The following is a 144,179-nucleotide window of genomic DNA, read 5'->3' on the forward strand; positions in this document are numbered from 1 at the left end:
TAATCCTCACATCAGTCTTTTGAGGGAGGTACTATTAGTAGTACCTGGTAGAAAACTAGTCTCGTTTTCCAGGTGAGGTAACATGGGCTGAAGACGTCAGGTAATATGTCAGAATCACTTTGGTAACAAGTGAATTGGTGCATGGATCCAGACTCCTGATTCCAGATATCTGACTTTTCCCCCTTGCATTCTCCAAACCTAGGGTCTAGACATATATAACAATAACTTGATCAGTGGTTTAGAAATGAGTCAGAGGAGAGATTTTGGGGTAGTGTAGTGGATGTTGTGGGGAGGGTGTTAATTGAAAAAAAAAGCAGCAGCATTAAATAATAGAAAATGTCCATTTTCATACTTGGAAATCAGTCCTAAGTAAATCATCAGTAATTCAGCCCCAGATTTATATACTAAGGGTTTTGTTCTTGTACTTTTTATAATGGTTAAAATCAGAGATGGCCTAAATGACCAGCAATAAGGAAGAAGGCTGATAAACTATGTACATATTGATATTATATATATATTAAAAGTTAGTTTTTATAGAATTTTTAATTGCATGGACTCATGTTTACAATATAAAAAGTGAAAAAAATAGCAAAATTCTGTTTACTGAATAGTATGTGATTGGAAATAAAAATGTCAAAGTGTTGGCATTAGCTTAGATTATAGTGATATTGAAACACTTTTTCATTTTTATTTTTAATACTTTTTCCCAGATTTTCTACAAATAAATACATGTTACTTTATAGTTCAGAGAAAGCAGGTTTTTGTTTAAAAAAATAAGGACCCTATAAAAAAATAAAGAACATGAAGTTTGGAACTAGATGAACCTGTGGTCATATTTCTGTCTATCATGTATTAGCTATAGAGCGTCATGCAAATCACCTTACTTCTCTGGGCTTTAGTTTTCCCATCTGTAAAATGAAAGAAGCAGTATTCTCAGGATTTCATTAAGTTAACATAAACACTGTGATATTTACAGAAACCCTCAGTAGTTTCCATGATTTCTGTGTGGAAGTTTCATATACCTGACATATAGACATTTCATATTTGTAGGTTATACACATACATTCAGGTTACCTGCAGAATTTCAATAAAATTGAAGTTTGAAGACAATATTCTGATTGTAAATTTATCTAGGGCAGGTATGGGGCTTGTCCGGGGGGTTGGCTGGCCCTTTATGTAAGCTTGAGATAATGTCCTTTTGCTATATTACACAATGCAAATACACTGGTGGGAAGTGTGTGTGTGTGTGTGTGTGTGTGTGTGTGTGTGTGTGTGTGTGTGTGTTGGGGGAGATAACCAAAGAATTTCACATCCTCCCATTGGTGTTGGCATTGAAAACACTCAGTGCACAGCAGGGCCTCTGTAATCATTCATTTCCTGTCTGTACTTGCTTGGATATCAAGTCGACTATAAAGATAGCTACTCATTCCTTTAAAGCTTTTGTGCTTGTTTGTTTTGGAGTGTGGGAGACTTTATAATACTAGAAACAAGAAACTGGATCCAGAAATATCTAAGCTGAGTATTGTTACACAAGATTCTTACTGTCTCTGTGCATCAGGTTTTTTATTCTACAAAATGGGGTGAACAAATGTGTACTTATGAATTTGTAAAGAGGATTAAATTATATTATATATTGGAAGAAGCTAGTTTAGTGCCTAATACCTGGAAATGTTTAATAGATGAAGCTGCTGTTATTATTTTTATTGTACATGTTTTATTCTTGCTTTGGAATGTAGTTACCTGTGTCTGGCCCTCACTTCATTTTATTTGTTTTTTAAAAAATGTTTTCATTAAAAAGAACATCATTATTAAGGCCCAGGAGAAAAGACTGGGGGTGTTTGAGACTGGGGAAAGTGAGTCTTTCTTGATTCTTCCCTTTTCACCTCCAAAACAAAGGGTCCGACATCTGGGACTTTCTAGGCTAGGAGTTCTGTTCTACCTTCTTTCAGGAGGGACTGGTTCCCAGTGGACTCCATTTTTGTTTTACTCAATTCTGTGGAAGAAAGCGGGGGGAGAAGGAGAGCAGCAAAGAGAGAGCAGGAAATGAGACAAAAAATAAAGGGAGTAGATAAGAAAGAAGGAAGTGGTATGGAGTTGAGAAAGAAAGTACATCTGACATCAGTGACCAAGTCCCAGCTTGGTCCCCAACTACTGCAAGTCTTGCTCATTCACTGGGACTGTTTCCTCATCTATAACATGAGATGTTGAAACTGATGGACTCTGGCAACCCTTCAAGTTTTTCAGTCTATGGAAAGGGAGAGAAACTGTCCTTACTTCATTTCACAGGGAAGTGTAACAATTGCTTTCTGAGCAGTTTGTGCGTAAACAGCTCTAGGACTATTGCTGGCCAACTGGCATGCACATGTCCTCGCCAGAGGGATCTCTTGTGGGTCAGGGGACAGTTTAGAATGATTTCTTATGCTGGCCTTGTCACAGATGGAGAGCACACGAGCCTTTGCTAGTTGGGACCAGAATCTCTTTGAATAAAGTAATTGGCATGGCTTTGCTCCTGCTTTATGTGCAAGGTGTTTGTAAGGCTCAGAAAGTATTGGTAATGGAGGTTTTTCCCAACAAAAGCCCTCAGCACACTCAGTTCTCAGCACACACTCCTTTTCAGAATGGATGCATGTCTGTCAAAATATGGGTGTATGTGACTGTGTCCAAATCTTCCCCAAAGTTGGAGGGGCTTGTCCCAGACTCATAGAGAGCAGATGGATTGCTCCTCAGTAACTATCTTCCTCATCATATTCTAAGTCTTCCTTGTGGAAAAAGAGGTAAACACCTCATATCGGTGGGAATGTTCAAGATTGTTTTGATTACAAGAAGATAATCCTTTAAGGATATGATTCAACATTTGAGATGTCAATCCCACAATGAATTTTTTTGAAATACTAGCATCTTTTACCAGGGGAGGGTCAGTCATTCGTGTATTTACAGATCTATCCATTCAGCCTGTGGAGCTTCTGTGGGCTGGCATTGTGTCTCCCGACCTTTCTGGAATCTTTAAAAACAATGTGAGTCTTTCTTTAATTTTATTTTTTAATGTTTATTTATATTTTTGAGAGAGAGAGAAGAGAAAGCACAAGCAGAGAAAGGGCAGAGAGGGGCCGACACTGAATCAGAAGCAGGCTTCAGGCTCCCAGCTGTCAGCACAGAGCTGGACGCGGGTCTTGAACCTATGAACTGTGAGATCATGACCTGAGTGAAGTCAGATGCTTAACCAACTGAGCCACCCGGGCACCCCAAGATAATATGAGTCTTTTTTGATATCATTACTCCATAGGAGGTCAGAATAGGGGTTACTGTGACTTGAATGTCAGCATTCAGTTACTTGGGAGACTCAAGGTGGCATCCTGGGTCAGGCAGGTTAGACCAATGCAGGCCCTTCAGAATCCAGGGCCCCCACCTCTCAGCCTGGAACTTGTCAGAAGCTGGTACAAGTTCTTTTGAGGTCTTTCTTACCTTTACACAATTCATTGAAGATTTGCAGAGAATTTAATTACTTTCTGGTTGCCATGGTAGACAACCTGGAGATAAGGAGATGATGCTTCTTCTTCTCTGCCTGGAGAGGTGCTAAAATCAAAACAAGGGAAGGGAATGCACCTCCCCTCCCCTCAACCCTTTAGCATTTAGTTTCTTTGTAGTGTTAGACTTCCCCCCAGGATTCAAAATCCAGGACTATTGTTTCTAGTGTTATGAACATGGACCAATGCCTTAATTTTCCCAAGGCTCTGTTTCCCCATTTGGAAAATAGGTCTTATGGTAATAACACTGGAAACCTCATAGAGTTTCTTTTGTGAAGATTACTTGTGCTAATTCATATAAAGTGCTTAAGACAATGCTTGGCATGTATGAAATTCTCTATAAATGTTAGCCACTGGTGTTATTCTCTTTGTCTGAGTCAGCACATTATTCAGCCGTAGCAAGTATTTGATGAACACTTGTGAGTGACAGATAGGGCTCCTTTACAGAAATATTCTTTTCTTAGAGGAAGTGGGAAGATAGGTAAATAGGCAAGAACAAGAGACAAGGATGTATCAGTTCAGCAACTGAAGTAGTGAAAGGAAATATCAAAGTATAAATTACAGACTGAAGAAGCAGGTTGAATGTTCTTCCTCAAACTCTCACCAGCTTGGTTGTCTGAACCACATTTTAGCACGTGGAATCTCTTCTCTAGGCTACTGGCCTCTGTTTAAGTCAATCAGAGAACATTCTCCAGCTCTGCAATGTCATAAATTAACACAAAAGGGCCATCTTATGCACAATCCTATAGTAATGTCCTCAAAACTAAAGTGTTGTCTTTTTAGGAAAAAGATGAAAATCATCTATTTTTAAAGCTTATTTTACTTATTTTGAAAGACAGAGAGAGAGAGAGAGAGAGAGCGTGCGCACATGGCGGGGGGGGGGGGGGGGGGACAGAGAGGGAGGGAGAGAGAAAATCCCAAGCAGGCTCTGCACTGTCAGCAGCACAGCCTGAAGCAGGGCTCGAAGTTAGGAACTGTGAGATCATGACCTGAGCCAAAATCTAGAGTTGGATGCTTAACTGACTGAGCCAACTGGGGGCCCCTAGTGTGAAACCATTCTTATTAACCGCAGAATCACACAGCATGTAGGACTGAGTACAGGGGAGTCGATTCTTCTGCGGACTTGCTATGATTAGTTGCTATCTACCTACCTATCGGTTTATAAAGTGCTTTGAGCTCCTGGAGGACTGACATTATATAAGTGCATGTGAGTGTAGCTGCTCTTATCACCTGCGATCTGCTTTCCAGAAGGGTTCATTTGGCTTGGGGCACACCCTGGCTCTGTGTGAATGGAGCGACTGCATGAAACACACACCCATTTTCCCAGGACAGCTGTTCTCAAGTTCTTTATCATTTCAACAGTTTGTTTGAAAGTCATCTCAATTAGCTACTGGTGCTTTGGCTTTGACGAGTCTCATTGTCTGAAAGCCAACATTCAGGAAGGACTGCCTCAGTCACAGACACTCCCAGCACCCAGCCGGTCCCTGTCAGCTGGCGTTTGGCTGGCCCTGCTCCTGCCAGGGACCCAATTCTACAGGGGCAGCGTGGCCTCCTCTTCTCACAGACTCTCGCGTGGTCTCAACTGCTGCTTGCTCTCACGGGGAGAAAGGAGACGGGTTCTTGAGAAAGAAAACATGAACACCCAAGAATCCATGTTCTACCGGCCAAGGAAGAGAACGGGGAAGCCAGGGGAGAGAGCTGGGGATTAAATTCTAAGGTCCGGGGGATGGGGAAGGGCTTTTGCCTGTTTGGTTCATCACCCTGTGTATAGAGTCCAGCCTAGTATTATTAGGTCCTCATGAAACATTTGTTCAGCACATAGATAAACTCATGAATGAATGATCAGGAGAATGAACTGAGTTTTGGGATTGCCAGGGGCCTTTAGCTGGCCTCCCAGGTACATTGTGGAGAGAACACATGACAAAAAAGAGACATTTGTGAAGCATTTGCACGTATCCATCAGATTTACTTACCTCACTTTACCTACTTCTTAGCAGAGTAGAATGTGACAATGCTACGGGCTCTATTCCTCAGGCAGGAGAAATCAGATTCCGAGAGGTTGGATATATTAAATACTGTGCCAAGGATTACAAGACTCAAAAGTGGTGATGAGGATGGAGACGGTTTGCATCTACTCTCTAATATTAAAGAGTAAATGCGTGCCCTGGCGGTCGTGCTTCAAGTGGCTTCACCTCACTGGTCACCACAGTTTTATTAACACTTCCCGGCAGCTTTGCTTCCCACTCAGTAATACCCACTGCAGTCTCATCTCAGTGTTGGAAGATTCTGTGAGTTTACCATGTGGTTTCATGAGACCCTGGGCCATGGTCCCCAGGTTTGGTGAACCTCCTGTAATGTCATTTGGCCACCATTGTAGGTACTTACACAGTCTTCCTAAGTACTCCCCACCCTGTGCATGCGTAGGATCAAGTTTGTGGGCATATGTTATTGTAACGCGCTGATTTATTAAAACAAATGCCGTCCCACATCTGTTGTCTTGATGTTTCTTCTCTCCTTTTCCTTTTCTCCTTCATCTCGGCCTATACCCTTCTTTTTCTCCTTCTCTGTTTTCTCCATTCTTTCCCCCCGGTCCTTTCTGCAGACCTTTCAGAGATTAATAAAGTATGTCTCTTCAGGTGAAGAAAAAACTAGCATTGTGCTGCTCAAGATCTTGATGCTGCTTCCCCCAAGTCCATGTGTATGACTTGTGTGTGTGTGTGTGTGTGTGTGTGTGTGTGTGTGTGTGTGTGTTTGCACCCGTTTGAGTGTGGCTCACAGTGAAGAAGGAAGATTTGACCTGCCAGAGGAAGTTCCTCTGCAGGCAAAATCTAGACTGGTCTTCCTGCATGGACACAGGAATTCACTATGGTGGTTTCTATGATATGTGATTATGGAAGCTCTGGAGGTGTTCTGAAAATATATATTGAAAGAAATTTATTGGTCATTTTTGAGTTCAAGCATTTTTCCCCCTTATTTTCAGCACCACTATTATATAAGCCTTGAACATAGCATTAGGAACTTACTAGTAGAGATACATACTATGCATCATATGAAAATAATTTACCTTTTATAGGAATTAAGGTGGAAAAATTTAACACTGTGACAAAATGGAACATGAAAGCTGTCTGTGAAAGAGTTAATTAAATTTCAAAAATGACGTGAATGATCAGGGTGGGATTTAATCCATCAGTGACCATTGCATCCCTTGGTTTTAAAGAGATAAAATCTTCTTATTTTCAGAGACTATTTGAAGTCCATAGTTGACAGTCATTCAAGAACAAACTCACTTGGTTCAGTTCCTCCCTTAAATTAAAAAAAAAAAAATTCAGATTTTTTAACAATCTGAAGCCTACATAGAATTTGCAAGAATAGAGAAAAAATACTTCTCTACCTATCATTGAGATCCCCCAACTGTCAAAATTTTATTATAGTTGCTTTATCTCTTTCATGCATGTATAAAGACTATCTATCTATCCATCTATCTATCTATCATCTATTATCTATCATCATCATCATCATCTATCAGTCATCTATCTATCATCTTTATATGAATAAGTACTCATTTTTTTTAAAAACAACTGTAATTAATTTTGTAAATTTTACCACTTATGGCTAAAGAAAGCTGATGTCTTGTGCTTTTGATATATTTCCATCAACATTTTTTAAATTTAAATTTTAGTTAACCAACACAGTGCAACATTGGTCTCATGAGTAGAATTCAGTGTTATTATTATTATATTATTTATTTATTATTTATTTATTATATTATATTATTTCTTTTTAGTGTATCACTTAGTTCTCTAATTTTCCCCTCATACTCCTGGATTTTTTTTATCTCTCTTTCTCTCAGCTTCCTCTTTTTCCATAACTTTATCTTCTAGTTCACCTATTCTCTCCTCTGCTCTTCAATCCGAGTTGTCGTCGTTTCCATTTTGTTTTGCATTTCGTTTAAAGTGCTTTTCAGCTCCTCATGACTGTTCCTTAGTCCCTTGATCTCTGTAGCAAGAGATTCTCTGCTGTCCTCTATACTGTTTTCAAGCCCAGCGATTAATTTTATGACTATTATTCTAAATTCACTTTCTGTTATATTATTTAAATCCTTTTTGATCAGTTCATTAGCTGTTGTTATTTCCTGGAGATTCTTCTGAGGGGAATTCTTCCGTTTGGCCATTTTGGATAGTCCCTGGAGTGATGAGGACCTGCAGGGCACTTACCCTGTGCTGTGGTGTATAACTGGAGTTGGTGGGCGGGGCCACAGTCAGTCCTGATGTCTGCCCCCAGCCCACCGCTGGGGCCACAGTCAGACTGGTGTGTGCCTTCTCTTCCCCTCTCCTAGGGGCGGGATTCACTGTGGGGTGGCGTGGCCCGTCTGGGCTACTTGCACACTGCCAGGCTTGTGATGCTGGGGATCTGGCGTATTAGCTGGGGTGGGTAGGCAAGGTGCACGGGGGGCAGGAGGGGCAGGCTTAGCTCGCTTCTCCTTAGGTGATCCACTTCAGGAGGGGCCCTGTGGCAGCGGGAGGGAGTCAGATCCGCTGCCGGAGGTTTGGCTCCGCAAAAGCACAGAGTTGGGTGTTTGCTGGGAGGGAGCAAGTTCCCTGGCAGGAACTGGTTCCCTTTGGGATTTTGGCTGGGGGATGGGCGGGGGAGATGGTGCTGGAGAGCGCCTTTGTTCCCCACCAAACTGAGCTCTGTCGTCCGGGGGCTCAGCAGCTCTCCCTCCCTTTGTCCTCCAGCCTTCCTGCTTTCCGAGCAGAATTGTTAACTTATGACCTCCCAGAGGCTAAGTCGCGCTTGCTGTCGGAACACAGTCCGTCAGACCCCTCCGCTTTTGCCAGCCAGACTCGGGGGCTCTGCTTGGCCGGTGAGCCGCCCCTCCGCCCCGGCTCCCTCCTGCCAGTCCGTGGAGTGCGCACCGCCTCGCCGCCCTTCCTACCCTCTTCGGTGGGCCTCTCGTCTGCGCTTGGCTCTGGAGACTCCGTTCTGCTAATCCTCTGGCGGTTTTCTGGGTTATTTAGGCAGGTGTAGGTGGAATCAAAGTGATCAGCAGGACGCGCGGTGAGCCCAGCGTCCTCCTACGCCGCCATCTTGACAGTCTCCTCTTTTGCCCCTTTCTTAACTGCATTATTTGTTTTTTGGGGGTGTCAAGTTTGATAAGTTCTTTATAGATTTTGGATACTAGCCATGTATCTGATATGTCATTTGCAAATATCTTTTCCCATTCCATAGGCTGCCTTTTAATTTGGCTGATTGTTTCCTTCACTGGGCAGAAGCTTTTTATCTCTAATGAAGCCCAATAGTTTATGTTTGCTTTTTTTCCCTTGCCTTTGGCAATGTGTCTAGTAAGAAGTTGCTTTGGCCGAGGTCAAAGAGGTTGTTGCCTATGTTTTTCTCTAGGATTTTGACAGTTTCCTGTCTCACATTTAAGTCTTTCACCCATTTTGAATTTATTTTGTGTATGAAAGTGGTCCAGGTTCATTCTTCTGCATGTTGCTGTCCAGTTTTCCCAACGCCATTTGTTGAAGAGATTTTTTCCATTGGATATTCTTTCCTGCTTTGTCAAAGATGAGTTGACCATAGCGTTGTGGGTCCATTTCTGGGTTTTCTATTCTGCCCCATTGATTTATGTGTCTGTTTTTGGGCCAGTACCATCCTGTCTTGGTGACTATAGCTTTGGAATATAGCTTGAAATCCAGAATCATGATGTCTCCAGTTTTGTTTTTCTTTTTCAGAATTGCTTTGGCTGTTCAGGTTCTTTTGTAGTTCTATACAAATTTGGGATTGTTTGTTATAGCTCTGTGAAGAATGCTAGTGGTATTTTGATAGGGATTGCATTAAATGTGTAGATCATTTTAAGACTTTATTCTTTCAATCCATAAGCATGGAATGCTTTTTCCATTTCTTTGTGTCCTCTTAAACCTGTTTCTTCAACTTCTATAGTTTTCCAGGTACACATCCTTTACCCCTGTAGTTAGGTTTATTCCTAGGTATCTTAATGTGTTTGGTACAAGTGCAAATGGGATAAATTCCTTATTTCTTTTTCTCCTGCTTCATCATTGTTGTATTGAAGTGCAACAGATTTCTGCACGTTCATTTTATATCTTGTGACTTTGCTGATTTCATGTATTAGTTCTAGCAATTTTTTGGTGGAGTCTTTGGGTTTTCTATATAGAGTATCATGTCATTTGCAAATAGTGAAAGTTTGACTTGTTCCTTGCCAATTTGGATGAATTTCATTTCTTTTTGTTGTCTGATTGCTGAGGCTAAGACTTCCAGTACTATATTAAATAGTAATGGTGAGAGTGGGAATTCTTGTCTTTTCCCTGACTTTAGGGGAAATGTTCTCAGTTTTTCCCCATTGAGGATGATATTAACTTTGGGTCTTTTGTATTTGGCCTTTATGATGTTGAGGTATGTTCCATCTATCCTTAATTTGTTGAGGGTTTTTTTTTTATTGAGAATGGATGCTGTATTTTGTCAAATGCCTTTTCTGCATCTATTGACGGGATCATACATTCTTATCCTTTCTTTTATTAATGTGGTGCATATGTTTATTGACTTTTGAATATTGAACCAGACTTTCAGCCCAGGAATAAATGCTACTTGGTCATAGTGAATAATTCTTTTAATGTACTATTGAATTCAATTTGCTAATATCTTGTTGAGAATTTTTGCATCTATGTTCTTCAGGAATATCAGCCTATAATTTTCCTTTTTAGTGGGTTCTTTATCTAGTTTTGGCATCAAGGTAATGCTGGCTTCATAGATGAGCTTGTAAGTTTTCCTTCCATTTCTACTTTTTGGAACAGTTTGAGAAGAATAGGTATTAACTCTTCTTTAAATGTAAGGTAGAATTTCCCTGGGAAGCCATCTTGCCCAGGACTCTTGTTTGTTGAGAGATTCTTTTTTTTTTTTTTTTTTCAGAGAGAGAGAGAGAGAGAGAGAGAGAGAGAGTGACAGCAGGGGAGAAGGGCAGAGAGACAGAAAGAGAGAATCTTAAGCAGGCTCCATACTCTGCCTGACACAGGTCTCCATCCCATGACCCTGGGATAATAACCTGAGCTGAAATCAAGAGTTAGATTGTCAACTGACTGAGCCACCCAGGCAGACCTGTTGGAAGATTTTTGATTACTGATTCAATTTCTTTGTGGTAATGGATGTTTTCAAATTTTCCATTTCTTCCTTATTCAGTTTCGTTAGTTTCTGAGTTTCTAGGAATTTGTCTATTTCTTCCAGACTGCGCAGTTTGTTGGCATATAATTTTTCATAATATTGTCTTATAATTGTATTTCTGTTGTGTTAGTTATGATTTTTCCTATTTCATTCATGATTTTTATCTATTTGGGTCATTTCTCTTTTTGGTAAGTATGGCTAGGGGTTTATCAATTTTGTTAATACTTTCAAAGAACCAGCTCTTAGGTTCGTTGATCTTTTCTACTAGTTTTTTTTTTGTTGTTGTTGTTGTTTCTATATCATTTTTCTCCATTCTAATCTTTATTATTTCCCTTCTTCTGCTGGTGCTAGACTTTATTTGTCCTTTCTTTTCTAGCTACTTTAGGTGAAAGCTTATGTTGTGTATTTGGAACCTTTCTTGCTTCTTGAGATAGGTCTGAATTGCAATGTACTTTCCTCCTAGGACAGCCTTTGCTGCATCCTAAAGGTTTTGGACCGTCATGTTTTCATTTTCATTTGCTTCCATGTATTTTTTAATTTCTTCATTAATTTCCTGGTTAACCCATTTATTCTTTAGTAGGAAGTTTTTTAACCTCCATATATTTGAAGGCCTTTCAAATTTTTTCTTGTGATTTAATTCAAATTTCATAGCGTTGTGATTTGAAAATATGCATGATATGATCTTGATCTTTTTGTACCTGTGAGGACTTATTCATGACCCAGTATGTGATCTATTCTGGAGAATGTTTCATGTGCACTCTAAAAGAATGGGTATTCTGCTGCCTTAGGATGAAATGTTCTATCTGTCAAGTCCATCTGGTCCAGTGTGTCATTCAAAGCCATTGTTTCCTTGTTGACTTTCCGCTTAGATGATTTGTCCATTGTTGTAAGTGGTGTGTTAAATTCCTTACTATTATTGTATTATTATCAGTGGGTTTGTTTTTGTTTGTTATTAAATGATTATATATTTGGCTGCTTCCAAGTTGGGGCATAAATATTTATAATTAGTAGATCTTGATGGATAGACCCCTTAATTATGATATAGTGCCCTTCTCCATCTCTTGTTACAGTCTTTCTTTTAATATGTATTTTGTCTGATATATGTATGGCTACTCTGGGTTTCTTTTGGTTTCCATTAGCATGATAGATGGTTCTCCATCCCCTCGCTTTCAATTTACAGGTGACTTTAGGTCTAAAATGAGCCTCTTGTAGGCCGTGTGTGTATGTGTGTATATATATATATATGTATATATATATATATATATATATATATATATATATATATATATCCATTCTGATATCCCATGTCTTTTTATTGGAGCATTTAGTTCATTTACATTCAGAGTGATTATTGAAAGATAAGAATTTATTGCCATTGTGTTACCTGTAGAGTTAGTGTTTCTGATGATGTTCTCCAGTCCTTTCTTGTCTTTGTTGCTTTGGTAGTTTTTTTTTTTTCTTCCACTCAAAGGGTCTCCTTTAAAATTTCTTGCAGGGCTGGTTTAGTGGTCATGAACTCCTTTAGTTTTTGTTTGTCTGAGAAACTCTCTCTTCTATTGTGAATGACAGTCTTGCTGGATAAAGAATTCTTGGCTATATATTTTTCCCATTTAGCATACTGAATATTTCTTGCCACTCCCTTCTGGCCTGCCAAGTTTCTGTGAACAGATGTGCTGCAAACCTGATCTGTTTTCCCTTGTAGATTAAGGACTTTTTTCCTCTCGCTGCTTTCAGGATTCTTTCCATGTCTGTGTATTTTGTGAATTTGATTATGATATGCCTTGGTGATGAACAGCTTTTTAAAAATTTTTTTAAGTTTATTTATTTTGAGAGAGAGAGAAACAGAGAGAGAGAGAGAGAGAGAGAGAGAGAGAGAGAGAGAGAATGAGTGATGAAGGGGCAGAGAGAGAGGGAGAGAGAATTCCATGTAGGCTCTGTGCTGACACAGCAAAGAGCTTGACTTGGGACTTGAACCCACAAACTGTGAGATCATGACCTGAGCCAAAATTGAGAGTCAGATGCCCAACTGACTGAGCCATCTAGATGTCAAGATGATTGGCTTTTGTTGAATTTAATGGGAGTTCTCTGTGCTTCTTGGATTTTGATGTCTGTGTCCTTCCCCAGATTCGGGAAGTTTTCAGCTATAATTTGTTCAAATAAACCTTCTGCCCCATTTCCTCTCTCTCTGTCTTCTGGGACTCCTATGATATGAATGTTGTTATATTTTAATTGGTCTCAGAGTTTCCTAAGTCTGCCTTTGTGGTCCATGACTTGCCCTTCCCTCTTCTTTTCAGCTTCATTATTTTCTATAATTTTATCTTCTATATCACTGATTTGCTCCTCTGCTTTGTGCAGCCTTGTTTTTATGGTCTCCATTTGGGATTGCATCTCAGTCATAGAATTTTTATATTCAGACTGACTCGATTATAGTTTTTTATCTCTGCAATAAGAGATTCTCTAGTGTCTTCTATGCTTTTTTCAAGGCAGCTAGTATTGTTATAATTACTATTTTAAATCTTAATTCAGACATCTGACATATCTGCATTAATTAAATATCTAGCTGTTATTTCTTCCTATTCTTTCTTTTTGGGTAAAATCCTCCATTTTGTCATTTTGGAGAGAAGGAAAAATAAATGCAAAATAAGGCAAATTAAAAATTTAAAAATCAAAGAAAAAATAAAAAAATAAGATAAAATACATAAAGGAAGCTAGATACTGGATGTGTTTTGGTCTGCTTGTCACAAGAAGCTTAACAGGAAAAAAAGGTAGAAAGAAAGAAAAGAAAAAAAGGAAAAAAAATTAAAAATTAAAAAAATATATAAAATAAGAAATAATAAAAATATAAAAATTTAAACAAAAAAAAATTTGCTTTCTGTATCAAACAAAACAAACAAAAAGAAGCACAAAAACAAAAGCAAAAAAACCAAAAAGAAACTAACCAACCAACCAACCAACCAACAAAAAACCCCCAAAAGACGCTAGATCTTTTTTACCCTAGAGCTGAAGCTTTGTAGCACTCTATGATCCTTTGACTTGGTGTGGACAAGGGGTTTGTACTGGTCTACTGGGGAAAAGCCTGCTGCTCTGTTTCTCAGGTGAAATTGCCCATGTGGGGATGTGCCTGCAGGGCACAGGGGGCGGGGCTTGGTGTAGCAGTAACCTTCTTCACTTGGTGGCTCTGTTTAGTTCATTGTGGTGGATCGAGCTGGTGGGTGGGATAATGGCTTCACCCCATTCTCTCCTCTTGGAGCAGGAAACGTGCGCCACTCTTCTTCAGTAAGCCCTGGCAGATGCACAGTTACCCTGCCCATGTCCCTGGTTTCCATCTGATCCCCACCTTCATCTTGTCTGTGTTGGAGCTGTTTGCCTCCCAAACAGGCTAGCACTCCTGTATTTTACCTCAGGGGCAGCTTTGTTTCAAAACCCCACACTTCAGAGACACCCAAGGTGTGGACAGCACTGATCCTCTGGGAGAAGATCTCCCTGTATTGTGACTGGTGCAGCTTGTTGCAGAATACAGCCATACGATAGCACAGTGGATTAGAGTTTATATGGTAAATCACAACACAAGGCCAGCACTGGGAATTGCTGCCCTCAGTCGATGTCTCTGTTCCTGTACTGGAGAGGGGGACAGCTGGATGATGCCTGCAAGGTCCTTTGACTGTGGAGAGGTGGTATCACCTCTCTCAAATGCACTTCCAGCTGTGACTGGTGCTAGCTTGTCCCACACTGCTGTGTGATCATGTAGTGTATCAGAGTTTATGGTAAATTGCAACACACATCCAGTGTCCGGGTTTGTAGACCTCTGCCAGTGTCTTTGTTCCCTATACTCTTAAGTGGGACAGCTCAAAGGGACTTCCAGGGTCCTTTGCCTGTGGAGAGGCTGTATCACCTCTACCAAATGCACTCTAAGCAGGGGAACTGCTTCTCCCCATGTGACCCTGGGGATCCTCAGACTTCCTGCTGCTGGGGCTCAGCTCTTGTCTCCCACTGGTGCACAGCTCACCTTCCCAGGCATGATCACGGTCATGTCGCAGACCTCTGAACTTTGGAATCTGTGTTCCCTTGTTTAAAGGAAACTGGTGGTATTGTAACCCTCTCCTTTTTCCACATGGAAGGTTTTGGGGAATGGTTTTCTTGTGTAGCCCTCTGTGTGTGTTTTCACTCTTTCTTTTTCTGCACCTTCTCTCTCTTCCTTTTCTCTCTCACTAATTCCACCATGGTCAGGGCTCCATTCCCTGGCAAGTGCCCGTGACTTTTTTCTCCCATGAACTCTACACAGACCCCTTCCACCGGGTCATTTTTTCTAGTATGTACAGCTTTGTTCTCTAAGACTTCCATTTAATTTCTTGGGTGTTCAGAGTGATTTGATATTTATCTAGCTGTATTTGAGGGAGGAGGCAAGCTTAGTGTCACCCTACTTCTCTGTCATTTTACGTCCAACCGCCACCCATCAACTTCTGATGGTAATATTTACTTCCTGGCACACAATGTCCCAATCTCACTTTTCCTGCCCCAGCCTTGGAAGCAGATACTTGGTTCATGTTAATGAGACATTGTGTTCAGAAACTAAGATCTTGCAGTGATCAGGAAGTCTCCAAGAATTTGACTGTGTCTATTTATCTAAAGGATTTCTCATGGTCCCAATGTGTCCCAAGATCACAGTATGGTGAACAAGAAATAAAGTTTCTTTTGGCCAGTAAATGACCTAAATACATGGTCAGTTCAGAAAAATAGGGCCAATTTACACAATGGAACCCTTCTCCCTCCTTTATTACAGTCCCTCTCTCTCTTTTTTTTTTTTAACATTTTTATATGTAGTAAAGAAGGAGAAAAATAAAATGTCAGAGTTGGGATTTCATCTTGCTTCATAAGAGAAAGCTGATCATCAAAAAAGGCATGTGACTCCTAGGTTATACTGCAAGCGAGTGATAAATCGGGATACTGGCCACCTTTGTTAGGAGGTTGTTGTGATAAGTAAGAAAATGCATTTAGCTCATTGCATGGCACAGTGGAAGAATCAATAAATATTGACCAGTGAAAATGGTTTTTGTGTAGCAGAAGTAATGAGTGTGCTGCTATGCTTGAAAAAGGGGCATCTTCTATCATTTCATTTCCCTCAGTACCAAGTAAACCCTGAGGCTCTTGTACCACAAGGGGCAAGGGGAACACTAACAATGCTTAATTTGAGGCATTCTTACTAATGTTTGGGATCTTGAACTAGATTCAATATGAGTTCAAAAAATAATGTTCAAAAAGTTCAAAAATAAAGTTCAATGAGTTCAAAAAATAAAATATGAGTTCAAAAAATATATTCAGTTAGGCTGGTGGCAAAAGGTGAAATTTTATGGGAAATTAGAATAAAAAGATGTGGGGACAGCAGAAGGATCCAGAAGATGGGGGATCAAGACAGAATAGGGATGTGTCAGAGAGTTATTGCCTACAATTCAAGAGACCCAAGTAAAGAACTTGAATTCAATCATAAGCTATTATATATCCTGCTTTTAGTTATTTAACATGTTTTTCCCTAACATTTCCTCTTTGTAAAGTATTTTTTGAAAAACACAACTTCAAATGGCTAAGTGACTTTCCACATTATGGAGGTACCACCCTTTACTTAGCAATATCCCTAACATTGGTTAGGTAATTATCAATTTTTTCCCACTATTAATAACATAATAAAAAATCCCTTTAAGTAAGTATTTATCTGCATTATGTCTATAGGGAAAATGCCTTGAACGGAAAATACAGTGTCAAAGGGTGGACTATTTTCATAGTTCTTGACAACTGCTATCAAACTGACTTTGAGAATTTATGCTTATCAGTTTCATTAAAAGTGTAATAATTACAAAGGCAAAGGAATATATGAGAACTTTTCTAAGAGCTTGGATTCACAATGCCATAAATCTGCTGCTAGGTTACTTTCCAGAATTTTCCATCTTACTGGAAGATTAACTGGCTGATGACTATACCCTTTCCCAGAGTTTGGGGTGGTGCGGAGCTTCTAGTAGGTGCTCATGGGATGCCTGTGGATTTATTTCTGTTGACACTGCACACATTGCTTGAACCAGAGCAGATATTAAAGAAAGAAAGAAAGAAAGAAAGAAAGAAAGAAAGAAAGAAAGAAAGAAAGAAATAAAGCTTGTCTTTTTGCTGTGTAGGAAGATATCTCCTGAGCAACACGACTCAAGATATACATAATTATTTATTTATTTATTTATTTATTTATTTATTTATTTATTTAAATGTTTATTTATTTTAAGAAAGAGAAAGAGAGAGCAAGCACACAATTGGGGGAGGGGCCGAGAGAGAGGGAGACAGAGGATCCCAAGCAGGTTCCATGCTGTCAGTGCAGAGCCCTACAGGGGCTCAAACTCACAAACTGTGAGGTCATGACCTGAGGCGAAATTAAGAGTCAGACACTTAACTGACTGAGCTACTCAGGTGCCTCAATACATAATAATTTTAGGCAAATATGTAAGAAAATGTGAATGCCTCTTAAGTGTCTATGGGGGACACCTTTACTTTCCACTTTCTGAGTTATTTTACCTTTTGAAATTTTACCACTAGCAAGTGTTACTTTTTTACCAGAAGCAAGGACGACAAAAAGCTAGAAGAGCATGATGTTCTAGCCTATCTGTAGTCTTCAGGCACTGCTTCCATTCCTAAGCACCCACTTACTTCCAAGTAAGCTGGCTACCACCCCACCATCCACAGAAACGTCTCCTAGAGTTACCACAGCTACTTAACTGTTCAACCCAAGAGTTCTTGCTCAGTATTCACCTCCTTGGATTTCATGCAGCATCTGACCCTGTTATGCAGCTCACTCTACTTACCTGGCTTTTGGATGCAGGAAGCCTTGCCTTTCCCAATCGCTCATTAGCATCTTCTCCCATTGGGTAAGCACTTCCTGATGTTCTGCCTCCTTTATGTGTACCTTTTCTCTTTGTACAATAGTACCGACTCTTGTGACTACACCACAAAGGTGTCTTAGGGTCTCTACCTCTACTTCTGACCTTTTACTGTGGCTCCAAATCGTATTTGGAAATTTGGTGAAGGCTATGAGACACTCTCTGGAAAGATATTGTAAACACACAAAACAAAATACACAGTATTACTGAAAGCTCAACTATTTAAATCTATGACCAAGGGTATGAGGATCTGTCTTCTGTGTTCAGTAGAACTTTCTACCTCTTTGGAGGTCTTCTACATCTGTGCCCTCCAATACCTGTGGGTGTTGAGGACTTGAAATGTGGTTAGTGCTGAAATGAGGTTACTGAGATGGAATTTTTAATTTCATTTAATTAATTAAAATTTAATTATAAGTAGCCTCATGTGACTAGGGGCTAGTGCATTAGATAAGTACTGATCTAAATATTTATTTCCCCATACCTGCTAGAAAACTCTGAGCAAAGTACCTTCAATCTGCCTCAAAAATAATTGAACCCTATTTTAAAGCATCCCCTTATCCTGACATCTCTTTTAATATTAATGCATTATCAGTCACCAGGAATCAAAACTTCTATCATCTTTTATTCCACCCTATCTTATGCCATGAACAGTGAACGTTTATTAAGTTTTCACTAGGTCTCAGGCATTGCTTTAAGTGATTTACATACATTATCAAATTGCATAAGAAGTGAAATGTAGAAATTGTTGTTTGCTAAAATTTGCAGTAGGTTGGAAAGATAAAGTAATTTTAATTATATATCCATATCATGAATTGGCAGCTCCATTGTTTCCAAGTTCACTAAAAGCATTTTCATTTAAGGTCAAGAAGACTCACTGAAAGTCAGGTTCTTTGTACGTGGCTGGAATTTATTTATCTCACATGGTGATCAGAAGCTTTAAGTGGTAGTTAACCTATGTGCTGAGACACAAACCCTGGGAATAGAAATGGCCTTTCAGAGAAAATAATATTTGCTGACATGATGTTTGATTGAAGACTCTCTACGTGTTGAGATACAAAGATAAAGATTGTATTTTCTTTAATAACTGCCACCTGCTCTGCTCTTTGGACCCCCCCCCCCTTTCCAGGTGGGCAGGGAGATCCATTAATACAATTGCAGTCAGATGCCTTAGCTGTGCAATCATTTTAGTTATTAAAAGTCTCATTATGGTTGTAAAGATACAGCACTTTCCATTTTAAAACTTCAGTCTCATGAATGAATCTCATGTGCATTGCTGAGGGGAATGTAAAATGGCACAGATCCAAATGCAAAACAATTTGGTAGTTTCTTATAAAGGTAAATACACACTTATCATCTGAATGATACAGCAGTTGTGCTCCTGAGTATTAAAACTTATGTTCACACAAAAAACTTAACACAAATTTTATGGCAGCTTTATTTAGCAGAGCTCCAAACTCGTAACAACCCAGATGTCCTTCAATAAGTAAAGGGTTAAACAAACCGTGGTATATCCATGCAAAGGAAAACTCTTCATCAGTAAGAAGGAAAAAAATGATACATGCAATAACTTGGATGACATTCAAGGACATTATGCTAAGTGAAAAGAAAGGCTATATACTGTATGATTTCATTTTCATGACGTTATTGAAGTGACAAAATTATACTGATGGAGAACCAACCAGTGGCTCTCAGATTAGTGCTGAGGGGAAGAGGTGACTGTCAAGGTGTAACACAAGGGAATTTTGTTGCAATGGAACAATTGTCTATCTTGATTATGGTGATGCTTCCTGAGTCTGCACATGTGATACCATTTTACAAAATTGTATACCAAAAAAAAAGAAAAAGAAACAAAAAGTTCATGTAAATACTGGTGAAATCCAATTAATGTCTGTCCCTGAGTTAACAGTATTGTACCATTGTTGATTTTCTGGTTCTGACTATGGACTGTGGTTACATAGCATTATCAATGGGAGAAGCAAGGTGGAAGGTACATGGTAACTCTATGGTATAATTTTTGCAACTCTTGGGAGTCTTAAACTATTTTAAAATAAAAAGTCATTAAAAATCAACCCCATATTCACATTAAAGATTTTCCTATACTTCCCCAAAACCTCTCATGAGCTGGCCCAGTAACTCTATCCCCTCTGGTGTTGGAGAGGGAAGAATAGAATTTCCTGTAATCCCTGTTCTCTTATATCACACTTTCTCAACCTCAGCACTATTGACCTCTTGGGCCAGATAATTCTCTATTGCTGGGTTGGGGTATAGAGGTGGGCCTTTCCTGAGCATTGTAGGATGTTTAGTAGCATTCCTGGCCTCTACCCACTTGATGTCTGTAGGAAGCAGCCCCTACCCCTCTGCCACGTCATGACATACTAACTGTCTTTCCAGATAGTGCCAGTTTTTCACGGTGGGGACAGAATCACCCAAAGTAAAGAATCACTGCCTTATGTGATCATTCCCACAATGACAAGGATGGTGGTTGGATGAAACACCCATCGGCCTCGTGAAGGAAAGAAGACTCAACTCCAAACACCTTCCAGTTAAGTCCTAGCTGACAACAAAATGTTGTCCCTGTACTGTGGTGACCCTGCAGGAAGTATGCAGTTGCCAATTTTGTCTCTATGCCTGACTGTTTCTCGGGCCTATGGGATTCCTCTTCTCCACTGAAGGGGCTGTAATTGCCCCCTTCTGCCAGGTCATGCCACCACATTAGGCTACATAAAAATACAATATTTGTAAATACAGTGACTATGGAGGAAAATAATAAATGGTTCAGGCGCATCCTCCACAAAAAGCTTTCTCTACCTTTATAGCCCTTGGAGATCTTCATCTTCAACCCCTCTGGTATCTGTAGTCTGCTTCATTCATTTGGCATAAGCCAGGGTGACTTGATTGTTAATCACCTCATGGACTATGTCTAGCATATCAACTAGAACAAAGACCATAGGTCGAAAGACCTAAAGAGAATGACCTAAGTGATCTGAGGGAGGCTAGAATTCAACCTCCTCACAAACAGATAATTGGTACTTTCCAGTGTCAGACATGGAATAAGTTATAGACCCAGGCTGTCTCCAGGGTCTCTAACCCAGGGTCACTAACCCAGGAACAGTGACCTTCTAATAAAAGTACTTTCCAAAGACAAAGGTATTTGATCAGTCATACAGCATGATAGCTGAGTATTAATTATGGAGCTAAGAGAGATCTAAGTTCCAATGTCAGTTTCACAATTAAATAGGCTACATGACCTTGACAAAAGTTTGCTCCCTCTTTGAACCTCATCTGTGAAATGAAGACTGATAGAATCTAATTCATAAATACATTGGTGAGGATTAATCGAAATAATGTACTTAAATTGTTTGGCACAGCACTTGCCCCCTGCAAACATTGTCATTCTCATCCTCATCACAGCAAGTGTTTCAGAGTTTAGAAAACTCGTTCACATCCATTTAATCTTCCCAACCCACAGTGGCTTTTGGACGTAGGTGTTGGTACCATTATAGAGATGAGGAAACAGGTTCAGAAAGTCAGTTGGATAATCCACACATCCTGTTGACATGAAAACACAAGCATAGGCCTCTGACACCAAGACTCAGCTTCTCCATCAATGTACCTGACCAGCCAGTTAAGACTTTTGTCCTTGATGGCTGTCTTCAGACTTTTCATATATACAGCAGGTGCTCAATATTTGCTGGGGCCATTGTATTGTTTATTGTGTGTTCATCTGCCTCTGCCTAACACACTTAGCTAAAAAATCTTAGAGGGTGGGTCTTCATTTCAGATAAAGGACCACAGACACATGGTTTGGAGATGAACCCATAACCTGTTTTCCATAAATACTCATTGATGCACATGATGTTACAGAATGCAAGGGGGATATGAAGTGAGTTCTGATATCTAGACAGCCAATACATCCATGCAGAGATCAGAAAGAGACCCAAAGGAGACTGTAGGTCAGACAGGAGGAGTGGGGGGCAGGGAAAGATCACCAGACCACAGCTCATTAAATGCCCCTTGTCATTTTGATTCTTGGCAATAAAACTGAAATCATCAAACATTGGAGCAAAGAGAATACAAAAGGGAGAAGGTGAAGCTATCTTCCATAATTCAAAATGCCTCAAGGAAAACATACTTTTACCCTCAGATTCATAAAAAAGGAATTTTTCTTTTTGCTGGTGCAGCGTAAGTAATGACAACTCCTATTTAATAAAATTTGGACATGAAGTCGAAGTTTATTTAACTTTTTTTTTGTTATTCTTGAAATGAAACAACCTTCTTCCGAGGCTTGAGCCACAGATGTAAAAGAAGCTTGGGGGGGGGGGGCGGGAGCTGAAAATGAAGGTTTGTGTGCCTGGTGTCTTTGACGGGGAGTGGAGTGGTGGCATGTAGAGAATCAAATATATAACAAATGCAAGGTCATGCCAGTTCCATGATGGGATATGTGTTTCATTTAAAGCATAACTGGTCACCATTGGGAGGTTTTAAGCAGCTGAGCAACATGATCTGATTTGAGTTTTTCGAAGATTGTTCATCTGGATACTACGTAGAAAGAAGGGAGAAGTTGGGGCACCTGGGTGGCTCAGTCAGTTAAGAGTCTGACTTTTGGTTTCTGCTCAAGTCATGATCTCATGGTTTGTGGGTTTGAGCCCCACTGGGCTTTGTGCTGATGGTAGAGAACATGCTTGGGATTCTCTCTCTATTCCTCTGCCCCTCCCCTGCTTGTTCTCTCTCTCTCTCTCTGTCTCAAAATAAATAAACAAACTTAAAAAATAAAATAAAATGGAAAGAGGGGAGAATAAATGCAAGTGAAGAGACCAGTTAGGACGGCCTGGTGGCCCTTGTCTAGGTAAGAGGTGATGGTAGATTGGATAAGAACAGTGACTGTGGAAATAGATTGGACAACTGCATTTATTCTTCAAGATTCTTCTCTGATATATTGCTTTTCTGACCAGAAAACAACTATTAAAAGTTGAACTTTCAAAAGTCAGCTCCTTGGTCTATGTATCTATTTCACTGCTCTCTCACACTGTCTAATGCTTAACCCTATCAGAACGTGTATTAGATTGAATTATATACAATTATTATTTTTTTGGATGTCAAACCAGTTGAACATCATTAGTTTCAATGGTTCCATGTAACAAATAAACTAGTATCAATTGAACATGCACTTGTTGAGGGTCTATTTTATGCCACTCTTGTGCTCGTTCCTACTATGTTGTTTGTGTCTATCTTTAATTGCCTGACTTTGTTATCACATAGGGACCCCCTACTAAGGGGCAGAGAACATGACTTTCATCTCTGCATTTTCAATCCCCCCCTCCCATCCCCCCCCAGTGACTGGCAGATTTTAGCAGAAAGAGCAGAAGAAGCAAGCCTGAAAATGTTGAGGTCCTTGGCCAACCCTGGAGAAAATGTAAATAGAATTAGCAAACAGTGTGGTTCTGGGATGGATTTTCTGATTCAAAATGTTACTATCCTCACTGTTGGTAATTGATTAAAAAGATAGAGAAAGGAGAGGAAGGAATAGAAAGAATTCTGTAATTCCTACCAAAACCTAAAGGAGCATTGATTTCATTGCTTGAGGCAAAGGCCTTAAGAACATGCAGGAAATAATTCTAAAGTAGAAATTTAGCTGTTGGTGTGGGGTGGTATGGTGATTTTCACGGTTGGCTCACACTTTGGAACATTCTTCTGGAAGAACGTGGTTGGATTCTGGTTTGCAGTCTTCATGGTAGGGATTGGGCTGGAAGAGAGGTAAATCCAGTAAAGAGTCTTTTACCAAACAAAGTGGAATTGGCACCTCATGATCAAAGTATGCAACTATGCAAAACAAGTGGTTTTGTGGGAAGTGAGGTTCCACTGGGATTTCTCTTGCTAATTCTATGAGATCTGCCATGACCTTCTCAGCAAACTATTGCATGTGATCTTTGAACTTATTCCTTTATGCCCGGGGCCAAGTCCAAGTCTAAGTCTTGATCATTGTGCTACAATGGTAAACAAAATGGGCTCTCCTTTCCCAGGTAAAATAAACACACTGAGGAGTCACACATTTGCTTGAAATAATAATGGTAGTTGCACTGATGGTGATAATGGTAATAAAACATTTATTACTCATCCAAGTTGTGCCAGCATTATTCTGAACCCTTCACATGCGAAAGAAAAGTTAATCCTCACAATAATCCTATGAGGTCAGTACGGGAAGTTCTAGTAACTTGCCCAAGTTAACACAGCTCTTAAGTGGTAGGGCTAGGAAATCACTTATGCAGTGATGAATTTAGCCACAGTGACGACTGCACCTCCTTTCTGCTACACAGATCTTCACTCTGTTTTTGTCAAATGCTTTGTTTAGGAGCCTCCTCACACTACCTGACCTGGAATGTTCTTCTGTATCAGTTAGGACCCCTTAAAGGAAATCTGTGAAGATTTCGAACTGTCTCATGTTTCCTTGGTACTTGGTACATGCCTCTACCACACTAAATTATCATTATGTGTCTATATGTTTGCCTCCTTCATGAAACTGTGAGTTCCAAGAGGAACAGCACTGGGTTTCTTTCTTATCCTCAGGATCAGGATCAAGTTGATGCCTAATAAATGTTTTGTAAGTGAATATGAAAGGATAACTACAATGACTGACTTATCTGAATAGAGCCAAAATTCAGACAGTAAAGAGAAGAAAACTTCGAGCAACTCAAATGAATGGTACAGTGTTAATGCATTGAACTTCATGAATTGCCTTCAGAGAAATGTGGCTGAAATATATCAAATTATCTGTCTATCATCTCTGTCTAATGGAATTTCCCCAACCTTTGTATGATAATACAGTTGACCTCTGAACAGCATGCATAAAAAATCTGTGTATAACTTTGGACTCTCTCAACATTTAACTAGGCATTCTTGGAGGATCCACAAGAAAGGGTGAATGTGTGACTTCTGCTCACCACTGGTTTACCATCTGCTACCCTTTTGTATTTTCTGTGCTCCTACATTAGACTATATGTGGACTCACAAAGGGGACACTGTGCATGCTGGTGCGTGCCACCCTGCCTACCCGGGGACTCCTGTTAATGCTTCAAAACTCGGGTTAAGCAGCACTTTTAGTTTTTCATGATCCACCTTGCTAGAGTTGGATCTCCTCTGTGCTCTCCCCGTCCCTCCAACACAGTGTGATTGTAGCTCTTGTTGCGTCTTGACTGAACTGTTGTCTATTTCCGCCATGAGTTCGTGAGTTATTTGAGGGACAAGCCATTTTCCTCCTGCATTTTTCAGACCTGACACTGCCTAGTGCTCAGTACTGCACTGTTTTTGTTGTTTCTTTCCTCCACAAGTCCATGAATCATTTGAGGGATAGCCATTTTCATTCCTGCATTTTTCAAACCTGGCACCGCCTAGTCCTCAGTACTTGATGACAGAGTGAATGAGTGGCTCGATGGATAACAGAGACTCAGAAATGCTCACATTCTCCTCTGTCATATATTCTCTGTGATGAACGGGGCAAGTCTCAGTTAACGCCTGGCTCCCTTCCCATCTTAGCAGTGCCAGGCCTTGGGACTCATTTCAGTGCTGTCCCTGCTTCTTCTCTCCCACTCTCATTAGAAGTGTCCTTCGGTCTTTCATTCCAGGTGTGTTCATTTTGTTTGTTTTTGTTTTTTTGTTTTTGTTTCTGTTGGTTTTTTTTGGATGTGCTGTTCACAGTCTTGTGTCATCTGCATCATCTTTAGATCTGATGAAAATTGGGAAGCCTGCAAAAAAGGAGGAAAGGCAATTTCTGAAGGCCTAACAAACCCTTCAGATGACAAGATAAAGACCCAAACTTTGGGTTTCTAACAGGTGTTTGCTGCTGCAAATGGCTGTTTCATGCCGGTGGGGAATGATTTCAGTAATAAATACTCAGCTCTGCAGTTGATTTTCTGATTCTTGTCGTTTTGTTACTTTTTATGGCAGAAGTATTAGGTTCCAAGGTGTTAATTACCATTTCTCAGGCAGTTTGCACAGCTGACCCTTAGCCTGGTTTTGCAGGAAAGATTCAGAATAGTTAGGAACCTGCTCAAAGTCACGGAGCTAGAAAGTGACTTGACCAGGATTTGGACATGGCTCCAACTGGCTCCATCTAAGGCTCTTAATATTTTGTCACAGTGTCAGCTGTCTATAACTAACTTTATTGGATGTCAGTTTATTGTCAAGCTGCATCCTAGTGACCCTCCATCTTTACCCCTCTGTTTGGGAAGAGCCTTTGAATATTTCATAGAGGAATTTCTCTTCAAATTCTGACCTATTGCCTGTGGGCTAATCCCAAACTGGGGGAATGGAATACTGAGGATCTCCCAGTCCTGTCCTTTCATCAAATCAGGTGCCAAACACTCACTGTGTCCCTGGAATTGTGAATTGTGTGAGGCCCTTTAGGAGATACGAAGATATATAGATTAGCTCTTCCCTTACAATATATAAGGGGAACAAAATAGTTCACAAATAGCAATAACACAAGACAGCATCTTAGAACTATCATTAAAGTGGTATAACAACCAGTGTGGGTAGCAAAAGTTGGAGGAATTCTTATTTGCTTGCCATAAACAAAGAGACCTTCATTGAATTAGACCATGAAACACAGAGAAGCTGTCCAATGGCAGTGCTCAGGGGGAACACGTGGGCAGAGGTGAAGAGCAAAGATCTATGTTTGCAAAAATAAAGAGCACAGTGTGGGAATGAAGAACACTCAAACGTTCTGGGTCACAGCATGAATAAAAGCAGGAGTTGGAGACAAAATGGGAATTATTAGAAAAGCTTTGGATCACAAAAAGCTTTGAATGCTGAATTTAGAGGATTGGATCCACATATTCTTGGAGATTCTGGGATTTCTATAATTTTATTTATAGGAGAGATTGTGCGTGAAGGAGCATGTTTTTATAAGAGCTTTACTTGAAAGATGATGAATTGGGCAAGACTGGATGGCAGTCTAGAATGGGGAAAGACTGGAGGCAGAGAGAACAATTGATAGTTTGTGCAATGGTTTAAGCTGAGATGTAATGAGGATTTGAAAAAGGCTAACGGTGGTGGGAGTGGAAGGGGAAGGAAGCTGACATCTCCTAGCCTTTTCATCACAACCACATGCACCATACCTTGACTCTTGTCGACATATCAAGAAATAATATTCCTGGTAGCAGCTCCAGTTGGTAGAATTCACAGCTGTAGAAGAGTCACTTTTCTCTTTCTCAACTTCCACTGGGACAGATGGAGCATTTATTACCTTGAACAGGTTGTACAGATCTCTGCTTTGTCTCATTAGCTGGGTAGAAAATAAAAATTGGTGAGAATACAGCTATAGTGCATTTAAAACAACATCAAAATTCTCAAAGAAAACTTACTGAAGATTAAAAATGGATGAGGTATGGCCTCCTGGGAAGAGCTCTATCATGGGAGCCAGGAGTTTGGAGTTCTTGCAATGGTCTGCCCCATCTAATTGTGTATTTAGGACAATTAGCTCTTTTTGAGCTTCAGTGTCCTTCAGATCAAAGGATAAGGTTGGGGTTCTGTATGTTTACAAATTTTCCCAGTGATAGAGCCCTTGTTTCAAGTAAGTCCTTGTGAGGAATCCAGGGCATAAAATAGATACATGAAACATGCCGTGGTAAGGCTGGAGTGAGAAGCTTGAATCTTGCTTGGCCTCTCTATAAACTTTCCTGACCCCAATTTCTGGGGCTCTATCAGGCATTGTCAGAATTCTAGTGGGCATTGCAGATTATTAGATGGTCTCACATGTTTCTTTAAGCTCGTCATAATGATGCATGAGTTTCCAGGCAGAAGTTCCACATTGAGTTACTTATCACTTTCATGCTCCCAAGTTTGCTAGAAAGATGAAGCTACATCCTATACATGGATGCCTTTCTCTCAATGCCTTAGACATCTCAAATTTCTTCTTGCTTTGAGCCTTTGCACTGGTTGAACCAGTGCAATCTCTTCCAAAGATATTGTTTCTCCATATTTTCACATGACTTGTTTCTTTCTCATCATTTAAATCTCTAAATAAATAGGTTCCCAAGGAGTCCTTCCTTTAGAGGCCAATTTTCCAGGAATCCCTTCACTTTGGATCAGTCCCTTCCCAGGCCCCTATGAGGAACCCCAGGAATGTGTCACACAGTCATATGTTTTTGCAAAAGTTCCAAAAGTAAGATATTTTAATTTCAATTGATTATGACCACCCTGTCCTCCTTCTCTCGCTTTTTCCTCTGTCACAGTTTTCCTTGTGGGTGGCTTTTGAAGCATTGTGCCTCACTTTCTTCATCCACAAAACAAGAATAATAACAGTGTCTACCTCCCAGTGCTGTTGAGGATTAAGTACATTCATACATGCAAAATGCTTAGAATTGTGAGCGACCGGTATGCAATAAATGCTTATTTTATTGTTATCACCATACCGAGAAATAGACACAACAGTAGACATCCCCCTGGATTCAGGTTCTGGCCAAGCCACAGAAGTCTGTGAGTAACTTACTAATACAGTAGCCACACACCCCTCATCTGCAGTTTCGCTTTCTATACTTTCAGTTATCTATGGTCAATAGAGTCAAGAATCAGACGATTCTCCTTCTGATGTATTGTCAGAGGGTCAGTAGTAGCCTAACACCATGTCACAACACCTATGTCATTCATCTGTCTTCATCTCATCAGGTAAGCATTTTACCATCTCACATTATCACGAGAAGAGGGTGTGTACAATACAATAAGATATTTTGAGAGAGAGAAAGAGACCACATTCACATAACTTCCATTACAGTATATTGCTATAATTGTTATATTTTATTATTAATATTGTTAAACTCTTACTGTGCCTAATTTATGGGTTCAGCTTTATTATAAGTATTTAGGTATAGGAAAAAACTGAGTATATATAGAATTTGGTACTGTCTTGTTTTCAGGCATCCCCTGGAGGTCTTGGGATGTACCCCCATGGGTAAATGGAGACAAAGCACAAATGGTCCAAATTCCTTCTCCTATACTTGATGTAACTTAGGCCAAGGGAAATGAAGTGGCTTGTCCAAATCTCATAGCTAGGAAGGGCCCAAGGTAGGACTCGGACCCGAGTTTCCTGAGAGAAAGTGAATTGACTCACAAGCACACCATCATGAGCTTATATTTTACATAGAAGAAGGCTGCCTTCTTTTGACAAAACAGTTGTTCAGTCCCTTCCTTCGTGACTTATTTTGTGGAGTCCAGTCATGTGGGCTCTAGCCCTTAGAACAGGCTGGAAACGAACAGGGTATCACAAAATAGCCTGCCAAGAACCCTGCAAAAACTTCAGACACTTGGACCTCCAACCTCATTTTCACTGGTCAGATCCATATTTTGGAGTTTGAGTAGATTTCTCTTAGAGGCTACTGCCCAACTTTAGGGCACAGCCAGACAGATTCAGTAGATCTGAGTTTATACCCCAGCTCCTAGAAGTTAGATTCATACCTCACTACCATATACAAGGATAAACTCTACCTGATGCAATAATATAAAAAACAAAGCCAAAATAGTGTTTGTAGAATGCAGGGGTGAAGTCTTTATAATCCTGAGTTGGTAAACTACTTTTTAACTATGACACAAACACCCACATACCATAAAAGAAATACTGATAAATTTCATCACCTTAAAGAACAAAACATAAGAAAAAATTAAGTCTTCCTTATGGCAAGAAAAAGAACCATCATAAGTAAAATGAAAAAACAAGTGATAAATTGAGGAAAAAAAATTGCAGCTCCTGTCTCAGACAAAAGCTTAATTTCTTAAAATCAGGAGAGCTTCTATGAATTGAGACCAACAGGGATCACATTTCTCACTTTTCAGATGGGCAAAAATCCAAAAGTTTACAAGACACTGTTTGAATGAGCTTTGAGAACATTCTGTGACGTACTGGTAGGAGTAGAAATCTATTACTCCAGTGGACGTGAAATGGCAACTTTTGGCAATACTCCGACCAGGTGATCTCCCTTAAGCAAAATGAAATATATTAATTGCATCAGCGAAGAGCTAGGAACAACCTAGATTTTCATCAAAAGAAGACATTACATAAACGGTTCTTCTGTCTACGGGGGAGCAGTTTATGGGAAAATGAGAAACTCTCTAGGTAGCCATGGAACAGTCGCCAGGATATATTTTTAAGTGAAATAGAAAAGCTGTATGTTTTATGTAGTATATATCGTTTGGAGATAATGAAGGAGGATGGGAATATGAAAATGTATTTGCTTGTATTTGCATTAACACTTGAGTGATACAAAACCCAAACTAAACCCCTTTTGGTTAGCGCTGGGCATGGGGAAGAGGGATGGGATGGTATCACAGGGAAGAAGGGGAAGCAAGACCACCAAATGAATGTGGCTTCATCTTGCTTCAATGAAACGTAAATAATTTGCCTCCCCCAAAACGAAAAGTAAAGTTAAATGAATTCCCAGAAGTGGAACATAGTTGTAAAGAACTTTGGACAAGTTGTTTAAACTCAAATTTCTCAGCTATAAGATGGGGAAAACCAGCATTTAGTTAACACCTTTTTTCAGTTGTTCCCACAAATCAAGCTTCTTCTTGATTCAGGACACACACTTGTGTGCCTTCTCTGTGGACTGTGCTGTCACTAGGGGTTTGGAGAGCCCTGTTCTTGATCATTCCACACTGCTCTGTTGTCAGTCTCCTCCTCACAAAAGCCTTCTCCCTGTTCCACTCATTAGCGTCTGGACTATTTCTCTATTTTGTTTTCTCATAACTTCGTATCCTTAGCTAAACTTCTCTCTTTTCCTCTCTTTTTTTACTTGATTATTTAACATTCGGGTATTGAATTCCCAAAACCCAGAGCCATGTCTCACGTCTAAGATATTTTCCAAATATTCCAAATGTTTGTACCCAATGCAAGATGCACAGAAGAGACCCAGTTCATTTTAGCCATTTCTGTCATGGGCTACATATCAGGGATCAGGCCATGCTGGACATTACCGCCATACCTCTGCAGCCAAATATTAGCTTGTGAGAATATATGTCTTGGTTTAATCTTCACAGCAAGACTTAACTATATGAATAGCATTTGTTGTAAGAATTAAATAAAATTAAAAGACTTTCTAAAAGCAAGGCCACTCTCCAGCTCCCTGGATCGACCCCTCACATTTAATTAGACTTTTGGTGTTCACCCAGCCCCATTATAATCTCACTCTGATTTTATTCCATAACAGACAGAAACCAAAGCGCTGTGCCCTCTCGAGGATGTAGGCTCAGTGAAAGCAGCCCTGCAGCTGCTTGTACCTTGGTGTCAGATAATTGCTCGTAATTAGTTTGCATATCTTATCAGAGAGAGGGAGCTTAATTATCTCCCTCTGCAAAATCTCTGCAGAGAAAGCTCAGTGTCTGTTTTTCTTTTTTCTTTTTTCCTCCTTAAGAAAAGTACTATCTTTGAACTTGATTTCACCTTGGGGATGGAGGCAGGAGAGGGAAAAAAACCCAGTTATACAAATATCATCTTATTTGTGTGTGTATGTGTGTGTGCAAATTGATTTTTTTTACCGCCCCCCCCTCCCCCCGGCTTTCCGGTTTTGTAGAGAAGTATTTAGAATGGCAGAAGGGAGTTATACCCTTAAATACAATATGTGTGCAGTGGTGTAAGTTAAATTCTTTCTATTTCATATATTTTTTCCTTTGGACTTTCCTCCCCCCATGCCCACGTATGGTGGGTCCTATGGGAGGTTTATCTTGTGCTTAATTTACAATGTGTGTAATAATGATAAAATTAATGCTAATTAAATATCATGAAAATAAGTTAATATAAAATGATAAAATACAATAAGTATATTATGTGTGAAAAAAGCTTCTAAAGTGGAGTAAGCATCACTAGGGGCATCATTCAGAATAGGGTGGGGAGGATGTTGAGGAAGCAGGACGGATCCACTTCCCCTGCTTCCATTTTGAAAAACCACGGGCTTGTGAATTTTGTGATTTGCAGCTTGTCAACTGCACCTCGACCACCTCCTGGAACACATCCTTCCAATTTGGACTGAAACAGAGATAATACAACATCTGTTCACTACATGGCCAGTCGTGTCTTAGAGAGTCATTTTAACCCTGTCAACACCAATCTTAGTTTCTTCAAACCAACTTATGTAACCTCGTGGTTTCTGCCTTTCTAAGCCTGCACTCACCAGGCTTCAGGATTCAGAGCACACTTTCAATTTCTGGCCTCTCTGCATCTCCCAGATTGCAAGCCCTAAACTCCAAATAAACACTTTTGGCTGTTTTACAGCCTCTTCTTGCTCGGCATATGTTAATATACCATTACATAAGCATCTGTGTGTGTGTGTGTGTGTGTGTGTGTGTGTGTGTGTGTGTGTGTACTTTTAACAAAATGAAGAGGTGAATTAGTTTCCTGCCACTTGGCCCAGTGTTATCAGCTTCTCTGACTAATTCCAGGTCTGGCAATAGCAAAATTTCAGGTGTTCATTATTTGGTTGTTTACTTCAATTTCCCACTACACGGATACAGACTTATGCAAGGCAATCTTTAAAGATCTTCCTTTGTGCTTGAGAGCTTAACAGAGATGTCCAAGGTGGGAGTTTAGAGAGGCAGAGTCATTTCAGTCCCTCTGCACTTGTGTGTGCATGTCTGTGTCATATTTCTTGCCTACCTGGTGTATGAGCAAACAGCATTTTGTGCAGGTGCTGGATCGGGGATCAGGGAATTGTACACAATCAAGTAACTCATTTCAGGATAAGAGACTGGAGCCAAACCTCAGTCTAAACTTTATTCCCTTCTCAGCATGAAGTGAACAGATTTCTGAAAAGCCAGAGTAAGACTCAGAGGGTAAGCCTGATGAACCTAAGGAATGACTGCATTAGATTATAAAAAACTCGAGGCAGGGATTATGTCTTGTTCAGATTTGCACCCTGTAATAGTATAAGTGGGCAACCAACTGATGGTACTTTTAGTATCCATAATAACAATGTCCTAAGTTTACAGAGCACTTTGAAATGCACCAATCTCACTCATATTTATTTACTTTTTTATTTAATACAAATTCCAGTAGTTCAAAGTTGGGTATATTATGCTTATTTTACAGATAAGGAAACAGATTCAGAGAAGTTAAGGTGCTGCCCAAGTCACGGTGCAGGGAGCAATTAATGGCTCTGAAGGCTGGATCAGCTCTTTTATCTCTAAATGGACTCTTCTTATGTCTTAACTGCCTTTATTCTAATACTTGAAAGAAAAATGAATGACATGCACGATGCCATGGGTAGTGTGCAATGCCTCAGGATTGGAGAGGCTAGCCTGGCAGAGAGGACCCAGACAGACGATCCATTAGGATCCCTTTGAGGAATCCACACTATGGTGTTGGATTATAAGTGGGAAATTCAGCAGGAGGAAATCCATTTATATTGCACTCAGATGTAATGCAATACAGATCAATCTGTTAAATGCTAATTAACCAATCTCTTAAGGTGCTGTCTTTCAGTTGTCTCATTTCTCTGCTTCTCTCCAGGTTAGCCTCTTGAAGTATGGGGAAGGGGCCCCAGGAAACTGTATTGTGAAGGACATGGGAGGAGTCTCTTGGGATCACCTGTGGGAACTTGTCTTATCTTCTGGCATCCTAGTCTCTGTGGTAACTTTCCTGCCAACCTGGTTGTTTTCTCATCATCTGGAGGCTGCTGGCTTCTTCAGCTAGTGATTGCTGAGTCTCTTTCTTACATGGGAACTATGCTGTGGACTTGTTTGTCTTCAAGTCTTCACTCTGGTCTTGCTGGTGAAGATGACATGGGTTATAAGAAGAGGTGAAAGAGGGTCTGTGAAGGCTCTGGGGTACCTACTGATTGAGTCTGTAGGTACTAGGATACCTAGATGGGGTCTGTATTCTTAAGTGTTCAGAGCAAACTATCTCCAACTGCTCTTGCTGTTGAACCTATGAGAGCACCCTCTACCCCCCATCCTATCATATCACATCTCTCTCCATGTTAACTGCCTCGGCCCTGCAGAGTTGAACGGAGGAGAAGTGGTGAAAACTCAGGTTCATCATGAGATCTTGGGGAGTAACCAGTTCTTGTAGAAAGATTTGATTAGTATCCCAAGGAAGTCTCCAGGGCCAGTGGACTCAAACTTTCACAAAAAGGACTGTAAAACACCAGTAGCCATCACCCAACTTCTGAGCATGTGCCTATATAGATGAGGTGGTCTCTATATAGGTGAAATAGCTAGCTGCGAGGGCCTTTGGATCCTGGATAGTGGCTGGATATTGGCTGGGGAGGAACATCTAGTTTTGACCCAGAGTTATGAACCTCAGAGTCTCTTGACTTACCCCAGGAAAACTTATTGCAAATTCAGGGTTGGGGTGAAATGAGAACTTAGAATGAGTTCTCATAGCACCTTCTAAAATACAAATGAGTGTTTATTATCTACAATATGCCGTACACTATTCTAGGTACTAGGGAAAAACCAAGGGAGTGGGAGTAGGGGTGTTAGGAGGAGAAAAAAAATATCCACCTTCACGGAGTTTATATTAAAAAATGGGTGTCAGATAATAAGTAAAATAACGAAGCAAAATATATAGTGCCTTAACTGGTGATGATTGTTGCAGACAAAGCAATGAAGGAGAAGAGAGGGAGTGTGGGGGTGCAGTTGAAGTCGATCTGGTCAGGAAGCATTTCACGAAAGAATGAAATTGGAACCAAAAATTGAAGGAGTTGAAGAAGTGAGTCACATGGATATCTGGAAGTAGAGACTTCCAGGTGGAAGGTAGGACTGTATCTGGTATGTGTTGGAGGAACAGGAAGGAGACCAGTGGGGCTGGAAAGTCATCAGTCAGGAGAAAAGAAATTGTAAATAAGGTAAGATAAACAAAGGACCACGAACATGGAACGGGTTTTTGGTTTTATTCCAGGTGAGATGAGAGTCACTGAGGTCTTGAGCAGAGGAGTTACCTGTTTTGACTTCTTTTCTTAAAGGATCATGTGGTTGCTGTTCTGAGATTTGACTTCATTCCTGAGAGGAAAAGGTGGAAGCAGAAAAACCAGTTAGGAGAATGTACCAATAATTTCAGTGAGGGAGCTTATTAATGACTTGGACCAGAGTGGTAGCAAAGGAGGGAGTGGGCCAATAGCATTGATGAGTGGATTGGATGTGGGGCAGAAGATGAGGAGGAAAATGAGGATAACTTCAAAATTTTTGTCTTGAGTAACTAGAAAAATGGAAATGTGATTAAGATGTGGAAGACTGTGGTTGTATCAGAGGACTATCAGGAGTTTGTTTTTGAATGTATGAATTTTGAGATGTCTCTGAAAAATCTAAGAATATTTGCTGAGTATGTGTTTGAAGTCTGTGTTTTGGGGGAGGTCTTAACTGGACGTATAAATTCAGGAGTTGTTGATATATGACAGTGGAACCAGATGAGTCCATCAAAGGAGTAAGTGGAGACAGAAGCAAAAAACTTAATAGCATAGCAGAGCAGAACAAATCCATCAACAAAACCTGCATAATTTCCCCAAAGCCTATGAGTTAGTCTTTACCCACTTGAAACCCAGAAGCTCATTTCCCCTTTGGTATCTTGGTGTCCCAAAGCATTTTTTATGTCATATAGATAGATTTTGTCTGTGTTGAACATTTATCCTGGTCCATAAACTTCTCCACAATGAGCCTCTTCCACTTTTCAGGTTAGGACAAAAAATAAACTAAAAAATAATGGATAGGTAGAGAAGTCAACTGACACTATTTCTTCTATTAAATGTACATTAAACAAGTAAAAATGGTTCTTAAAATTTTCCCACCAATCTTTACTCAATGGTAGACATGGGCGGGTTCACAGTAGTCTCACCATTTATAATTAAAGGATGTGTACTTGCAAGTTCCTGACTTTTCTACCTGAAGTACTTTTCTATCCAGAGGCATTTGTCCCCTGAGTTTATCCTTGTGTGACAAGTAAACCACCTTTTCAGCTTTCACAAATTTTGACTCTCATTTCATGAGTAATTTTCTTGCTGAGACAGTTCTGTTAAGTTTTCCTGCTTTTGTGTAGAGGGTACGTGAAGATCTAAGCCATTGCTGAGTTTAATATTCCACCCTTACACTGAAGCATCCCTGTTACTTGAAAACCATTACTTTCTCAGCATCTCCATTCCCATCTCCAAAACTAGGATCAGCCTTTCTTGATAGAGCCATTTTTAAAAATCACATCCATCTCTCTCCAAAAAGGGGGTTTATCCATTTAGGTGAGTTACCATGTTCACAATGAGGATAAAATGACAAAGCTTCATAAATATGGGCACATGTCTAGGCTTCCTCACTAGCTAAGTGATCCTGCTTATGTAGACAGAGTGGGACAAAATTTATGATATAAGAAAATAAAAGGTAGTTGCATATTGTAAGGCGGGCACACTGCCTGAGGATCTCAATCCCCTATCAAAGGCCATAAACTTATGATAGGTCTTTATCCTCACAAACTCCCAAAATGACATTGGGTCCTTTATTTTTAGAAATGTCCATTTTCCCCCTGCTAATGTAGAGATGGTTTTCATGTTAGTCATTTCGGGTCTGTACTGGTACCAGAAGTCTGCCTCGCTGTTAGAACGTTTCTTTTTGTTTTAACAAAATTTTGTTTTAACACATTTTTCGTGTGTTAATAGGCATCCATTAATCTTTTGTGAACATCTCACTTATCTTCTTTTTTCCTTTTTAAAAATTTTCTTTAGCTCTTCAAAGGAAAGAACCGTGCTTTTAACATTTACATAAAGCCTAGCAAATTCATATTTAGAGTGAATATTCTTCCCCTGTCCTGTTCTGTCATTTTCTAGCACTTAAACAGCTTCCAGGAGCCATTTAGTTTTTACTTTAGAATTTTCCTTCTCATTTCTTCCATCCTAGCTCTGATCTCTCCTCTCCTTCTATAGTCTCCTGTCCAAGTATTGCCTTCTGTGTGATGAACTGCTCACTTAACATCTAGATTCCCTGATCCCAGCTCCTTGGAAAGGGGAGTTAGTCCTCCGCTCTGACTTCTTTTCTTGCAAGTGTCTGTTCAAACCACTTCCGACTCTTCTTTCCTCTTTGTTAGTTAGAAAAAAGGGGCACAACACTAAGCAGGCTGTGGTTAAATTCTGTGGGTGGATTGAGAAACTGAGGAGGGAATGTTGTAAATCTAAATGTGATGATGCTCTCACTATGATCAATCTCTGGGCATTCCTGTGGAGTGGTGTCCAATATCTAGCTTGCTCCTCTAGCTTTTTCCTGAAATGTAAATTCATCCTTGATGATTCTGGAATTGCTGCTGAGTGGAGCCTGACCAAAGGCCTCTCAGTCCCTCCTGCATAAACCTTGAGGCTGGGGAATAGTCTTGCTCAGGAGCAAATTCATTAAAATTAGAATTTAGTCTTTCTGTCCAAGGCCATGCTCTTTACTATGAGTAAGAAAGGGAATAAGGAGGAAAGCAACCACTAGATATCCATGTCTTACCCTTCAGTACTTAGATTTAGAGCATGCCCATTGGGGCTCACAGTTAGTCAGAGGGTGGGTGTAAATCACTAGGTGATCTGAACATCCCTTTATGGCTGCCTGTGTTGCACTGGGAGGCAGCCAGAGACATGAGTCTCTAGCCCACACCCAGGCTTCTTTGGGGTGGGGATGACATTTGCTCATCTCCACCTTCTAGGGCCCTCCTTGAATTCCATTCCTCAGTTCTACATCCTATTTCTCATGAGATTTTCTTCCCTGTGTTGCCAAGTCAAGTTACAATTCAATTAACAGTTGGCTCTTTTTTTAAAGTTTATTTATTTTTGACAGAATGAGAGAGAGAGAGAGAGAGAGAGAGAGAGAGAGAGAGAGAGAGAGAGAGACAGAGCATGAGTGAGGTAGGGGCAGAGAGAGAGACACACACAGAATCTGAAGCAGGCTCCAGGCTCTGAGCTGTCAGCACAGAGCCCGACGTGGGGCTCGAACTCACAAACTGTGAGATCATGACCTGAGCCAAAGTCGGACGCTCAACCGACTGAGCCACCCAGGCACCCCAACAATTGGCTCTTAAAAACATGGTGCCTGTAGCTAACACTGCTATACAATGTACAGAACAGTTGTTAGGAGAGTAAATCCTAGGAGTTCTCATCACAAGGAGAAAAGTTTTTTTCTTCACTCTATCTTCCTTCTTTTTCTCTTTATTTCTTCTAAGGGAGAAGGTGGATGTTAGCTGAACTTATTGTGCTAATCCTTTTACGATACGTACAAGTGAAACCATTATGCTGTACGCCTTAAACTTTACAGCAATGTATGTCATTTATTTCTCAATAAAACTGGAAAAAAAAACCCAGTTTGCTCTTGGCATTGGGATAATTCCCAGAATTATTTAATAAGTCTTGATTATACATTACTTAATAAAAAACTCAGCTGCTTACGAGTTTCGAAGCATTATTCTATTTGTGGTTGGACAATGGCATGCTGTAGTGGTTTTTCAAGTCAGGACTTTAATTGCTAACCTTTAATTTGGATCCTGCTTTCCACCTTAATAAACACAGTTTATAGAAAAGTACGTCAGTCTTTCAGAGAAGCATCAATTTTAGTGGATTTGAATCCATCAACAGCCCTTAGGAGAGGGCCTCACAAATGAAACTTCACAGACATCTCTTCAGAGACATCTCTGGACTTGTGAATGTTTGCACTGTCTGCTTTATGTTCTAACCTTGACTCAAAGTCCTTTCCACTTCAATCACTGGCAAGTTAACCATGTGACAGTGGAAAGCAATTTATACCAGTGGCTCCAAAGTTTATGTGTAGCCAACCTCACATCAGCAGCCAAGGTCCAGAATATCCAGCCTTAACTTGATTAGCTTTTGTCATAGAAGATCAAATGGTTTTATGTGTGGCAGGGAGAAAGCAGTGATTCGCCCTCTTGTGCTTGAGAGCAGCATAGTTTCTGAGGTTGGAGAGAGGACCCACTTCCTCCAGCAATAGAGCCGGGAGTGGTCAGCCATGAGTTGGATGTACTAGTTGGAGGTACTTCGTGGAAACTAAGTCTGGCCACAAGAGGAAGAGCAGGTGTCAGCCTCAACTGCAGCCAGTTGCCGTTCAGGCAACAAGGGCTGAAAGGAAATATTTGAATCGGGAGAATGAAGGGTTGAGGGGTAGGAATACAGCCAAAAGATGTTTTTCTTACCATTGTGTTAGCACTTTACCCTAAATTGTCCTCTTCTGGTTTGAGGAAATGTAGATTATATGTGTAGATACATATAGCAGATGATCTGTTGAATCATATGCTTATTTCCAGGGATGATTGGAGCCAAGGTGCAGATTCTTGGCCAAATCAGAATGAAAGCAACTAACTACTGATAAATATTCCTGTTTTAGGGTCTAAGAGAGACATGGTAGACAATTTGTACTGGTTTATTAGCTTTGCTTATAAAAAACAGATAGATGGTTTGCACTTGGCTTCTGTTATGCTCTCTTGGTTTCTTCTATTTCTCTTGGTCATGCAGCCTAATTTTGGCTATGTAAGCAGAGGGGTAGAAACCCACTCACTGGAGAAGACTGTGGCTCTCCTGAGCCCAAGGTATCCTGCATGTATCTTAGTAGTTCATGATTCAGATACAAAAGTGCATCCTATGTGATTGAGGAAGCACCCTGCCGTCTGTGTCTGGAAGTCTGGATCTCTTTGAGTTTGCCTGTGCTTCCTTTTTCCTGCTATACCTGTGTCTCATGACTTATTCCAATTATCAAACCCTGTGTAATTGATGCTTTATGTTAGTTTTGTGTTCACTCTGGAATACGATGTAGTAAAAAGTCTCTATATATTTTCAGCTCATGTCTAGAGCAAATGTTAGGTTTAGCTGGACAAGGTCACATGGGCAATTGATAAAGTCAGCCTTTGAGTAACCCACAGACTTGATTTTCTCCTCTCTTCTTCCCTTCACACTGTTTTTCCTCCATCCCCCTCTGACCCTGAATGCACTCATATTTTTCTCTAACATTCCCCATCAAAATCTTCTGTGAATTGCTCTAGGAAACCTTCCTAATTCTCCCCTACCTGATTCTCTTTAAATAAAATTAGATCTCAGTTCTCTGTGGCAGCAAGAGTATGTTTTCACAGAAGTTCTGTGACATGTCACATCCTATCAGGCCACTTTTCTCCTGATAGACTATAAAATCTGTGAAGACAGCAATCCTGTCTATTCATTTCCATGAAATCCACCAGCTCTTGGCACAGTCTCTTATAGGAGCAGGTAATCATTAAATAAATGATCAAAGACATCAATGAATTAACAAATAACTTTTTAAAAAGAAAGGAGTTCTTTCACTTTGAAGAGTTACTGAGGGTTGAATGGTGACGTATCTCCCAGGTGCACTTGCATTCCAAATGTAACAGGTGGATAAGACCTTAAGCTAAACTAATGTTATTTTAATCACAGCTTGTCAGACATTGCCAGAATGTAGGTGAGTCAAATGATCAGGTGTTTGCAAGTGTTCTTAAATGGGGCACCAGGGATTTTCAAGAAACTTGAAATGATATCATGTAGATTACTGTGGCCATGGATCCACTTTGGAACCTGGAAAGGTCAATGAACACTCACTTGTTTGAGTTGGGGTCAGTTTTACCCCCATTAAACCTCAATATTATTTTTACTGAGGTCATTTCTAGCATGGCATCAGTGTCTCCTATGGTGAGCCTGGAACTCTCACCAAATAGTCACGTTGCATGTGCAAGACCTTCATTTCCTTATTTGTAACATAAGAGGTCTCTAAAGTGATCTCTAAAGTGCCCTTCAGCTAAATATTTTATATAAGCATGAATAAATAAACCACCCAAATATACTTGACTAGGAAGGGCAGTGCTTTGTGTGAAATTAGTGAGATCAATCACCTTTTACTTTTTTGGCTAATGGAAGGGGGGGGGGGCTGAGGCAGGGAGGATTCATAAGTCACCTTTAAATTGGAAAATAGATGTGTGATTATAACAGATTTTCAGTTCTCAATTTATTTCACCTAAAACAATATTACATCAAATTTGCTCCTTTTTGGGATATATTTCTCCAATGGACCTTAGTATTTTTTTTCTGATATCATTCAATTAATTATCCGAATGCACATATGGCTGAGGAAGAGGCTACATGGCACTGTGTGAGCCATCATTAAGTCTATGAAATAACGAGGCGACCACTTATTTCCATCACTGCAGAGAACAAAAACAGGAGCATATATGTATGTAAGCTGAATATTCACCGAAGAAGATTTGTTGATGTTTGAAAGTTAAGTCTATGGACTTATAGTGTCATAGAGTAAGCTAAGAGGTTGCCCATAGACTTTGGACACTTTTTCTAGTCCAGGATCTAGTTAGGTTTTCAAGTACAGAATTTTGGTCTCAAGGGCAATGGGTTGATGAGTTCTGATTTGAACTAGAGGATATCGCAAGAGAGTAATACAAAAAGCCCCCAAAGCTCATGTTGAATGACAGATAAAAGGAGGGTATCACTTTATGATTTTATCATTAGGTATTTATCATTAGGTATCTAATTAGGTATCTATGTTTCCATAGACAGTGAAACTCACATGGGCCTCATTCATTCAGGCTCCCCAGAGAGTATCTACATATGTTTGTGTGAGGTGTCACTTACTAGTTTGAAGCTTGCTTGGTGGATGTGGAAATGAATAATGAATTTGTGACTAAAATTTGAATATTTAGTGGCAGCTGGCTAAGCTGCCATAAGAATGATACTCTAGAGTTCCTTACCCCATGTAATACATTTGAATAGGAACTTCAGTTTTAGCCTCTGTTATTAGAGTTCCCTCCCTCCCTCCCTCTCTCTTCCTTCCTCCCTCCCTTCCTCCCTTCCTTCCTCCCTTCCTTCCTTCCTTCCTTCCTTCCTCCCTCCCTCCCTCCCTCCCTCCATCCTTTCTTTTTCTTTCTTTCTTTCTTTCTTTCTTTCTTTCTTTCTTTCTTTCTTTCTTTCTTTCTTTCCTTTCTTCTTCCTTCCTTCCTTCCTTCCTTCCTTCCTTCCTTCCTTCCTTCCCCTTTCTTTCTTTCTTTCTTTCTTTCTTTCTTTCTTTCTTTCTTTCTTTCTTTCTTTCTCTTTCTCTCTTTCTTCTTCTCTTGTGATTGCATTACTAGCAAACTCCCCTCCTAATGGATGTACTTTATCATTGGATAAGGAGGTAATTGAATCTTATTTCTGACCAGTCTCAGGACAGATCTTTCAACAGTGGCTTTGTATATTTTTGTTCCCAATTATTTTTCTCAATTACATTTCTCACTTATAGTTGTGCTCTCAATGGTTAACCTCAATTTCCTTTTATTTCAAATATTTTATTTTTTAGAGGGGAGGGGCTATGAAGGTAGCAGTGAGGCATCTTAATGTTATCCCCATGAACTGCTTGTACAACATAAGGTTATGTTTTCTACTTGGTAATCACTAGAAAGATTTAATGAGTAAACCTTATATGCAGTGATGCTTTTTAAGTTCTTAAAAAGCCTGTTTTTGCCTCAACAAATAAATTCATTAACAATAAGGATTTCAGGAACACTGCTGTGGGAAATTCTGTTCTGATTTGGTGGTAGAGTTCATAATTAGGGATATCTGAAGCTTTCACAGGCAAAAGAGGTACTGTGGTGTGGGGAACATATTAATAGTTGAGTTTAGATTTTCTGCTGTGATTTTGCATCAGGAGAGGAAAAGCATTTGAAGAGACTGTCAATCAATACAACCAACCTCTTTGTACATGAATATACTGCCACCTGTTGGTATTTTCTTGTCTTTGGCCAGCTTTAGAAGGTTGCTCCTGTGGATTCTTAAGTATGGTTGAATCTAGACTCATTCTAGTTATGACTTCTTGTTTTGAAATCCTAGCAGGCTTTTTAATATGTGTGTGTTTTTTTTCCACTGGGGTGGCATTCAGGAAACTTGGATTCTAGTGCCAAATTCCCAGCTGCTTTGGGTGGCGGTTTTCTCATTTGCAAACCAGCCAAAAAATTGATTATGATAGCCAAATATTTATTGAGCTTACAAATGACATTTATTAAATACTTAAATGTATTGAATTACCGAGGGCAAACAATTCTATCCACTTACAAATGAGGACGCTGGAAAAGAGACGGCAAGCAAGCAAACTATGTGGCAAATGACAGAGAAGGGGTTTGATCTTAGGAAGTTCTGATTTAAGGGCACATATCCCTGAACATGATGCTAAGTATTTTTATATTTTTAAAAAAATTTTTTAAACATTTATTTATTTTTGAGACAGAGAAAGAGCATGAACGGGGGAGGGGCAGAGAGAGAGGGAGACACAGAATCGGAAGCAGGCTCCAGGCTCTGGACCATCAGCCCAGAGCCCGACGCGGGGCTCAAACTCACGGACCGCAAGATCGTGACCTGAGCCGAAGTCGGACGCTCAACCAACTGAGCCACCCAGGCGCCCCTAAATATTTTTTAAAATATTTCTTCTGGCTCTGGTTTTTTCTTCATTTTGTTTCCTAAATAAATAAATTATAATAATAGCTAGCGATTATTGACAAATTTCTATTTGACAGGCAATATTCTAATATTTTTACAAGTTCTCTCATTAGATCGTTGTTATTCTATGAAGCAGATACTGTTATTATTCCCATTTTATACACCAGAACACTAAGTCTTACATTCATTGATTCCTGAATTCCTTAATTGTTTACAGTAGCCCACTTTTAGTTTTTCTTCCTGGTTCAGTGGACATTACTGTGCCATCAAGCTTTTAAAGATAGCACCTGAGAATACATATCTTAGTGAGTTGTTCTTCTTCTTCTTCTTCTTCTTCTTCTTCTTCTTCTTCTTCTTCTTCTTCTTCTTCTTTGTACAAATAATTGCACTAGGAGGCATAGGGAGGGGAAATATAGAACTTATTCCAGTATAGACCCAGTCCTGAAGGGGACTTCTATCTAGAACAGAACGGTGCCTTGTAATATGGTTTATTATGTGTCCTTGTGATGTCTGCAGTGAGAAGGGTCTAGCTAGAACATCAAAGAATTCAGTGCCTGGGAGATGATAGAAATATGGGAACAGGGAAAACTTTCATGGCAAAGACGACAGTAAACTCACCCTCTAAGCACTGGCACTCTGAGTAACTATGAGCCCAGCTTTGTGCAGCTGGGACATAAGCCCATCGAGCCTTTTGTAAGCCACCTGAGCCACATCTGTTGCACCCAAGCATCTATTTCTATTCCTAACTGTGTAGACAATTTCTACTTTCTATACGCCAGTATGAGGGATGCTGCTAATTGCTGCTAATACATCCTGAGGTATATATAAACCCTTATATCTCTATCTCTATCTCTATCCCTATCTCTATCTCTATCTCTATCTCTATCTCTATCTCTATCTCTATCTCTATCTATCTATCTCTATCTCAAATCTCTATATCATCTATATATGGAAGCAACCTAAGTGTCTAACAATAGATGAATGGATAAAGAAAGTATGGTACACACACACACACACACACACACACACACACACACACACACGGGAATATTACTCAGCCATAAAGAAAAGAATGAAATCTTGCCATTTATGACAACATGGATGGGTCTTAATGGCGTTATGCTAAGTGAAGTAAGTTAGACAGAGAAAGGCAAATACCATATAATTTCATTTATATGAGGAATATAAAAAATGAAACAAAACAAATAAACAAAACAAAACAAAAACAGACTTGCAGATGCAGGAAAAAAAACTGTTGATTACCAGAGAGAAGAGAGATGAGGGGGGTGGGTAAGATACGTAAGGTAATTAAGAGGTGCAAACTTCTAGTAATAAAATAAGTAAGTCATGGGTATGTAATGTACAACATAGGGAATATAGTCAATACTATTGTAATAACTTTGTGTGATGACAGATTGTAACTAGATTTCTTGTGAGAATTATTGTGTAATGTATAAAAGTACAGAATCAATATGATGTGCACCTAAAACTAATAGGATACTGTATGTCAGTTATTCAATTAAAACAAACAAAAAACCCAAAATACAACATCAACTTACAAGCAGATTTAAAATGCTTAAAATCACACAAACACACAGACGCATGTATAGACCAAATCTTCATTTTATGCTAAATGTCAAGGAAAAGATGTTCACCTGTCTCTTGGTTGTGAAAAGAGATGGAAGACATATCCTAGCAAAGAAAAAGAACAGAGATATTTTGTTTCTTCATAACCCTAATATTTTTGCTTCTTAGGCCAGGTTGGTTTCCCAGTTTGTGTTTCTTAGAAACAGAACCTAAAACAGGGATTTGAGTTTGAGTAATTTATCTGGGGGTGAAGGAAACACCAGTGAGGAATTGAGGAACTGAGTGGGGGTGAGGAAACACCAGCGAGTGAGGAACTGAGACAGAAAAAGGAGGTTGTCCAATAAAAGGCTACTACGGTGGACACCTGGAGCTTGCAATAGTTGAGGAGACTCTGAAAGCATGTTCAGAACACAGACGTCAGAGGTGATCTACCTGAGTGACCAGGGACTGGGGTACTTCTATACCAATTCCTATCAGTCACAGGCTGAAGGCAGCTTTTGGGGGTTGTTAATTCCCCCAGTACTTTGGGCCTTCCAGGCAGGTAGCAGTGAATGCTCTCAGGCAAAGAAATGCAATGTCCATCAGTCTTCAATTTGAAGTGGTAGGAAACATAAACTCACCAAGTGGGTCTTTGTGTTTAAGATAGGGGCTACTTCTTTCGTCTTTTGGATTCCACTATCAATGTTGGTATTCTAGCTCTCAGGGACATTGCATACCATATAATGACCATTGGTTCAAAGCATACAGAGAATTGTGAAAAGGTGTCCTAACCATGCCAGGTATCATCTCCAAAATGTTTTCTGAACACTACTCATGAGACCATTACAACATTCAGTCAGCCAGTAGCTTCTGGATGATGTGACATATGGGAGGTCATGTTGGCTTCATTGTCACATGATTTTTCTCCCCAGTCACCGTAAGTGTGTCCCTTAGCCTGAAATGCTGTTTGACAGAAACCCATGATGTTAAAGTAAACATTCTGCGACCTGTAAGTTACTAATAGCCAACGCATTATAGTCCAGAGAGCAAATCTGCATTTGAAACTTGTGTTAATCCCAGTAAGATCAAAACATTAATTGCTTATTACAATATGGAAGGTGTCTGATATAATCTGCTTAGTACCAGGTGGCTGGTTAGTTTCCTCAAGGGATGGGGCCACATCAATGGCCCAGAATCAGTTTCTCAGTGACAAGATAAACATTCAGCAGTAGCAGCCCCAGCATTGCAGTAATGGCAAGGTTATCCCATCAGCCATGGTGAGGGAGAGCTCAAGCTGTTGGGTTTTTGCATAGCCTTCTTCCCTGTACCATGGCTGCTCTGTTCATGGGTCCATTGTGCCGGCACTGAAATGACTGAGGACACAGGCTGGCTGACATCCTGTCTACCTGGTCAGTGATGTCTGCAGCAGGTGATATTGTGGCATTGATATAAGACACAAAGATCTGCATCTATTGAACACACACCCATAACTCCATCCATGTCCTTCTTTCCCAGAGCTCTTTGTCTGTGTTCTTCCAATCTTCATCTTCTGGGTTCCTGAACAACAGTCAGGCCATTTGCAACATCTCAGAAGTCTGAGTGTACTTTTAACTCAGACCATGTCCACTTGTAGTAGGAACTATAGTGCTTTCACCTCTCTGATTATTGATGTTGGTAATTTGTTTCTTTTCTTTTTTTCTGATCAGTATGGTAAGTTTATTGATTGTACTGATCTCCTCAAAGGACCTGGTTTTGATTCCACTGCTTTAAAGAAAGTGTTTCTTTGTTTTTGCTTTTTACTTAATTGATTCCCACTCCAATATTTATTGTTTCTTTTCTTCTGTATCTTAGTTTACTGTGGCTACTGTAACACATTGCCATGAAGCGGGTCCAAATCAAGATGGCGGAAGGGCCACCCTTTCTCTACAGGCTCTAGGGGAGAATTCATTTCTTGCTTCTCCCAGTTTTGTCAGAATTCCTTGGCTCAGGGAACACACCACTCCATGCTACCTCTGTCTGCATATTGTCTTCTTGTCTCTCTCTTTTTCCCTTTCTCTCTGATCTCCTCTACATCTCTTTCTCTTATAAGAATACTTTATTGCATTTAGGTCCCCCCTAGATACCCAGGATAACCTCTTTATCTCAGGTCTTCAATTTAATTATACCAGAGAAAATGTTTAACCAAATCAAGAAACATTTACAGCTTCCAGGGATCAGGACTTGTAAGCTTTGGAAGGGGGCATGATTCTAGTTACCACATTTTGCTTACTTGGTTTTTTTTTTTATTTTCAATTATTTTTCTAGCTTCTCTCAGGTAGAATCTGAAGTCATTGATTGAAGACTTTTCATCTTGCTCTTTGTTGGTGGTGAGTGCTAGACATCTCCTGTAAGTGCAACTTTATATTATCTTATTAATTTTGATATGCTGTTTTCATTCTGTTAAAAATAATTGCTACAGTTATTTTTAAAAATTTAACTCAGAGGTTATTTTTACTCATAGATTATTTTATTTATTTTTCAAATATGTGGGAATTTTCCAAAGATCTTTGTTTTCTAATTTAATTACATTCAGGTCAGAGAATATACTTTCTGTGACGAATTTGAGACTTTTTGTGGCAATGGATCTTGATAAATTTTCTAAGTACATTTAATAACAATATGTGTTCTGCTATTGCCGGCCAGAGTCTTCTACAAGTGCTAATTTTTGTGTTCATGGTGTTGTCTAAGTCTTCTATACCCTTACTGATATTTTTCTACTTATTTTGTCAATTACTGACATAACAGTGTTGAAATCCCAACTTTAATTGTGAACTCATTTGTATTTCCTTAGTTATATTGGTATTCACTTTAGGTATTTTGAAGCTATGTTATCAAGTGCATAAATGTATACAGTTGCTATATCTTCTCGATAAATTGACCCCTTATCTTTATGAGCTTACCTTCTTTATCTTGGTAATTTTCTTTGCTCTAACATATATTTGGTCTGATATAATACAGCCACACCATCTAACTTTGTTAGTACCATACTACCTTTGTTAGTATTAGCAATGCTTATCTTTCTCCAGCCTTTCAATATTAAACTACTTGTGTCTTCCTATTTAAGGTAGGTTTCTCATAGGTGGCATATTGTTGATTTTGCTTTGTGCACAATATCAAGTTTACACTTTATTTATTACACTTTATTTGGAGCTATTTACATGTAGGGTGATTATTGATATGCTTGGGTTAAAACCTACCATCTTGCTTTTTGTTTTCTTTTTGTCTCATTTGCTTTTTATACATTTTTGCTTCCTTTTCTCATTTCTTTGAATCAGTCTTCGGTTGAAAACTACTCCTAGGGAGTGCTAATTTTTAGGGGTCACTTCTGGCTTTCTGGGTAGTAGAAAAGTAGTAGAGAGAGACATCTTCAGGCAAAAAAATGCAGGTGATGGCAGTGAAAGTTGGCTGGTAAGAGTGGGACACAACAGAATCAGCCATGCTATGCAGTGTAACAGAGAGAAACAGTGCACACACTACACTTTCTGAAGTGCCTAAAGCTTAGTGAAGATATGCCTTTAAAGCCTCTTTCCTGCTGACGGTAGTGGAGAGGCCATCTCATAATGCGGTAGGAGTGCCCAGTGAGTAAGTGGCTAAGGCTCATTTTAAATGACTGTTTCTAGGTCAGGGGAAACTACAAATATGACTCAACAGCTGGGAATATGAGGGTAAGGTATTATATTTTCATTTATCGAGACAGCAGTACCTTACAAATCTACCTCTTTGCTACATCCCAAAGATTAAATGGTGGACACAAAAGGGGTTATGCAGCAGTGAATTGAAGAAGGTAGGTGGGACATCAATAATCTGAAGCCACTTCAAGTTAGACCACAGTTAACCCACACCTGTATTATTCCTGATGAAATACATATACATTTTCTAGAGAAGTAAATTTTTTTGCTTTATGGCTAGTGGCTTACATGTTACTTTTTTAAGAAACTTTAGGTAGAATTTGAAATTATAATAGAGGTATAGAGATAAGAGGTATAGAGGTATAGAGGTAAAAACATGGATAAAATAGTAGATTTGAATATAATTCCTTAGTCATATCATGCATGCTATATATACTTTTTATATTCTTTTTTAGATTAATAAAAATATGAATGTTTTTTCATCTGATTAAATATTCCTTCCAACATAATTTCTAAGGTTTGTTATTTTCCAATTATAAATATGACTGTGAGTAGTGCAAAATTTACATTGCATAATGAAAATACAAATCAATGTAAATTTCACTTTCATTTCAAACAGATTCCTATGAAGAGATTTCTTACCAACAGATTTTTCTTTGCATATAAAAGCATGCATATTTGAACATATGTATGCACTTTTACAAATAATATAAAGGAAAGCTTACCTTATACACATCTCTACTCCTCACATTTAATTTATTGAATGAATCTGACATATAAGATTTTATAAATTTAAGAGGGACAATGTGTTAATTTGATACATTTTTATATTGTAATATGACTGCCATGTGGTGCTATTTATCACATTACATAATTATAGCAGGACATTGTTATCTATGTTCATTATACTGAGCATGGGTAAAATAGTAGTCTATCCATGTTGTTGCAAATGGCAGGATATTCTTCTTTCTCATGGCTGAATAATATTCCATTGTGTATATATACCATATCTCTTTTTATCCATTTATCTATTGATGAGCATTTAGGTGTTTCCATATATAACTTGGTTATTGTAAATAATGCTGCAATAAACACGGGAGTACAGATATCTTCTCAAAGTCCTGTTTTCATTTCTTTTAGGTGTATACCCAGCAATGCAATTCTAGATTGTACGGTAGATCTATTTTTAATTCGGGAGGAGCCTCCATACTGTTTTTCTTGGTGGTTGGACCAAATTACATTCCCACCAACAATGTATAAGGGTTCCCTTTTCTCTAATCCTCACCAGCACCTGTTGACTCTTTTCGTCTTGATGATATAGCCATTCTAACAAGTATGAGGTGGTATCTGCTTATGGTTTTGATTTTTATTTTCCTGACAATTAGTGATGCTGAGCATCTTTCCACTTGTCTTGTGGTCTTCTTGGAAAAATGTCTATTTAGTTCTTATGCCCATTTAAAATTTTATTTATTTATTTATTTATTTATTTATTTATTTATTTATTTATATTAAGTTTTAATTCCAGTGTAGTTTACATCACAGTGTTATATTAGTTTCAGGTATACAATATAGGGATTCAACAATTCCATATAGTATTCAGCGCTCATCAAGATAAGTGTACTCTTAATCCCCTTCACCTATTTCACTCATCCCCCACCCACTCTGGTGGGTAAATATAATATATCAAAATCAGCGTATGGAAGGAAAATAAAAAATATAAATATAAGAAAAGTCCCGTATTAACTAATTAACTAATATTAACATCTTTAATACTGTTATAGTTTTAAAGCAATAATTCAAAAAACTTTAGTGTATACAATTCTAAACATTAACTTCAGAAGTTATGAAAATTAATTACACCACTTTCTCTGGTAAATATTCTGTATAACTAAGAGTCTGTTTTTTTGATTTGTCTCTCTTTTTATTTTGTTCATTTTTTTGTGTCTTAAATTACACATATAAGTTAAATCACATGGTATTTGTCTTTCTTAGACTTACTCGCTTAGCATTATACTCTCTAGATGCAGTCATGTTGTTGCAAATGGCAAGATTTAATTCTTTTTGTGGCCAAGTAATATTCCATTGCACATATATATACCACATCTTTATCCATTCATCTGTCAATGGACACTTGGGCTGCATCCATAGTTTAGTTAACAATATTCTTCTGATCCATGAACATGGAGTGTTTTTATTTGTATTTTCTTTGACTTCTTTCGGCAGTCTTGTATTTTTTCATTGCCATATCTTTCACCTCCTTGGTTGATTTTATTTATAAGTATTTGATTGTTTTTGATGCTATTGTGAATGGGATATTTTTATTTCTTTTTCACATGTTTCTCATTAGTGTAAAGGAATTCAACTGATTCCTGTATGTTGCTTTTGTATCCTTTGACTTTACTGAGTTGTTGATTAGCTCTTAATTTTTTAATGGGCTCTTTGGGATTTTCTACATATAAAGGCATTTAATCAACAAACCCAGAGACAATTCAGTTCTTCCTTTCCAATTTGTATGTCTTGTATTTCTGTCTTGTCTAATTGGTATAACTAGGCCTTCCAGTACTATGTTGAATAAAGGTGGTGTAAGTGAGCATTGTTGTCTTGTTCCTGATCTTAGAGGAAAACTTTCCATATCTCTTCATGGAGTATAATATTAGCTGTGAGTTTGTTATATATGGTCTTCATTATGTTGCTGTATGTTCCTTCTGTAACAAATATGTTAAGAGATTTCATTTGGAAAGGATGTTGTATTTTGTGAAATTTTGTGTGTGTGTGTGTGTGTGTGTGTGTGTGTGTGTGTGTGTTTATGAGATGATCATGTGATTTAGCTTCTTGATTTTTTAAGTTGAATATTTTATAGGTATGTGTCACTTCAAAACACATAGCTCTAACTTATTTAAAAAATTATATAGCTAACCTTTGAAATATTGATAAAGAGTTATTTCCAATCTTTTGCTATTTTAACTAATGCTGCAACAATAAAGAGGTTTCATGTTAGCTGTGCCATTCCATTCTTAAGACTTTCTTCTTTTAATATTTCTTTAAAAGTATTTTACTTTATAGTATGACTTTTCATGTTTTGAGGCATCTGTAACATATTTACATTTATTCTAATAATTTGAAAGTGGTATAATTCATTTTCATAATTTCTGAAGTTAATGTTTAGAATTGTATATAGTAAAGCTTCTTGAATTATTGCTTTAAAACTATATCAGTATTAAAGATGTTAATATTAGTTAATTAGTTAATATGGGACTTTTCTTATATTTATATTTTTTATTTTCCTTCCATAGGCTGATTTGATATATTATATTATTATCTTTAATACTCCTAGTGGCAAATTCCCTATGTCGCAGAATATACCTACATATAAAATACTGTGATTATCACATTTAATCAGTATTTAATAACTCTCTATACTGAGATGAAGAGTTTGGTGGGCAAGAGAACCTGTAAAACTATGTTTTCTTTCATTTCAATTTTGTGTTAATTATATTACTATATTATTATTAATCATATTAATGTCATTATTGATTATATTATTATTGTCATATCACCATTTCCTATAAGTCCAACAGCTGTCCAATATTGGGCCCATTTATAAGACTATTTACTGTAATGAATGTAGGGTGGAATGAAATTATGGAGCATTTTGAGAATAATCAGATTTTTTTCCACTTCAGTTAAGAAAAAAAGTCCAGCCACTTTACTAGAATTTTATTCCTTAAGACATATTGTGCACTTTTACTCCATAAATACAGATTATCTTATGTTTTAGTAATTTTTTTACATATGATATCTATCTTCTTCAGAGATATCAAATATTTGTATGTTAGATCTTCCTTTATTCCTTAGTAATCATGTTTTGCATAAATATTTTGAATTTGTAGCTTATTCTTATTTTTTAAGTTTTTACTTATTGAGAGAGAGAGAGAGAGAGAGAGAGAGAGAGAGAGAGAGAGAGAACGAGTGGGGGAGGGGCAGAGAGAGAAAGGGAGAGAAAGAATCCCAAGTAGTCTTTGTGCTGTCAGCACAGGACCTGATACAGGGCTTGAACTCATGAACCATGAGATCATGACCTGAGCCTAAATCAAGAGTTGGACACTTAATGGACTGAGCCACCTGGCACCTCAGTTATACCTTATTTTTAAATTTTATCTTTTTAACCTTCTCAAACATCTTCATGATTCCTTTATGTAGTGTCTATATTACTTTTTTGGTACCACCACGAAGGAAGTTGAGTGTTCCATTCTTGTAGAAAATGATAATTTCCTTTGAAGCAGGTAAAGGAGCTACATGAAGGATGTCCTTAAAGAAGTGAATACATAGCATTTTGGATAGTATGAAGTTTTTGAAATCTGGTGGAGGAACATCAGGATGAGTTTGAATGTCAGGAAAATAACCTTCCTAGCACAGGCTCTCTAGAGAGAGCAGACTTTGGCGTTTTGCTCACATTCTCAGGAGACTAAACAGCTGGTTTGTGTGACTTTTTTTTAAACTGAATTTCCTGTTTATTTTTGTATAATACAGAGATACTGCAATGTCCATGAGGATTTCTAAGATCACAGAATGTAGGTATGAAAGGGGCATAAAGATCATCCTCCTTCTCTTGTAAAAGACTCAAAATGACTTATATTCAAATAAGAAAGAAAGAAAGAAAGAAAGAAAGAAAGAAAGAAAGAAAGAAAGAAAAAAAGAAAAAAGGAAAGAGTGGTTGTATCAAAACTAGAAGCAACCTCTCTATACTAGCCCCTAACCCTCATACCTATATTAGTATATTTAGACAGGCATAAATGAAGACATTTATACCATAGCTGATGCTCCTAACATAAGCCTAGAATTGTCTATGTAACTACTGAAAACTTACTGGTATAGCATAGAGCAAATAATCATGACAACGATAAAATAATCACCTGAATACAGTCACTATTTATATATCAAGCTTCACATATAATTATTGTGTAATATAAGTAGTATATTGCTTTTATTCTATTTAAAGAGGACATTAATTGAAGTGATAATAAATGTTATTTAAAACCAGATCTTTTTCATATAAATTATCCTACATAGTGATTGTCACCTTCAAAAACGTTTGATATTTTCTTCTTGAACTAATGAGACAAAAAGTAATATTTTCTTCATGGTGTTCCCTGTATAAAGTATTCTGTATTTGGCATTTTTTATTTCTTATTACTATAATTAATATTTCTTACCAGACTTCAGGGTATCTTAAAAGTAGTTTATATAATGTATAGGAATCACATAAAATAATAATATCTTATTTGGGTTCAACAGATGTCTAATTTTCTATACATTTGTCATCACATTTCCACTTTGCTGTCCAGCATTTACCAGATTACTTGTTATCAAAGCCAAGACATCAGTTCAGAGTACCACAAACGATATTAAAAAGGGAAATAATAAAGCAGGAGAAAATGTTTGTGCACATATGCCAAACAATGAGGTAATATCCCTAATAAATTGGACAACAGTCTAAAATTCAAAGAAAAAGAAACTAGATAAATGGGCAAACAAATGAACAGGCAACTCACAGAAATGGGGATCCATATGCCAGAAAAGTATGTCAAAAAGTTTCACTATCATCATTGGTGAAGTAAAGGAAATGAAATTAAAATGCCATTGCAGTGCCTTACAATGTAGATGAAATATTGTTAATTTTCAATGATGGTGAAGTTCCTACTTGGCTGTGTACACTCTTATTTTCTTCTGATAGTACGAATACTCCATTTCCTCAAAGAAACTGGTAATTTATATATATATATATATATATATATATATATATATATATATATACACACACACACACACATATATATATGTATGTGTAAATTTATATGGCAACTTATAAATCCTTCTTTAGAAATCTGGTCTGGAGAAATATAAATGCAAAAGAATAAGATTACATATATTTCAGCATTATGCATAGAAAATTAAAATAAAAGAAATGGTCTATATGTCTATCATTATAAGAAAAGTAAATTTTCATGTGTATGTGTGTGTGAAATGCACAGCAAATTAAAAGACCAGATTAGGTAATAATGGACTAACCTGGAGAGAACTATCATATGTAGTCACTGTTAGTTGGAAAAAAATCAAGCTGAAGATCAAAGTGTAGCTATAATCATTAAGAACAAGGACCAAAGATATATAATAAAATGTGCATGTGCATGCAGGTGTTTGTAAATGAGCATAGGAAGAACTCTAAAGGATGCACAGCAAGCTGTTGACATTGATTACTTCAATAGGAGTTGCATTGGAGATAGGAAAGGGGAGGTTTTATTCATACACATATGCATTGCAGCTTAATCATCCCTTGGGTCCTACTTGGGATCCACTAGGATGTACCATTTTCATCTTATGATAGGTTGCTGCTTTTCCCATTTTACTTTATTTATTGGAGTATCTGATGGGACGCAAGGCCTTAGGGAAATCTTGGATACATGCTCACATGGTGGCTCTGGGCAAGACTTTGCTCTTTATTATGGCCCACAAACATACCAGGAGCTCTTTCTCAAAAGCCATAGCATTCTTTTTGCCAATGGTATAGAATGGCTTCTGAAGCTCAGGACCAGCAGCATTCCCACTGAGGTTTGTAATAAGCTCCATGTTGCTTTTTTCCCATGACCATCACTTTCCTTATAGATCCTGTTGTATCACGTGGCCCAAGGGGCAGGGCTGCTTGTACTATACCTGGACCTGCTGCAGAGCCTCTCCTGTTCTGCATCCCACTTAATGCCTACAGCCTTCTGTGCCATTTGGTACCCTTGTTGGAGATCTATTCCTAGCTGTGGAATATGCTGCCTCCAAGACCCAAAGAGGCCTACTGGGACCCTCTGGTTCTTTCTTCATAAATTTTACTTCGAATGGAGTATTCTAGCATACCCCTAACCACTGGACCTGTAAAACTCACCCAACATTTCAAGTTCCTGAATCCTAACAGGTGTTTGTGTGTTTGTGTTCTGTCTCCCACCCTCTGGAGCAGAGGTGTGTTGTTTTTTTGTTTTTGTTTGTGTTTTAATATGAAATTTATTGTCAAATTGTCTTTCATACAACACCGAGTGTTCATCCCAACAGGTGCCCTCCTCAATGCCCATCACCCACTTTCCCCTCCCTCCCACCCCCCATCAACCCAAGTTTATTCTCAGTCTTTAAGAGTCTCTTATGGTTTGCCTCCCTCCATCTCTAACTTTTTTTTCCACCTTCCCCTCCCCCATGGTCTTCTGTTAAGTTTCTCAGGATCCACATAAGAGTGAAAACATATGGTATCTGTCTTTCTCTGTATGACTTATTTCACTTAGCATCACACTCTCCAGTTCCATCCACGTTGCTACAAAAGGCCAGATTTCATTCTTTCTCATTGCCAAGTAGTATTCCATTGTATATATAACCACAACTTCTTTATCCATTCATCAGTTGGTGAACATTTAGGCTCTTTCCTTAATTTGGCTGTTGTTGAAAGTGCTGCTATAAACATTGGGGTACAAGTGCCCCTATGCATCAACACTCCTGTATCCCTTGGGTAAATTCCTAGCAGTAGAACACAGGTGTTTTATCAAGGTCTCCCATGTTCCAGCATCTGCTTGTGTAACCTTCTCTAGCAGCATGATATTACCAATGTAGTAGACATTACAATTAGTATCCACTAAATGTAGTAGGTAGGAGGCCAAATACCTTAGGGGGCCACATACCTGGAGACTATATTAAGGAGGGGAGGCGAGTTAATATAGCCTTGAGGAAAAATTGTAAATCAATATTGTTGTTCATCTCATATGAATGTAAATTGTTTCTCATCCTCCATTCTAGGCAGAATAGAAAAGAATACATTTCCCAAGTCATTAACTGCATACCATGCATGGGAGACCTTGTAAACGATCCCATGTAAGGTATGGAGCTGCTATTGGGCCACTATTTGGTTGAACTTTAAGCAGTCTACAGCCATTCTCTACGAGCCATCTGATTTCTGGATGGCCAGACTGCTGACTTCAATAGAGAGATAATATGATTACTTCTGCTGTATCCTCTATGTCTTTGGTGGTGGCATTAATTTCTTTATTCACGTGTTCTGGAATCCTATCACTGTCCTTGGCTCTGGGAAGCCTGGATGCATAACAACATCTCATACCACTGGCTTCCCACCAGCTGGAGCCCCTCTTATTAGTGCCTTTCTTTATTGTTTCAGTGGAAGAAGTGTCCTCTCAGGGAACACAGTCACATGATACCTTCTTTAGTGGATACCTGATAGCATCATTATTATATCTGTTTTCTTATAACATAAACCCTTTCAACCATCCTAACGTCTTTGAGTCTTTGGGCCCCTTCTTCAATAATCTCCGTTGACAATAATGGTATGTCTACCTCACTTCCTGTCAGTTTTTCCAAGGCTCAAGGAGCCACCCTGAGAGTACATTAGGATCCACTCCTGGTGTCTTGCCTACAAGGAAATTTTTGAGTCACTGGAGTTCTGCATCAGTAAATTCTTCCTTATCCTGCTTTATATTCCTCCCTCCCTAAGCACATTACCTTCAAGCTGTATACCATGTTTTCTGGTTCTGGCTGGTACTTGTTAGTCAAGTCCTGTAACTCTTTTGGTGAGTAATAGGCCAATTCTCCTTAGTAATCAGACAAAACCATTCTGGGTCTTGCCTTTGGTTTAGGTCTAGAAGCTAAGGGGGGAGGTGGGACAAAATCTTGAGAAAAATAGTTATTATCTTGTGCCACACCTCACTCAGGTGAGGGCTCTTTATTGTCTCTGGCAGACGAAGTTTGGTTTCTTCCAGCAAGGTGGAGAGGGCTGCTTTACAGGGTCAGAAGATTTGGGAAAGATGGAATATCTCAAACACATCAGATGTCTTATTCCCTATTCTCAGTGTCCAACTCCTTCCCTATCAGAGTCCTGACTTTTATACAGGAAACTTGCAGAGATTGTGAATTCAGCTTCTTTCTTATTCTATTGCCCAATATCAGGTTGTTGGTTTGTGTTATATGCAGTCTGGTCTCTAACTGTAGGAGATTAGGATATTTTTAAAAAATTTTTTAAATGTGTGTATTTATTTTTGAGAGAGAGAGAGAGAGAGAGAGAGAACGAGAGCAAGTGGGGCAGGGGCAGAGAGAGAGGGAGACACAGAATCTGAAATAGGCTCCAAGCTCTGGCTGTCAGCACAGGGCCTGACACAGGGCTCAAACCCATGAACCACGAGATCATGACCTGAGCTGAAGTTGGATGCTTAACTGACTGAGCCACCCAGGCTCCCCACTGAGTATCTTTTTAAATGCTGCCTAACTGACTTTGACATCATAGCATGAATTGGAAATTGTCTCATCCGACTCTGTTATTTTCATTCTTTGGCATGTGAGGGGCATTTAACAACAACAACTTCATAGTCCAAAAGTTACTATTGCTTCCCACATCTCTCATACCTAGAGATAATTACATTAGCCAATGTAGGGTTTTTAACTGTGCCCCATTCTAATTCACTGTTGGCGAGTCTTAGTAATTGCAATGCTTGGGCATGCTAGTGGTTATGACTGCCCCATCCCACCAGCAATGGACTATTGCTGCCATCTGTCCAGTGAGTGATCTGAATCCAGAATTCTATTCAAGAATCTGCTGAATTCATTGATCAAGTAAGTTACTAAGGTCAGCCTACATTCAAAGACAGGGAAAATAATTCAGTGTTTCAATGGAGCAAGTGCACTCATTTATAAGAAAGGGGTAATTAACTATGTCAAATAAGAGATAACCTAACAAAAGTTGTCGGAATTGCAAAACATAAACAAAATTTAGTACCTATATTATAAATAAACAAAAATGCTCTTCATTTAATATGATGCAAACATCTGAATGGACTCAATCCACTTGCATGTAGTTCAATGAATTTATAATATAACATCTATGGAAAATAATTCCCAATAAAATTTTGGATAATTATATTCATGAAGGTATCTTTTAGAAACTGCTTGCCCCAGGAGTTTTTTTATATATTAATTTTTTTTTTTTTTTGAGAGAGAGAGAGCACAAGCAGGAGAGGGGTGGAGGGAGAAGGAAGGAGATAATCTCAAGCAGGCTCTGTGTCCAGCATAGAGCCCTGGCAAGGCTCAATCTCATGACTCCAAGATCATGACCTGAGCTGAAATCAAGTGTCAGATGCTTAACAGATTGACCCACCCAGGCACTTCTGATTGCCCTAGGAATCTTAACCCTTGCTTAACTCTTAGAAGTCAAGGGAGAACTCCATTAAGAACAGACTCAGTATCTCTAAAACTTGAACCTAGAATAGAGTTCTGTAAAGATTCTGGCTGCCAGACTAAAAGTCAGTTCACTTAAGAAAGTACAGCATTTGTAGTATACATATAGGTGAAATATTACTCAGCCATAAAAAAGGAAAGTTTTCCATTAGCAATGAAATAGGTAGATCTGGAGGGTATAATGCTAAGTGAAATAAGTCTATCAGAGAAAGACAAATACTATATGATTTCACTCATGTGTGGAATTTAAGAAACAAAACAAATGAACAAAGAAAAAGGGAGGTAAACAAACAAAAAAAAAAAACCAAAGTGTCGTAGACTCTAAGTTCTAAAGTTCTCTCTTGTCTAGCAAGAGAGCGGGATGCAGGAGTCCAGGAAAAGACAAGAGCCCCAAATAAGGGTCCATGTCCCATTGTTATTGGGATCAGAAGGCTTACAAACATGGTGATGGACGTGCACAAAGGGACAATGAATCTTTGAACGTTAACTTGTGGACATGAGGGAAAGGGGGTGTTGAAGATATTTGGGGTGGGCAGTTGGGAGGAAGGTTGTTTACAGTGGACAGGAGGCAGCACCTCTGTTTATCTTAGCTAGCTTTGGGGATGAGACAGATAGGAGGAATAATCTCAGGGTTGACAAGGCACCTTTTCTTTTGTTAACCATCTCCACTCTGAACTGCTTTGCCTGCAGCACAGGGGTCCATAGTCCAACTCACAATGTACCTAACCTGGTCCTATCCTCCTGTGAAAGCAGCTTTTCTGCTGTAGTACTAAATTGGGAGTGCTTCCACCCTGAATATCTAATCTTATTTATTTCATATACCTATGTAATGGGCACCATTTTGCCGTTCCTATTTGGGGTCTTTGCCCTACCCTCTGCAACCCCCCTGTATTCCTGGTGCCTTTGCACCTCCCTATTCTTGGGGTGCCTCTGCACCCCCTATTTTGGGGGTGCCAATCTGGTTTACCCAAACTTGGGTGTGAGCATTTTATGGCTTTGTATTTCTTTATGCCTTGTTAACCCATTGGTGTAAGCCTGGGGGATTCCTAAGCTTATCCCCCACAACAAAGTTTTATATGTAGACAACAAACTGGTGGTTGCCAGAGTGGAGGTGGGTGGGGGGAATGAGTGAAATACGTGGAGGAGATTAAGAGTACACTTATCATGGTGAGAGAACTGAGTAATGTATAAAATTGTTGAATCATCAAAATGTACACCTGAAACTAAGAAAGCATGCATGTTAATTACACTTGAATTGAAAAAAAATAGTAATAATACATAATGTGAATTAAAATGTGGGTTAAAAAGTTATAATTATGAAAAAGTAACTAGGCAGAATAAAAACACTGAAAGAAAATTGGCTGAAAATGTTATTATTGCTTGTCTTTGGATGGTAAGATTCTGGGGAATATTTTTTCCTCTTCCTTTTTTATTTTCTGAAATTTATTTATTTATTTATTTATTATTTATTTATATTTTTGTTGTTGGGGAATATTTATTTTTTCAATATATGAAATTTATTGTCAAATTGGTTTCTATACAACACCCAGTGCTCATCCCAAAAGGTGCCCTCTTCAATGCCCATCACCTATCCTTCCCTCCTTCCCACCCCCCATCAACCCTTAGTTTGTTCTCAGTTTTTAAGAGTCTTTTATGCTTTGGCTTTCTCCCACTCTAACCTCTTTTTTTTTTTTTCCCTTCCCCTCCCCCATGGGTTTCTGTTAAGTTTCTCAGGATCCACATAAGAGTGAAAACATATGGTATCTGTCTTTCTCTGTATGGCTTATTTCACTTAGCATCACACTCTCCAGTTCCACCCACGTTGCTACAAAAGGCCAGATTTCATTCTTTCTCATTGCCACGTAGTACTCCATTGTGTATATAAACCACAATTTCTTTATCCACTCATCAGTTGATGGACATTTAAGCTCTTTCCATAATTTGGCTATTGTTGAGAGTGCTGCTATAAACATTGGGGTACAAGTGCCCCTATGCATCAGTACTCCTGTATCCCTTGGGTAAATTCCTAGCAGTGCTACTGCTGGGTCATAGGGTAGGTCTATTTTTAATTTTCTGAGGAACCTCCACACTGTTTTCCAGAGCGGCTGCACCAGTTTGCATTCCCACCAACAGTGCAAGAGGGTTCCCATTTCTCCACATCCTCTCCAGCATCTGTAGTCTCCTGATTTGTTCATTTTGGCCACTCTGACTAGCGTGAGGTGATATCTGAGTGTGGTTTTGATTTGTATTTCCCTGATGAGGAGCGACGTTGAGCATCTTTTCATGTGCCTGTTGGCCATCCAGATGTCTTCTTTAGAGAAGTGTCTATTCATGGTTTCTGCCCATTTCTTCACTGGGTTATTTGTTTTTCGGGTGTGGAGTTTGGTGAGCTCTTTATAGATTTGGGATACTAGCCCTTTGTCCGATATGTCATTTGCAAATATCTTTTCCCATTCCATTGGTTGCCTTTTAGTTTTGTTGGTTGTTTCCTTTGCTGTGCAGAAGCTTTTTATCTTCATATGAAATTTATAAGACAAAGATATTTTCCTTTGGGGAAAAAAATGAAGTGCAGCGTAAGAAATTTAGTGAATAGTGTATGGTGACAGATGGTGACTACACTTATCATGGTGGTCAGTGAAAATGTATAGAATGTTGAAATAATGTGTTGTACACCTGAAACTAATATAACATTATATGTAAATTATACCTCAATAATAAAAAAATAAAAATAAAGTAAATTTAAAATTTAAAAACATTAAACAACAACAAAAACAAAAGAGATCTGGATCTCAAGTGGTATCTGTTAAGAATAAAATTCAGAAGCAACTTCCTTTCCAAATGCAAAGAATTCATGACCACTGACCTCTTGTGTGCTTTCCTGGGCAGAGAACAGGACTCTGCCCAAATACTGTGCTGAAGTTCCACAGATCAAGTCAAGGCAAGGTTGGCCTTTCTGTGGTTTGAAGTTTCACATAACTGTTTCCCTGAGCACCTTAAAAAATAAATCCACTCTCTGAATGTAAGCATTTTTCAAAGATGTAGAAGTCTTTTATTTAACTCTGAAAACTTGGTGTTGACCAAGGAAACAGGCAAAGCTAAAAGAAAATCAAGCATTATATTTGGGGGTCTCAGAACTGCAATTTGGGGGACACAGATTTGGGTAGCAGCCCAAATTGTGTCCTCTCAGACAACAAAAGTCAAGAGGTTTTGAAGACATACTCTTATGCTTGCATTTGTTGTTTCCAGAGAATTTTGATTGCTGTTGGACGCAGAAAACCAAACTGAATATAATTTGTTGCTAAGGCTATCACTGAGCAAAGTTGCCTAGTGTAGCAAGTTGCAGGTGTTTGGGCTGAATCCTTGGAATATTTGTGGTTTGGCCCCGTCCAAAAGTTGATGGTTTCACTAATGAGGACGCACAAAAGGCCCATCTCCTTTCTGGCCTCCTGGCTCCATTTAAAAACCCCTGGACATACGTGACCTCATTTCATCTCCCATTTCAGTGTCAAAGGGTAAGACTACAAATTTTTCGGCCTTCTTCTAACTGTGACGGTAAAAAATGCTCCGTTATTACTTGTATCCTAATGGCAGAGGCTTACGTGGCAGGAAAGGACCTGGTTTGTTTCTAGAGGCTTGACACAGAAATCTCTAGCAAGAAGTCTATAAAATTCCCTTTCGAAAATGCCAGCAAGCAACACGGAGATGTGTATCAGATGGCCTGAAATCTGCAACAGTGTGTGGTATCACCAAGGAAAATAATAATTTAAGCATCAGAGTAATTTGCTGCTGGCAATGTGCCCTACTGTTGGGTTTGCTCTAGCCTCAAAAAGTTTACTGTTCCACTGTGATTGTTCCAAGTCGCTCCCAATTATTGGCGGTTTCCTTTCCTAGGCTTCATCATCATCATCATCGTCGTCATCGTCATCGTCATCATCGTCATCGTCATCCTCCGGTGAAATCAGCTACAAATGTTTTTAATTATTGGAAGCATCAGTATTACTACCGTTTATGGAGGAGCTGCTATGAAGCCTGTTCTCTGCTAAAATGTTGGCTAACATTTTATATTTGCAACTCTTTAAGGTAAATCCTACACCGAAAGAAAGAAAATATCAACCCAAAGTCTTTAATCAAGCATGTATTAAGAGTGCTAAAATGTGGGGAGTAGCTTAAGATGAGTGTTCTGCGGGGAGCAAGTAGCTGAACGATTTTAAGGCTGATTGGGGATGGTCATTCGAAACTTAATTTTCTTCTAAGAATTATTCCCTGTGCAAATTCTTGGAAAGTAGAAGGAAATGAGTCATCTTAGTCATGGGACAGAAGGTAGGAACAGGAAGATGGAATCTCAGGGTAACAGTTATTGGCTGCTTAAGTGCGTTTAGGGATAAGAGGTCGCGGGAACATTTGGAAGCTACGAATTTTGCAGGATAGCTAAGGTTTAGTATTGTGATTGTCTGGGACGATTGCAATTATCTCTTGAGTTAGTAGTTAGCAGACACACAGAGGCATTTACACTCTAGGCACTATAAAATATGGGATTACAGTGGTAAGGAACCCACGGAATAGTATCATTGGTAGACTGTGACACGTCTCTTTAGACCCCCACTTATCTTTCGTAGTCTCAACCAAGAAAGCACATCCGAAGGATTGAAGGCAATTGTTTAAAATGCATTTGCAGGGTGCCTGGGTGGCTCAATCAGTTAAGCATCTGACTTCTGCTCAGGTCATGGTCTCCCAGCCTGTGAGTTCGCGCCCCGAGTCGGGCCTTGTGCTGACAGCTTGGAGCGTGGAGCCTGCCTCAGATTCTGTGTCTCCCTCTCTCTCTGCCCCTTCCCTGCTCACTCTCTCTCTCTCTCAAATAAGTAAACTTTAAAAAATAGAAATAAAACAAAATGCATTTGCGATGTTCACATGATCTTTCTGCATTGGTTCTTGCCTGTGCTCTACCTTTACACTTTTATCAGGGCTATAAGTTTGGCTAATGGAACATGTTATAGCAATATTCTCAATAATTTTAAGTGGAATGGCCCTATCAATGCTGATCTAAGATTTTAGTCAATTGTCCTCTATTGTTTTGCGAACCAGCAATAAAGCACAGACAGTATAGAATCCTCTGATGAGGGATAACACATAATTAACCAAGAATTAGTCAGTGATTACCCTGGAAGTAACCACACATAATAAACACGGAGGACACTGACCATTCTCCAAAGCCTCTGATGGAGTAATAAAACATCCACACACGATTGCCACTAACTGCTTACTTTTGAGATGTGATTAGAAACAAAATTAACCAGTAGACAGTTCTTGTACCAATTTGTATACTTGAACCTGAGGACCGTTCTTTTCACCTAAGATGTATACAAGCATTGAAACACATTCATGTTTATATCTCTTACTTTCACTAATGAAACATCGAGGACAGTATTTTTCTGATAGTCTCTTAGTTTTTTCCTGTAAGTCTAGTAAAGATGGATTCTTGAGGAATCAAACACTTGATAGAGACAACAGAAAGCAAGGAAACAATTCTGATAAAGCCCAGATGACTTAGAAGAGAAAGAAAAACTCTCACAATCTTATCAAGATAGAGCAATAGTCCAAGAAACCTTCATGGCTTAGCAGATGAAGGAAAAGTAAGTTTTAGTTCCACGTAAGCACACCTCGTCTGCCAGCCCCGAAGACAGCAGGGGGTGGACACCTGCCCTTTCTTCTCTAACCTCAGCTCTTCTCACTTTCTGAGGCAAGCGTCAGTCTCCAGCTGTGCGTAGGTGACTAGGCAGGCTTCCCACAGCAGAGGCCAGCCCACCATGCAGCCACTTCTTCCGTACTTTGCAGCAGTCCCACAAACAGGGGCATCGAAGCAGCTGGCATCTGGGGGCATCTCTGCACTCAAGCGGCGGTCCACCAGCATCTACACACAGGCCACCCCTCCCCATACAGAGGTCACGGGCCAGCTTGAGATTTCCCTCCTGATGCCTCTTTCCCGAGACTCCATTCGTAGGTCTCCTAGCTGGCTCACCAATTGCTGGTTCCTAAACTGGGGAATTACCTAGGTAACATCTAAAACTGGCCGCTGTCGTCAGAGGGCAGGAGAGACTGAGGAAAGAGGCAGCCCACATCGTATGGCAGGTGGCAAGTTTAACAAAGAAGAAAACTTCCAGATAATGCTCCTTTGGGACAGCAGCATGATGAGCATCTCTCCACACCTGCCTGCCGGAATCTTTTAAAGTTTATTAATTTTTAGAGAGAGAGAGAGAGAGAGAGAGAGAGAGAGCATGAGCAGTGGAGGGTTAGAGAAAGAGAGAGGAAGACAGAAGATCTCAAGTGGGCTCCATGCGGTCAGTGCAGGGCCGGATGCGGGGCTCGAACCCAGGAACCATGAGATCATGACCTGAGCTAAAATCAAGAGTTGGACACTTAACCGACAGAGCCTCCCAGGCGCCCCCTTAAACATTTATAAAGGGACCTTAACTGGATTCAGTCACATACGCCATCCAGATCGTCTCAACAACACATTACTCCCTTGAGGCTGCCTCCTTGAAAACAGCTCCCGCTGTGGACAGGTGGGCAGAGTGTACATTCCAAGGACGGTGGGTGGGGGCCTCAGAGCCTCTGATTGCCCAGGTCCAGCTAGACGGTCAATGGGTAGCTACATCCTCTTGACGACCACCTCTAGTCAGCCAGTTAGCTAGCCATTATATTAAGCAATTATATCTTTTTTTTTTTTTAGTGTTTACATTCTTCAGAGGGAAAATTTTTCTCAATGTCAAAGTGAAGCATTTTCCTATAATAGAATTTGCTTTATCATCTTTTTCATATCATATCATTTCCTTCTCTTGAAGTTTCATAAAGTGTCATTTTCTTTATCTTTTCTTGTTGTTATTGTCTGTTTCCTTACCGGTTTTGGTTGGTTTCAGGTAGAAGAATGGGGCAAAATGGCTTTATACTACTTGATTAAAAAAATTAAGTTCATTTATTTGTTTTGAGAGAGAGAGAGAGGGAGAGAGAGAGACCTGAGGAGGGGCAGCGAAAGAGGGAGAATCTCAAACAGGCTCCACAGTTAGCACGGAGCCTGATGCAGGGCATGAAGCCACAAACCCTGAGGTCATGACCTGAGCTGGAATCAAGAATCAGAGATGCTTAACTAACTGAACCACGCAGGTGCCCCTATTCTACCTTCTTTAAGCAAAGTGTATGATATAATTTAAATCCTACATTCAAATTATTACGGATTGTGAAATATTTTTGCTTTAATTTACACGTCGCTCAAAAATGCTTACAGAATATGTCTTCTCTGCAACTCTCTGACACCAGGACTTCATAGGATATAGACCATTGTAAGACCATGTCCTTGACTCTAAAAGTCAGATGACAGTGGAGACGAGCTACTGGGGAAATGCTATGGCAGTTTCAGAGGTGGGAGATCATAACCCTTTTAGGGGATCATAGAAGGTTTTTGAGAGAAAGTGGTGGTGACTGAGGTCATCCAACCTATGTGTATTAGTTTCTCAATGCTGTCCTGACAAATTACCACAAGTTTAGTGGCTAAAACAACGCAATGTTGTATACACAAATGTATTGATTTAATGCTCTGCAGGCTAAGGAGTCCTACATGGGTCTCACCAGCCTACAATCAGGTGTTGGCAGGATTGCATTGCTTCCTGGAATCTCTAGAGGAAAATGTTTCCCGCTTTCTCCAGCTATTAAACCTTGCCCACATTTCTTAGCTGATGGCCCCTTCCTTCACCTTCAAAACCCGCAAAGTTGCATATCTGCCCATGTTCCCTACTTACATCTCCTGAGAAGGCCTCACAGATAATCTCCTCATTCCAAGGTCCTTAAGTTAAGAACATGGGTAAAGTCACTTTTTACCACGCAAGGTGACATGATCACCGGTCCCTGGGGTTAAGAGGTGGACATCACTGGAGACCATTATTCTGCCTATGCCACTCTTCCCTCAATGTGATATTTTCTTCTCTCCTTCATGAAGCTTTATTCCAATCAAGTTGAATGTTCCTGCCTCCCTGCCTCTGTTCATCTCCTTAGTTCTACCTGAAATGTCCTTCCTCTCAATTTCAGGTCATCTCAAACTTGTCCACCTTTCCAAACCAATCTGCCCATGAAATATTTCCCAACCATTTTAGTGCACAATGACATCTCCTTCTTTGAAAAGTCTGTGCTTTGATTTACCTTGAACTCAGCCAGGGGTACTATGAACTTAAAGAAATGAGTATCCCGCATATTGATTAATAGCAAGTTTTGAAATACACTAGCAAGACTTCTGTGGGAACATAAACTCATTGTCCGAGGTACCCCAGAGAGAGTGGTCTTTGGTTTAGTCCAGCTCTTCAGGTCACTAAATAACTGAGGTTTTGATCCCGATTTTAAGCCGGATCTTCTTCTCTCTTTCTGATACTTCAACGTCCAGGTAAATTCTCGGGTCACCGAATGCAGAAATGCAAAGGTCATAGAAATCGTCCCCCTTCCGGGGGAGGCGGAGTCTTATTCCTGTTTGCGTGCTGAGCAATGGAAGGATGGAAGCACGTTCCCCTCACCAAACGCCCTCACCTGGTAGGTCCACAAATGTCCACAACCACTGCCTGCCGTTGCACGTAGATTTTGAACTGTTAGGCATGAAACGAAAGCAGTGTTTTTCCAACCACTTCAGCTCTCAGTGAACAAGGGAGCTTTCTCTGAAATGCTGCGGCATATGTCGTCTTGGATTTATCAAACACTGCTTTGAAAAGTGGGCTTTCTTTTTATGCCTAGGCACTGTTTCCCGCGATTGATTTTAGTGCTGCCATGAATAAGCAATTGCCCTGTGGAAAATGCATTCCACAGATAATTCTCAAGTAATGATAAACTCAGGGGGCACAAACATCATATTAACTATTGTTTTGTCACTGTAGCATTTCAGGGTTCACATCTTAATCACTCTATCTTCAAAGTGTGAATATTTTTTTTAAAATAGGAAAGTGTTTGACCTGGTAACAAACGTATGAATCTGGACTCTTTCTTACGGATAATCCCACACCTTGTGTTTCTTACTGTCATTTAAACAGGTTGATGTGTTTTTACTCAGTTGATGAGTCAGAAAAATACTTAAAAATTTTGTAACAATAAAAATGGTAAGCATTTCACACATTGTGTTAATAAAATAGAGATCACCTGTCAGAATTTGTGCCTTAAATAGGCTTATAAACATTACAGGGAATTAGGGGAAATAATTTTATTTCAATGAGCAAAATATATTCATGGAAATGTATGGTAACATTGCCGCTAATGATCGAGTCAGTTGAGACTAGAGTGGATACTTATTTTTCTTTTGATTTCCATGGAAAGTTCCTATACAATATTTGATAGATTAATTAATCTCAAAGGAAGGGCATCTCAGTGCCTCCCAAACCATTATATTTCTTTTTTGAATCATATGATATGATTATATGAATTACACGATCTGGCAATTTCTTCGCTTCATTTAACCCCAAACATGAATCCTCTGTTCCTATTTCTTTCTGCCATTTCTGTATTCATGATGGTTAAAGAGTAAATGTACCCAATCTCTCATTTGCAGGCCTGTCCTTTATAAACATAAAAATGACTATCACGTGTTTCCATAGAACTCCCCCTTGTAAATAATGCTACCGACATTTGTTGACATTTCTCTTTGTAAGCCTTTTATAAGGGGAAGAGATTAATATACACAGATATCAATGTTGTCTTCATTTCATCTGAATGGCACTATCCTCTCCATCCAAACAGGAACTGAAAGGGCTTTATTTCCGTTCTGTTAAGCCGATCCCAAATGTCTATTATCAGGGTCTGAATTTTTCATCATTTCTTACAATCTCACTGGTTACGGTATTCCTAAGTAGGCATTGTTATTCTATCATGTGATAAAGATGAAATACAGATACTGTTCTCGTTTCGAATACAATTTTAGAACCCATGGGAAATTTAGATTTGATACTTAGACTGCTCTTTTGCTGGCAGAGGGTGCCGAATCCAAAAAGATCAAGTATAAATCACGCAAGTTTGCACGGTGTCCCAACGGACGGGAACTATTCCTCAGGAATACCGTTGCCCGTCCAGTGCTGTTTTCCTAACTGCCTCCTTTACAGATTAAAAAACACTTGTAATACATTGAAGAAGCTATGATGAATATGGGGCGCCTGGGTGGCTCAGTCAGCTGAGCGACTGACTTCAGGTCAGGTCAGGATCTTATGGTTTGTGGTTTCAAGCCCGTGTCAGGCTCTGTGCGGAAGCAGGAGCCTGCTTCAGATTCGCTGTTTCCCATCTCTCTGCTCCTCCCCTTTTTGTGTTCTGTCTCTCTCTCTCTCAAAATAAATAAACATTAAACATTTTTTAAAAAGAGCAATTTTGTGTATGCTAATTAACATTGCAAAAATAAAATGTACTTTTAAATTTCTTACACAGGTTACCACTGACCAGTGAATGACTATGTATTTTTCTTAGCCCCTCGTCCTTTTAGGTATTGTTCCTCTTCTTCCATTGCCCCCAAGATGCTGTGTGATAACTTTGCAGAGAAAAAAGTCAGCTCTCTCAGGGTTGTACCACACAGATGTGGTTCTCTTCTTTCTTTGTGGTATCTGAATGTTTCTTCCTGATGTCCATGGCACATGACTGGTATTTGGCCATCGGTAAGCCCTCGTTGCATGCCCTCATTATGTCCCAGAGGGTCTCTGTGCAGCTGGTTATAGGGCCTTATGGCATGGCTCTTCTAAGCAGCATGACCTATATGACATTGACTTTTTGCTTACCCTTGTGTGGTCCAAATATCATCAATCATTTTTTCTGTGATATTTCCCTTCTGCTTTCTCTTACATGTGCAGACACTTCCGTGACCCAACTTCCATTTTTCTTTTTGGCTGGATCTACAGGAATCCTCAGTGGCCTGATCATGATGGTCTCCCATGTTTGCATCCTGGTGGCCATCTGGAAGATCCAGATTGCTCATGGGAGGCAGAACGCTTTCTCCACCTGCTCCTCTCACCTGGTCGGTAGTTGTCTCCATCCTGTATGGGACTCTTTTCTTTATCTCTGTTCGACCTGGCTCAAGTCCCTCCCTGGATCTCAATAAAGTGATTTCTCTGTTGTATACTGAGGTGATGCCCATGTGGAACCCCCTCGTCTACAGCTTGGGGAATAAGGAGGTAAGATATACATTTGGGACGAAGTTTGAAAGGAAAACTTCTCCAGCAGTTTTGGTAATTAGAACTCTGTTGTGTTGTACCTTAGACGTTGGTTTAGAACATGTCAAAAGAACACTGGGCTGAGAACGAGAAGTTCCCTTTATTCCTGAGTAGTTACCAGGTTACTTATAGACTGCTTGTATTTTTTTCATCAGTCTTCTCCATTATAAAGTGAAGGGGAATACAAAATACTTTACAGATATATTAAGGGTACAAATGTACTATATGCCAACAGAAAGTACAGAGGAACATGTATACAGTCTCATATGTGGGAGGACATTTATTCCAGATTAGAGAGCAAATGTTGTAAGGGAAAGGTCAACAGTGTTCATTAATAAAGGTTCATACACCTTGTTCTGTTGAACAATGGAAAGCGAGAGGGCTTTTGCAAAATAGGTGACTTACAATAAGGTAATGTCCCGATGAGAAAGTCCTGAGCCCAAATGTACATGTGTATGACACACAGGAGGGACATGGGCCAATAAATGGCTGGATGAGCAATGGGTACAGCTGGAAATGAGAATGGCCAAAAATATAAATATACTAAAGATAGCTGAACTCCACAATGGCTGGGAAAAATGAAATTACAATGACAAGACAGTGTTCCTTTTTCATTTGTCACGTTAGCAGACATCACAACGATTTGTGCAATGCTGGTAAGGTTGCCAACGAATATAGACCACGACATTGCACTTAGCGACAGTAGCTAAGTATAGAACAGCTACATTTTCAGAAAGTAATTTGATGATTTCTGTTAAAATTCACATACTCGTTGACCTGGCTGTCTTACATTTGGAAATCTGTGCTGTCGCAATATCAACACCAGACATAAATGCTGCAACATCATTTGCAGGGGGGGGGGGGGGGGAAGGGAAACAACCTCAATTTGTATCATTAGGAGAAACATACATTCTCTCCTTGAAGTGTTGGGTGGCTAATTATTAAACAAAGTAAATTAAATATTAATGCTTTGGTTCGGAGGAAACGTCCTGATACAATCATTGATAGAAGTCAAACCTTAATCTGTAGAACCGATCACAGTTTGTGTGGGTTTGCAACTTCCTGGGGAGCTTCCGCTGAAATCCGCAACCGGCTCCCATCACCAAAGGCAGGGAGAGACCAAAGAGAGAAGCAGGCCACTCCGGAATGGTAGGGAGCAGGTTGAACAGACAAGAGAACTTACTTGCGAGGTTGTCCTGGGCGCAGCGGTAAGACCATAGCCCTTCTGCCTCCCGCCCAATCTTGAACGATTAGATAGAGGCAGTCACACATGCCGTCCAGAGCGTCCAAGAACACATGACTGTCTCAAGGCTGTGTCCTTGGGGCAGCTTTTGGGAGCCGAGAAGGCCGGCAGAATGCACGTTCCAAGGACAGGGTCTGGGAGAGGAGCCTCCAGTTGCCAGGGTCCAGATCACAGATCAACCAGAGGTCAGATCTTCTCGTTGACCAACCCCCAACATGTAAACAAAGGTGAAAAAGGTGGGGGTAAAACCTACCTCATGTGTAAAAGACATCGGTGTGTGCCTATGGACATGATCATAGAGAGAATTGTGCAAAGTCACTGGCCACGCTGTTAACATTGGTTACTTTAGTAACATGACATTGAAAGGAGCCACAGAGAGTGGGGGTGCTTCGTGCTTGTCTGAGTTGTCGGACTTGTTTTGCAACAAATATGCTTAATTTCATAACTAAAATTTACTCTTGAAAAGCTGCCATCTGTGTCAAAACTGAAGGCATGAATAAGTGAATGAATGAAAATATCCATAAGTAAATAGATTTAGGCAGATGGACTCAATGACTTCTGGTAAAGCTATTTCTCCATCCTAACACTCTCTGGTTTAATGAAACCCTTTTACCTACTGGTGAAGGAAATCTTTGTCAAAAACTAGGTAAAAGCGAGAGATTCTTAGCAACTCTGCTCCCATCTCACTTTTTCCCTCTGAGGACCTGTATCTCCCCTCATCCCTCACCCTTCACCCCAGAATCTGTCATTTTTATACAAGGTGGTATGTTTTCTCCTTATTAAGCACTTTGAAATGATAAAAAAAAATGCTGAATTCAAAATGACACAATGCAAATGATGCAATTTGGAAAGTAAACTACTAAGTTAATTAATTATTAATATTCAGGTAAATTTTATAGTTTATGTAGCACAGCATTTCATGCAAAGGATGTATGCTTCTCCTAGTGATACCCCTTCAGCTGGTTTCCTTTTATTCTCCCTACAAATGATGTTGCCACATGTGTATCTGAGATTTATATTTCTGTAGCACAGATTTCCAAATGTAAGAGAGCTAGGTCCCAGATTATGAATGATTAACTTTGTTAGTTGTTGGGGGCACCTGGGTGGCTCAGTCGGTTGAGTGTCGGACTTCGGCTCAGGTCATGATCTCACAGCTCGTGAGATGGAGCCCCGCGTCAGGCTCTGTGCTGACAGCTCGGAGCCTGGAGCCTGCTTCAGATTCTGTGCCTCCCTCTCTCTGCCCCAACCCACTCACATTCTGTCTCTGTCGCTCTCAAAAATAAATAAACATTAGAAAAATTATAATTTGTTAGTTGCCAGTTTGGTGACATTTCCCAGCACCATTTTACTAAGACTTGATAAAACTTGGGCTTAGGTGAGCCAAAGGGAAATGTATTTTCATCTAGAAAGAGCAACAGTTTCTTCCCGGTCACACTTTGCCTTAAAATGACTCTATCCTGCATCTTCATTATATGACAGGTGTCAGATCTGTCACCTATTGAGATATGCATTGCCTAGTAGGAGAGCTGAAGTGTTTTCTTTGGTCCTAATTGCTTGGTAAACATTCGTGATGCAGGTGCTATTGAACGGGGATTGGGAGGAGAACAGCAGGAGGCAAGTGATAATTATAAATTTCCTGAATTGCTGTGAGGTCCTTGTCTAAGCGTATGCAAATAGATTCAAACCAACTGTCTTCCTCTAGTTCTGGTTATTGCTGTTCTGATCTGCTCCTGTATTCTGCCTACAATTCTCTTCCTGCCATATTCACACGGATTAACTACTTGCTTTTCATCTACTGTTTCAGTGTTACCTCCACTGGGGACTCACCCTAAGGGATGATTAGAGACAGTGTCAGTTAGAGCCCGTGTATTGTCCTCTTACGGCACCATCTTCTTTTCCCTTAGACTTTATAGCTGTAACACAGTGCATCTTAAAATAGATTTTTGTTTTGTTTTTATTAGCAGGAAATGTTCCCAACTGATTCTTCCTAGAGGGCAGGGACAGAAATTCAAGTGCAGGTGCATTTTGCCGTTCATTTGTTTGTTCACCCCGGAAGTCGTTAAGTGGTTCTGCCTATTTTGTAAAGAATCGCCAGTTAGTCCCAGTATCGTAGGAGGTGCGGTTTCTGAGAGATCAACTGTGATCCTTTGTTCCTCTGTAGGTGATGCGTCTTTCTGATTCTGCCTTCTTTGAAGATTGTTTTCTTTATTCTTGATTTTCTGTACTTTAAAAAGTGTATGCCTAGGGGTGGTCTTTGCTGGCATTTATTCTGCTTAGCGTTCTTTATGTTGTCATGCGGGGTGGGAACTTGGGGACGGTCACCCTGATGTGGATGGATTCCTGACTCCAGAAACCCATGTAGTTTTTCCTTGAAACGTTGTCCTTTGTGGGTGTATGCTCCTCTTCTTCCGCTGCTCCGTCGATGTGGTGTGATCCCTTTTGGGAGAGAAGAGTCATCTCCTTTGTGAGCTGTGCTGTACTGATGTGGTTTTTGGTCAGCTTGTAGTGACAGCCTGTTTCCTCATGGCCACCAAGCATGTGAACGGTACGCAGCCATCTGCAAAGCCTTGCCGCATACAGTCATCCTGTGCCAAAGGGCCCGTGTGCAGCTGGTGGCGGGGCCCTGTGCCACGGGTCCTCAAAGTGCCATTGTCCATGAGACCTTCACTTTTGCTTAGGCTTCTGTGGTCCAAATGTGGTCAACCACCTTTTCTGTGGCATTCCCCCTTTTCCCTCCCTGGCATGTGCTGCTACCCAGAAGAGTAAGTTGGTTCTTTCCATGATGGCTGGATTCATAGGAATCCTGTGTGCTCTCATCATCCCGGCCTCCTGTATTTTTATCGTCCAAACCTTCTGAATATCCAATCTGTTAAATGCAGGCAGCAAGTTTTCCCTACCTGCTCCTCGTGCTTGGCTGCTCTGGCCATCATGCATGGGACACTTTTCTTCCTTTGCATACTTCCTCATTCAAGTTCATCTCAGTACACTAATAAATTCGATTTTGCATTCTATTCCACATGGATGCCCATGTTGAGTCTGCTCCTTTACTGCCTGAGGAAGACGAATGTAAAAGAGGCATTTAGGGGGACATTTGTTAGGAAGAATTTTCTGCTGGGGAGGGAATTCGGACGGTGCTTTTACCAATGTTCAGGTGGAATTGCCAAACGTGTACTAAGAAGGAGGTGGACTAGACTTAAGGAGTTGTCAGTTTGAACCTTGACTCTTCCCATTAGAAAGAGGATTAAAAGTTAACGTGCAGCGTTGGGTTCGTTTGCCGTGTACAACCTAGTAATGCGACAGTCTTCAATTTGTGTGTGCCTGGATATTAATTGGTAGTTACACTTTAATCATTCTTATTTCAGAGTGTACAGAATCATGACATGCTGGAGTTCTATTTCAGATCTAAATAATTTTTAGACTAAAACCGTGCCATTTAAAATAAATTTCTGTGGCATTTCAGAAAGAAAAAAAGGATTAAAAGAGGATAAATTCTATACCATTTCTGGTTCTCAATGTCTTAATTTGTAAACTGAGGGTAATAGACTCAATGTCATTTATATTACTTTTTTATCTAAAGTTCTGTGATTGGACACAGTATGTCCAACTCCTATGAATGCCATCTTTTTAGACACTGGGAAGAAAAGAAAAAAAGACTTTCCTGGCAATGATACCACCCGTTTTTCCACTTTTCCTTTCTAGGGACTTGTTCTCCCTTTCCATTCCTTGATTCAATATATCAAATGCGAGACTTTACAACTCAGTATCTTATAGTATCACACATCTTTCTTAAAAATAACTGAGCGCAAAAAAGTGTAATGAAACGATAACCCTTTAACAACAATACATTGAAGCCTTAGGTGGAAAATTGCAAGGAGGCCAATGTCATGTGTGGTTTGTACACAGATTAATCGATGACACATATAAGAGCACCTAACACATAGGAAGTTCTCAAGAAAACATGTTAAGTGAGCGAGTGAACAAAACAAATATAAGGCACGTAGTTACTTTAAGTCCTAATTATCATCTTTCTTAACAACCTGGACCCAGGTGTGGTTTAAGGTCATACTTCTTTCCATATCAACTTCATCTCATTCTTTTTCTGGTCACTGATGTCTTACCTCTTTTAAATGTTTTCCAGCTTTATTGAGGCATATTGACAAATATAATTGTAAGATATTTAAATTGCAAATAACGTAAGAAGGAAGATTTGATATACGTATACCCTGTGACGGGATTCTCCCCATCGAGTTAAATCGCACATACCTCACCTCACATAGTTGTCTTTTGGGGGTGGCGAGAACCTTTAAGTTCTACTCTCTTGGCACATTGCACTTAATACAATACAGTGTTGTCAACCACAGTCACCATGTTTTCCACTAGATCCTCAGGCCTTATTCATGTTACAAGGGAAAGACTGTGCCTTTGATGTCTTTTGAATCCAAGCTGTCGGAGGACCCTCATCACTCCTGTGGGAAGGATCACGCGCCAGGATTACTCTGCGTGCAAGTGCTTCTAGTTTACAGTCGAGTGTATTCCTGATGATTTTTATTTCCCCTGCTCTAGCTGCTGTGGTACTAGCAGCCTACTCTGCTCTTACATGGGATTTTGAAACTAAAGTTGTCTGTCCTTTCTTCCACTCTTCAAAGGCCAGCCATGGCCATTCGTCTCCTCAAGCAACATTTGTTCCTCTTTTCCCTCTGCCTCTTTTCCCTCTGTTCCCATCCTTTCCCTTTCTTATCTTTCTCATGAGATTGGTGTATGAGAGATGATGCAGATTGCCCTTGATTTTCTTTTCTTTGTTTTTTTTTTTTTTTTGCCCTTGACTTTTGAGGAACTATCTCACTTCTAAACTGAGTCCTCCACAAATAGCCCAAATCATTGGCTCTATTTTTCTTTTTAATGTTACAGCATCTTGCATCTTCCTATGAGGAAACTCTTTTGTTTTTGCTTTTTGAAGTTTTCTCTGAGACCTCAGATCAATTTATTGGGTACTCGGAATGATTTGATATTTATCTCCCTGTGTTTGAAGGATAAGGCAAGCCTAGGGTCCTGCTAGTACTCCGCCATCTTATCCCCCCTCCCCGCCCGTTTTTTGTTTTTGTTTTTGTCCTTTGATGTCCTGAAAATAGAAAGTTTTCTCACTAAATGGTCCATGATTAGACTTCAACTCTCTCATGTTTTTCATGAGACCCTTCTTCTTTGAGGCTGGCACTCTTCTCAGAAAAATCACTCGCATACTATGGCTATTTGCATTAGTGCCTGTGGATTTGTAGGCTGGCTACATCTAGGAAGGACCGGAAAATACTTTTATCGAGTTTTAAACTCAGTCTTTTGCTTTCTTCCACATCAGGGTCACACTTATGGGTTGTTTCTTCTGATGGTTCATGGAATGACAATAAACGTACAATGTCAAATTTATTTATAGACTCTTAAGTCTATAAAGAAAAATAATGGGTTTTCAGGGAAGAGGAGTGGGCCTATTTTAGATGTCATGACAGGAGGACCTGTGATGCAATGTTTATCTAATCCAGCAATTTGACTAGGCCGCAAACAAGCGCATGTGATTGTTGATGAAGTTAGTTGTCCTGTTTCTTAGGAGGTTGATCATATTTTCAGAAGAGGCTTTTGTGAATGCTGACACGAGGACTGACACATTCAACATACATGGAGCCCCAAATATTTTCATGGCTGTGATGTTGAGGATTTAATCACATCAATGGTTTGTTTTTTTTTTTTTTTCCTTTTAACTGATTTGCTCACTGATGTATCCAAAGCACCTGGAACATGCTTGCTACATCATGGGTAATCAGTAAGTGTTGATGAATTGAATGAATAAATACAAGGGTTTCATATGGAGCCAAAATATAATCCAGCATTTTCCTCTTAACCCCTTGTTCAATCTGCTTCCACCTCTGTCCCCTTCATTGCTATGACAACAGGGGAAATAAGAGGGGAAGTTCTGGGTCAACCTCCAAGATTATCTGGTCTATCATCAATATGTTGTGATGTATACATTTAAATGGTCATTTAACCTCAGAAATCTCTGGTATTCTCAGAGTTCTCAGCTGTCATACTGTACTGTCTATGGCTTCATGAATTCTATACCTCATAATTCAGATATATTAAATTTTGTTAACCTTACATAGCCAAAGCATGAAATACCAAAGTGTAGAGAGTGAGAGAAGATACTCTCTTCCATAAAAATGAATTCCTTACCATGACACTAGCTGTCATGATAGTAGAACCGAAAAAAAAAAAAAAACAAAAAACCCAATATAACAGAAAAGGGTATCTAAAAACAGATAGATGAGTAGTTTGGGAATTTATGCATGATATGTTTAGCACTTCGCATTCCATTTTTCAGTTTTCTTGTATAGGAAATTCACACCAGGCATGACAATTGGAAAGGCAACTATGGAGAATCACCCTATTAGATAGAAAATATAAGATAACACATTAGCAATTAGAAATGTGGCAGTAAATTCCTTATTGTAGTATAACTGGGATGGCAGGAAAATAGTAAAGCATTCAAGTAAATACTAGAGAAGATGGGAGAATAAAAGATTTATGTTCTTTTAGTTAGATCGTCTCTGCCTGCTTTCTGGTAGTTTAGTGCTACATACTGGTCTTTACTGTCTGGTGATCCTATTATCACCACGGACATTAGTTATCTCTGTATTTCTGTAACATTGTCTCCTACTGCCAGTCTGGTATAGAGAGAAGAGATACCACTAATCATATCAGTGAGACTAGTGTCCCATGTCTTTTCCAAAGACAGTAGAAATGGACTTGTATCTCTAAAGCCCAGTGATCTGTGCGGTGAGACCAAGTTTTGGTCTTTTGGGCCAGTCATGATCTTGGTGGAAAATAATCCCAGAAGGTGTATAAGGGAAGAAGTCAAAGTTCAGCTAGGCAGTTGAGGCCAAGGAAGATAGATAAGCATTGTCCCAAATCTGGCTCTTAGGATTGAACCTGGGCTCATCTCTCTCTCTCATCCAGCTGCAAACATATCCATTCAGGTTTGATCTCCCTAGGATGGTCTCTCAAAGAAATAATTTAACTCCTTTCCATTCTCACAGAAAGTTCCCATTACCCAACACCTAGAAGAAGTTAATCTCCTAATTTCTCTTCCTGCAGCCACATTCTTAAAATTATGTGTCCACTTATTAATGTCCTCATTTGTTTAAAAATATTAATTGAACACTTACTCCTTAAAGCACTATTCCAGAAGCTGGAGGTGTATTGTGGAAAAAGGAAACAAAATTTATACTTGTTGTGATAGAGTGCTATGATGCAATAAATATTCAATGGTATGTAACGGTAATTGATTGAAGAAAAATAAACTAGATAAAGAGGGGAAGTGTAGGAGGGTTGGGGTGTGGTTAACTGTACTCTTTTACAAAGGATGATTAAAGGTGGCCTCCACGATGAGCAGAAATCTGAAGAAAATTGCACAGATACCCGGAGGAAAATACAACAGGAGCCGAAGGAAAAGACAGGAAGATTCTGAGGTAGAATCCTGTTCTGACTGTTCCAAGAATAGCAAGTGGACTGCATGAGGTGATGGTAGGTAAGAGAATCTAGATCTTTCTATTCATCCCCTCCATTGAACTCTTAGGAGGACTAAATGGGTTAATACTCTCAAAGCACTTTGAAGAATGCCTTGCATATAGTAAACTTCTCCTGTGACAAGGCTGATGTTCTGTGGCAACTTTTCTTGTGTGTGTGTGAATAAATAGATGTCACCTGTTTTCTGAAATTCCTTGAAGGATTCCTTACTGCTTACAGATATAAATTCAAACTGCTTTGCTTCATGAAGTGTTTATGAAGTTTGATCCCAAACCCAGTTTTCTACCTTTGTATTTGAAATTTTTGTACCTCCAATGTCGACTGCTTTTGTCTCTCAAAAATTCTGTCCAAAGTTATAGCTCTCCCTTGCTGCATAACACCCCAATCCACCTTATTTTTATGTGCCTATAGCTTCCTTCCCTTTGAGATTAGTCACAACTAAGAGACTCTTTTCAACGTCTCTGGTCACAATGATCCTACCATCCTCGTAACTCATGGACTGATCACGGGGTCCCTCGTGCTGCTGTGTGCCCAGACTCACCTTCTGATTACAAACTTTCTGAGACAAGGCTTTATTTTAGATTCTCTGACCTGCACAGCACGAAGGGCCGGTGCTCATTATGCAACAGGGAAGGCTGAAAACGGGATTTTGAAGTGTGTGAGGGGGTAGTCTCAAAGGGAGAGGTAGGTTTATTTTGTACAACGACAATGGATTCAAGTCACAGTACTGTTCTCTTGAGAGAACTTTAATATCTTCTCTATAGGCCCAATCTCCTGAGCTTTTGATTCCCTGAGGGAGTTGGCTCCAATTTACACACAGCCTTTTAGAAAAATCTCTCTGATGTGTTGTGCAGAATGGAGTCAATGAACCCCGTTTTAAAGCGCTATTGGAATGCCCAGGCTTCAAGATGGTATCATTGTATTGTTTATCTTCCTAGACACCTGAAGAAGCTGAGAAGAATGACCAGTCTACTACGTTTGTAGGGTAATTCATTTTTATGTCAGGGAATGCTACTTTCATAACTTACTATGACATAAACAGGCAACGGCTGTAGGGATGTTTCTTCAGATAGGTACATTGAGTGAATTCCTAAATGGCTTTCAGGAGCCTAGGTGTCAAAAAATATCAAAAAATGATTTTAGATGTCTGGAAAAGTATCATCTCTAAGCTTACCACGAAGAATAATTTGGTGCAAGTGAAATATTCCATCCGTGTCTCTTGCTTTAGATGACCTAACTGGAATGAACATGTTGGTTGAATCTGTGTTTGGCATAGTGATAGTGAAATGTGCTGCAAGATTTATGGCTAATGGGACGCTCATGGGAACGAAGAAGAGGCCTTGGCCTCTTTGGCTTTTAATTTCTTCACTTGCCCTACATGGAGTTTTAGAAGTAGAAAACAAACCACTGAATCTGCTGACCTGAATTCCATGCTGCTCTTACCCTAAGTCACATGCATATCTAGGATCACGATGGCCCTATGCTAGAATTTTTGCATTAAGCAAGGTTGGAAAAAAGAAAGCAATATGCATTTTGACAGTCAGAAACTATTGTTTTCACACGATAGTTTGAGTTGGTTGAGATCATAGATGGGGAAATTCTAGTTTCATCCTCATAAAATGTTTTCATAACCCAAATCTACTGTGGCACTGACAACACTTTGTTTATATCTTCTTTGAGTAAATAGCAAATACACACATAAATGACCTGCAATGGCTTTACATGTTTAGAAAATACTAACTTCTGGAAACATGTCACTAACTACAGTATAGCTTTCCTGACTATTCTTAAATTCTGCCCCTCCGGGCCTTTCCTTTCCAAGCTCCATTGTTTCTGGGACAACAGGAGTGGGTTTTCATTTCATTACTTCCTGTTATTCAACTTCCTGTTAAGCAAAACCCCTTTCAAGCTTTCTTACCAGGGAAAAATGTTAGATTTCTGTCGACACTTCTCCTGCTGCACAGCCCATTGGTATTTCTGTGTGATTGTGCTGTTGTAATCATTATGATTATTTCAATGTCCAAAATGTGCATTTGTCTTCCTCAGTTTCTTGTTTCTTTTGGGTATTACCCTTACTTCATGTTTCTCTCACTTCCCGTTCATTCACCCCCCTTTTCTTTTATAAAAGAGTGTTATTCTGAAATAAATTTTCATAAGCAGCTTCAAAGGTAGTACAGAGAGGCTCCCATCCCCTTCACCCAGGTTTCCCCAATGGCTACATCTTACCAACTACAGCACAACATCAAATACAGGAAATGGAGATTGGTGTGATGTGTGGATTGCTCTATATCATTTTACTTCGTGTGGAGAGAGATTTGTTTAACCAACTCAACCATCAAGGTACGGAATTCTTCCATCTCTACATGGATGTCCCTGTGCTACACCTTTACAGTCACACCTTCACCCTCCCTGCCTTTCCCAATCTCAGACAACTACTAACCTGTTCTTCCTTTCTATAATTTTACCATTTTGAGAAGATAATGTAAAAATAGAGTTCTGAACTTTGAGATGGGCTTTTTTTCAACTCAGTGTAATGACCTTGAGACCCATTCAAGCTTGTATCTGTAGCATATTTTTTCCTCTTTCTTACCGAATAGTATTCGCCAGTATGGACATTCCAGATTGTTTAACCATTTATGTATGGTAGGAATTTGCGTTGTTCCAGATATCTGGCCATTATGAATAGAGCTTGTGTCAACAAAATTTACAGGCTTTTGTGTGGGCATAAATTTTCATTTCTTTGGGATAAATGCTCATGTGTGTCCTTTTCATCCCTAAATTATTGATTTTCTTCCCCAGCTCCTATTAGTACTTAATTGGTTACAACACTCACTCAATATTTAAGAACTAGTTTATTCTTTGATGAACTAACAAATTTGATGGGCTTTGATGAGATTAATGGGTACATCCACCAGTGACTGGAGGAATGTAGCTGTTTGTAAGTTGTCACCAAGGAGATCCTGTGGAAGATTTTAATCCCTGGTCAAAGCCATCCTCCCAGGTATGAGCTTGCCCTCCTTTTTGGAATCACAAGTCTGTCTTTTACACACCACAACTGACTGTTTATCTAGAGTCTAAAGGAACCGGCAAAGAAGTTACATTTCTAATACCCTGAACCTACAGTTAGGGTAGATAAGGTATTTGCCTGAGTTCAGAAAAATTCACATAATGCTTTTTGTCTATAAGATGTTTCTTAAAGGATACTCTGTGCAATGTAGGCATTTTAAAAAATGGGATCTGGCACAGTTAGAGGACTTGCTTTAGAAGGTCACCAAAGGTCACATCTCGGTCTACACTTCTGTGATTTTGTTCAAAAATCTTGTGATCGGGAATAAACTGAAGTGCTGAGAGAGGTTCAGTGTTTAGTATCACACAGATAGCAGATAGTGAGGATGGCCATTTGGAGGTAGAAGTCAAGAGTGTGATCTCTCAGTCTACCTTATGAACTTGAAAAATGTTGGAAGTTAAATTCATTTTCTTACATTGATTGATTTATTTTGAGAGAGAGGGTGCATGCCCAAGAGTGAGGGAGGGGCCAAGAGAGAGGCGAGGGAGGGAGTCCCAGGAGGGTCCATGCTGTCAGCTTGGAGCGTGACTAGGTGCTCAAACCCAAGCACCATGAAATCATGACCTGAGCCAAAATTAGGAGTCAGACGCTTAGCCAACTACTTAGTCAACTACTTAGCCAACTACTTAACCAACTACCAGCTACCCAGGTGCCCCAAAGAAGTTAAATTCATTTTTAAAAACAATTTAATTATAAATTAATTGTAATGAAAAATCTTTCTCTCATTACAGATTAAATCAGAGAAATGGAATTTAGAAATCAAACTTTGGTGACTGAGTTTTTATTTGTGGGCTTAACAAATTGCTTCCAGCACCAGGTTGTTCTGTTTGTGATGTTTCTCTTGGTTTATCTGGTCACTCTTCTGGGAAATGTGGGGATGATCACCCTCATTTGGATGGATTCCCGGCTCCACACTCCCATGTACTTTTTTCTCAGCCACTTGTCCTTTGTGGATGTCTGCTCCTCTTCTGTCATTGGTCCCAAGATGTTGACAGACATCTTTGTGAAAAAAAAAGTAATCTCTTTCTTGGGTTGTGCTGCCCAGTTATGGTTTTTTGGTCAGTTTGTAGTGACAGAGTGTTTCCTGTTGGCCTCCATGGCTTATGACAGGTATATGGCCATCTGTAAGCCCTTGTTGTATACACTCATTATGTCCCGGAGAATCTGTGTGCAGCTGGTGGTAGGGCCTTATACCATGGGTCTTATGAGCGCCATAACGCATACGACGTTTGCCTTTCGCCTGCCTTACTGTGGTCCAAATACCATCAATCACTTCTTCTGTGACCTTCTTCCTGTTCTCTCCCTGGCATGTGCAGACACCCAGGTCAATCAGGTTTTACTTTTCATCTTGGCTGGAGCTCTAGGAGTGCTCAGTGGTGTGATCATCCTGGTTTCCTACATTTACATCGTGGTCACTATCTTGAGGATCCGCTCTGCTGAGGGGAGGCGCAAAGCCTTCTCCACCTGCTCTTCACACCTGACTGCTGTCTCCATCCTGTATGGGACACTCTTCTTTATCTACGTACGCCCCAGTTCTAGTTTCTCCCTGGACATCAATAAAGTGGTTTCTGTGTTCTACACAGCCGTGATCCCCATGTTGAACCCCCTTATCTACAGCCTGAGAAACAGAGAGGTCAAGGATTCATTCAGGAGGATGTTTGAGAAGAAGAATCTTCTTCTGAGTAGGTAAACTAGATACCATTTGTACTACAGATTGAGAGGTGATATAGACACAAGATGCAGGGCATGGGCTGGGTGATGGGAGTCCTACTTTTGTGTTGAGATTCAATTTTTATTACTGTGTGTCATTGAGAAGTCATACAACAGCTGTAGGTCATGATGTTCTCATTCAATGTTTTTATTTCTCAATTCACAGGACTAAAATGATGAGATTTAAAGTGCAATGAGTGGCTTAGAGAACTCCAAAGCTTTAGAAAATATATTTTACAGTGGAAAATGAGATATGCTTTATTATATATGAAATAAGTGGAAAAATGTTAACCAAAACACCTAATAGTATCTCTGTTTTCCTTTTACAAGATGTTGAGAACTGTCAATTCTTTGCAAGTTTACCTTTCATTATTTTAACAAAAATGGTATAAAGGGTATTTTTCTGGTGATATGTAACCATAGCACTCCCTAATGACACCTGCATGCTTGGAGTAGATGTTTGAGAAAGGCCTTGTACACCTGCTATAGTTTCTGCTCATAGTAACAACTTGTTGAGGTTTTGCCACTGTATTTGTGTGATTCATGAATGTAAAGTGAGGACTATATTGCACATCTTTAAGAAAGTGGTAGTAATTATTATTGTTATTTGTTGATTTTTTATGTCATCAGCAGGGAATTAATTTCCATTTTATAGATGATGGGCCTGATAGCTAATAAGTCTCAGTGGATTGCCCATGACTTCATACTTTGTTCCCACATCTTTTCTCTGTGCATACAATGTTCTTGCAACTCTCTTGTTTTGTTTTTGTTTTGTTTTGTTTTGTTTTTAACACAGCAACAAATGCTAGAATGATGTGATGGAGCATGTGTCTTGTATAAATTGAAAACTCACACAGAATTTTAGTGCCTTCTCTTGAAGGTCCTCTTCCAGAGGCATTTAATTTTAATCTGCTGACTTTGAAGAATGTAAAGAGCTTCTAACGCTTAGAATTTTGTCTTATTTTTTTCCACATTTCTTCCCCATGCTTTCTGCCAGTAATGGTGCCTGTAATGGCTAATGACTCAGGATGAAATGCAGTAAGATGCCATTTAATTAAGAATGAATGGAACTCAGTTAATGGTGCAACATTTAATTAACAACTAATTGTTACATATGCCTCTTATGTGCCTGACACTTTATTGGGTGGTATTCATATTGAGCGAAAATATCTTCATGGAAGTTAGAGGCTTGTGAACAAACAAAAATAAAATTCAGTATGATAATTAATTAATTAATTAATTAATTCAGTGTATATCCATGGTGATTTTTATGACAAAACCAATCCAGGAGCCAAGATAGAGATTTAGGGTATCTTTAGAAAAGGGTGGTACAGAAAACTCTCTGTAAAGAGGAAGGGGCTAGAAAACAGGAATAAGTTGTGTTTTAGGTTAAGTTTTCCGCAGAGTATGGATACCATGAGTTAGGTCAAGAAAGGAAAAGAGCCTTCCCCAAATAAGTAACCAAGTTTTCCAAGGCTGCGGGCAAAGACTGAGAGCTAATTTGTTCTGACTCTCAAGGTATTTTTCCTCATTCCCTTATGATATGCAGGTTGTGGGATGGGCAAGTTTGCATAGCACATAGTGCCTATTGGGAGAAGGGACTAATTATGAGCGGTATGAGTGCTGATGCAAATGGTCACTTTTGAGAATAGAGTGAAATACTTGTTATCTCTCATCAGGTGACTCTTTGCTGCATCAATCTGTAAGATCTTCCAGGCATTTGATGCTGGGTTCATTGTGGTCTAGTTCCTCCTCACTCCGAGTCTCCATGCACCACAAATGTAAAACCAAACAGAAAGCTGAGCAGATTGCCTTGGTAAACTTTAACAGCACAGTCTGATTGCTGTTTTTGAGAGGGCCACATCCCTTAGGGCACATTCCTATACAGTGATCTGTGCACCATCCAGAGGCTTCCTCTGTGGGATATCTTCAGTCATTCTCGGGGTCTTATGTGTCCTTTCCATTTTCTGTTTCCTCATCCTGGGGCAGTGTTGCAGGTCAGTCTTTACCTCCTCTGCATCTCTGCTCAAATGTGATGCCATCGAAGAGGCCATTTGGACTTCTTACACTAAAACAATTCTCTGCTCCTATCATATTCCAAAAATTTCCCCTTTTTTCTTTCATATTTTTTGAAGTACTTATACATACTCATTATTGTCTATTTACTTGTTTCATTATTTTGTGTCTCTCCTTGCAGTGCATGAGATTCATGAGAGAAGGATGTTTACGTTCACTGCTTTATCCATGCCTCCATAGCCCAGCACATAATGGGTGCCCAATGTGTTAGTGGATTGAACAATAAATTTGTGGTGAAAACAATATTCTTTATGCTCCGCCCATTATAGTTCAACAGGCCTATGTCCAAGTATCCACTCTGGCTCTGTTTCCGTGGATGCAAGGCTTGTCCGAAGGATGAATAATGTTTCATCATTGGAAATATGCATACATATGCACGTGTGTGACTTAACACAGAGTTTGGCAAGCAACAGTAATAAGAGTGGTAACTTTTTGGAGTATATTTTTAAAAATTATGATTTTATTCCATTTTTCACTGTATGGAAATTATAGTGATATGATTTAAGTATGATATTTGGTGAAGTGTCATATGTTGCAATTTTTTCCTATAATTCATAGTTGTTTCTCCCTTACAGACATCCATTCACTCTATTTATGTTTACCATAGTAGATACCTGATTTCCTTTTGGAGATTTATCTTTTACCTATAGATAACAGTCATGATAGGATTGTAACTCAGGTCCCTGCCTTCCTATAGCAAGTTAACAGCATATGAACTAAACTTGAACTACTTCTACTTGGATTTTGAGAGGTCAGGAGAATGACACGATGGCAGGGAAATGATTGGAGCTCATTCATTCTGGCCAAGGTCTCCTGAGTAAACAAATGGTCTCTGCTATGCCCAGAGCTTTCTTGGTTCTTGTCTAGCTGATGCTCCGAGCTACCCAATATAATTCTGGTGAATTTCCTATGTCTGTTGCTCACAACTGAGGAACTCTGATATATTGTTTAATTTTTCTTTGATTACCAAAGTATTCAGTATTTATTGTCCTTCTCTGTAATAACGTCTTCCATATGATCTAAGCTTAGCATTCATTATTTAACATACCTCAGGAGGGGGGACTAGATTAAATTGGGATTTTATTTCAATTAAAATGTTAATTGAGGCTCTCAGTCATGTTTAAATGATTCTGTTTTGATAGCCAGCATTCCACTTGTGGAATAGTCCTGATAACAAATATCATTGATTGAACTTCCACAGTGTAGGAGGAAGCATACTATGTTCTTTCCAGAATTGTCATCTCTGATATCTCTGTTAGTATAGATATGCACTCAAGTAAAATATGGCTGTTTCCATTATTTTAAAGATGAACATGCTCCTGTAGTCAGTTTCTACTGCTGCATAACAAATGGCCACAAAGCTAGTAAGTCCTAACCACACGAAGGTACCACCTCTCATTTTCCCTGGCCTTGGGTCTGGATCCATCGTGGTCTGATTATCTGCTCAAGGTCTCACAGGCTGAAATCAACATGTTGGCAGGACCTGGCTTCTTTCTGGAGGTTGTGGGGAAGACTCGTTTCCAAGCTCACTGGTGTGTTTGAGGAAATTCAGTCCTTGTGGTTGTAGGGCTGTGGTGCCTGGTTCCCCAGGAGCTGTCAGCCAGGTGCCTCTCTCAGCTCCTTAGGTCTTCCTGCTTTCCTTTTGTGGTCCCTCCAGCTTCAGACTAGCAGGGACTTGTCTAGCCCTTCCCATATTTCCAGCCTCTCTGACTCTTCTGCTCTCAGCTGGAGAAAGCTTGGGACCCACCAGCTCATCTAGGTTCATGTCTCTTTGAAGGTTAACTGTGCCTCATAGTGTAACATAATCATATGAGTGGTATTTCATCATATGCAGATTCCTGGGATCAGGGCAAAGATTAGGGTCTTAACAGGACCATTTTAGGAATTCTGCCACCCACCCTCATACTCACAGAATAAACATTATGCTAAAGAACAGTAGTCTGTAAGGGGTAGAATTGACATTTGAGGTTGTTCTTGCTAATTTGTGATGTGTGTGTGTGTGTGTGTGTGTGTGTGTGTGTGTGTATTTTCCTTCCTGAGCATGCAGTTGTGTTATTTTTACTTTTATGCTAATATAAATTTTAAATTTATGCTAATATAATTTTTGAAGCACTCATTAATACAGAATATTTATTTCATAATAGTAATGCTATTTCATCCATTTGGTGAGGATTTGCTATATCATACACACTGTGGTAAAGGTTTTATTAACATCTCAGTGAATATTTTAGTCCTCATTTGTGGTTGGTTTCTTAGGTCCTCATTAGAGCTGGAGAAACTGGGGCGTCAGAAAGCTTTAGCACATGTTTTAGGTAAGAGATCTTCTAAATAGAACAGGTGGTTTTTAACTATACTTGTGTCCTCCAGAGTCTGAGTCGTTTCATGTAGACAGAGTAATGTCATTCAGTAGAATAGGAGGTTTGTATTTTTCCCTCAAAATTTTTCATACATTTATTGTTCCAGACAAAATGAAGACAAAATGATTTAGAAAATATTCTTGAATAATATTCTGATAATATTTTGTAAAACTATGCAATAAAAGGAATAGAATCTTGCCAGTTGGAACAATATGGATGAAGTTACAGAGTATAATGCTAAATGAAGTCAGTCAGAGAAAGACAAATGTGGGGAATAAGCTTTGGAATTCCCTGAGCCTGCACTGATGGGTTAACAAGGCATAAAGAATTAGAAAGCCATAGGATGCTCACACCCAAGTTTGGGTAAACAAGAATAGGTGAATAGGTATAGAGAGGGCAGGGCAAAGGCCCCAGTGTAGAGACAGCAGGCAAGACCCCAATATAGTACAAAGGTATATGAGGTAAACAAGATTAGGTATTCAAGGCAGATATCCCACCTCCCCCCCCCCAAATTAGTACAATAACAGAAAGCTGCTTTCACAGGAAGGAAGGACCAAAGTAGGTAAACAGGTAAATAGGCTATAGACTTGCTGCTGGGGAAGTTGCCCAGAACGGAGCTAATTAACAACAGAAAGGTGCCTTGTTGACCCTGAGGTGGCAAGCTCTGTCTTTCTTGTCCCTTAGGCCAGTTTAGGTAAACAGAGGTAAACAACCTGCTATAAACAACCTTCCACCCAGTGCCAGGGTTTTGTTTTATATTAACCCAAACCCCTAGCGCTGCATATTTTCAAAACCTCCATTCCATCACCCCCCTGAGTTAGTGTTCACAGTTTTATTGTCTCTTTGTGCACATCCATCACCTTGTTTGTAAGCCTTCTGATCCTAATAAAAATGGAGCAAGTACCTTTAATCAGGACTCTTGTCTTCTCCCAGACATTAGCCATCTCTCACATTTTAATCCTGTGTCCTGCTTTCTTGCTGGACAAGAAAGAACTCTAGACCCAGAGTCTGCGACAGACAAATAGCATATGATTTCACTTATATGTGGAATTTAAGAGACAGAAGAAAGGGGCACATGAAAAAAGAGAGAGAGAGAGAGAGAGAAACAAACCAAGAAACAGACTTTTAACTATAGAGAACACAATGATGGTTATTGGAGGGTAAATTGGTTGGGGGATGGGTGGAATAGGTGATGGAGATTAAGGAGTGCACTGTGATGAGCACCGGAAATTGTATGGAAGTGTAGAATCACTATATTGCACATTTAAAACTAATATTACACTGCATGCTAACTGCAATTTACTTATTTATTTATTTATTTATTTATTTATTTATTTATTTATTTATATTTCTTTTTTTGTTGATTCTTTTTGTTTTTTTTAATTTTATTTTTAATTTTATTTTTAATTTACATCCAAATTAGCATATAGTGCAACACTGATTTCAGGAGTAGATTCCTTAGTGCCTCTTACCCATTTAGCCATCCCCCCTCCCACAACCCCTCCAGTAACCCTCTGTTTGTTCTCCATATTTATGAGTCTCTCATGATTTGTCGCCCTCCCTGTTTTTATATTCTTTTGGCTTCCCTTCCCTTGTGTTCATCTGTTTTGTCTCTTAAAGTCCTCATATGAGTGAAGTCATAGGATTTTTGTCTTTCTCTGACTAATTTCACTTAGCATAGTACCCTCCAGTTCCATCCGCGTAGTTGCAAATGGCAAGATTTCATTCTTTTTGATTGCGGAGGAATACTCCATTATAGATATATATACCACATCTTTATCCACTCATCTATTGATGGACATTTGGGCTCTCCATACTTTGGCTATTGTTGATAGTGCTGCTATAAACATGGGGGTGCATGTGTCCCTTCAAAACAGCACACCTGTATCCCTTGGATAAATTCCTAGTGGTGCAATTGCTGGGTTGTAGGGTAGTTCTATTTTTAGTTTTTTGAGGAACCTCCATACTGTTTTCCAGAGTAGCTGCACCAGCTTGCATTCCCACCAACAATGAAAAAGAGATCCTCTTTCTCCAAATCCTCGCCAACATCTGTTGTTGACTGAGTTCTTAATGTTCGCCATTCTGACAGGTATAAGGTGGTATTTCATTGTGGTTTTGATTTGTATTTCCCTGATGATGAGTGATGTTGATAATTTTTTCATGTGTCAGTTGGCCATCTGGATGTCTTCCTTGGAGAAGTGTCTATTCATGTTTTTTGCCCATTTCTTCACTAGATTCTTTGTTTTTTGGGTGTTGAGTTTGATAAGTTCTTTATAGATTTTGGATACTAACCCTTTATCTAATATGTCGTTTGCAAATATCTTCTCCCATTCTGTCGGTTGCCTTTTAGTTTTGCTGATTGTTTCCTTTGCTGTACAGAAGCTTTTTATTTTGATGAGGTCCGAATAGTTCATTTTTGCTTTTGTTTCCCTTGCCTCCAGAGACGTGTTGAGTAAGAAGTTGCTGCGGACAAGATCAAAGAGGTTTTTGCCTGCTTTCTCCTCGAGGATTTTGATGGCTTCCTGTCTTACATTGAGGTCTTTCATCCATTTTGAGTTTATTTTTGTGGATGGTGTAAGAAAGTGGTCCAGGTTCATTCTTCTGCATGTCGCTGTCCAGTTTTCCCAGCACCACTTGCTGAAGAGACTGTCTTTATTCCATTGGATATTCTTTCCTGCTTTGTCAAAGATTAGTTGCCCATACATTTGTGGGTCCATTTCTGGGTTCTCCATTCTGTTCCATTGATGTGAGTGTCTGTTCTTGTGCCAGTACCATACTGTCATGATGATTACAACTTTGTAGCATAGCTTGAAGTCTGGGATTGTGATCCCTCCTGCTTTGCTTTTCTTTTTCAAGATCGCTTTGGCTATTCGGGGTCTTTTCTGGTTCCTTACAAATTTTAGGATTATTTGTTCTAGCTCTGTGAAGAATGCTGGTGTTATTTTGATAGGGATTGCATTGAATATGAAGATTGCTTTGGGTAGTATCGACATTTTAACAATATTTATTCTTCCTATCCAGTAGCATGGAATCTTTTTCCATTTTTTTGTATCTTCTTCAATTTCTTTCCTAAGCTTTCTATAGTTTTCAGTGTATAGATTTGTCACCTCTTTGGTTAGATTTATTCCTAGGTATTTTATGGTTTTTGGTGCAATTGTAAATGGGATCGATTCCTTGATTTCTCTGTTTCTACGTTGTTGGTGTATAGGAATGCAACCAATTTCTGTGCGTTGATTTTATATCCTGAGACTCTGCTGAATTCACGAATCAGTTCTAGCAGTTTTTTGGTGGAATCTTTGGGGTTTTCCATATAGAATATCACGCCATCTGCAAAGAGTGAAAGTGTGACCTCCTCCTGGCTGATTTGGATGCCTTTTATTTCTTTGTGTTGTCTGACTGCAGAGGCTAAGACTTCAAATACAATGTTGAATGACAGTGATGAGAATGGACATCCCTGTCTCATTCCTGACGTTAGGAAAAGCACTCAGTTTTTCCCCACTGAGGATGATATTAGTGTTGGGTCGTTCATAGCTGGCTTTTATGATCTCGAGGTATGTTCCTTATATCCCTGCTTTCTTGAGGGTTATTATCAAGAAAGGATGCTGTATTTTGTCAAATGCTTTCTCTGCATCTATTGAGAGGATCATATGATTCGTGTCCTTTCTTTTATTGATGTGATGAATCACGCTAATTGTTTTGCAGATATTGAACCAGCCCTGCATCCCAGGTATAAATCCCACTTGGTCATGGTGAATAATTTATTTAATGTATTGTTGGAGCCGACTGGCTAATATCTTGTTGAGGATTTTTGCATCCATGTCCATCAGGGAAATTGGTCTATAGTTCTCTTTTTTCGTGGGGTCTCTGTCTGGTTTTGGAATCAAGGTAATGCTGGCTTCATAGAAAGAGTTTGGAAGTTTTCCTTCCATTTCTATTTTTTTGGAACAGTTTCAAGAGAATAGGTGTTAACTCTTCCTTAAATGTTTGGTAGAATTCCCCTAGAAAGCCATCTGGCCCTGGACTCTTGTTTTTTGGCAGATTTTTGATTACTAATTCGATTTCCTTACTGGTTATGGGTCTGCTCAAATTTTCTATTCCTTCCTGTTTCAGTTTTGGTAATGTATATGTTTCTCGGAATTTGTCCACTTTTTCCAGATTTCCCATTTTATTGGCATATAATTTCTCATAATATTCTCTTATTATTGTTTTTATTTCTGCTGTGCTGGTTGTGATCTCTCCTCTTTCATTCTTGGTTTTATTTATTTGAGTCCTTTCCTTTTTCTTTTTCATCAAACTGGCTAGTGGTTTATCAATTTTGTTAATTCTTTCAATGAGCAAGCTTCTGGTTTCATTGATTGGTTCTACTGTTTTTTTGGTTTTGATAGCATTAATTTTTGCTCTCATCTTTGTTATTTCCAGTCTTCTGCTGGTTTTGGGTTTTATTTGCTGTTCTTTTTCCCAGCTTCTTAAGGGGTAAGGTTAGGTTGTGTATCTGAGATCTTTCTTCCTGGATTGCTATATACTTTCCTCTTATGACCACCTTTGCTGTGTCCCAGAGGTTTAGGGTTGTGGTGTTATCATTTTCATTGACCTCCATATACTTTTTAATTTCCTCTTTAATTTCTTGATTAGCCCATTCATTCTTTGGTACGACATTCTTCAGTCTCCAAGTATTTGTTACCTTTCCAATTTTTTTCTTGTGGTTGATTTGAGTTTTATAGCGTTGTGGTCTGAAAATATGCACGGTATGATCTCGATCTTTTTGTACTTACTTAGGGCTGGTTTGTGTCCCAGTATATGGTCTATTTTGGAGAACGTTCCATGTGCACTGGAGAAGAATGTATATTCTGCTGCTTTAGGATGAAATGTTCTGAATATATCTGTTAAGTCCATCTGGTCCAGTGTGTCATTCAAAGCCATTGTTTCCTTGTGGATTTTTTGATTAGATGATCTGTCCATCCCATTGTGAGTGGGATGTTGAAGTCTCCTACTATTAAGGTATTACTATCAATGAGTTTTTTGATTAGATGATCTGTCCATCCCATTGTGAGTGGGATGTTGAAGTCTCCTACTATTAAGGTATTACTATCAATGAGTTTCTTTATGTTTGTGATTAATAGATTTATATATTTGGGTGCTCTCACATTTGGCGCATAAATGTTTACAATTGTTAGGTCTTCTTGGTGGATAGACCCATTGATTATGATATAATGCCCTTCTGCATCCCTTGATACAGTCTTTATTTTAAAGTCTAGATTGTCTGATATAAGTGTGGCTACTTTGGCTTTCTTTTGTTGACCATTAGCATGATAGATGGTTCTCCATCCCCTTATTTTCAATCTGAAGGTGTCTTTAGGTCTAAAGTGGTTCTCTTGTAAACAGCATATTGAAGGATATTGTCTTCTTATCCATTCTGTTACCCTATGTCTTTTGACTGGAGCATTGAGTCCATTGACATTTACAGTGAATACTGAAACATATGAATTTATTGCCATTATGATACTTGTAGAGTTGGAGTTTCTGGTAGTGTTCTCTGGTCTTTTCTAATCTGGTTTAGTGGTTACAAACTCCTTTAATTTTCGTTTGTGTGGGAAAATTTTGATCTCTCCTTCTATTTTGAATGACAGCCTTTCTGGATAAAGAATTCTTGGCTGCATATTTTTCTGATTCAGCTCATTGAATATATCCTGCCACTGCTTTCTGGCCTGCCCAGTTTCTGTGGATAGGTCTGCTGCAAACCTGATCTGCCTTCCCTTGTAGGTAGGGACTTTTTCCCCTTGCTGCTTTCATGATTCTCTCCTTGCCTGAGTATTTTGTGAATTTGACTAGAATATGCCTTGTTTATGGCCGGTTTTTGTTGAATCTAATGGGGGACCTTTGTGCTTCCTGGGTTTTGATGCCTGTGTCTTTCCCCAGGTTAGGAAACTTTTCTGTTATGATTTGCTCACATAACCCTTCTACCCCTATTTCCTCTCTTCCTCTCCTGGGACTCTTATGATTCTGATGTTGTTCCTTTCTAATGAGTCACTGATTTCTCTAATTCTTAAATTGTGCTCTTTTGCCTTAATCTCTCTTTTTTTCTGCTTCATTATTCTCTATAAGTTTGTCCTCTATATCGCTGATTCTCTGTTCTGTCTCATCGATCCTTGCCACCACTGCATCCATCCATGATTGCAGCTCAGTTATAGCATTTTAATTTCATTCTGGCTATTTTTTTACTTCTTTTATCTCTGCAGAAGGGAATCTAATCCAGTTTTGACTCCAGCTAGTATTCTTATTATCGTGATTCTAAATTTTGTTTCAGACATCTTGCTTGTATCTGTGTTGGTTAAATCCCTGGCTGTCATTTCTTCATGCTCTTTTTTGGGGAGTGAATGCCTTCGTCTTGTCATTTTGAAGGAAGAAAAGGAATTAATGAGGTAGAAAAATTAAAATGACAAAATATTAAAATTAAAGAAATATTAAAATTAAAAAATTAAAAACACACATACACACAAAAATCAAATAAATCATGCTAAATTCTATGTGTGTTTTGTCTCAGTGTTGAAAGTAATTTGACAGATTAGAGAAAAAGAAAAAATAAAGAAAAAAGGGGGGGAAGAAAAAAAATTTAAAAATTAAAAAAAGGAAATCGTTTGAGAATTTGAAGAATGAATACACTGAAGTAGATGAAAATGAGATGATGGGAGTAAAATGGAATTTGAAAAAATATATGAAAAAGTAAATAATAAGATAGAAAAATTAAAGAAAATTTAAAAAATTAAAAATAAATATGAATATTTTCTTTTTCTGTATTCAAGAAAAGAAACAAAAGAGAGAAAATAGATTGAAAAAAAGAAAAAAAGAAATTGAAATTTGAAAAAGTGATTACACTGTAGTAGACTAAAATAAAGTGATGGAAGTAAATAGAATTTGAAAAAATTTACATAAAACAAAAAATATCATTAAAAAATTAAAGAAAAATATTTTTAATAGAAATTGAAATTAAAAATTAAGTTTTTCTCTTTCTGCATTCAAGAAAAAGAAAAGAAACAAAAAAGAGAAAAAAAGAAGAGAAAAAAGAAAAAAAAGGAAATTCTGTGAAAATTTGAAAAGGTGAATACACTGAAGTAGATTAAAATAAAATGATGGAAGTAAAGTAGAATTTGAAAAATTTACACAAAAGTAAAAATATGGTAATAAAAATTAAAGAAAAATATTTTTAATAAAAATTGAAAATAAAAATGAGGTTTTTCTCTTTCTGTATTCAAGAAAAAGAAAAGAAGTGTAAAAGAGAAAAAAAGGGAAGAAAGAAAATTGAATAGATGGACCTGCTAACAGATTGAAGTAGGACTGAAATTATTTCGTTTTCCCCTAGAAGTCAGTCTATGTAGCACTTTATAGTCCATAAACTAAGCCGGCAGTGAGACTTGTGTTCTTGAAAGTGAAGTTGGCCCAGGTGGGAGGAGCTCAGTGTAATGGCTCCACTCTCCACTAGATGTCGCTGCTAGACTACTGGGGCAGATTGTTGCCACGCTTGTAGATGCGTATACACATGCGCGGGAGTGGTGAAAATGGCACCACCCAGCTACCCATTCTGTTTTCCCGGATCAGCAATCACGTACCCGTCCTCTGTCTTCAGCTTTCGTCCACTCCCCGCTTTTTCACTCTTCATGACCAGGCCCCAGGCAGTACCTTCTCCCAAGTTTTGTCTTAGATGTGGCTGTTTTCTCTGGCCCCTTATTTCTGAAGGACTGCGGCTTTGACCCGTTCTGCCCCTGTGCTAGAGGGTCTCACCGAACAATGGCTGAATGAGCCGTGGCCAAATTTTGGCTGCAGCCAGGAACACTTGCTGGACCCTGCTGCTGTCGGTGTCCCGAAACTACGGCCAGATGCCAGCCTGCCCCAGAAAAAGTTCATGAGATAATGTAGCAGCAGCGTTTGAGGGATTATGGAAAATCAAAACACACATCTGGCACCAGGCTTCACCCTTAATGACCTTGTTCCAGCACTAGCAAATGTGGCCATTTTCTGGGGTCTGCTGGGACCAGGTGGCTTCAACAGTCTCAACAGAATGTCCTTCCAGCAGTGGAACCGCTTTTCTCCCTGTGGCCTGAGAACCTCCCGGACCCCATTCTGCTCCTGGGGATTTGCCCTTCCTACCAGAGCACCGCCAGGTATTGAGCTGTGGAGTTGCAGACTGCTCTCCCCTTGTTTACAGTCTTAATGGAATTTAAACCCTCTCCTTTCTCCTTGTTCCTTTCCCCCTTTTTATTTTATTCACTGCAGCTGTTTCCAATTTTCCACTTTCTCTCCAGCTGCTTTTGGGGCAGAGTGCTTTTCTGTATTCTCTCCCTCACCCCCCCCCCCGCCCCATCTCCGTCCTCTCTCCATTCACTAAAGCACCTCCCTTCCTGTACCTTCTCACTCCCCAAGTTCACTTCTTCGTGCTGCATACCTGCTGAATTCTGTAGTTCAGGTTGTGCAGATTGTTGTGTTAATCCTCCAGTCAGTTTTCTAGGTGTGTAGGATGGCTTACTTTTGGTCTGGCTATATTGCATGGATGTGAGACACACAAAAAACTTCCATGCTATTCCGCCATCTTGGCTCTTCCCTCTATCATTTCTTGAAAGTGCACTCTAACTGAAATTTAAATAAAAACTTAAAGATAACACAAAATATGGGAGGAATTACAAAAAGAAAAAAGAAAAAAAAGCCATAGTGAAATGTCATCTTGGGCTTGCTAGAAGGCTTGAAAAAGTCAATATTTAAGAAATATTTGTGAGGATATAAAGCAAAGGAAACTCTGTTATATTATTGATGGGAATGTGCATTTGTGCAGTCATCTTGGGAAACAATATGCAGGTTCCTCAAAAACTGACAAATAGAACTACTGTATTTTCCGGCAATCCCACTTCTGAGTGTTTATTCAAAAGAATTGTAATAAGATCTCAAAACAATACCTATACTCTCGTGTTTATTGCAGTGTGATTCAAATTAACCAAGATAAGGGAACAAAATAAATGTCCATTGAAAGATAAAAATAAAAGAATTCTGTTTAAAGGACCAAAGGTTATCAGTTTTTCCAAGTCTTGCAGTACACTTTGGGAAGACAGTTTTTGCAGACTGGTTCTAATAAATATGTTTTGTGAATTTTAGTGTATTTTTCTTTGGAAATGCAGGTACACTTTGAGTGGCTTGGTTGCCTGACAACAGGTTTCTCCCTACATAAGTAGCATCCTCATATACATGATGACTCAGAACATACAAGTATACACCTATAACTGACTTTGATAATGCCTGTTAAATCCTAAAATATGATAGTTGCCCTACCAACGTGTGGTAAGCAAAGGAAAAAATGGAAAAACAGAATGATATACTATGGTGTCATTTCTAAGTACTACGTGGAAAACAAGTGGAATATTACCGCATTTCACAACACAAACTAATGAACTCCTGCTGGCCTGGAGATCAGATGTGAAAGGCAAGGAAGTAAAACAAACAGAAGGTAATTACATGTATTTATGTGCATATGTATATTATTCAATTCAGATGCATTTTTAAATCTGCATATAAGCCATAAACTATGCAAAGAAACATGGCCAGAGTTGATAATTGAGCCTATGTCTGTCAAGCTATAGCATTCATGGAATAAAACAATATAGTTTTGACTATATATTTATTGTTCATTCAATCACCAAACATACATTGAACACAGATTACGTGCCAGGCTGGGGCATCAAGCATTAAGTGATGACCATGAACATCCTTTTTCGTTAATCTCATCTACAGGAAGAGCCTGACACAGAACCTGAACTCGCAAACCACAAGATCGTGACCTTGAGCCGAAGTCAGATGCTTAACCAACTGAGCCACCCAGGCACCCCAGTAGGGTCTGTTACTATTTTGCTGGGCCCTTTCTTCATTTATGATCCAAATAGTGACCTCTGGACTCCTTGGAAAGCCGTACTATAAAAATAATTTCTTTCATCTTTCTCAATCCCTACTTTCTTTAAAGAGGCTTTTATTTTTTTATTACCCTGGCTAAAATATTCTGTTACATTCTCTCTTGGTTCCTTGATTATCTTTATCACCGAAATAACCATGGGTATATAACCATTTTTAATCTCTTTGTTTGTCTTTCAACTGCACTAGCCTGACCTCCAGGAGGACTTTGCCTCTCAATGTGAACAGTACCCAGTAAAGTGTCAGGCACGTGAGAGGCACATGTAAAAATTTGTTGAATTAATTATTGATTGTAACATTCTTTGACTCCCATTTCCTATTTATTAAATAGCATCTTGACCCATGTCATAACCCAACACAGACACAAAAACTGGCAGAAATCGTGATGAAAACAATAAAGACAAGCCAAAATATTCTAAGGTCTTAGAGGCAATTGACCTCCTTCAAAGTCAGTGGACTAAAATTAAATGCTTTTTTAAAGGTTTTATTTATTTCAATTCAAGTTAGTTAACATACAGTGTAGTATTGGTTTTAGTAGTAGAACCCAGTGATTCATCATTTATAGAAAACACTCAGTGCTCATCCCAACAAATGCCCTCCTTAATGCCCATCATTAAGCTCATCCCTCTACCCACCTCATTTAGCTCATTTAGCTCATCCCTCATTTAGCTCGTCCCTCTATCCACCTCTCCTCCAGAAACCGTCAGTTTGTTCTTTGTATTTGAGTCTCTTATTGTTTGCCTCTGTCTCTCTTTTTATTTTTTCATCCCTTTCCCTTAGTTCATCTGTTTTGTTTCTTAAATTGCACATATGAGTAAAATCGTATGATATTTGTCTTTCTCTGACTGACTTATTTGCTTAGCATAATACACTCTAGTTCCATTCATGTTGTTGCAATATCTTCTTTACCACATCTTCTTTATACATTTATCAGTCGATGGATATTTGGGCTCCTTCCATACTTTGGCTATTGTCAATAATGCTGCTATAAACATTGGGGTACATGTGTCCCTTCAAAAAGCACACCTGTACCCTTTGGATAAATTCCTAGTAGTACAATTGCTGGGTCATATGGTAGTTCTATCTTAATTTTTTGAGGAACCTCCATACTCTTTACCAGAGTGGCTACACCCCTTTGCATTCCTACCAACAGTGCAGAAGTGTTCCCCTTTCTCTGCATCATTGCCAACATCTGTTGTTTTGAGTTGTTAATTTGAGCCATATTAAATGCTTTTTTTAAAAAGGCCTTCAAGAGAGGACAGAGTGTGGATTTCAATGAGTCATAGGTTACACAAAACATGGTTTATCTGCTAATTTCTTGGATTTGTTGCTACATTCCAGAAAACAAAACACAGAAGTATGGTTGAAAGAGTATTGTACCTGGAAAAAATAAGAGTGTGACCCAAGTTATGAGGTCATGACATTGATTCTTCATGTGTGCCAGGCTGAACATCTGTAAAAATAGAATTCACCTCCTTCTTAGGACACAAAAATCAATAAATCACTAGAGCATAGCCAACACTTTATTAAAGACTTGCAATGCATTCTGAATTTTACATGCATAAGTGTAAATACAGTGACAAAATCTCAGCAAGGTATTATATGAGTAGAGAGGATCAGGGATGTAAAAGGCCCTTTGCAAATTGTCTACTCCAAACGTGAAGGTGGTATTAGAGAGTGCTATGGCTACATACTTCCTGAATAATTAACTTTTTCTCATTTTGTTGATACATAGTTGACATATCACATTGTATTAGTCCCAGGTGTACAACATAATTGTTTGATATACATATATATTGCAAAATGATAACCACAATAAGTTTAGTTAACATAAATAACCTTATGTAGTTATTAATTTTTTTCTTGTGAAGAGAACTTTTAAGATCTGCTCTTTTAACAACTAACAAATGTACAGTATTTTTAACTATAGTCACCATGTTTATATTACATTCCCATGACATATTTACATTGCAAGTAGAAGTTTCTATCTTTAACCATAATATACTTGTTATTGGCTTTTGTTTAAAGAGTCAAGGCTAAGCTTCCAGAAAATTGGGGGATCTCAACACCTTGTGAGATAAACAGAAGTAGCATCAAGTCACTGATTATGATTCTAACATAATAATAATTTAACAGGACTTAGCAAAGAGCCTCTCATACCCTAGTCACAAGCACTGAGAACATTTTTTATTTTATTATGACAGATGAAAGAGAAAGAAGGCATGGGAAGGACAGAAAGAGAGGGAGAGAGAAAGAATCCCGAAAAGGCTCAGCACTACCAGTGCAGAGCCTGATGTAGGGCTTGAACACAAACCATGAGATCATGACCTGAGCCAAAACCAAGAGTTGGAGGCTGAACTGACCGAGCCACCCAGGCGCCCCAACACGGAACGTATTCTTAAAGCATTGGGGTTCAATAATCCATGTACTTCAGTTTAACATTTTAAAACTCATTTCTGTTCAATGACAAGTGAGAAAATTGTAATCTGAAGATATATCACTTCTCAATGACACACAGTAATAAAAATTGAATCTCAACACAAAAGTAGGACTCCCATCACCCAGCCCATGCCCTGCATCTTGTGTCTATATCACCTCTCAATCTGTAGTACAAATGGTATCTAGTTTACCTACTCAGAAGAAGATTCTTCTTCTCAAACATCCTCCTGAATGAATCCTTGACCTCTCTGTTTCTCAGGCTGTAGATAAGGGGGTTCAACATGGGGATCACGGCTGTGTAGAACACAGAAACCACTTTATTGATGTCCAGGGAGAAACTAGAACTGGGGCGTACGTAGATAAAGAAGAGTGTCCCATACAGGATGGAGACAGCAGTCAGGTGTGAAGAGCAGGTGGAGAAGGCTTTGCGCCTCCCCTCAGCAGAGCGGATCCTCAAGATAGTGACCACGATGTAAATGTAGGAAACCAGGATGATCACACCACTGAGCACTCCTAGAGCTCCAGCCAAGATGAAAAGTAAAACCTGATTGACCTGGGTGTCTGCACATGCCAGGGAGAGAACAGGAAGAAGGTCACAGAAGAAGTGATTGATGGTATTTGGACCACAGTAAGGCAGGCGAAAGGCAAACGTCGTATGCGTTATGGCGCTCATAAGACCCATGGTATAAGGCCCTACCACCAGCTGCACACAGATTCTCCGGGACATAATGAGTGTATACAACAAGGGCTTACAGATGGCCATATACCTGTCATAAGCCATGGAGGCCAACAGGAAACACTCTGTCACTACAAACTGACCAAAAAACCATAACTGGGCAGCACAACCCAAGAAAGAGATTACTTTTTTTTCACAAAGATGTCTGTCAACATCTTGGGACCAATGACAGAAGAGGAGCAGACATCCACAAAGGACAAGTGGCTGAGAAAAAAGTACATGGGAGTGTGGAGCCAGGAATCCATCCAAATGAGGGTGATCATCCCCACATTTCCCAGAAGAGTGACCAGATAAACCAAGAGAAACATCACAAACAGAACAACCTGGTGCTGGAAGCAATTTGTTAAGCCCACAAATAAAAACTCAGTCACCAAAGTTTGATTTCTAAATTCCATTTCTCTGATTTAATCTGTAATGAGAGAAAGATTTTTCATTACAATTAATTTATAATTAAATTGTTTTTAAAAATGAATTTAACTTCTTTGGGGCACCTGGGTAGCTGGTAGTTGGTTAAGTAGTTGGCTAAGTAGTTGACTAAGTAGTTGGCTAAGCGTCTGACTCCTAATTTTGGCTCAGGTCATGATTTCATGGTGCTTGGGTTTGAGCACCTAGTCACGCTCCAAGCTGACAGCATGGACCCTCCTGGGACTCCCTCCCTCGCCTCTCTCTTGGCCCCTCCCTCACTCTTGGGCATGCACCCTCTCTCTCAAAATAAATCAATCAATGTAAGAAAATGAATTTAACTTCCAACATTTTTCAAGTTCATAAGGTAGACTGAGAGATCACACTCTTGACTTCTACCTCCAAATGGCCATCCTCACTATCTGCTATCTGTGTGATACTAAACACTGAACCTCTCTCAGCACTTCAGTTTATTCCCGATCACAAGATTTTTGAACAAAATCACAGAAGTGTAGACCGAGATGTGACCTTTGGTGACCTTCTAAAGCAAGTCCTCTAACTGTGCCAGATCCCATTTTTTAAAATGCCTACATTGCACAGAGTATCCTTTAAGAAACATCTTATAGACAAAAAGCATTATGTGAATTTTTCTGAACTCAGGCAAATACCTTATCTACCCTAACTGTAGGTTCAGGGTATTAGAAATGTAACTTCTTTGCCGGTTCCTTTAGACTCTAGATAAACAGTCAGTTGTGGTGTGTAAAAGACAGACTTGTGATTCCAAAAAGGAGGGCAAGCTCATACCTGGGAGGATGGCTTTGACCAGGGATTAAAATCTTCCACAGGATCTCCTTGGTGACAACTTACAAACAGCTACATTCCTCCAGTCACTGGTGGATGTACCCATTAATCTCATCAAAGCCCATCAAATTTGTTAGTTCATCAAAGAATAAACTAGTTCTTAAATATTGAGTGAGTGTTGTAACCAATTAAGTACTAATAGGAGCTGGGGAAGAAAATCAATAATTTAGGGATGAAAAGGACACACATGAGCATTTATCCCAAAGAAATGAAAATTTATGCCCACACAAAAGCCTGTAAATTTTGTTGACACAAGCTCTATTCATAATGGCCAGATATCTGGAACAACGCAAATTCCTACCATACATAAATGGTTAAACAATCTGGAATGTCCATACTGGCGAATACTATTCGGTAAGAAAGAGGAAAAAATATGCTACAGATACAAGCTTGAATGGGTCTCAAGGTCATTACACTGAGTTGAAAAAAAGCCCATCTCAAAGTTCAGAACTCTATTTTTACATTATCTTCTCAAAATGGTAAAATTATAGAAAGGAAGAACAGGTTAGTAGTTGTCTGAGATTGGGAAAGGCAGGGAGGGTGAAGGTGTGACTGTAAAGGTGTAGCACAGGGACATCCATGTAGAGATGGAAGAATTCCGTACCTTGATGGTTGAGTTGGTTAAACAAATCTCTCTCCACACGAAGTAAAATGATATAGAGCAATCCACACATCACACCAATCTCCATTTCCTGTATTTGATGTTGTGCTGTAGTTGGTAAGATGTAGCCATTGGGGAAACCTGGGTGAAGGGGATGGGAGCCTCTCTGTACTACCTTTGAAGCTGCTTATGAAAATTTATTTCAGAATAACACTCTTTTATAAAAGAAAAGGGGGGTGAATGAACGGGAAGTGAGAGAAACATGAAGTAAGGGTAATACCCAAAAGAAACAAGAAACTGAGGAAGACAAATGCACATTTTGGACATTGAAATAATCATAATGATTACAACAGCACAATCACACAGAAATACCAATGGGCTGTGCAGCAGGAGAAGTGTCGACAGAAATCTAACATTTTTCCCTGGTAAGAAAGCTTGAAAGGGGTTTTGCTTAACAGGAAGTTGAATAACAGGAAGTAATGAAATGAAAACCCACTCCTGTTGTCCCAGAAACAATGGAGCTTGGAAAGGAAAGGCCCGGAGGGGCAGAATTTAAGAATAGTCAGGAAAGCTATACTGTAGTTAGTGACATGTTTCCAGAAGTTAGTATTTTCTAAACATGTAAAGCCATTGCAGGTCATTTATGTGTGTATTTGCTATTTACTCAAAGAAGATATAAACAAAGTGTTGTCAGTGCCACAGTAGATTTGGGTTATGAAAACATTTTATGAGGATGAAACTAGAATTTCCCCATCTATGATCTCAACCAACTCAAACTATCGTGTGAAAACAATAGTTTCTGACTGTCAAAATGCATATTGCTTTCTTTTTTCCAACCTTGCTTAATGCAAAAATTCTAGCATAGGGCCATCGTGATCCTAGATATGCATGTGACTTAGGGTAAGAGCAGCATGGAATTCAGGTCAGCAGATTCAGTGGTTTGTTTTCTACTTCTAAAACTCCATGTAGGGCAAGTGAAGAAATTAAAAGCCAAAGAGGCCAAGGCCTCTTCTTCGTTCCCATGAGCGTCCCATTAGCCATAAATCTTGCAGCACATTTCACTATCACTATGCCAAACACAGATTCAACCAACATGTTCATTCCAGTTAGGTCATCTAAAGCAAGAGACACGGATGGAATATTTCACTTGCACCAAATTATTCTTCGTGGTAAGCTTAGAGATGATACTTTTCCAGACATCTAAAATCATTTTTTGATATTTTTTGACACCTAGGCTCCTGAAAGCCATTTAGGAATTCACTCAATGTACCTATCTGAAGAAACATCCCTACAGCCGTTGCCTGTTTATGTCATAGTAAGTTATGAAAGTAGCATTCCCTGACATAAAAATGAATTACCCTACAAACGTAGTAGACTGGTCATTCTTCTCAGCTTCTTCAGGTGTCTAGGAAGATAAACAATACAATGATACCATCTTGAAGCCTGGGCATTCCAATAGCGCTTTAAAACGGGGTTCATTGACTCCATTCTGCACAACACATCAGAGAGATTTTTCTAAAAGGCTGTGTGTAAATTGGAGCCAACTCCCTCAGGGAATCAAAAGCTCAGGAGATTGGGCCTATAGAGAAGATATTAAAGTTCTCTCAAGAGAACAGTACTGTGACTTGAATCCATTGTCGTTGTACAAAATAAACCTACCTCTCCCTTTGAGACTACCCCCTCACACACTTCAAAATCCCGTTTTCAGCCTTCCCTGTTGCATAATGAGCACCGGCCCTTCGTGCTGTGCAGGTCAGAGAATCTAAAATAAAGCCTTGTCTCAGAAAGTTTGTAATCAGAAGGTGAGTCTGGGCACACAGCAGCACGAGGGACCCCGTGATCAGTCCATGAGTTACGAGGATGGTAGGATCATTGTGACCAGAGACGTTGAAAAGAGTCTCTTAGTTGTGACTAATCTCAAAGGGAAGGAAGCTATAGGCACATAAAAATAAGGTGGATTGGGGTGTTATGCAGCAAGGGAGAGCTATAACTTTGGACAGAATTTTTGAGAGACAAAAGCAGTCGACATTGGAGGTACAAAAATTTCAAATACAAAGGTAGAAAACTGGGTTTGGGATCAAACTTCATAAACACTTCATGAAGCAAAGCAGTTTGAATTTATATCTGTAAGCAGTAAGGAATCCTTCAAGGAATTTCAGAAAACAGGTGACATCTATTTATTCACACACACACAAGAAAAGTTGCCACAGAACATCAGCCTTGTCACAGGAGAAGTTTACTATATGCAAGGCATTCTTCAAAGTGCTTTGAGAGTATTAACCCATTTAGTCCTCCTAAGAGTTCAATGGAGGGGATGAATAGAAAGATCTAGATTCTCTTACCTACCATCACCTCATGCAGTCCACTTGCTATTCTTGGAACAGTCAGAACAGGATTCTACCTCAGAATCTTCCTGTCTTTTCCTTCGGCTCCTGTTGTATTTTCCTCCGGGTATCTGTGCAATTTTCTTCAGATTTCTGCTCATCGTGGAGGCCACCTTTAATCATCCTTTGTAAAAGAGTACAGTTAACCACACCCCAACCCTCCTACACTTCCCCTCTTTATCTAGTTTATTTTTCTTCAATCAATTACCGTTACATACCATTGAATATTTATTGCATCATAGCACTCTATCACAACAAGTATAAATTTTGTTTCCTTTTTCCACAATACACCTCCAGCTTCTGGAATAGTGCTTTAAGGAGTAAGTGTTCAATTAATATTTTTAAACAAATGAGGACATTAATAAGTGGACACATAATTTTAAGAATGTGGCTGCAGGAAGAGAAATTAGGAGATTAACTTCTTCTAGGTGTTGGGTAATGGGAACTTTCTGTGAGAATGGAAAGGAGTTAAATTATTTCTTTGAGAGACCATCCTAGGGAGATCAAACCTGAATGGATATGTTTGCAGCTGGATGAGAGAGAGAGATGAGCCCAGGTTCAATCCTAAGAGCCAGATTTGGGACAATGCTTATCTATCTTCCTTGGCCTCAACTGCCTAGCTGAACTTTGACTTCTTCCCTTATACACCTTCTGGGATTATTTTCCACCAAGATCATGACTGGCCCAAAAGACCAAAACTTGGTCTCACCGCACAGATCACTGGGCTTTAGAGATACAAGTCCATTTCTACTGTCTTTGGAAAAGACATGGGACACTAGTCTCACTGATATGATTAGTGGTATCTCTTCTCTCTATACCAGACTGGCAGTAGGAGACAATGTTACAGAAATACAGAGATAACTAATGTCCGTGGTGATAATAGGATCACCAGACAGTAAAGACCAGTATGTAGCACTAAACTACCAGAAAGCAGGCAGAGACGATCTAACTAAAAGAACATAAATCTTTTATTCTCCCATCTTCTCTAGTATTTACTTGAATGCTTTACTATTTTCCTGCCATCCCAGTTATACTACAATAAGGAATTTACTGCCACATTTCTAATTGCTAATGTGTTATCTTATATTTTCTATCTAATAGGGTGATTCTCCATAGTTGCCTTTCCAATTGTCATGCCTGGTGTGAATTTCCTATACAAGAAAACTGAAAAATGGAATGCGAAGTGCTAAACATATCATGCATAAATTCCCAAACTACTCATCTATCTGTTTTTAGATACCCTTTTCTGTTATATTGGGTTTTTTGTTTTTTTTTTTTTTTCGGTTCTACTATCATGACAGCTAGTGTCATGGTAAGGAATTCATTTTTATGGAAGAGAGTATCTTCTCTCACTCTCTACACTTTGGTATTTCATGCTTTGGCTATGTAAGGTTAACAAAATTTAATATATCTGAATTATGAGGTATAGAATTCATGAAGCCATAGACAGTACAGTATGACAGCTGAGAACCCTGAGAATACCAGAGATTTCTGAGGTTAAATGACCATTTAAATGTATACATCACAACATATTGATGATAGACCAGATAATCTTGGAGGTTGACCCAGAACTTCCCCTCTTATTTCCCCTGTTGTCATAGCAATGAAGGGGACAGAGGTGGAAGCAGATTGAACAAGGGGTTAAGAGGAAAATGCTGGATTATATTTTGGCTCCATATGAAACCCTTGTATTTATTCATTCAATTCATCAACACTTACTGATTACCCATGATGTAGCAAGCATGTTCCAGGTGCTTTGGATACATCAGTGAGCAAATCAGTTAAAAGGAAAAAAAAAAAAAAAACAAACCATTGATGTGATTAAATCCTCAACATCACAGCCATGAAAATATTTGGGGCTCCATGTATGTTGAATGTGTCAGTCCTCGTGTCAGCATTCACAAAAGCCTCTTCTGAAAATATGATCAACCTCCTAAGAAACAGGACAACTAACTTCATCAACAATCACATGCGCTTGTTTGCGGCCTAGTCAAATTGCTGGATTAGATAAACATTGCATCACAGGTCCTCCTGTCATGACATCTAAAATAGGCCCACTCCTCTTCCCTGAAAACCCATTATTTTTCTTTATAGACTTAAGAGTCTATAAATAAATTTGACATTGTACGTTTATTGTCATTCCATGAACCATCAGAAGAAACAACCCATAAGTGTGACCCTGATGTGGAAGAAAGCAAAAGACTGAGTTTAAAACTCGATAAAAGTATTTTCCGGTCCTTCCTAGATGTAGCCAGCCTACAAATCCACAGGCACTAATGCAAATAGCCATAGTATGCGAGTGATTTTTCTGAGAAGAGTGCCAGCCTCAAAGAAGAAGGGTCTCATGAAAAACATGAGAGAGTTGAAGTCTAATCATGGACCATTTAGTGAGAAAACTTTCTATTTTCAGGACATCAAAGGACAAAAACAAAAACAAAAAACGGGCGGGGAGGGGGGATAAGATGGCGGAGTACTAGCAGGACCCTAGGCTTGCCTTATCCTTCAAACACAGGGAGATAAATATCAAATCATTCCGAGTACCCAATAAATTGATCTGAGGTCTCAGAGAAAACTTCAAAAAGCAAAAACAAAAGAGTTTCCTCATAGGAAGATGCAAGATGCTGTAACATTAAAAAGAAAAATAGAGCCAATGATTTGGGCTATTTGTGGAGGACTCAGTTTAGAAGTGAGATAGTTCCTCAAAAGTCAAGGGCAAAAAAAAAAAAAAAAACAAAGAAAAGAAAATCAAGGGCAATCTGCATCATCTCTCATACACCAATCTCATGAGAAAGATAAGAAAGGGAAAGGATGGGAACAGAGGGAAAAGAGGCAGAGGGAAAAGAGGAACAAATGTTGCTTGAGGAGACGAATGGCCATGGCTGGCCTTTGAAGAGTGGAAGAAAGGACAGACAACTTTAGTTTCAAAATCCCATGTAAGAGCAGAGTAGGCTGCTAGTACCACAGCAGCTAGAGCAGGGGAAATAAAAATCATCAGGAATACACTCGACTGTAAACTAGAAGCACTTGCACGCAGAGTAATCCTGGCGCGTGATCCTTCCCACAGGAGTGATGAGGGTCCTCCGACAGCTTGGATTCAAAAGACATCAAAGGCACAGTCTTTCCCTTGTAACATGAATAAGGCCTGAGGATCTAGTGGAAAACATGGTGACTGTGGTTGACAACACTGTATTGTATTAAGTGCAATGTGCCAAGAGAGTAGAACTTAAAGGTTCTCGCCACCCCCAAAAGACAACTATGTGAGGTGAGGTATGTGCGATTTAACTCGATGGGGAGAATCCCGTCACAGGGTATACGTATATCAAATCTTCCTTCTTACGTTATTTGCAATTTAAATATCTTACAATTATATTTGTCAATATGCCTCAATAAAGCTGGAAAACATTTAAAAGAGGTAAGACATCAGTGACCAGAAAAAGAATGAGATGAAGTTGATATGGAAAGAAGTATGACCTTAAACCACACCTGGGTCCAGGTTGTTAAGAAAGATGATAATTAGGACTTAAAGTAACTACGTGCCTTATATTTGTTTTGTTCACTCGCTCACTTAACATGTTTTCTTGAGAACTTCCTATGTGTTAGGTGCTCTTATACGTGTCATCGATTAATCTGTGTACAAACCACACATGACATTGGCCTCCTTGCAATTTTCCACCTAAGGCTTCAATGTATTGTTGTTAAAGGGTTATCGTTTCATTACACTTTTTTTGCGCTCAGTTATTTTTAAGAAAGATGTGTGATACTATAAGATACTGAGTTGTAAAGTCTCGCATTTGATATATTGAATCAAGGAATGGAAAGGGAGAACAAGTCCCTAGAAAGGAAAAGTGGAAAAACGGGTGGTATCATTGCCAGGAAAGTCTTTTTTTCTTTTCTTCCCAGTGTCTAAAAAGATGGCATTCATAGGAGTTGGACATACTGTGTCCAATCACAGAACTTTAGATAAAAAAGTAATATAAATGACATTGAGTCTATTACCCTCAGTTTACAAATTAAGACATTGAGAACCAGAAATGGTATAGAATTTATCCTCTTTTAATCCTTTTTTTCTTTCTGAAATGCCACAGAAATTTATTTTAAATGGCACGGTTTTAGTCTAAAAATTATTTAGATCTGAAATAGAACTCCAGCATGTCATGATTCTGTACACTCTGAAATAAGAATGATTAAAGTGTAACTACCAATTAATATCCAGGCACACACAAATTGAAGACTGTCGCATTACTAGGTTGTACACGGCAAACGAACCCAACGCTGCACGTTAACTTTTAATCCTCTTTCTAATGGGAAGAGTCAAGGTTCAAACTGACAACTCCTTAAGTCTAGTCCACCTCCTTCTTAGTACACGTTTGGCAATTCCACCTGAACATTGGTAAAAGCACCGTCCGAATTCCCTCCCCAGCAGAAAATTCTTCCTAACAAATGTCCCCCTAAATGCCTCTTTTACATTCGTCTTCCTCAGGCAGTAAAGGAGCAGACTCAACATGGGCATCCATGTGGAATAGAATGCAAAATCGAATTTATTAGTGTACTGAGATGAACTTGAATGAGGAAGTATGCAAAGGAAGAAAAGTGTCCCATGCATGATGGCCAGAGCAGCCAAGCACGAGGAGCAGGTAGGGAAAACTTGCTGCCTGCATTTAACAGATTGGATATTCAGAAGGTTTGGACGATAAAAATACAGGAGGCCGGGATGATGAGAGCACACAGGATTCCTATGAATCCAGCCATCATGGAAAGAACCAACTTACTCTTCTGGGTAGCAGCACATGCCAGGGAGGGAAAAGGGGGAATGCCACAGAAAAGGTGGTTGACCACATTTGGACCACAGAAGCCTAAGCAAAAGTGAAGGTCTCATGGACAATGGCACTTTGAGGACCCGTGGCACAGGGCCCCGCCACCAGCTGCACACGGGCCCTTTGGCACAGGATGACTGTATGCGGCAAGGCTTTGCAGATGGCTGCGTACCGTTCACATGCTTGGTGGCCATGAGGAAACAGGCTGTCACTACAAGCTGACCAAAAACCACATCAGTACAGCACAGCTCACAAAGGAGATGACTCTTCTCTCCCAAAAGGGATCACACCACATCGACGGAGCAGCGGAAGAAGAGGAGCATACACCCACAAAGGACAACGTTTCAAGGAAAAACTACATGGGTTTCTGGAGTCAGGAATCCATCCACATCAGGGTGACCGTCCCCAAGTTCCCACCCCGCATGACAACATAAAGAACGCTAAGCAGAATAAATGCCAGCAAAGACCACCCCTAGGCATACACTTTTTAAAGTACAGAAAATCAAGAATAAAGAAAACAATCTTCAAAGAAGGCAGAATCAGAAAGACGCATCACCTACAGAGGAACAAAGGATCACAGTTGATCTCTCAGAAACCGCACCTCCTACGATACTGGGACTAACTGGCGATTCTTTACAAAATAGGCAGAACCACTTAACGACTTCCGGGGTGAACAAACAAATGAACGGCAAAATGCACCTGCACTTGAATTTCTGTCCCTGCCCTCTAGGAAGAATCAGTTGGGAACATTTCCTGCTAATAAAAACAAAACAAAAATCTATTTTAAGATGCACTGTGTTACAGCTATAAAGTCTAAGGGAAAAGAAGATGGTGCCGTAAGAGGACAATACACGGGCTCTAACTGACACTGTCTCTAATCATCCCTTAGGGTGAGTCCCCAGTGGAGGTAACACTGAAACAGTAGATGAAAAGCAAGTAGTTAATCCGTGTGAATATGGCAGGAAGAGAATTGTAGGCAGAATACAGGAGCAGATCAGAACAGCAATAACCAGAACTAGAGGAAGACAGTTGGTTTGAATCTATTTGCATACGCTTAGACAAGGACCTCACAGCAATTCAGGAAATTTATAATTATCACTTGCCTCCTGCTGTTCTCCTCCCAATCCCCGTTCAATAGCACCTGCATCACGAATGTTTACCAAGCAATTAGGACCAAAGAAAACACTTCAGCTCTCCTACTAGGCAATGCATATCTCAATAGGTGACAGATCTGACACCTGTCATATAATGAAGATGCAGGATAGAGTCATTTTAAGGCAAAGTGTGACCGGGAAGAAACTGTTGCTCTTTCTAGATGAAAATACATTTCCCTTTGGCTCACCTAAGCCCAAGTTTTATCAAGTCTTAGTAAAATGGTGCTGGGAAATGTCACCAAACTGGCAACTAACAAATTATAATTTTTCTAATGTTTATTTATTTTTGAGAGCGACAGAGACAGAATGTGAGTGGGTTGGGGCAGAGAGAGGGAGGCACAGAATCTGAAGCAGGCTCCAGGCTCCGAGCTGTCAGCACAGAGCCTGACGCGGGGCTCCATCTCACGAGCTGTGAGATCATGACCTGAGCCGAAGTCCGACACTCAACCGACTGAGCCACCCAGGTGCCCCCAACAACTAACAAAGTTAATCATTCATAATCTGGGACCTAGCTCTCTTACATTTGGAAATCTGTGCTACAGAAATATAAATCTCAGATACACATGTGGCAACATCATTTGTAGGGAGAATAAAAGGAAACCAGCTGAAGGGGTATCACTAGGAGAAGCATACATCCTTTGCATGAAATGCTGTGCTACATAAACTATAAAATTTACCTGAATATTAATAATTAATTAACTTAGTAGTTTACTTTCCAAATTGCATCATTTGCATTGTGTCATTTTGAATTCAGCATTTTTTTTTTATCATTTCAAAGTGCTTAATAAGGAGAAAACATACCACCTTGTATAAAAATGACAGATTCTGGGGTGAAGGGTGAGGGATGAGGGGAGATACAGGTCCTCAGAGGGAAAAAGTGAGATGGGAGCAGAGTTGCTAAGAATCTCTCGCTTTTACCTAGTTTTTGACAAAGATTTCCTTCACCAGTAGGTAAAAGGGTTTCATTAAACCAGAGAGTGTTAGGATGGAGAAATAGCTTTACCAGAAGTCATTGAGTCCATCTGCCTAAATCTATTTACTTATGGATATTTTCATTCATTCACTTATTCATGCCTTCAGTTTTGACACAGATGGCAGCTTTTCAAGAGTAAATTTTAGTTATGAAATTAAGCATATTTGTTGCAAAACAAGTCCGACAACTCAGACAAGCACGAAGCACCCCCACTCTCTGTGGCTCCTTTCAATGTCATGTTACTAAAGTAACCAATGTTAACAGCGTGGCCAGTGACTTTGCACAATTCTCTCTATGATCATGTCCATAGGCACACACCGATGTCTTTTACACATGAGGTAGGTTTTACCCCCACCTTTTTCACCTTTGTTTACATGTTGGGGGTTGGTCAACGAGAAGATCTGACCTCTGGTTGATCTGTGATCTGGACCCTGGCAACTGGAGGCTCCTCTCCCAGACCCTGTCCTTGGAACGTGCATTCTGCCGGCCTTCTCGGCTCCCAAAAGCTGCCCCAAGGACACAGCCTTGAGACAGTCATGTGTTCTTGGACGCTCTGGACGGCATGTGTGACTGCCTCTATCTAATCGTTCAAGATTGGGCGGGAGGCAGAAGGGCTATGGTCTTACCGCTGCGCCCAGGACAACCTCGCAAGTAAGTTCTCTTGTCTGTTCAACCTGCTCCCTACCATTCCGGAGTGGCCTGCTTCTCTCTTTGGTCTCTCCCTGCCTTTGGTGATGGGGGCCGGTTGCGGATTTCAGCGGAAGCTCCCCAGGAAGTTGCAAACCCACACAAACTGTGATCGGTTCTACAGATTAAGGTTTGACTTCTATCAATGATTGTATCAGGACGTTTCCTCCGAACCAAAGCATTAATATTTAATTTACTTTGTTTAATAATTAGCCACCCAACACTTCAAGGAGAGAATGTATGTTTCTCCTAATGATACAAATTGAGGTTGTTTCCCTTCCCCCCCCCCCCCCCTGCAAATGATGTTGCAGCATTTATGTCTGGTGTTGATATTGCGACAGCACAGATTTCCAAATGTAAGACAGCCAGGTCAACGAGTATGTGAATTTTAACAGAAATCATCAAATTACTTTCTGAAAATGTAGCTGTTCTATACTTAGCTACTGTCGCTAAGTGCAATGTCGTGGTCTATATTCGTTGGCAACCTTACCAGCATTGCACAAATCGTTGTGATGTCTGCTAACGTGACAAATGAAAAAGGAACACTGTCTTGTCATTGTAATTTCATTTTTCCCAGCCATTGTGGAGTTCAGCTATCTTTAGTATATTTATATTTTTGGCCATTCTCATTTCCAGCTGTACCCATTGCTCATCCAGCCATTTATTGGCCCATGTCCCTCCTGTGTGTCATACACATGTACATTTGGGCTCAGGACTTTCTCATCGGGACATTACCTTATTGTAAGTCACCTATTTTGCAAAAGCCCTCTCGCTTTCCATTGTTCAACAGAACAAGGTGTATGAACCTTTATTAATGAACACTGTTGACCTTTCCCTTACAACATTTGCTCTCTAATCTGGAATAAATGTCCTCCCACATATGAGACTGTATACATGTTCCTCTGTACTTTCTGTTGGCATATAGTACATTTGTACCCTTAATATATCTGTAAAGTATTTTGTATTCCCCTTCACTTTATAATGGAGAAGACTGATGAAAAAAATACAAGCAGTCTATAAGTAACCTGGTAACTACTCAGGAATAAAGGGAACTTCTCGTTCTCAGCCCAGTGTTCTTTTGACATGTTCTAAACCAACGTCTAAGGTACAACACAACAGAGTTCTAATTACCAAAACTGCTGGAGAAGTTTTCCTTTCAAACTTCGTCCCAAATGTATATCTTACCTCCTTATTCCCCAAGCTGTAGACGAGGGGGTTCCACATGGGCATCACCTCAGTATACAACAGAGAAATCACTTTATTGAGATCCAGGGAGGGACTTGAGCCAGGTCGAACAGAGATAAAGAAAAGAGTCCCATACAGGATGGAGACAACTACCGACCAGGTGAGAGGAGCAGGTGGAGAAAGCGTTCTGCCTCCCATGAGCAATCTGGATCTTCCAGATGGCCACCAGGATGCAAACATGGGAGACCATCATGATCAGGCCACTGAGGATTCCTGTAGATCCAGCCAAAAAGAAAAATGGAAGTTGGGTCACGGAAGTGTCTGCACATGTAAGAGAAAGCAGAAGGGAAATATCACAGAAAAAATGATTGATGATATTTGGACCACACAAGGGTAAGCAAAAAGTCAATGTCATATAGGTCATGCTGCTTAGAAGAGCCATGCCATAAGGCCCTATAACCAGCTGCACAGAGACCCTCTGGGACATAATGAGGGCATGCAACGAGGGCTTACCGATGGCCAAATACCAGTCATGTGCCATGGACATCAGGAAGAAACATTCAGATACCACAAAGAAAGAAGAGAACCACATCTGTGTGGTACAACCCTGAGAGAGCTGACTTTTTTCTCTGCAAAGTTATCACACAGCATCTTGGGGGCAATGGAAGAAGAGGAACAATACCTAAAAGGACGAGGGGCTAAGAAAAATACATAGTCATTCACTGGTCAGTGGTAACCTGTGTAAGAAATTTAAAAGTACATTTTATTTTTGCAATGTTAATTAGCATACACAAAATTGCTCTTTTTAAAAAATGTTTAATGTTTATTTATTTTGAGAGAGAGAGAGACAGAACACAAAAAGGGGAGGAGCAGAGAGATGGGAAACAGCGAATCTGAAGCAGGCTCCTGCTTCCGCACAGAGCCTGACACGGGCTTGAAACCACAAACCATAAGATCCTGACCTGACCTGAAGTCAGTCGCTCAGCTGACTGAGCCACCCAGGCGCCCCATATTCATCATAGCTTCTTCAATGTATTACAAGTGTTTTTTAATCTGTAAAGGAGGCAGTTAGGAAAACAGCACTGGACGGGCAACGGTATTCCTGAGGAATAGTTCCCGTCCGTTGGGACACCGTGCAAACTTGCGTGATTTATACTTGATCTTTTTGGATTCGGCACCCTCTGCCAGCAAAAGAGCAGTCTAAGTATCAAATCTAAATTTCCCATGGGTTCTAAAATTGTATTCGAAACGAGAACAGTATCTGTATTTCATCTTTATCACATGATAGAATAACAATGCCTACTTAGGAATACCGTAACCAGTGAGATTGTAAGAAATGATGAAAAATTCAGACCCTGATAATAGACATTTGGGATCGGCTTAACAGAACGGAAATAAAGCCCTTTCAGTTCCTGTTTGGATGGAGAGGATAGTGCCATTCAGATGAAATGAAGACAACATTGATATCTGTGTATATTAATCTCTTCCCCTTATAAAAGGCTTACAAAGAGAAATGTCAACAAATGTCGGTAGCATTATTTACAAGGGGGAGTTCTATGGAAACACGTGATAGTCATTTTTATGTTTATAAAGGACAGGCCTGCAAATGAGAGATTGGGTACATTTACTCTTTAACCATCATGAATACAGAAATGGCAGAAAGAAATAGGAACAGAGGATTCATGTTTGGGGTTAAATGAAGCGAAGAAATTGCCAGATCGTGTAATTCATATAATCATATCATATGATTCAAAAAAGAAATATAATGGTTTGGGAGGCACTGAGATGCCCTTCCTTTGAGATTAATTAATCTATCAAATATTGTATAGGAACTTTCCATGGAAATCAAAAGAAAAATAAGTATCCACTCTAGTCTCAACTGACTCGATCATTAGCGGCAATGTTACCATACATTTCCATGAATATATTTTGCTCATTGAAATAAAATTATTTCCCCTAATTCCCTGTAATGTTTATAAGCCTATTTAAGGCACAAATTCTGACAGGTGATCTCTATTTTATTAACACAATGTGTGAAATGCTTACCATTTTTATTGTTACAAAATTTTTAAGTATTTTTCTGACTCATCAACTGAGTAAAAACACATCAACCTGTTTAAATGACAGTAAGAAACACAAGGTGTGGGATTATCCGTAAGAAAGAGTCCAGATTCATACGTTTGTTACCAGGTCAAACACTTTCCTATTTTAAAAAAAATATTCACACTTTGAAGATAGAGTGATTAAGATGTGAACCCTGAAATGCTACAGTGACAAAACAATAGTTAATATGATGTTTGTGCCCCCTGAGTTTATCATTACTTGAGAATTATCTGTGGAATGCATTTTCCACAGGGCAATTGCTTATTAATGGCAGCACTAAAATCAATCGCGGGAAACAGTGCCTAGGCATAAAAAGAAAGCCCACTTTTCAAAGCAGTGTTTGATAAATCCAAGACGACATATGCCGCAGCATTTCAGAGAAAGCTCCCTTGTTCACTGAGAGCTGAAGTGGTTGGAAAAACACTGCTTTCGTTTCATGCCTAACAGTTCAAAATCTACGTGCAACGGCAGGCAGTGGTTGTGGACATTTGTGGACCTACCAGGTGAGGGCGTTTGGTGAGGGGAACGTGCTTCCATCCTTCCATTGCTCAGCACGCAAACAGGAATAAGACTCCGCCTCCCCCGGAAGGGGGACGATTTCTATGACCTTTGCATTTCTGCATTCGGTGACCCGAGAATTTACCTGGACGTTGAAGTATCAGAAAGAGAGAAGAAGATCCGGCTTAAAATCGGGATCAAAACCTCAGTTATTTAGTGACCTGAAGAGCTGGACTAAACCAAAGACCACTCTCTCTGGGGTACCTCGGACAATGAGTTTATGTTCCCACAGAAGTCTTGCTAGTGTATTTCAAAACTTGCTATTAATCAATATGCGGGATACTCATTTCTTTAAGTTCATAGTACCCCTGGCTGAGTTCAAGGTAAATCAAAGCACAGACTTTTCAAAGAAGGAGATGTCATTGTGCACTAAAATGGTTGGGAAATATTTCATGGGCAGATTGGTTTGGAAAGGTGGACAAGTTTGAGATGACCTGAAATTGAGAGGAAGGACATTTCAGGTAGAACTAAGGAGATGAACAGAGGCAGGGAGGCAGGAACATTCAACTTGATTGGAATAAAGCTTCATGAAGGAGAGAAGAAAATATCACATTGAGGGAAGAGTGGCATAGGCAGAATAATGGTCTCCAGTGATGTCCACCTCTTAACCCCAGGGACCGGTGATCATGTCACCTTGCGTGGTAAAAAGTGACTTTACCCATGTTCTTAACTTAAGGACCTTGGAATGAGGAGATTATCTGTGAGGCCTTCTCAGGAGATGTAAGTAGGGAACATGGGCAGATATGCAACTTTGCGGGTTTTGAAGGTGAAGGAAGGGGCCATCAGCTAAGAAATGTGGGCAAGGTTTAATAGCTGGAGAAAGCGGGAAACATTTTCCTCTAGAGATTCCAGGAAGCAATGCAATCCTGCCAACACCTGATTGTAGGCTGGTGAGACCCATGTAGGACTCCTTAGCCTGCAGAGCATTAAATCAATACATTTGTGTATACAACATTGCGTTGTTTTAGCCACTAAACTTGTGGTAATTTGTCAGGACAGCATTGAGAAACTAATACACATAGGTTGGATGACCTCAGTCACCACCACTTTCTCTCAAAAACCTTCTATGATCCCCTAAAAGGGTTATGATCTCCCACCTCTGAAACTGCCATAGCATTTCCCCAGTAGCTCGTCTCCACTGTCATCTGACTTTTAGAGTCAAGGACATGGTCTTACAATGGTCTATATCCTATGAAGTCCTGGTGTCAGAGAGTTGCAGAGAAGACATATTCTGTAAGCATTTTTGAGCGACGTGTAAATTAAAGCAAAAATATTTCACAATCCGTAATAATTTGAATGTAGGATTTAAATTATATCATACACTTTGCTTAAAGAAGGTAGAATAGGGGCACCTGCGTGGTTCAGTTAGTTAAGCATCTCTGATTCTTGATTCCAGCTCAGGTCATGACCTCAGGGTTTGTGGCTTCATGCCCTGCATCAGGCTCCGTGCTAACTGTGGAGCCTGTTTGAGATTCTCCCTCTTTCGCTGCCCCTCCTCAGGTCTCTCTCTCTCCCTCTCTCTCTCTCTCAAAACAAATAAATGAACTTAATTTTTTTAATCAAGTAGTATAAAGCCATTTTGCCCCATTCTTCTACCTGAAACCAACCAAAACCGGTAAGGAAACAGACAATAACAACAAGAAAAGATAAAGAAAATGACACTTTATGAAACTTCAAGAGAAGGAAATGATATGATATGAAAAAGATGATAAAGCAAATTCTATTATAGGAAAATGCTTCACTTTGACATTGAGAAAAATTTTCCCTCTGAAGAATGTAAACACTAAAAAAAAAAAAAAGATATAATTGCTTAATATAATGGCTAGCTAACTGGCTGACTAGAGGTGGTCGTCAAGAGGATGTAGCTACCCATTGACCGTCTAGCTGGACCTGGGCAATCAGAGGCTCTGAGGCCCCCACCCACCGTCCTTGGAATGTACACTCTGCCCACCTGTCCACAGCGGGAGCTGTTTTCAAGGAGGCAGCCTCAAGGGAGTAATGTGTTGTTGAGACGATCTGGATGGCGTATGTGACTGAATCCAGTTAAGGTCCCTTTATAAATGTTTAAGGGGGCGCCTGGGAGGCTCTGTCGGTTAAGTGTCCAACTCTTGATTTTAGCTCAGGTCATGATCTCATGGTTCCTGGGTTCGAGCCCCGCATCCGGCCCTGCACTGACCGCATGGAGCCCACTTGAGATCTTCTGTCTTCCTCTCTCTTTCTCTAACCCTCCACTGCTCATGCTCTCTCTCTCTCTCTCTCTCTCTCTAAAAATTAATAAACTTTAAAAGATTCCGGCAGGCAGGTGTGGAGAGATGCTCATCATGCTGCTGTCCCAAAGGAGCATTATCTGGAAGTTTTCTTCTTTGTTAAACTTGCCACCTGCCATACGATGTGGGCTGCCTCTTTCCTCAGTCTCTCCTGCCCTCTGACGACAGCGGCCAGTTTTAGATGTTACCTAGGTAATTCCCCAGTTTAGGAACCAGCAATTGGTGAGCCAGCTAGGAGACCTAAGAATCGAGTCTCGGGAAAGAGGCATCAGGAGGGAAATCTCAAGCTGGCCCGTGACCTCTGTATGGGGAGGGGTGGCCTGTGTGTAGATGCTGGTGGACCGCCGCTTGAGTGCAGAGATGCCCCCAGATGCCAGCTGCTTCGATGCCCCTGTTTGTGGGACTGCTGCAAAGTACGGAAGAAGTGGCTGCATGGTGGGCTGGCCTCTGCTGTGGGAAGCCTGCCTAGTCACCTACGCACAGCTGGAGACTGACGCTCGCCTCAGAAAGTGAGAAGAGCTGAGGTTAGAGAAGAAAGGGCAGGTGTCCACCCCCTGCTGTCTTCGGGGCTGGCAGACGAGGTGTGCTTACGTAGAACTAAAACTTACTTTTCCTTCATCTGCTAAGCCATGAAGGTTTCTTGGACTATTGCTCTATCTTGATAAGATTGTGAGAGTTTTTCTTTCTCTTCTAAGTCATCTGGGCTTTATCAGAATTGTTTCCTTGCTTTCTGTTGTCTCTATCAAGTGTTTGATTCCTCAAGAATCCATCTTTACTAGACTTACAGGAAAAAACTAAGAGACTATCAGAAAAATACTGTCCTCGATGTTTCATTAGTGAAAGTAAGAGATATAAACATGAATGTGTTTCAATGCTTGTATACATCTTAGGTGAAAAGAACGGTCCTCAGGTTCAAGTATACAAATTGGTACAAGAACTGTCTACTGGTTAATTTTGTTTCTAATCACATCTCAAAAGTAAGCAGTTAGTGGCAATCGTGTGTGGATGTTTTATTACTCCATCAGAGGCTTTGGAGAATGGTCAGTGTCCTCCGTGTTTATTATGTGTGGTTACTTCCAGGGTAATCACTGACTAATTCTTGGTTAATTATGTGTTATCCCTCATCAGAGGATTCTATACTGTCTGTGCTTTATTGCTGGTTCGCAAAACAATAGAGGACAATTGACTAAAATCTTAGATCAGCATTGATAGGGCCATTCCACTTAAAATTATTGAGAATATTGCTATAACATGTTCCATTAGCCAAACTTATAGCCCTGATAAAAGTGTAAAGGTAGAGCACAGGCAAGAACCAATGCAGAAAGATCATGTGAACATCGCAAATGCATTTTGTTTTATTTCTATTTTTTAAAGTTTACTTATTTGAGAGAGAGAGAGAGTGAGCAGGGAAGGGGCAGAGAGAGAGGGAGACACAGAATCTGAGGCAGGCTCCACGCTCCAAGCTGTCAGCACAAGGCCCGACTCGGGGCTCGAACTCACAGGCTGGGAGACCATGACCTGAGCAGAAGTCAGATGCTTAACTGATTGAGCCACCCAGGCACCCTGCAAATGCATTTTAAACAATTGCCTTCAATCCTTCGGATGTGCTTTCTTGGTTGAGACTACGAAAGATAAGTGGGGGTCTAAAGAGACGTGTCACAGTCTACCAATGATACTATTCCGTGGGTTCCTTACCACTGTAATCCCATATTTTATAGTGCCTAGAGTGTAAATGCCTCTGTGTGTCTGCTAACTACTAACTCAAGAGATAATTGCAATCGTCCCAGACAATCACAATACTAAACCTTAGCTATCCTGCAAAATTCGTAGCTTCCAAATGTTCCCGCGACCTCTTATCCCTAAACGCACTTAAGCAGCCAATAACTGTTACCCTGAGATTCCATCTTCCTGTTCCTACCTTCTGTCCCATGACTAAGATGACTCATTTCCTTCTACTTTCCAAGAATTTGCACAGGGAATAATTCTTAGAAGAAAATTAAGTTTCGAATGACCATCCCCAATCAGCCTTAAAATCGTTCAGCTACTTGCTCCCCGCAGAACACTCATCTTAAGCTACTCCCCACATTTTAGCACTCTTAATACATGCTTGATTAAAGACTTTGGGTTGATATTTTCTTTCTTTCGGTGTAGGATTTACCTTAAAGAGTTGCAAATATAAAATGTTAGCCAACATTTTAGCAGAGAACAGGCTTCATAGCAGTTCCTCCATAAACGGTAGTAATACTGATGCTTCCAATAATTAAAAACATTTGTAGCTGATTTCACCGGAGGATGACGATGACGATGATGACGATGACGATGACGACGATGATGATGATGATGAAGCCTAGGAAAGGAAACCGCCAATAATTGGGAGCGACTTGGAACAATCACAGTGGAACAGTAAACTTTTTGAGGCTAGAGCAAACCCAACAGTAGGGCACATTGCCAGCAGCAAATTACTCTGATGCTTAAATTATTATTTTCCTTGGTGATACCACACACTGTTGCAGATTTCAGGCCATCTGATACACATCTCCGTGTTGCTTGCTGGCATTTTCGAAAGGGAATTTTATAGACTTCTTGCTAGAGATTTCTGTGTCAAGCCTCTAGAAACAAACCAGGTCCTTTCCTGCCACGTAAGCCTCTGCCATTAGGATACAAGTAATAACGGAGCATTTTTTACCGTCACAGTTAGAAGAAGGCCGAAAAATTTGTAGTCTTACCCTTTGACACTGAAATGGGAGATGAAATGAGGTCACGTATGTCCAGGGGTTTTTAAATGGAGCCAGGAGGCCAGAAAGGAGATGGGTCTTTTGTGCGTCCTCATTAGTGAAACCATCAACTTTTGGACGGGGCCAAACCACAAATATTCCAAGGATTCAGCCCAAACACCTGCAACTTGCTACACTAGGCAACTTTGCTCAGTGATAGCCTTAGCAACAAATTATATTCAGTTTGGTTTTCTGCCTCCAACACCAATCAAAATTCTTTGTAACCAACAAATACAAGCCATCTCTTATGTCTTCATAACCTCTTGACTTTTGTTGTCTGAGAAGACACAGTTTGGGCTGCTACCCAAATCTGTGTCCCCCAAATTGCAGTTCTGAGACCCCCAAATATAATGCTTGGTTTTATTTTAGCTTTTCCTCTTTCCTTGGTCAACACCAAGTTTTTAGAGTTAAATAAAAGACTTCTATATCTTTGAAAAATGCCTGTATTCAATGAGAGGATTTACTTTTTAAAGTGCCCAGGGAAACAGTGCGTGAATCTTCAAACCATGGAAAGGCCAACCTTGCTTTGACTTGGTCTGTGGGACTGCAGCAAAGTATTTGGGCAGAGTCCTCTTCTCTGCCCAGGGAAGCAGGCTTGGCAGAGAAGAGATCAGTGGCAATGAATTCCTTGCATTTGTAAAGGAAGTTGCTTGTGAAGTTTATTCTTAAGCCATGCCACTTGAGATCCAGATATCTTTTTGTTGTTTAATGTTTTTAATTTTTATATTTTATTATTTTCATTTTTCATTATTGAAGTATATTTGATATACAATGTTATATTAGTTTTGAGTGTACAATATATTATGTCAACAATATACATTACTCAGTGCCCACTCTGATAAATGTAATCACCATCTGTCACCATAGACTATTTACTAAAATTTTTATGCTGCACTTCCTTTTTTTTTCAAATGAAAATACCTTTATCTTATGAATTTTAGAAAACAAAAAAGGAAGAGGAGAAAAATGTTACCCAGAATCTTACCATCCAAGGACAAGCAATTATAACATTTGAGCCAATTTTCTTTCAGTTTTTTATTCTGCTTAGTTGCTTTTTCATAATTATGACTTTTTAATCCACATTTAAAAAATTAATGTTTACTTATTTTTGAGAGAGGGAATCTGAAGCAGGCTCCAGGCTCTGAGCTGTCAGCACAGAGTCTGATGTGGGACTTGAACCCATGAACCATGAAACGTGAGCTGAAGTCCAGTGCTTAACTGACTGAGCCACCCAGACACCCCTTTAACCCACATTTTAATTCACATTATGTATTATTACTTTTTTTATCAATTCAAGTATAATTAACCTACAGTGCTTTCTTAGTGCCAGGTGGACATTATAATGATTCAACAATTTTATACATTACTCAGTTCTCATCATGATAAGTGTACTCTTAATTTCCTTCACCTATTTCACTCATCCCCCCCACCCCCACCTCCACTCTAGAAACCACCAGTTTGTTGTCTATATATAAAACTCTGGGTTTTTTTGTTTGCTTATTTATTTATTTATTTATGTTTCTTAAATTCTACATATGAGTGAAATCATATAATAGTTGTCATTCTCTGACTGACTTATTTCATTAGCATTAAACCCTCTAGACACATAAATTTGATTACCAATGGTAACATTTTATTTTGTGGCTCAGTTAATGGCCGAGAACTTCTATTGTGCATATAAACTACAAATGCTATAATTTATTTTATTTATTTTTTTAGCTTTAGCTTGAAGTACTTGTTATTTTTTTTAATTTTTATTCATTTAGTTTACTTTTTATTTTATTTTATTTTTTTTAAAATTTACATCCAAGTTAGTTAGCATTTAGTGCAACAATGATTTCAGGAGTAGATTCCTTAATGCCTCTTACCCATTTAGCCCATCCCCCCCCAACACCCTCTCCAGCAACCCTCTGTTTGTCTCCATATTTAAGAGTCTCTTATGTTTTGTCCCCCTCCCTGTTTTACAGTATTTTTGTTTCCTTTCCCTTGTGCTCATCTCTTCTGTGTCTTTAAGTCCTCATATGAGTGAAGTCATATATTTCTCTTTCTCTGACTGACTAGTTTCCAAATGCTGTAATTTATTAAGTGAATTGTCCTTTATTCTTGTAGCCAGACTCTTTAGAGAACTCTGTGCTAGGTTCAAGTTTTAGAGATGCTGAGTCTGTTCTTAATGGAGTCTCCTCTTGTCGTCCAAGAGGTAAATGAGAGTTAAAATGCCTAAGGGCAAGCAGTTTCTAAAGGATTTTTTTTTTTGTAATATAGTTATCCAAAATTTTATTAGGAATTGTTTTCCATATCTCTTTGTATTATAAATTCATTGAACTATCCAGGTAAAGTGGATTGAGCTATTTCAGATGCTTGTACCATGTTAAACTATGAGGGTTTTTTGTTTATTTATAATATGGGTGCTAAATTTTGTTCAGCTTTGTAATTCCAACAGCTTTTATTGGGTTACCTCATACATGACCACAGCTTATTACCTCCTTTCTTATAAATGTGTGCTATTCCTCCATTGAAAGACTGAGGTTTTTTCCCCTGTCTTTGAATGTAGGCTGCCCTTAGTAACTTGCTTGATCAATGAATTCAGCAGATTCTTGGGCGGAATTCTGGAATCAGATCGCTCACTGGACAGCTGGCAGCAAGAGTCCCTTAATGGTAGAATGGGGCAGTCATAACCACTAGCATGCCCAAGCATTGCAATCACTAAGACCAGTGGATTGGGTTGGGGTACAGGTGAAACCTACACATTGAATTATTTAATTATCTCTAGGCTGTGAAAGTGTGGAAGATATGGTAACTATTGGACTGTGAAGTTGGTTGTTAAATGAATACCTCTCACATGCTAAAGGATGAAAATAACAGGCCAATTTCCAGTGCATGATATGATTGCAAAATCAGATAGGCAACATTTAAAAAGGTCTTCATCTCCTACAGTTAGAGACCAAACTGCATAGAAACTCAATCCAACAACCTGATATTGGAAAACAGAATAAGGAAGAAGCTGAATTCATAACCTCTGCAAGTTTCCTGTATAAAAGTCAGGATTCTGATAGGGAAGGAGTTGGACACTGAGAATAGGGAATAAGACATCTGATGTGTTTGAGATATTCCATTTTTCCCAAATCTTCTGACCCTGTAAAGTAACCCTCTCCCCCTTGCTGGAAGAGACCAACCTTCCGCTGCCAAAGACAATAAAGAGCCCTCACCTGAGTGAGGTGTGACACAAGATAATAAATATTTTTCTCGAGATCATGTCCCACCTCCCCTTTTAGCTTTTAGGCCTAAACCAAGAGCAAGGCTTAGAATGGTTTGGTCTGAAGACTAAGGAGAATTGGCCTATTATTCACAAAAAGAGTTACAGGACTTGGCTAATAAGTACCAGCCAGAAATGGAAAACAACTTGAAGGTAATGTGCTTAGGGAGGGAGGAATATAAAGCTGGATGAGGAAGAATTTACTGATGCAGAACTCCAGTGACTCAAAAGTTACCTTCTAGGCAAGACACCAGGAGTGTATTCTTATGTACTATCAGGGTATCTCCTTGAGCTTTGAAACAAATGACAGCCTACAGTAAGTGCAGTAGAAATACCATTATTACCATGGGAGAGTATTGAAGAAGGGGCCCAAAGGCTCAGAGATGTTAGGACTCTTGAAAGGAATTATGATATAAGTAAATATATATGATGATGATGCTATCAGTTATCCATTAAAAAGATATCAAGTGACTATGTTCCCTGAGAGGACACTTCTTCCACTGAAACAATAAAGAAAGGCACTAATAAGAGGGGCTCCAGCTGGTGGGAAGCCAGTGGTATGAGATGCTGTTATGCATCCAGGCTTCCTAGAGCCAAGGACAATGATAGGATTCCAGAACACGTGAATAAAGAAATTAATGCCACCACCAAAGACATAGAGGATACAGCAGAAGTAATCATATTATCTCTCTATTGAAGTCAGCAGTCTGGCCATCCAGAAATCAGATGGCTCGTAGAGAATGGCTGTAGACTGCTTAAAGTTCAACCAAATAGTGGCCCAATAGCAGCTCCATACCTTACATGGGATCGTTTACAAGGTCTCCCATGCATGGTATGCAGTTAATGACTTGGGAAATGTATTCTTTTCTATTCTGCCTAGAATGGAGGATGAGAAACAATTTACATTCATATGAGATGTACAACAATATTGATTTACAATTTTTTCTCAAGGTTATATTAACTCGCCTGTCCTCCTAAATAGTCTCCAGGTATGTGGCCCCCTAAGATATTTGGCCTCCTACCTACTACACTTAGTGGATACTAATTGTAATGTCTACTATATTCATAATATCATGCTGCTAGAGAAGGTTACACAAACAGATGCTGGAACATTGGAGACCTTGATAAGACACCTGTGCTCCAGAGGGTGGGAGACAGAACACAAACACACAAACACCTGTTAGGATTCAGGAACTTGAAATGTTGGGTGAGTTTTACAGGTCCAGTGGTTCGGGGTATGCTAGAATACTCCATTCGAAGTAAAATTTATGAAGAAAGAACCAGAGGGTCCCAGTAGGCCTCTTTGGGTCTTGGAGGCAGCATATTCCACAGCTAGGAATAGATTTCCAACAAGGGTACCAAATGGCAGAGAAGGCTGTAGGCATTAAGTGGGATGCAGAACAGGAGAGGCTCTGCAGCAGGTCCAGGTATAGTACAAGCAGCCCTGCCCCTTGGGCCACGTGATACAACAGGATCTATAAGGAAAGTGATGGTCATGGGAAAAAAGCAACATGGAGCTTATTACAAACCTCAGTGGGAATGCTGCTGGTCCTGAGCTTCAGAAGCCATTCTATACCATTGGCAAAAAGAATGCTATGGCTTTTGAGAAAGAGCTCCTGGTACGTTTGTGGGCCGTAATAAAGAGCGAAGTCTTGCCCAGAAGCCACCATGTGTGTATGTATCCAGGACTGCTCTAATGCCCTGGGTCCTGTCAGATCCTCCAATAAATAAAGAACAATTGGCAAAGCAGAAATCATAAGATGTAAATGGAGCTCCATATAAATGGAGCCCAAGTAAAGGCAGAGGGCGTGATTAAGCAGCAATTCAAATGTACATGAATAAAACTTCTCCTTTCCCACCTCAAATGCAGCTCCCATTGAAGTGATCAATGTCAACAGCTTGCTGTGCATCCTTTATAGTTCTCCCTGTACTCATTTACACCTGCATGCACATGCACATTTTATTATACAGCTTTCATCCTTGTTCTTAGTGATCATAACTACACTTTGATCGTCAGCTTGAGTTTTTTTCCACCTGACAGTGACTGCATACAATTGTCCTCTCCAGGTCAGTCCATAATTACCTTTAATCTTTTCATTTGTTGTGCATTTTGCACACACACACACACACACACACACACAAACACAAGTTGACTTTTCTTATAATGATGTAAAACAGACTATTTTCTTTATTTTACTTTTCCATGCATAACAATTATATATATGTAATCTTATTCATTGGCCTTTACATTTCTGTTGTTCAGATTTATAAAGGAGAAATTCTAGGTCAAATGCTGTGTAAATTGATCATTTTATATGGAAACTACCAGATTTTTTGGGTAATGGGGAATTCATACTATAAACAGAAAATACAGAATGTACATGGCCAAACAGGAACTTCATTGTCATTGAAAACTAATAATATTTCATCTATATGAAAAGGCACTGCACTGACATTTTAATTTCATTTCACTTACTTGACCAATGATGATAGTGAACCTTTTTTCCATACATTTCTGTGTAGGGATCACCATTTCTGTGTATTGCTTGTTCATTTTTCCCCATTTATCTAGTTTTGTTTCCATTGAATTTTAGACTGTTCTTTCATTATTAGGGATATTATCTCATTATTTGGCACATGTCAGAAACATTTTGTCATTTTATTGTTTACTTTTTAATATTGTTTGTGGTACTCTGAACTTTTTATTATAACTTTTGTTTTTCTTGTCTGGATAAAATAGTATTCAAATATCCATGATAGTAAAATATTCACCTAAGTTTTCTTTCAGTATATTTTCACATTAATATTCTCAATATTTCACTATTTTGTTTTGAAACTCTTGTCATGTCACAGACAACAAGATGGGGCAGAAAAAATATTTAAGTACTAGTCCATTTTTCAAATCACTTATGACCTGGCAGTGGACAAATTCACATTCAGCTTCTGATTTCCACTTCAGTGATCTTTCTCCTACACAGCCTGCACCGACATCTATGGTACAACACGGCAGGGTACTATTTTGCCAAAACCATTAGAGAATTTTTCCTTTCAAACATCCTCCTGAGTGCATTTTTTACCTCCTTGTTCCTCAGGCTGTAGATGAGGGGGTTCAACATGGGGATCACCACGGTATAAAACAGAGAAATCACTTTATTGATATCCAGGGAGGGACTTGAGCCAGGCTGAACATAGATAAAGAAAAGAGTCCCATACAGGATGGAGACAACTGCCAGGTGAGAAGAGCAGGTGGAGAAAGCTTTCCTTCTCCCATCAGCAGTCTGCATCTTCAAGATGGCCGCCAGGATGCAAACATAGGAGACCATGATGATCAAGCCACTGAGCATTACTACAGCTCCAGCCAAGATGAACAGCACTAATTTATTGATCAAAGTGTCTGCACATGCTAAGGAAAGCAGTGGTGAAATGTCACAGAAGAAGTGATTGATGATATTTGTACCACAGAAGGGTAAGCAAAAAGTGAGAATTGTATGGGTCATTGTGCTTAGAAGAGCCATGGCATAAGGCCCTACTACCAGCTGCACACAGACCCTCTAGGACATGATGAGTGTATACAACAAGGGCTTACAGATGGCCATATACCGGTCATATGCCATGGAAGCCAGGAGGAAACATTCAGTTGTCACAAAGAAACCAGAGAACCACATCTGTGTAGCACAACCCATGAAAGAGATACCTTTTTTCTCTGCAAAGATATCACACAGCATCTTGGGGGCAATGGAAGAAGAGGAACAAATATCTACAAAGGACAAGTGGCTGAGAAAAAAGTACATAGGAGTGTGGAATCTGAGATCAGTCCATATGAGAATGATCATCCCTATGTTACCCCCCAGGGTGACAAGATAGACAATGAAGAGCATGACAAAGAGGACAATCTGCTCTTGGAGAATATCTGTGAGACCCAAGAAAAGAAATTCAGTCATTTTTGTCTGATTCTTATGTTCCATTGGTCAGTTTCAACCTGTTATAAAGAAATAAAAATAATTTTTATCAAAAAATAACCAACAGTTACAAATATATTTTAAGGCAATAACATTATGCTAAACAGATCTATATTAGACAATTACTGAAATATTGTTGAACTGAAAGACATATTTTCATATACTAGGTATGAGAGTTGTGTAAACTTGGACAATTCACCCTTAATCTCTTTGGATTCAGTACTCTCTCATAAAAAGAAGAGTCCAACTATATTATCAAAACCTTCCTCAAGTTCTAAAATTGTGTTTGAAATGAGAATTACCCTCCACATTTCATCTTACTGTGTTATGGGATAATAAAACTTATTTAGGAATACCCTTACTGGGAGGACTATAAAATCTCACCAATGTGATATGCAGACATTAGACATCTGGGAAAGACTAAGCAAGGGAGTTCCTGTTCTTATTGAAGGATCAGTGTCATTCTAATATTGTTAAGACACAATTCATAGATGGGCTTATCAGTCTCTTCTCTACTTGCACTGATAATGGCCTATGGAAGGATAATTAGCAATTAGCAAAGCAGTTACTCATGTAAAGTAATATGATGTCAGGGGAGAAATGGAGAGATCTTGCCTTTGAAAACAGATGACCTAGTAAATGTTGGACAGCAAAGTGGAAATGTCATCATTATAAGTGTATAGAAAATTAAGCGTGTGTTGCGCCAAAGTAAGAAATTACTATTTTATGTGATTCCCTATACATTATGTAAACTACTTTTTAACGTACTTATTCTGAAATTTGTTAGGAAATATCAATTACAGTAATAAGATATGAAAATATCAAATGCAGAATAACTTATGCAGGGAGCACAGTGAAGAAAACACGACTTTTTGTCTTATTAGTTCAGGAAGATAATATCAAATGGCTTCTGAGGAGACAATCACTATGTAGGATAATTTATATGAAAAAGATCTGACTTTAAGTAACATTTATTATTACTTATTCTTATTCTCACTTCAATTAATCTTTAAATAAATAAAAGCAATATGCTACTCATATTATACAATAATTATGTGTGAAGCCTGGTATACGATATAGTGACTGCATTAAATTTGCTTCTTTTACCATTATCATATTTCTTCAATGTGATATAAAGTAAGCTTTCAGTAGTCACAAAGACAATTCTAGGCTTAACTTAGGAGCATCAGGTATGGCATAAACGTTTTCAGTTATGGTAGCCCAAATATACTAATATAGGTATGTGGATGTAGGGGTAGTTTAGAGAGGCTGTTTCTAGTTTTGGTCCAACCACCCTTTGCTTTTTTCTTTCTTCCCTTCTTCTCTCTTTCTCTTTCTTTCTTTCTTTCTTTCTTTCTTTCTTTCTTTCTTTCTTTCTTTCTTTCTTTCTCTCTTTCTTTCGTTCTTTCATTCTTTCCTTCATTCTTTATTCCTTTCTTTCTTTCCTTCCTTCTTTCTTTTCATTTATTTGAATATAAGTCATTTCGAGTCTTCTATAATACAAGGAGGATGATCTCTACGCCCTTTAATACCTACATTCTGTGATTTTGGAAATCCTTGTGGACATTTCAGAATCTCTGTATTATACAAAACTAAACAAGAAATTCAGTTTAAAACAAAAAAAACCTCACACAAACCAGTTGTTTAGTTTCCTGAGAATGTGAATAAAATCTCAAAATCTGCTCTCTTTAGAGAGTCTGTGCTAGGAAAGTTATTTTCCTGACATTCAAACTCAACCTGATGTTTCTCCACCAAAATTTGGAAATGTCACATTTTCCAAAACGCGGTGTACTCACTTCTTTAAGGATATCCCTCATGTAGTTCCTTTAATTGCTTCAATCATCATTTTCTAGAAGAATGGGACACTAATTTCCTTCAAGGTGGTAACTTATCCCAAAAGGTATGAGTTTCTAAATACTCGGTGAAGACAAATCTCCCATCTTGAAGAGCCTGGGAATAAAGAGATACTCTTTGACCTTCACATTAATACACATACCGCACAGAATAAAGGACATTTTCCTGGGAGTTTTCATTATCTTAGAGCCAGGTCCCCAAAGAACTAAAACCTCAAGAGTTTACACCTAAAGGGACAAAATTAAAAGAATCTCAGTGGCATTTAGACCAAATATTATTTCCTAACTATGTCTTTTCTTAAAGAGAGGGTTCCGAAGAACCCTAAGAATATTATATACCTAAGAATATATTGTGGTTTCCCCCAACCCCTTTGAGATCTTCCTTTGCCCAAAGAACTTTTTTTCTATCAGTGGGGAGTGATATGTTGAGCACCAGGACCAGTTTGGAGGAAATAGTTTGCACTTGGATTCTGGAAACACATCACCTGCTATTCATCTTAATTCTACTTTCTGCTTATGTCACTTTGAGCAAGTTTTTAAGTCTCTCTGTGCCTCATTCTCTTAATCTGTAAAATAAAGAAGCCAAGAGTGTCTAGTTCACAGAGATGTTGTAAGGATTTCATGAAGTAATACATTTAAAGTCCTTAATGAGTGTCTGGCACAGAATCAGTACTCATTAATGTTATGTATCATTATTAGGGATTTATAGCATAGTTGGGGACAGAAACCTAGACATTAAAAAAATACATAGCAGTTCAAGGAAGCTTTTGCTTCACTCTAGAAAAAATAAAACACAGTCACTGGACTCCAAAGTAATGAAAGATCACTATAAAACTGGAATAGAGAAGAAAATAAGGAAGGAATTATGTTGGAATGATAAATAAAATTTAGATAAACTGAAGTTAAAAAGTAAAGGTATTCTAGAGAATGCTACAGAAGGAAGAGATCCACAGAAGCAGGAGCAGAAGCAAGGAAGTTGTTTGGGATAGAAAGGTCACACAAGAGAGAAGCAAGTAGAGTCTGATGACACAGATTAAACCATCACCACCATCACCACCATCACCACCTTCTCTGGGACCTTATTGTTGAAAGAAGAGTTGACATTTCCTTCTATTCAATGCCTATAACATTTTATCTGTAGTTCATTTTTAACTATCTATCTCAGAAGGCTGTCAATAATTGGTATTGTGTAAGTATTTGCTGAATACTGGAAAATAAGTTCCTCTCTCCAAAATTTATAACTTACCATGGTGTACATTTAGCCTTTACAATTATGTTATATTTGTTTGATTAACAATGTCAGGGAACGTCTTCTTAGAACCAGTTAAAAATAATAAGAAAAAACAAAAACAGATTTTAATGACATTTGATTAATCTAAAATGGGAAAGGAAAATAAAAGGAAAAATCATTTTATTAAAAGAAAAACATACAAAATCCTTCAATAGATTTTTAAGATTAAAAATACCCGTGTTGAAAAAAGTAATAAAATTATATCAAGTAATGGAAATATGCTGGCTAAGCCTAGGAAAGAAATTACATGAAAACTGTAAGCACATGAAACAAAACAAAAAAGTAATCCAGATGTTCCATAAAACAATCATGGAAGATGTTTGAGAAGGTTAAAAAGATAACATTTTAAAATAAGCTACACCTCGAAGTGGATATAGAAAAGATGATTACCAAGGAATAAAAGAAGATCTAATGTACAAATAATTGGTATCTTTGAAGAAAATAGATGTCCTATTTCTTATAGGTTTTCTACATAGTGTATCACGTCAACTGCAAACAGTGAAAGTTTGACTTCTTCCTTGTTGATTTGGAAGCCTTTTATTTCTTTGGATTGTCTGATTGCTGAGGCTAATATTTCCAGTACTATGTTAAATTGTAATGGTGAGAGTGGACATCCTTGCCTTGTTCCTGACTGTAGGGGAAGGGGTCTAAGTTTTTCCCCATTGAGGGTGATATTAGCAATGGGTTTTTGATATGTGGCCTATATGATGTTGAGATATGTTCCACTTTGTTGAGGGATTTTATCAAGAATGGATGCTGTGTTTTGTCTAATGCTTTTTCTGCGTCTATTGACAGGATCATATGGTTCTTGTCTTTTCTTTTATTAGTGTGATGTATCACATTGATTGATTTGTAAATAATGAGCCAGCCCTGCAGCCCTGGAATAAATCCCAATTGATCATGGTGAATAATTGCTTCAATTTACTCTTGAATTTGATCTGCTAGTTTCTTGTTGAGAATATTTACATCCAGTTTCACCAGGGATATTGGCCTGTGATTCTCCTTGTTAGTGGGGTCTTTGTCTGGCTTTGGAATCAAGGTAATGCTTGATGAGGCAGAATGAGTTTGGAAGCTTTCCTTCCATTTGTATTTTTTGAAAAAGTTTGAGAAGGATAAGTATTAACTCTTTGTTAAATATCTGGTAGAATTCCCCTGGGAAGCCATGGACTTTTGTTTGTTGGGAGATTTTTGATTACTGATTCAATTTCTTCACTGGTTATGGGTCTGTTCAAATTTTCTATTTCTTCCTATTTCAGCTTTTGCAGTTTGTCGGTGTCTAGGGATTTGTCCCTTTCTTCCAGATTTTCCAGTTTGTTAGCATGTAATTTTTTATAGTATTGTCTTATAATTGTTTGTATTTTGTGGTATTGGCTGTGATCTCTTCTCTTTCATTTGTGATTTTATCTATTTGGGTCTTTTGATAAGTCTGGTTAAGGGTTTATCAATTTTGTTTATTCTTTCAAAGGACCAGCTCTTGGTTTTGTTGATATGTTCTACTGATTTTTTTTTTGGTTTCTATATCATTTATTTCTGTTCTAATCTTTATTATTTCCTTTATTCTGCTTGATTAAGGCTTTATTTGCTGTTTCTTTTATAGTTCCTTTAGGTGTAAGTTTAGGTTGTGTATTTGGGACCTTTCTTGCCTCTTGAGATAGGCTGAACTGCAATATACTTTCCTCTTTGGACTGCCTTTTACTACATCCCAAAGGCTTTGGACCATTGTGTTTTCATTTTCACTTCCTCGTATATATTTTTTATTTCTTCTTTAATTTCGTGGTTAACCCATTTACTCCTTAGTAGGATGTTCTATAACCTTCATGGATTTGAAGGATTTAGAATAAAGCTAACAAAAAGGGTTAAAAGATGTATTCTTTGAAAACTATACAAGAGTTAAAAAACAAATTGAAGATGACATAAAGAAACGGAAAACCATTTCATGCTCATGGATTGGAAGAACAAACATTGTTAAAACGACACTACTACTCAGAGCAATCTACACATTTAATGCAATCACTATCAAAATACCACCAGTTTTTGCAAAGCTAGAACAAACAATCCTAAAATTTCTATGGAACCACAGAAAACCCCAAATAGCCAAAGAAATCCTATAAAAGAAAGAGAAACAAAACTGGAGGCATCACAATTCTGGATTTAAAGCTATAGTCATCAAGACAGTATGGTACTGCTAGAAAAATAGACATATAGATCAATGGAACAAAATAGAAAACCCAGAAGTGGACTCATAAGTGTATGGTCAACTCATCTTAGACAAACAGGACAGAATATCCAATGGAAGAAAGACAATGCTCTCAGCAAATGATGTTGGGAAAACTGGATGGCGACATGCGGAAGAGTCAAACTGGACCACTTTCTTACATCATACACAAAACTAAATTCAAAATGGGTGAAAGACCTAACTGTGAGACAGGAAACCATCAAAATCCTAGAGAAGAACACAGGCAGCAACCATTTTGGCCTTCCTTTGGAAAGGAAGAACTAAAATTGTCGCTGCTGATTAAATGCTTTTATATATAGAAAATCCCAAAAAAATCCACTGAAAAATTGTAATAACTAATCAACAATTCAGTAAAGTAAAGGTTACAAAAGCAACATAGAGGAATCAGTTGCATTCTTTTACACTAATGATGAAACATCTGAAAAAGAAATAAAATATCCTATCCACAATAGCATCAAAGACAATCAAATACTTAGGAATAAAATTAACTAAGGAAATCAAAGATCTGGCAATGAAAAATACAAAACTGCTGAAAGAAATCAAAGAAAACACAAATGGAAAGAATTTCATGGTCATGGATCAGAAGAATTAATATTGTTAACCAACCTATGGATGTAGCCTGAGTGTTCATTGATAGATGAATGGATAAAGATGTATTATATATATACAATGGAATATTATTTGGCAATTAAAAAAATGAAATCTTGCCGTTTGCAATAGTATGGATGCATCTTGAGAGTATAATACTAAGCAAAATAAGCCAGCCAAAGAAATGACAAATACCATATGATGTGTAATTTAAGAAACAAAACAAATGAACACAGAAAAAGATAGACAAAACAAACAAAAAATACCCAGACTCTTAATTATAGAGAACAAATGGATGATTACTGGCAGGGAGGTGGATGGGATAATGGTTGAAATAGGTCAAAGGAATTAGGAGTACACTTATCTTGATGAGCACTGAGGGATACAAGGAATTGAGTCGCTATATTTTTTGCCTAAAACTAATATAACACTGTATGTTAACTACACTAGAATTAAAATAAAAACTTAATATAAATAAATAAATAAATAAATAAATAGAAATTTAAATGGGCAGAACAACTAAAGAGACATTTTTTCAAAGAGACAACAAAATGGCCAATAGACAAATGGAAAGATGCTCAGCATCACTAATTGTCAGTAAAAAAGTTAAAACTACTTTTATCTAAAAGTAGATACCACCTCACACCTGTTAGAATGGTTATCATCAAGAAGACAAGAGGCAACAGGTACTGATGAGGATGTGGAAAAAAGGGAACCCTTATACATTGTTGGTGGGAATGTGAATTGGTTCAACTGCTATGGAAAACAGTATGGAGGCTCTCACCCAAATTAAAAATAGATCCACCCTACAATCTAGCAATTGCATTTCTGGGTATACACCTAAAGGAAATGAAAACAGGATTTTAAGGAGATATCTGTACTTCCATGTTTATTGCAGCATTATTCATAATAGCTAAGATATATATGGAAACACCCAAATGTCTATCAATAGATAAATGGATAAAACAAGATGTAGTGTGGAGAGGGAGCCAAGATGGCAGAACAGCATGGAAGTTCTTTGTATGTCTTGTGTCCATGAAATACAGCCAGACCAACACTAAACCATCCTGCACACCTAGAAAATTGATCTGAGGATTAACACAACAATCTGCCCAACCTGAAACACAGAATTCAGCAGGTACACCTCACAGAGAGATGAACCTGGGGAGAGAGAAGCCTTAGAGGGAAGGGAGGTGCTTTTGCATGTGGAGAGAGGATGGAGATGGTGGGGAGAATATGGGAAAAGCACCCCTCCCCAAAAGCAGCTGGAGAGAAAATGGAAAACTGGAAACAGCCGCAGGGACTGAACTAAAAAGGGAGAAAGAAGAAAAGATAAAGGATAAAGGAGAGGGTTTAAATTCCATTAAGACTATAAACATGGGGAGCGCAGAGTCTGCAACTCCACAGCTCTATACTGGTGGTGCTCTGGTCGGAAGAATGAATCCCCAGGAGCAGAGTGGGGTCTGGGAGATTCTTGGGCCACATGGGGAGAAGCGGTTCCAATGCTGGAAGGACATTTGGTAGAGGCTGTGAGGCTACCTGGTCCCAGCAGACCCCAAAGAGCAGTCACATTTGCTGGTGCTGGAACAAGGTCATTAAGGGTGAAGCCTGGTGCCAGATGCTTGTTGTGATTTTCCATAATCTCTGAAACGCTGCTGCTACACCATCTCATGAACATTTTCTGGGGCGGGCTGTCACCTGCCCGCAGTCTCCGGGCATCGGCAGTGGCATGGTCCTGCGAAGTTTCCTGGGTGCGGCTGGTATTCAGCCATTGCTCCATGAGACACTCCTCAGAGGGGTGGAACAGGTCAAAGCCACAGTCCCTCAGAAGTAAGGGGCTAGTGAAAACAGCCCCATCTGAGACAAAACTCATGAGAGAGGTACTACCTGGGGCATGGTCATGGATAGTGTAAAAGCGAGGAGTGGACAAAACCTGAAGACAAAGGATGGGTGTGCAATTGCTTATCAGGGAGAACACAGTTTGGATACTAGAGACTGAGCAGCTGGGTGGCGCCATTTTCACAACTTCCATGCATGTGCATGTGCACCTACAAGCATCACAACAATCCACCCCAGTGAGCTAAGCAGCGCCATCTAGTGGAGAACGGGGCTGTTACACTAGGCCCCTCCCAACTGGGCCAACCTCACTCTTCAAGAACAGAAGTCTCACTGCCTGCTTAGTTTATGGACTATAAAGTCTGACTTCTAGGGGAGAATGAACTAATTTCAGTCGTATTTCAGTCTGATAGCAGGTCCATCTATTCAATTTTATTTCTTTCCTTTTTTTTTCTTTTTTTCTCTTTTTCATTTTTTTCTTTTCTTTTTCAATTGTTATTAAAAATATTTTTCTCTAATTGTTTTGCTATATTTTTAACTTTTGTGTAATTTTTTTCAAATTCTACTTTACTTCCATTATTTCCATTTAGTCTACTTCAATGTATTCATTTTTATAAATTTTCAAACAATTTCCTTTTTTTTTCTTCTTTCTCCTTTTTTCTCTAATCTATTAAGCCACTTTCAACACCCAGACCAAAACACATCTAGGATCTAGCATCATCTATTCAATTTTTTGTGTGTGTTTTTAATTTTCTAATTTTAATATTTTTTAATTTTAATTTTTCTACCTCATTAATTAATTTTCTCCCTTCAAAATGACGAAATAAAGGAATTCACCCCAAAAGAAAGAGCAGGAAGAAATGACAGCCAGGGACTTAACCAACACAGATACAAGCAAGATGTCTGAACCAGAATTTAGAAGTAAAAACTAGTCAGGATGAAATAAAAAATTCTATAACTGCGCTGCAATCATGAATGGATGCCATAGCGGCAGGGATGGGTGAGGCAGAACAGAGAATCAATGATATAGAGGACAAACTTATGGAGAATAATGAAGCAGAAAAAAAGAGGGAGATTAAGGCAAAAGAGCATGATTTAAGAATTAGAGAAATCAGTGACTCATTAAAAAGGAACAACACCAGAATCATAGGGGTCCCAGAAGAGGAAAAGAGAGAGATAGGGGTAGAAGGGTTATGTGAGCAAATCATAGTGCAAAACGTTACTAACCTGGGGAAAGACACAGACATCACAACCCAGGAAGCATGGACGACTCCCATAAATTCAACAAAAACCTACCATCAACAAGGCATATCATAGTCAAATTCACAAAATACTCAGGCAAGGAGAGAATCATGAAAGCAGCAAGGGAAAAAAGTCCTTAACCTACTAGGGAAGACAGATCAGGTTTGCAGGAGACCTATCCACAGAAACTTGGCAGGCCAGAAAGCAATGGCAGGATATATTCAGTGTGCTTAATCAGAAAAATATGCAGCCAAGAATTCTTTATCCAGAAAGTCTGTCATTCAAAATAGAAGGAGAGATAAAATTTTCCCAGACAAACAAAAATTAAAGGAGTTTGTGACCACTAAACCAGCCCTGCAAGAAATTCTAAGGGGGACTCTCTGAGGGGAAAAAAGATGAATATATATATATATATATATATATATATATATATATCAAAAGTAACAAGATTAGAAAAGTCCAGAGAACACCACCAGAAACTCCAACCCTACAACTATCATAATGGCAATAAATTCATATGCTTCAGTATTCACTGTAAATGTCAATGGACTCAATGCTCCAATCAAAAGACATAGGGTAACAGAATGGATAAGAAAACAATATCTTTCGGAATGGATAAGAAAACAATATCCTTCGATATGCTGTTTACAAGAGAACCATTTTAGACCTAAAGACACCTTCAGATTGAAAATAAGGGGATGGAGAACCATCTATCATGCTAATGGTCAACAAAAGAAAGCCAAAGTAGCCACTTATATCAGACAATCTAGACTTTAAAATAAAGGCTGTATCAAGGGATGCAGAAGGGCATTATATCATAATCAAGGGGTCTATCCACCAAGAAGACCTAACAATTGTAAACATTTATGCGCCAAATGTGAGAGCACCCAAATATATAAATCAATTAATCACAAACATTAAGAAACTCATCGATAGTAATACCTTAATAGTAGGAGACTTCAACATCCCACTCTCACAGCAATGGACAGATCATCTAATCAAAAAATCCACAAGGAAACAATGGCTTTGAATGACACACTGGACCAGATGGACTTAACAGATATATTCAGAACATTTCATCCTAAAGCAGCAGAATATACATTCTTCTCCAGTGCACATGGAACGTTCTCCAGAATAGACCATATACTGGGACACAAACCAGCCCTAAGTAAGTGCCAAAAGATTGAGATCATACCGTGCATATTTTCAGACCACAACGCTATAAAACTCGAATCAACCACAAGAAAAAATTTGGAAAGGTAACAGATACTTGGAGACTGAAGAATATTCTACCAAAAATGAATGGGCTAACAAAGCAGTTAAAGAGGAAATTAAGAAGTATATGGAAGTCAATGAAAATGATAAGACCACAACCCAAAACCTCTGGGACACAGCAAAGGTGGTCATAAGAGGAAAGTATATAGCAATCCAGGCCTTCCTAAAGAAGGAAGAAAGATCTCAGATACACAACCTAACCTTACCCCTTAAGAAGCTGGGAAAAAGAACAGCAAATAAAACCCAAAACCAGCAGAAGACTGGAAATTACAAAGATGAGAGCAAAAATTAATGCTATCAAAACCCAAAAAACAGTAGAACCAATCAATGAAACCAGAAGCTTGTTCTTTGAAAGAATTAACAAAATTGATAAACTACTAGCCAGTTTGATGAAAAAGAAAAAGGAAAGGACTCAAATAAATAAAACCAAGAATGAAAGAGGAGAGATCACAACCAGCACAGCAGAAATAAAAACAATAATAAGAGAATATTATGAGAAATTATATGCCAATAAAATGGGAAATCTGGAAGAAATGGACAAATTCCTAGAAACATATACACTACCAAAACTGAAACAGGAAGAAATAGAAAATTTGAGCAGACCCATAACCAGCAAGGAAATCGAATTAGTAATCAAAAATCTGCCAAAAACAAGAGTCCAGGGCCAGATGGCTTTCTAGGGGAATTCTACCAAACATTTAAGAAAGAGTTAACACCTATTCTCTTGAAACTGTTCCAAAAAATAGAAATGGAAGGAAAACTTCCAAACTCTTTCTATGAAGCCAGCATTACCTTGATTCCAAAACCAGACAGAGACCCCACGAAAAAAGAGAACTATAGACCAATTTCCCTGATGGACATGGATGCAAAAATCCTCAACAAGATATTAGCCAATTGGTTCCAACAATACATTAAAAAATTATTCACCACGACCAAGTGGGATTTATACCTGGGATGCAGGGCTGGTGCAATGTCTGCAAAACAATTAATGTGATTCATCACATCAATAAAAGAAAGGACACGAATCATGTGATCCTCTCAATAGATGCAGAGAAAGCATTTGACAAAATACAGCATCCTTTCTTGATAATAACCCTCAAGAAAGTAGGGATAGAAGGAGCATACCTCAAGATCATAAAAGCCATATATGAACGACCCAATGCTAATATCATCCTCAATGGGGAAAAACTGATAGCTTTTCCCCTGAGGTCAGGAACGAGACAGGGATGTCCACTCTTGCCACTGTTATTCAACATAGTATTGTTGAATAGCCTCTGCAATCAGACAGCAAAAAGAAATAAAAGGCATCCAAATTGGCCAGGAGGAGGTCAAACTTTCACTCTTCACGGATGACATGATACTCTATCTAAAACCCAAAAGATTCCACCAAAAAACTGCTAAAATTGATTCATGAATTCAGCAAGGTTTCAGGATATAAAATCAACACACAGAAATTGGTTGCATTCCTATACACCAACGATGAAGTGACAGAAGGAGAAATCAAGGAATTGATCCCATTTACAGTTGCACCAAAAACCATAAAATACCTAGGAATAAATAATAAACAAACAAACAAACAAACAAACCAAAGAGATGAAAAATCTATACACTGAAAACTATAGAAAGCTTATGAAAGAAATTGAAGACACAAAAAAATGGAAAAAGTTTCCATGCTCCTGGATAGGAAGAACAAATATCGTTAAAATGTTGATACTACCCAAAGCAATCTACATGTTCAATGCAACCCCTATCAATGTAACACCAGCATTCTTCACAGAGCTAGAACCAATAATCCTAAAATTTGCATGGAACCAGAAAAGACCCCGAATAGCAAAGCGATCTTGAAATAGTAAACCAAAGCAGGAGGCATCATAATCCCAGACTTCAAGCTATACCACAAAGCTATAATCATCAAGACAGTATGGTACTGGCACAAGAACAGACACTCACATCAATGGAACAGAATGGAAAACCCAGAAATGGACCCACAAATGTATGGGCAACTAATCTTTGACAAAGCAGGAAAGAATATCCAATAGAATAAAGACAGTCTCTTCAGCAAGTGGTGCTGGGAAAACTGGACAGCGACATGCAGAAGAATGAACCTGGACCACTTTCTTACACATCCACAAAAATAAATTCAAAATGGATGAAAGACCTCAATGTGAGACAGGAAGCCATCAAAATCCTCGAGGAGAAAGCAGGCAAAAACCTCTTTGATCTTGCCCGTAGCAGCTTCTTACTCAACACGTCTCTGGAGGCAAGGGAAACAAAAGCAAAAATGAACTATTGGGACCTCATCAAAATAAAAAGCTTCTGCACAGAGAAGGAAACAATCAGCAAAACTAAAGGGCAACCGACAGAATGGGAGAAGATATTTGCAAACGACATATCAGATAAAGGGTTAGTATCCAAAAATCTATAAAGAACTTATCAATCTCAACACCCAAAAAACAAAGAATCTAGTGAAGAAATGGGCAAAAGACATGAATAGACACTTTTCCGAGGAAGACATCCAGATGGCAAACTGACACATGATAAATGATCAACATCACTCATCATCAGGGAAATACAAATCAAAACCACAATGAGATACCACCTTATACCTGTCAGAATGGCTAACATTAACAACTCAGTCAACAACAGATGTTGGCGAGGATGCAGAGAAAGAGGATTTCTTTTGCATTGTTGGTGGCAATACAAGAGAATAAGCCACTCTGGAAAACAGTATGGAGGTTCCTCAAAAAACTAAAAATAGAACTACTCTATGACCCAGCAATTGCACTACTAGGCATTTCTCCACGGGACATAGGTGTGCTGTTTCAAAGGGACACATGCACCCCATGTTTATAGCAGCACTATCCACAATAGCCAAAGTATGGAAAGAGCCCAAATGTCCATCGGTGGATGAATGGATAAAGAAAATATGGTATATATATATATATATATATATATATATATATATATATGTGTGTGTGTGTGTGTGTGTGTGTGTGTGTGTGTGTGTGTGTGTATAGGAGTATTATTCAGCAATCAAAAAGAATGAAATCTTGCCATTTGCAACTACGTGGATGGAACTGGAAGGTATTACGCTAAATGAAATTAGTCAGTCAGAGAAAGACAAAAATCATAGGACTTCACTCATATGAGGACTTTAAGAGACAAAACAGATGAACATAAAGGAAGGGAAACAAAAATAATATAAAAACAGGAAGGGGGACAAAACAGAAGAGACTCATAAATATGCAGAACAAACTGAGGGTTCCTGGAGGGCTTGTGGGAGGGGGGATGGGCTAAATGGGTAAGGGACACTAAGGAATCTACTCCTGAAATCATTGTTTCACTATATACTAACTAATTTGGACGTAAATTTAAAAAAATAGAAAAGGAAATTTTAAAAATGTAAAAATAAAAATAAATGTCTTTTACATCTTTATTCTCCAAAAAAAAAACCTAGGGTAAACATTTTAAAAATAAATATAGAAATTATGTTTAGTGGAATGAAAACATGAAATATCAAAGTAATAGGATAAGATAAAGCTGCACTTACAGGAAATTTCTAGCACTCACCACCAACAGAGAACAAGATAAAATGTCTTCAATCAATGATTTGAGCTTCTACCTGAGTAAGTAGCTCAGGAAGCACAATGTGATAATTAGAATAATGCCTCCTCCTCAAAGCTTTCAGGTCCTGATCCCTGTAACCTGTAAATGTTTCTTGATTTGGTTAAGGAGGTTTCATGATATAATTAAAGTGAAGATCTGAGATAAAGTAGGACCTAAATGCAAGAAAGTGCTTTTATAAGAGAGAGATGTCAAAGAGGTCAGAGAGAAAGAGAAATAGAAGGAAGGCAATGAGAAGGCAGAGACAGAGATTAGAGAGGTGTGTTCCCTGGGCCAAGAAATTCTGGCAAAGCTGAAAGAAGCAAAAAATGAATTCTCACCTAGAGCCTCTGGGGAAAGTATGGCCCCGCTGCCATCTTGATTTGTGCCCACTGGTGGTAATGTGTTCGTGTAACCACAGTAAACTAGTACACAAAAGAAAAGAAACAGTAAAAATCAGAGTGGAAATCAATTAAGCAAAAGCAAAAAACACTTTTGTAAAAGCAATGGAATCAAAACTAGGTTCTTTGAGAGACAAATAAAATCAATAACCTTGTCAAATTGATCAGAAAAAAAAAAGAAACAAGTTGGGGCACCAGGTGGCTCAGTGGGTTATGCGTCTGACTGTGGATTTAGATTCAGGTCATGATGTCACAGTCATGAGTTCAAGCCCTGAGTCTGGCTCTGCACTGGCAGTGCATTTGGGCTCAGGTTGTGATCTCACAGTTGTGAGTTCCAGCCCTGAGTCAGGGCTGTGAGCACAGAGCCTGCCTGAGATTATTTCTTTCTCTCTCTCTGCCTCTTTCCCACTCATCTGTGCATGTACACACACTCTCTCCCCTGCTCTCAAAATAAATAAATAAACATTAAAAAAAGAAAAGAAGCAAATTACCAGCAACAATAATTACAGAGGTGACAGCACCATAGTTTCTACCACAGGTGAAAGTGGCCTGCATTAAAAGTACGCTCAGACTCCTGAGATGTTGCAAATGGCCTGGCTGTTGTTAAGGAACCCAGAAGATGCAAGACTGGAAGAACAGAGACAAAGAGCTCTGGGGGCAAAGCATGAACAGAGCAGCCGTGGTGGAGTGAAGGAGGCTATGCACAAACCCAGCAGCATGAGCCCTCCCTCAGCATGGCTGATGGAATAGCCTTGCTGGTAGTGAGGCAGCTACTGCTGAATGTTCATCATCACCGAAAGACTGATTCTGGGCCATTGATAAGGTCCCATCCCTTGAGGAAACTAACCAGCCACCTGGAACTAAATTGATTATATCAGACCCCTTCTACATTGTAATAAGCAATAAATGTTTTGATCTCACTGGGATTAACACAAATTTGAAATAAAAATTTTCTCTCCAAGGATGCTTTTGCTATTATTAGCTGACAGGTCACAGAATGTCTA

At 39.1% G+C, this 144,179-nt stretch overlaps 3 protein-coding genes and 2 pseudogenes across 3 annotated transcripts; 2 read left to right on the plus strand and 3 right to left on the minus strand.

Moving 5' to 3' along the window:
* Positions 1-43,959: 43,959 nt before the first annotated feature.
* On the plus strand, positions 43,960-78,517 carry LOC106989724 (olfactory receptor 5G3-like; annotated as a pseudogene).
* Positions 78,518-82,357: 3,840 nt separating this feature from the next.
* On the plus strand, positions 82,358-83,488 carry LOC128311766 (olfactory receptor 1002-like). The gene has a single exon (XM_053203158.1). It carries the CDS (start codon positions 82,358-82,360, stop codon positions 83,300-83,302), a length of 945 nt encoding a protein of 314 aa, XP_053059133.1. The 3' UTR covers positions 83,303-83,488.
* Positions 83,489-98,442: 14,954 nt separating this feature from the next.
* On the minus strand, positions 98,443-101,282 carry LOC128310915 (olfactory receptor 1002-like). Its single transcript, XM_053203159.1, is given in 2 exon segments — positions 98,443-101,003; positions 101,006-101,282. Coding segments are annotated over 2 exon segments (942 nt in total). The 5' UTR covers positions 101,271-101,282; the 3' UTR covers positions 98,443-100,326.
* Positions 101,283-105,110: 3,828 nt separating this feature from the next.
* Positions 105,111-121,317, minus strand: LOC128311768 (olfactory receptor 5G3-like; annotated as a pseudogene).
* A 6,422-nt stretch (positions 121,318-127,739) lies between these two features.
* LOC128311665 (olfactory receptor 5G3-like) lies at positions 127,740-128,869 on the minus strand. Its single transcript, XM_053202605.1, is given in 1 exon segment — positions 127,740-128,869. A coding segment is annotated over 1 exon segment (951 nt). The 5' UTR covers positions 128,857-128,869; the 3' UTR covers positions 127,740-127,905.
* Between the last annotated feature and the right edge of the window lie 15,310 nt (positions 128,870-144,179).

Source organism: Acinonyx jubatus, chromosome D1 (genome assembly GCF_027475565.1).
Source record: "Acinonyx jubatus isolate Ajub_Pintada_27869175 chromosome D1, VMU_Ajub_asm_v1.0, whole genome shotgun sequence".
Taxonomy (NCBI): Eukaryota; Metazoa; Chordata; class Mammalia; order Carnivora; family Felidae; genus Acinonyx; species Acinonyx jubatus.

Excerpts from the sequence above, each read along its gene's own strand:
- LOC128311766 (XM_053203158.1), top strand. The coding sequence starts at position 82,358 with ATGGAATTTAGAAATCAAACTTTGGTGACTGAGTTTTTATTTGTGGGC.